General features: G+C 40.3%; 1 protein-coding gene across 17 annotated transcripts; it reads right to left on the bottom strand.

Moving 5' to 3' along the window:
• Window positions 1-1,687: 1,687 nt before the first annotated feature.
• Window positions 1,688-78,297, bottom strand: PAX2 (paired box 2). 17 transcript variants are annotated; one of them, XM_040435895.1, is made up of 12 exons: window positions 77,823-78,297; window positions 64,485-64,650; window positions 63,602-63,799; window positions 46,808-46,893; window positions 44,723-44,842; window positions 25,673-25,848; window positions 22,967-23,093; window positions 13,803-14,012; window positions 11,202-11,303; window positions 10,165-10,263; window positions 7,429-7,515; window positions 1,688-6,555 (listed from the first exon to the last, which is right to left on the bottom strand). In XM_040435895.1, exons 3-12 carry the CDS (start codon window positions 63,685-63,687, stop codon window positions 6,434-6,436), a joined length of 1,215 nt encoding a protein of 404 aa, XP_040291829.1. In that variant the 5' UTR covers window positions 63,688-63,799; window positions 64,485-64,650; window positions 77,823-78,297; the 3' UTR covers window positions 1,688-6,433. The 17 variants fall into 17 exon arrangements, with proteins under 17 accessions (XP_040291829.1, XP_040291828.1, XP_040291825.1 ...); XM_040435894.1 differs by having other exon boundaries at window positions 64,485-64,653; XM_040435891.1 differs by lacking the exon at window positions 77,823-78,297 and adding an exon at window positions 67,071-67,429 and having other exon boundaries at window positions 64,485-64,653.
• Between the last annotated feature and the right edge of the window lie 65,882 nt (window positions 78,298-144,179).

The raw sequence follows: 144,179 nt of genomic DNA on the forward strand, positions 1-144,179 counted from the left end.
TATAATGGCAATTTGTATCCCCAGTCAGTGCAGCAAGGTGTAATAGGATTGTTCCTATTACTCAGGCTGTAAACTCCCCTACTGAGCCCTGTTCTGCTTCAATACTGTGGAACGATTCCTCCCTATCCTTTCCCTGAACTTCTATACAGCAAAATAAAAGTTTTAAAGTATTTTCTACCACTGTCCCTAGCGCCTGCTGACCTCTCTCCCTGCACTAAGTACACTGAAAAATGACTGAATCCAAGATGGCTGAGGCTATTTATGGGGCTGTGACATCACAGGGCTGGCTGGCTGCTGATTGGCTGCATGCATGGCATTGTGGGTGATCCCTCGTTCCCAGAGTTCCTTGCTCCATGTTCTAACAAGTGCAGCAACCATTTTAGGAAAAAATGTGATTCGTTACCACGAAGCGTGAGGAAATTTGGATTCGGTGCAAATAGAATTTTTCATGAAATTCGGATCGAATTCCACTTTGTCAACTTCGATTCGCTCATCTCTAATCATGACATAATGTAACAGGTAAACCGTTTCCAAATGAAATCTTTGGAAAACATTATACTGCTTGTTCTGACAAGATACAAACATGCTCTTGGCACACAGTTCACAGACAGAGCTGTAATTTTTTAAGCTATCAGAGAATCATGACACTCTAAATGTGACCTTCAAAGGGGTAATCTGGCCTCTGAAATTTTTTAAAAAAATCAGCAAAAAATGCCAAAAAGGAAACCCAATAATCACCTTTCCAGTCCCCTGCCAATTAAGTGCAGATGCAGATGGCTTGGCATTCATATGGTCTCTGGCAACATGGCTCCCTTCATTGAGCTGTGATGCCAGTAGTGTGACACATGACCACTGATTGGCTGCAGTGATCACATGCTGGCCACTACTAGACAAAAACCAGGCAGATGGTATGTCTTTTTCTCAGCATAGAGATTTTATTTTATTTTAAAGGGGTTGTCCCATGAAAAATATTCAGCATTTTTTTAAACCGGCACCTGGATCTGAATACTTTTGTAATTCTGTGTAATTTAAAATTAGTATAGACACTTGGTTATTTACTGAAATCTGTCTGTATAGCACCACCTGCCATTTGCTATATTTCAAATTTTTTGTCCTGTTCACTGAGATAACAGCACATGCTCAGTTTCGTCCTTCAACTGCAGCAGAAATAGCATGCCCTGTGAGAAAGGACAGGGCTCCTAAGCTGCCAGCTTGTAATAAATCTAGCAGATCAATTGGAGAAATGATTGGGAAGATCTCTGTTCCATGTGAGGTACAAGGCTGGTTCTAAGTTTGTTAGAAAGAGATTGTCATGTACTATATAATATCTGATTTTCATTGTTTTACATTAATCACAGGATAACCCCTGCAAATACATTTAATGTTGGGGTTTTTTTGTTTGTTTTTTTATGTTGGATAAACCCTTTAATATGATTTTTATGCCACTGTTTTAGAAAAACATCTGTGTCAATTTGGTCTTATACTGCCAAACCCTGCTTCTGGGTGTATTACACTTGGCCTTGTAGTATATACATTAATACGGCACAATCACATACACTTTGGGTGGATTTAAGTTAGATAACGTAGTACAATAATAGTACAATTGATTGATCTGTTTAAATTCACCAAAAGAATAGGCCCACAAGACGACATAGAAAAGAATTTATTTATCATGTGCATGAAAAAAGTTAAACAACCGAAGCGATGATCAAAGCCAATTGGCTTTAGTCAAACACGTCCAATCAAATGTTGTAGCAGAGACGTATCTCGTGTACCCGAGTCAAAGAAGGCACACTGTCGTGCATGCTGCTTGCTGCAGTTGCATCATTGCATTAGTTCCATTTCAAAGTGTCTACAGATTTGCCAACTGACTTTACAACCAATAGCACTTGTGTTCTTTTATCAGTAAACTTTGCTCCCTACTAGATGCTCCCTTGCTGTCAGTCCATAATGCTACTATATGGGAAAAATTATCCTACCTGTCAAGAAGCAGGAACAGATAGTTTCTGCTAAATATCCATGCATCTCAATGTCATTCAGAAGACTTTTATGTAGAATTTGAACTTTTCTTTTACCATTAGAAAGGCTTGAGCAATAAAGAATGCCCACTTTGTGTTTTTACTGCCTTAGGAGAAGTCATAAAGTATCAAGTTAAAATGCACATGTCATTCTTGGCCTTGTTCCCTGTATCACCAATAGTGAATCAAGCTTCGGGTCATAGATCCAATGTCGATTTGTTCCAACATTTTGTTTTATTGCTGTATGGAGACCTGCCTCCTTACTGCATTAAAATGTATTGCCTCAGTTGAGGCAAAATTTGTTTCACCAGCAGTTGCGCGACACTTCGTTAAATGAATTTGGTAATCATTTCTACATCTTTAAAAACATTTCAAATTAGCAATCCGTAGTCGGGTTTGGTACCGAGGTATCAGCCACTACCAAACCCGACATTGGATTCTGAATTTGAAATATTTTTAAAGATTTTTAAACAAAGTGTCAGAACGAATCGACTTGCTCAACACATAACCAACATCAAAAGAGACCTTGCTGGGTGCCTTCTGGAGAAGGTTAGGTGAGTTTACTGCTGACATTGTGGACCACTCATGACTGGCAGACACAATATATCACATTTTGTTTTAGATATAGGCAAATTTATGGATGTGCGATACTTGAAACCAGGATTTAAAGTAAGCGATGGAAGGGAGCAAGCAATGACAAGCACTGGCCAGGGCAACATGCAGAACAGTGTGTTTGCATAGTATTCTTTCAGAAGCTTCTGTTGTGTAAAAATGAGGCAAAAATGAAGTCTTAGGCTGTTTGCAAAACCCGCAGACTTTAGCGAGTCACTAATGTTCATGCTGTGCTTTATTTGAAACATAATTTTCCTTTTTTTCCAATGAGCACAAGAAGACTTGCAACATACAGACATTTTGTTGTTATCTACATGATGAAAGCTTCACTTTATAGCATGTGTAATGAAATGCGGATGAACTTATATACAAAGACAAAATATCCTTCACTTTACACACATCATCTTTCTACAAAGCAGCAACTGTTTTGATGTAAAATAAATTTAAATAATTGCCATGTTTTCCTTGTTTTCATAGAGTCCGCTTGGTTTAAACTGGATTCTACCATACAATAGTACCACATAGATCTAGTGTCAGCAACACAATCCATACATAATACTGTATATGCTTAATATAAATAAACACAGGCAGGGATACAGGAATGTTCTAAACATTTCAGTGTAAAAATAATAATTATTAGGTTTTTAATGCAGACAAGCAAACAAATGAGAATTTGGAGCCAATACAATCCAATTAAATTTTGCGATATCTCAAGATTTGTTTTGCATACATCAGAAATGTGTTTTCTTTTTGTTTCTACTTTCTGATTTCTTCTTTGTAATTAATACTGATGATCAAATTAATGTTAACATGTCTTCCATCCTTCTTCAGCTTTGTGATTCCTATAGAAATTACCAATGAAGAATGTGCATTTAACTAACATTGCTATCTAGAGATAGATAGACCACCTCAAATGGACCTTCGATGAAAGATAATTGGCCAAGTAAAACCTTTTTGTCAAATAAACTAAAGGGCAGTTCTCGAAAATGTTCTCATTTCTATTACCCTCCTCAATTTTACTTATCCTTAAATCAATGAATGTCATGTTCTATCTGAAATATAAACCTGTTTTCTCTTGTGTCCTGTTCTTCTTAGATTTCTTTTCAGAAGACAGATTTCTTCAAAAATCTTGGTTCTCTGAGGAAGTAAGCATACCTCTATGCTAGACTAATATGTACAGATACGCCTATATCCAATGATCAACTAACCAAGGGAAAGGGATTTGAAAGGTTGAAAGATTCTTCCCTCTTCAAATGTTTAATTGTCCAATTGACATAAGGCTCAACTTTTGTCTTAGTCTTATAGAGGAAAGCTTTGTAATGTAGGAAAGTAGGAGGGAAATTGTTTTTTAATTATTTTTTGGTGCCTTGCAGGACATTGATAGTATCAACTAGCTCTTAATTGTTAATAGCTTCCAAGAAAATAAGTTTGCCAAATGTTGGGGTCTGGGTTATTCTTGAATGGCCATCAACTAGGACTACTGATCAGTAGAAGTCTGGGTACTGAGATGTCAACTGTTTTCTAGAACTACAGTAAGTTGCAGAATCACTGAGCACTACACCCCCTTTAACTCCTACTAGTCCCCGTCGTCTCTGAGAACTGGGGATTAGTTTGGCTTGGGCTGTATGCTTTCTGCAATGTTAAACACTACAGACAGGAGCCAAAGCAACAAAGTGCTCACCTAATTTCAGCGCCTTTGTTCTTGGGATCAGTTAGGGATCCAAGCACCCAAACCTCTCCATTTTTTATTTTAAGTTACTTTTTTAATATATTTGTAATATTTATAATAACATTCACTGTGATTAAATATGCCCGTGTACCTTATATTATTATTGAACTGCCCTTTATTGTCTTTGATCAAGAAGAAAACAGCAATCCCTCTGTTGAAGGCCAGCTAAGCTTTAATATGGTCCATGCATTACCGATAGCAATATTATCACCAAAGCTAAAACTTATCAGTTGTTTTGACTTTTTTTTGGATCTTAAGGCTAGGGCTACATGGTGACTTTGCTTACGACACATAGCACAGCCAAAAATCTTAGTCTAGAACTGCCTGCATCGCAGTTTCTGAAAGTGAATGGGGATGTTGCAGCCTACAAATAGCTACACCTATGATACTTTAATCACAAGAAATCTATGAGGTTTGGATTTCTTGCGACTGTTGTGTCCCAGTAACTTGTGAGTCACAACGCCATGTAGCCCTAGCCTAAGTGTGGTGATAATACCACTTGCAAAGTGTCACTCTGTATTTCATTACAGGCACCTTTAAGTATTAGTTTCCATAAATTATGAGATAATCACTATTATAAATGCACCTTTCTTAATTTCAAACATTAATTTGACCATGCTTTCACTTCTCAAAGAGGACTATGACAACACTAATCATAATGGTATTTTGCATGTAAGCGGAAGAGCCTAACAAATCTAGATTCATGATGAAACCACATGGGGCCACATTTGACTGGCTGAGTTACAGGCGTATCAGGCTTTCTTTCTTGGTTTGATCATGTTTTTCTGTTGATTAAAATATTATTGTTCATTTAAATACTAGTATAATATATCTTTTTATACACATGGAATATGGGACATGGTGGAGGCCAAGGCCAGTTGTTCAGACACATTGGGTAATGGGTATAGGCAGCAAAACAAAAGGTGCCTATAACATCACATTTTTAAACTTTATCTTTTTATGATTAAAATCAATGGCAATGCAAACTGTTATGTAAACCTGGAATTTGGGTTGTAAGTGCCATTTTATTCTAAATAAAAAAATGTCGAATTTACAAAGCCATATCCTGTATTTTTTTCCTGTTATATTTCTCCACAATGATTTTATGCTAAAGGGACATGACAGGGTCCCTTAACATCGTACCCCAACACACTAGTGCAAAAAAACAAAAAAGAGGAAATTATATTTCAAGAACTGCCTTCTTTACATACTCCAATATGACATTCTCTTCCATTTTCAGCATTTTTTGTTTTTGTGTTTTTTTTATAGAAAATTGTCTATTGTAATTTGTACAGACCTTCATGATAAAGCATAAAAACAGTGTTTTTATATATATATTTATATATTCATATATTTTTTCTCTAAGTCATTAGACTTTAAAATGTCCTCCAGTCTTCTTCTCTGAGATGATTGTTTTTTTGTTTGTTTTTTACTTTTTTCATTCTTTTTTTGTTCACTGGTATGATGTCCATGTGGAGTTTTATGACATGCCACACACAATGAATGGAGTGTGAGAGATAGGCATCCAATCCAAGGCAGAAAGATAAAGAGAGGGTTAGTTCTGAAACTCCCAAGAGAAATCACTAATGAAACATTTTTTTTTATTCCTATAGTCCTCCAGTTGCTATAAGCTTCATAATGATTCTGTCAGAACTCTTCTGTCCTCAGTAGATCTTTCCAGTGGAGCACATTTAGATGGGAAATTTTTGACTCTTGTTTTATTTTGATTATTTTGATTTGTTTCCATCTATTTTTTATTTTTTTTACCAATAACATTTGTTTTTGGAATTCTACAAAAATGTCTTGATGCTTTGCATTGCTGATGTGAGCATAGTAACACTGGCTAGTAGGTTAAAATGTTGCTGCCTTAAGGACCCAAAGTCCATTGTATAAATTAATTTGTGGGCCTTTCACTTGCAACAAAAGAGTTCCAGTGTCAGGTATGTGGATAAATTAACAACATGGAGGAAGGTAGTAGACAGAAGATCAGCCCCTTGCAAATGAATAGTCAGTACTTGTAGGAAAGTGATTGTAGGAGGCATGGCATGAGACAGTCTTCTTCCCAAGATGATGTTCACACAGGTACAATATGGAGGCCTAAGTTCTCGCCATGTAGTTTCATGTGGTTTCCATGGTAACTAGTGGCGGTCATAGGCAGTGGCAGCAGTGGGAGGTGCGGAGCCCCTGGATGTGGCACTATAATAATAAGGGGAACCTGAAAGTTAACACAGGAGAAGAATGGACTGGTTGAAAGGACAACAAACAAAACAAAGACAAACACAACAAGAATACACATCTATGTTCTCCAAATATGCCCCATTCTATGTAGGAATATGTACTTTACTACAAGATGCATTTTAATTGGTAGCCATGTAGCTGGCAGCATGCAGAAGACTATGAAGTACACAGGATTGGCACTTTCACTGTACGAACAAATAGCCTATGGGAAGATATATCCAGGCATTTCCAGGTATATATCTAGGCATTTCAAAGAATTGTGTTGATTGCAGTACTGGTATGGAAGGGCAATTTTATCAGAATCAATGTTAATGGGGGAAACTTGTTTAAAGGGTTTAGCTTGAATAAAAAAAGAAGTAGTCTAATAGCAGTCAATGTGATAAAATATTAAAAAAATAACCCTTTTTCACCTGCTAAATTCTCCAGCTGCACATATCTGGTGGTCCCTGTGGGTCTTTGCTCCTGCAATGACTGCTAAAACCAGTGATTGGATGCAGGAAAAATAAACAAAGCCTGCTGGGGACCGTAGTGTCGAAGGATTTAACAGGGGAGTGATGGTTCTTTTTGTTTTTCTTTACTAAATTGACTGCTGTTAGGCTTATTTTTGTAACATCCAGGACAACCCCTTTAAATGTAACATCACAGGGGTTGGGGTTGGTATAAGCATGCAATACTTTGAATCCCATTCCATACTCTGTTGACTAGAAAGCAATGCCTGTTATGTCCACAATGAAGTTAAAATACAAAGGATTAAGCACCACTACTTATTCTAGCCCTTTAAAAACTATTAATATTAAAATTCTTTAGCCCAGGATTTAAGTCATTACTCACTTAGTAAAGCTGGATTGCTAAACCTCCATGCTTCATTGTATGTCGTGTACTGAGGATGACTGTAGGGATTTCCTGAAAATTCACTTCCTAGAAAGTCAATAAATTAACGGTAAGTACTGCATATATCCATCATATGTAGATACAATATAGACATTTGTTTGACTTGATCAATATTCATAAACTTTTAGCCATTATCTGCTTTACTGATATCTGTAACTGCTGGTGGTTTCATTGGCTAAATGTTAAAAAATATTGGTTTATCCCAATGAATTATTTTATCTAGTGCATTTTCAACAAACAGTCTATAACCAAATTTATGGTGAAAGGTACCAAGTTTAGGACCAAAAGAAAGACAGTCATCTATATATGTAAGGTGAAAATGACTTTTGAATCTCCAAAGTAAACCTATCACTTAGGGTACTTTCACACTAGCGTTATTCTTTTCCGGTATTGAAATCCGGTGAAGGGTCTCAATACCGGAAAAAAATGCATCAGTTTTGTCCTAATGCATTCTGAATGGAAAGCAATCCGTTCAGTATGCATCAGGAAGTCTTCCGTTCCGTTCCTTATACGGTGTTTGACCAGACAATATACCGCAGCCAAAATCCCGGAACAATACCGCACTTGCCGGATCCGGCATTAATTTCTATAGAGCTGTATTAATGCCAGATCCAGTTCTGGAAATTGCCGCATCGCCTGATCCGGCTTTCTCTTTTGATCTTTGAAAATATTTAAATACCGGATCCGTTATTGCCGATATACAAAGCTATCCGTTATTGCCGATATACAAAGTACCCTTACATTACTAAGCAAAATCAAATAAATATTATTTTTTTCTAATCTGTTTATATGTATTTTTATTACATTTTCTGCACATGATTATGGGAGCAGTCACATTGCTGGTGTTCACAGCATTTACAGATATGATTTACAGCACCCACATGAACCATAGCAACCTGTAAACCAGAGATGACTCAATTGGACTAAAGACTGGTGATAGTAAAAATTCTGGGCCTTAATAAATTTGTTTGTGCACCAGAGACTGAAATCTTCTATAGCTAGGAGCTGCTGCAGATTTTAGTTATAATTTACACCATTTTCTAGCATGAATTATCCTTCAGCTAAACACCACCTACTTTAAAAAAAGAAGTGAGAGCATCTAGAAATGTAAAAAGTTGCAACAGTTTTGCACAAAATGCCAAAGGCACAAACATTTGGAGGATATGAACGATATTACCTACTATATAGGTGTTACCTGGCATGGTTATCTTGTCTGTGATAATGAGATAAGTACAGAGCAGGAATTGAAAGCCTATTATTAGGCTCACTGGGCCAAATTGCAAACTGCAAGATTTCAGGATTTTTTTGACTATAGAATTGAAATTATTATATAAAATATGTCTATAAAAAGCTGATTCAAACATTAGGCCGATTTCTAATGACACATTCCATTTTAAGCATGTAATATGCATTAGTAAACCAAATGTTCCTGGGCTCAGGTTAGTGATTATACCTATTTGAAATGGCTGTATGAATAAATTGAGACTTTAACAAGTTGTAGAAATGGCACCAAAGATAACAGAAAAAAATAATGATACTGTCTGATATGGTTCCAATTGTCTTTGAGATACTGTTAGAATGCTACAAAGGTGTGCATAATTTACTGTGACTCCTAATATTAACTATAGATAGCAGATCGCATTAGTCTGCTGGCATGCAATCACTTTATTTCAGTACTACTGTATATTAGACATGTGCACAGAACAGCGCAGTTACATGCGTTTATGGGTGTGCACAGAGGGGTGGGAGCAAAACGGCAGAGAGTGGGAAGTTTTTATTGACGAGAAGTGAAAGCATGCATACAGGAGGATAATGAGTTTTTGAGCTCAACTGTGACCAAAAGGAACTGAGCTATCTCTTTCCTTGATCACTAATGAAACAAGTGTAATTTCCTCATCAGCATTGAATTTTATTTCCATACTCCCCTCTCTGCTCACCCGGCCGCTAGCCCTTTCCAGCAGTTCAACGCATCAACCTGGACTCCTTTTTTCTTTAAGTTGCACAATAATGTCTCAAACAAATACTCTTGTATATTAGGGAGTGGAGCGTTAGGGGTGAAATATATGTGTCTGTTCTACAGCTTTATGCAGTGTCATTTAATGGAGCATTCACTCTCACTTGTGTTCTGTATTGCAGAATAAATAAATATGGGCATTAATGCATTGTCAAAGCCGCACCTAGGAGAAATAGGCTTTGTCCATTAGATCAATACACTGTATCTATAAATATGTTCCATGAGAAATTACAGAAGCATTAGTTGTTGTTAAACCCATGTCTATTAATGGGAATAAAGATGCCCATGATGGAAGGTGACTATTTTGGTAACACTTTGACATGTGGCATCAAACAATTCCAGCAAGGACATACAGTAAGCGTCAAATATGGCACCATATCAGCCTATTGGATTATTAGATGCACAGCCTTTAAATGGACTTAATCAAAAATTTTCTGCAAAAGTGTGATGTGACAGTCAAACTTGGTTCATCCAAGTGCAAGCATGCTATGCTCAAGACTAGAAATTAAAACTCAACAACAATTGAAGAATTATAAGATTGTATTACATCGATTCGCTGTCACATTTAGCTTTGATTACATGGGTTGTAGAATCATGACTAGACAATGAAGAACATAAGGAGACAACATGACATATAGATATGCACAATGTGCTAGACTCACCACTCCCAGTCCTGCAGTGAAACAGACAAGGTTTAGAGCTGGATAGACATGAGCAGCACTCCACAGGTTGGACCGAATGGTGGACCGAAACGTTGGTGCCTGTCAATGGAGTGATAATGAGATGCTTCTTCCCTGTCAATGACCTGTGGAGTGCTGCTTACTATGTGTGTCAAGCTCTAAGCTTAGGTAGCTAGTGATGTACTGTGAGCGGGGATTTAACCCCCTATTAATTGTAAAATACTGTTCCTGCCAGGTGAAAGCATTTCATTTACAGTACTATATGGCCCATTGACTTCTCTGCTCAGTGGTTCCTCTGGTTGAGTGACTTAACAGCAACCAGAAATATTGGCTCATAGAGACCTTTTAGAGCATTCACTGAGCAAGGAACATATAATTGTCCCCTTACAAAGTATGTTTTTGTGCACTTAAGTGTCAGTATTTTATTTCTGCAAGGTGTCTTCAGCACCACTAAGGTAATATATCTATATAATTCTGAAAGTATTGCTAACTAATCAATGTGGAGTTAAACATGCTGCATATATAACTTAATATTGGTTTTTAAAGGAGTTATCCATATTTTTTTTATTTTATATTCTCTTCTGATCACAGTAACAACTTTTTATTCGTACTTATTAAAAGATGCTTACTGGGCCGCAGCTACACTCCCTGTTCAGTTATGTGCTCTGGCACTTCTGGGTTCAAGTGCTGCACATTGTGCACATGCTCCAGGCCTGGTTACAACCACAACATATTTGTGAGAATGAATCTCTAGCTAGCTCTGTGGCAAGAGATTCATTCTCATGCATGCATGGTAGTAACAGGCTAAAATCACATGCATGATGTACAGCATGTGATCCCGGAAGTGGCAGGGCATATATTTGGACCGGGACAGCAGCTGCGGCCCGGTAAGCATTTTTTTAAAGTACAAATTGAAAAGTTATTACTTTAATGGGGGGTGGGGGTGGGGGCAATATAAAATAAAAAATATATATTGGATAACCACTTTAAGAATAAATTGCAATAGAATATTGACTTACCAGGTACCATTCCAGCCAGTGTTGAGGTTGGGTAGCTCCCTTGTCCCGTTGGGGGAACATGAGGAGGATAGCCAGGCAAGGTTGTACTTGTCATGTCTCGACCTATGAACACATAAACATTCTCTGCTCAATTGTTGAAAAAATCTTATTTTTAAGTAATAATAAAGAAACAGTCACTATTGACAGTGAATAGACATAATGCTAGGTTGAAAAATGGTAGCACATAGCTCTTAGGCTCATAGTAAATTTTTTATTGTACAGCATAGATGTCCAATGGATGTAGAAAATATAAACATTACATATTAAGAAACAGCTAAGAAATCATATGCTGCAGATTTATATTGGAAATGATAACTGCCCTTTACTATATATTTGGAGAATTTAGATTTGGTAAGATTTGATACTATTGAATCGAAACCTAATCCGGTCTTTGCTGTCTGCTAAGTAAACATTTCATGAATGATATAGGATTTTCTAGCATATTCTTTGGTGTAAGTTGGAAATCAGTGATGAGAAAGGAGCACATATTCCACAACCAGCATCAGTCATCTGTAAATATCCTCAACCTATTCAGGCATAACGACTTGGAAGTGATGTCAATGTTGCTGAGTTTCTCTAATCCCAGATAAGGCTGCTCTATTGCCAGCAATCTCTATTAAATACTAGCAGGAGTAATTAGCCTACAAACAGAAGTTAGCAAGGCTGAATCTATATTACTCTTCTTATAGAACTTTATGGTTGACTTATACTTGGTTGTCATTGCCATGCAAATCCTGCAGCAAAGCTCAGCTCAGGAAGTCAGGAGTGTTTTAATGTTCTTGATCACTACACTGGAACCCAAATAACCTAACATTCCTATAGGCTGCTCAGTTGGATTACTGGTTTACAAGTTTACAAATTATCTCTTTAACCTGTATGTTATATTTAAATTATTAGAAAGCACAGACTATACCCAATACTATCTAAATCCCATGTTATATGCTGTAAGGTTAGACACAGACCTAAAGATTTGCAGCATTTCCGAGTCAATTTTCTTATAGGCTACTTTCACACTAGTGTTTTTGCGGATCCGTCATGGATACAATAATACAACCGCCTGCATCCGTCATTAACAGATCCGGTTGTATTATGTCTTCTATAGCCATGATGGATCCGTCTTGAACACCATTGAAAGTTAATGGGGGACGGATCTGTTTTCTATTGTGCCAGATTGTGTCAGAGAAAACGGATCCGTCCCCATTGACTTACATTGTGTGCCAGGACGGATCCGTTTGGCTCCGCTTCGTCAGGAGGACAGCAAAACGCTGCAGGCAGGCAGCGTTTTGGTGTCCGCCTCCAGAGCGGAATGGTGACTGAACTGAGGCGAACTGATGCATTCTGAGCGGATGCTTTTCCATTCAGAATGCATTAGGGCAAAACTGATCCATTTTGGACCGCTTGTGAGAGCCCTGAACAGATCTCACAAATGGAAAGCCAATAAGCTAGTGTGAAAATAGACTTAGAATTGTATATAAAACATTTTTAAACCAACACCTTTGGTAAAGTTTCCAGTGATTTCTCAACAAAAAAAAATGGATTTCTAAATTTATTGTCAACTCATGGTATACACAATTTTAGATATAATATAGTGCAAAATACAACTCTATCCCATAATGTACTTCCAATGAGTTCACTTTTTTAAATTGTTCATAGTTATCTTTGTTTCCAACCCCATTATGAATTAAAAGAGGACAGGAGCTCATGGGATTGCTGAGGTCCAACTTCAGAAACTTCTAATGATCGACTATTAGTGAGTGCTTCTCTTTGTTAGAGCTCCTCAGTCTATGACATACACATGCATATGGAAAGATGTTGTCTTCATAGTAGAAACCCTTTAATTTTGATGATACATTGGTAACTATTGCTTTTAAGTTTCACCAGTTTACAGTTGTGCTTTACTGCTTATAGTTAAAGGGGTTTGTCAGGCATTCAGGTAGCATCCGGCAATGTCAGATCCGGCAGGCTGTTTTCAGCCGGAACAGCCTGCCAGATCTCTGAACGTTAGTATGAAACTAGCCTAGTTAAACAACCCTATCCAGGTCTCCATCATTGTGCTATACGTTCATAAGATACGGCGTAGTATTAAAGGAGTAGTCTGAGATTGAGCTCGACATGGCGCAAAAGCTGAAAAAAGTTTATACTCTCGGACTATCCCTTTAAGCATATGGATTATTCAAAATAAATGAGTCTGAAGAATACATTGATAGTAAAAATTACTTAGCTACAAAGTTTTATTAAAGCAAGTTAGAAGCTTCCACTTCTCATGAACCTTTGGCTTTAAAGATATTTTAGTAATTTTTCTTTCAGTTGTATAGGGTCTGGTGAGCATCAGCCTGGGGGATGATAGTCCCCTGCCACTCAGGAGAACTACTCTTTATTAGCAAATAAAATATGTAAATTCTAAAACAAAACATCTTTTTATAAGAAGACAGAATCTCTTGTAATTAGAATACTAACTTTTGTCTCCAATTTATGTAGGGTTGATCTGACAAAATATTTCCAGTCAGATAACCACCCAACTTAACTTGGTAGATGACTTATGCATGAGGGTAAGTTTGGTACCTGCTATAAGTGGCTGGCTGCCGAACTGCCCGTAGGGAGGGCCATGATGGGAGAAGGAGCTGTACGTAGGTGTGGACGCATCAACGGTGAGGGCCATCTGAAAAGGCTGAAGATCAGCCAGCCCCGTGCTGGCCAGTGTAGAGGGAGTGAAAGGAGTAAGGGAAGCTTCATGAGGCTCTTGCTTTACATAGAGGTGAGAGGAGAAACTCTCTGTGAGGAAGAAGGAAATGGATGGACAGAAAACAGACAGACACAGGTTGGGTGGAACACAGAAAGAGAAAAAAAAATATGTATAAATGTAAATGGAATGATAAAAACAACAAAATAAAATAAAGAGGGATTAAAATAAGTAAAAAAAATGATTCTCTAGTTGGTCTGGCACCTTGATAACTGTTCTACTTGTCATTTATTAGCTTAATTATATTCTGATGTCCTGTAAAACTTAACATAATATACAATAAGTCCATTAAGTCAATAGTCATTTTGAAGCCATAACCCTGATGTATTCTGTACAATATAATGTGAAAGAGATACCTAGTCACCTTTTGCTGTATCAGTTGAAACTACCTGAAAGTATATCTACAGAGCTGTGAATTTTCAGCCAGATCTATATAAACTCGACTCGTGATGTTTTTGGAGGTGTCAATGAATTAGCTCTTCTCTTGTCAAGAGTCATATAGTTCACCCTTTTCTGTCTCTGCAGATAACCTGGTTTCTCTTCAAATATTCTACATTTCTCAACCTTTTTTGAGGCCTAAGTTGAATTGGCAATCTTTTGTAATGCAGTCTGCCTAAATCACTGCAGCATTAGAGCAAATGCTGATCGGCATGTGGATTTGCACTTAGCCAGAACCCAGAGGATACAATTTCAGAGTAAAGGCAGAAATCTTCTGCAACAACAACAGGGATTACACTGCAGTTAATTCCTTACATTGTTTATTGTGTGTTTAGCATTGTTAGCAGCCTGAGGCCTACTGCTTAAGGTATTGGAATACAGTCCCTATAGATTTCTAGATCAGTACTAAGGTAATATGAGACATTTTATTAGGATGGCTTTAAAGTGACCAAATTGAAAAGCTTAAACCCATAGCATTGTAAATTGTCCTTTACGTTGTACGCTTGAAAGGCCAGAGATACTTCTTATTGTATCCTTCATATTTTTAAAGGGGTTGCTTTGTGAAGACCCCCTTTTAAAAAATGCCAGACCTGTGATCAGCTTATCACCATACATTTGCCTTCTCCCAGCCATCAAGATGCATATGGCTTGATAGTTCCTCTTCAGTTCTGGTGCACACAGATGCTCTATTGCATATGGACAGGAATTGTCTTCATGAGACAACCCATGTAAGTTTGACAATGTAAATTTAAATATCAAGGATAACTTTCTATCGTATATGCTGGATAGCTTTAATGAGAGTTTATACTTATCGCCGCCATATGCATTCACTTTGCCTGTGCATAGGCAAGAAATACTATCAGACCAAACTTGCCTCATACTCTGTAGGCATCCTCCTTAATCAGCTGAGACCAATGACATTAATGAAACACCAGTGACATCACTAGTGTCTTGTGAAATCATAGGTTGTATTCTCATGAATATTTGAATAATGGTTCAGGCGCTTATTTAATCCATGGTAATGTTCTCTATGTATAAACCACAATGAAAGGAATGACATAATAAAATCATGAGATTGACCAAAGTAATATCAATGATCCCAGTTCCTTGTTCATCTATAGAGATTTAGTTGTTGCCACCTGTGATAAATGTCTGGCTCTAGAATGCTGAAGTAGTCATTCTTTAGGTTCCATCACTAGAATTGATTTGCCCATGAAATATAACAAATGGATTTTGCAGGACAGAGAAGACACCCAGAGCTTTTTAACAAGGCAGTTTAATCCACCAAATTATATTATTATGTTATTTCCTGCTGGCAGCCCTTATTGAATCTGCACATTTTAAATTATTTTGTCAAATAAAACGATTGAACTTGGAAAAATGATGCAGCAGGAGGAAGGAATCTCAGCAACCACGAGAAATAGCTCCAATGGTGTCTGCTTCAAAGTGAGACTCTGATCCAAATATCTTCTGAGTCTAGGTGGAGGATACTTAATGAGATTATTTTCTAATGGCGTAAAAAAAAACTGTAGCATCTCTCACCTTGACAAAACTACAAAGAATGCATCTACTTCCCTTTCCCATAATAATCACTCCATGAATCATTCATCTTTAATAGATTATGCAAATAGAAGGACATAAAATCAACAATGATCAATAACGCCAGGCGTTTAATTGCTCGTAAAAAAAAAAAAGTGGAAAACATTTTAAGATTAAGCATGATCTGCAACCTTTTTTGGCTAATGATACCATTATTCCAAAAACTGGAGCATGGCCTAAGTGCAAGAAAATCAGCCCCCACCCTCGCTCCGCTCTCTTCTAAAGCTTTTTCCTTAATCTGTCCTTTAAAATGTTTACCTTCATTACTGTTGGTAAACAGCACTGAGTCTTAATGAGAGTTTCTGCGCTTCTCTACCGTCTGATTGAAATCCTGCATACAGATTAACATGTTAGTACTAAGGTGCCACCTGGGAGTGTCATGCTGAGCCTGCAATGAACTTTCCTCGCACTTGGACCGAGATGGATCAGGCGGAGGCATCTCAATGACATTGAAAAGATGTAACAGAGAGGCTTGACATGTGTAGTCTACTGAATTTGCAATCAGAGATGATAAACCACCCCGCATCCTCTTTTGCCACCCTGTATGCTAACCATATCTGCATTGAAGGAAAGGATAGCCATTACTATTTCACATCTGCCCTTCGAAGGGAAGCAGCCCAGCCTACATAAATATACAGTGAATTGTGACCTTGGGTAATTCACCTTACCCTCAGCAGCAGTGGCTCATGACCTATTCCTGAACTGTTACTGATAATAACTGCTGAGTGATCATTACTCATTTATTGCACTGTTCCACTACATAAAAGCCCACCAGTACTTTTGTCCCCATCTAGCTGTATAAACATGCCCTCAGCAGCTGCTCCAATACACATAAAACCTGAATTCCATTTATGATATGTTAACCTAGGAATGATACTATGTCCCCAGATCGGTCTGAGCAGTACATGGGTTTAAGAAGCATGGATTATTTCATGAGTTTATTAAATATAACTTTGGTTGTTCTTGATCACAATACTCAGTTTTGTCAGACTTATTTACTCCTCATCTCTTGCCCTTCAGTCTTGCCTACAGTCCAGTGGGCTGGGACAGAACAACATTTTGGTCTTTGAAGTGGGCTGAGACAGAACAACATTTTGGTCTTTGAAGTGGGCTGGGACAGAACAACATTTTGGTCTTTGAAGTGGGCTGGGACAGAACAACATTTTTCAGACCCCCGCTGATCATCTGTTTGAGAAGGAACCAGCTCTCGCAGTAGCGCTGTGGCCTTCTCTCAGCTTAGTCTAGGCCATGTGACTTCACATTTATCGATCACATGGACTAGGCATGGCTCAGCCCCATTGAATTGAATGGGACTGAGCTATGATACCAAGCACAGGCATTATAAAATGGTGAGCAGAAAAAAGGCCACAGCGTTACTGCAAGCAATGGGGGCCTTCTAAAACAGCTGATCAGCAGGGGTCCCAGTCATCAGTAGTAAAGTCTCAGAAAACCCATTTATATTTTAAGCTGTGATGGGGAGCCACTTTCAAGACATAGTAAACATGAAAAAATTAGAAACATTTGCAGATAGTTGCCAAATTTGAAACACTAGTATATTACCATCCAAATTAGCACTGGTTAATATTGTTATTGTGAATGTCTCATTGCAACCAGTGGATATGACTATAACTGTGTCAATCTGCAAAGCTAAGGGTCACGAGTCACATGTGGCTTCTAAACCCCTAAAAGGGACCACTGCTGTATGAGAACCAGTAAAAGATGTTCAATTCTCCTACAATGACAGCACAGGGAAAATAAAGCATTGCACAGTTCCTGTTGAAATCAATGGGCAACATGTATGGTGCACAAACGTGCTAGCTCTTCCAAATTGAGAGATGATGTGTGTTATTATTCACTTTGGGTAACAGATGATGATCTTGAACTCCCCTCTATTAACTCAGAATACAATAATAATAATTATTAGCTATAGGAAGTACCACATTAACTTTAAAGGGCTATTTCTATCTGGGACATTGGTGTCATATTGCCAATCACAGATGGATGCCGGTGCCAGTCTCACTTCTGGGATCCACTCCTTTCTCCATAATAAGAACCCACTGCGCAAGCAAGGCCACTATCTGTTCGTTGTTATCGGTGTTCTGAAAATAGCTGAGTGCTCTCAGCTATTTCTGGCAGTCCCATAGCAATGGAAAGGCAGCCATGCTTGTGCGGTGATCTTTCTATTCACTGCTATGGGACTACCGAAAATAGCGTGCTTGCTCAGCTATTTTTGGAGCTCCCATAGTGATGAATGAAGAGCACAATGGGCATTTGCGGTGTGCTTTCCTTCACTTTGGGGTCCCTATTCTCTACATAGAAGCAGGTCCTAGAGGTGGGAGCCACACCTATCTGACATTGATTTCATATCCCAGCAATATGTCATCAATCTTCCTGATGGGCCAATCCCTTTAATGTCCTTAGAACAATTGGATGAATTGTGAATTGTGGGAAACATTCAGTTCCCGAACTCTAATATGAAGCATAGCATGCAGTATAACATTTCAGCATGTCCCATGCACTCTAGTATTCACGACCAGTGTGGATATTATACATAGACCACCATCATTTCTACACCACTCATATACTACATATACTAGTAAGATTAAGAAGATTTGTAGACCCCATAGATAAAGAAAGTCCAGTTGTGGCTGCAAACCCTGAAACGTCTAGTGCTATGCCATTGCCGGGAAGTTTGTTGTGACATGGTAAGTAAATTTGTAACCAAAGCTGATTTTTTTTTTATATAACTACAAAGGTGTTTTTAATAATGTACATTTAAATAAATTATATTAAATACACATATTAGTACTTAAGACAAATGAGCAATATATAGGATGTTACTGACAGACCATAAGTTTACACAATGCTGACATATACACTCACCTAAAGAATTATTAGGAACACCTGTTCTATTTCTCATTAATGCAATTATCTAGTCAACCAATCACATGGCAGTTGCTTCAATGCATTTAGGGGTGTGGTCCTGGTCAAGACAATCTCCTGAACTCCAAACTGAATGTCAGAATGGGAAAGAAAGGTGATTTAAGCAATTTTGAGCGTGGCATGGTTGTTGGTCCCAGACGGGCCGGTCTGAGTATTTCACAATCTGCTCAGTTACTGGGATTTTCACGCACAACCATTTCTAGGGTTTACAAAGAATGGTGTGAAAAGGGAAAAACATCCAGTATGCGGCAGTCCTGTGGGCAAAAATGCCTTGTGGATGCTAGAGGTCAGAGAAGAATGGGCCGACTGATTCAAGCTGATAGAAGAGCAACGTTGACTGAAATAACCACTCGTTACAACCGAGGTATGCAGCAAAGCATTTGTGAAGCCACAACACACACAACCTTGAGGCGGATGGGCTACAACAGCAGAAGACCCCACCGGGTACCACTCATCTCCACTACAAATAGGAAAAAGAGGCTACAATTTGCACAAGCTCACCAAAATTGGACTGTTGAAGACTGGAAAAATGTTGCCTGGTCTGATGAGTCTCGATTTCTGTTGAGACATTCAAATAGTAGAGTCCGAATTTGGCGTAAACAGAATGAGAACATGTATCCATCCTCTGATGGCTACTTCCAGCAGGATAATGCACCATGTCACAAAGCTCAAATCATTTCAAATTGGTTTCTTGAACATGACAATGAGTTCACTGTACTAAAATGGCCCCCACAGTCACCAGATCTCAACCCAATAGAGCATCTTTGGGATGTGGTGGAACGGGAGCTTCGTGCCCTGGATGTGCATCCCTCAAATCTCCATCAACTGCAAGATGCTATCCTATCAATATGGGCCAACATTTCTAAAGAATGCTATTAGCACCTTGTTGAATTAATGCCACGTAGAATTAAGGCAGTTCTGAAGGCAAAAGGGGGTCCAACACCGTATTAGTATGGTGTTCCTAATAATTCTTTAGGTTAGTGTATATATATACCAAGGTATGCTTAATTTGGTATATACTTTAAGCGCTCTGCCACAAATTAGAACATATATACAAATTAGAACAGTAGGAGTCATTTGTATACATAGCTAGGTGGCTGAATTATATCACCAAGTGCACATAATATGAACCTAGTAGTGTATAAAAGAAAGGCTGGGTAAGGTAAGTTGACTTAAAGGGGTTCTCCAGGAATTAAGAAAATGAAAATACTTAAATATTACTTAATTATAAATATATTCTCAAATACCTTTTATTATTTATAATGGCTCATTTTGTCTGGGGAGCAATCATCAGGGGAAACAAAATGGCCGCTGTCCCATTAGTTCACACAAAACCTGTCCTGGTCACACATAAGGACAAGTCACTTTACAACACTGAGGTAAAGAGCTGCCTACTCCTCCTCCTCTCCTACTTGTCAAGGATTATGATCATGAATACAGATGATAAGAACTTTAGCTCAATGTCTGGGGAATTTAGTTCATGAGGAGCCATGACGTACAGAGAGGACGGGCAGGACAGACTGTGGTAATGTGTTGCTGTGGTAATGGAGACTGCATACAACTGCTGCTGCTCATTAGCCACACCTCACCCTCCTCATGTCTCCTCATCTTTTCCATTCCCACAGAGATTCACCTGTATTCAGGATCATGATCCCTGACAAGCAGAGCAGAGAGGAGGTTGAGGCAGCACTTTGTCTCATTGTGGTGAAATACCTTGTCCTCCTGTGTGATTAGAGCAGGTTTTGTGTGTACTTATTAGTGATGAGCAGCAGGGGCTATATTCGAATTTGCAATATTTCACGAATATTTGGTTAAATATTTGTCATATAATCCCAAATTCACAAATTTGAGATAATTTTCTTGATTGCGAAAAATCAGCAATGTAATATCCGTGTAATGCGTGCGAAATACAGAGGTGGGTCACTTTTGCTATATTTTCCAAGCTGCTAGAAGTTTCCTGGGACTGGAGAAAATGGTTGGCACGGCAGAACATTAAAAATGGCTTTATATGCAGTTAGAGTGCTCCAATATATTCGCAATTGCGCTAATCGGCACAAATGATGTGAATATTTTGGAGCGCATTGCTTCACATTTTAGCAGGTCTGCATGTATGTATGGACAGCAGAACCTATCACACTACCTAACACACTGCACTGCAACAGCTACACTATATCAGGATATAACCTACACTGACTACCTCCCACTACCTATCTGTATTAGGGTACTTTCACGCTGGCGTTATTCTTTTCCGGCACTGAATTCCGTTATAGGGGCTCAATACCGGAAAATAAATGATCAGTTTTATCCTAATGCATTCTGAATGGTGAGCAATCCGTTGAGGATGCATCAGGATGTCTTCAGTTCAGTCTTTTTGCCTTTTCAGGACGGAGATAATACCGCAGCATGCTGCGGTTTTATCTCCGTCCAAAATTCCGGAACACTTGCCGGAATGCCGAATCCCATTGACATGCATTAATGCCGGATCCTTTTTTGCGGTCTGCGCATGCTCAGACTGCAAAAAATTAGAATTTTTTTTTATGCCGGATCCATTTTTCCGGATGACACCAGAGGGATGGATCCTGCATTTCAATGCATTTGTCAGACGGATCAGGATTCTGATCCGTTTGACAAATGCCATCAGTTTGCATACGTTTTGACTGCCTGCCGGAATCCTCTGCCGCAAGTGTGAAAGTACCCTCATATATATAAGCTATCTAACTATCTATCTAATGTAGTGTGGAAAGAACAGAGCACAGCAATGACACTGCAGAACTTTAAAAAACTGTAGAAAATGGCTGCTGGGGAGGGTTATTATATAGTAAGGGGTAGGCAACTTTCCTATTGGTTGCTAGGGATGTTGCTAAGCTCAGACAAAGACATTGCAACCTTCTCATTGGCCCACAAGGAAGAGGAAAGGTTACTGATGAAAAAAAATCTCCACTATTCGAAATTACAAATATACAGTATATCCCTATATTCTAAATGTTCGCGAATTCTCGAAGTGCCGATATTCGCGATTAATATTTGCAATTCAAATATTTGCACCCAACAATAGTACTGATAGGACGGCGGCCATCTTATTTCTCCTAATGATTGCTCCGTATACAAAACAAGCCATTTTAAGTAATAAAAGGTATTTGTGAATATATTTTTTATAAAATAATATTTAAGTATTTAAAAAATTTTAATTCCTCGAGAACCCCTTTAAGGCCTCTTTCACATGACAGTATCCGTATTGAAGTCCACAAACCACGGATCTGCAAAATACTGATTCTAACCATGTGCTGCCTTCATTTCACACCCATCAGTAGAAAAGGCTATTATTGTCTGCAAAACAGACAACAATAGAACATGTTCTATAAATTATGGAAAGGCCACATAAATGAAGATGGCCATGTGCTGTGGAATGTGGATGCCAAATGTGGTCATGGGCATGAGGCCTAAACGAGTTACAATCCTTGTTTCTTACAGGGGTGCTTCATCTATAAACTGATCGCAGAATTACCTAGTACCCCCGGAAATGAGCTGTAAGCTGCCGAGGAACATGGCATAGTGTCTTACATTTCCCTAGTATACCATTACAGAGGAGGTTAAAGGGTTTTCAAGGACAAGAACTGCTGATCAGTCGCTTGCGTGAGTGTTGAAGCCTCTTCATTATTTATATTGCTCTGTACATCTGCCTGCCATACACTTAGCAGTGGTTGTGCTTGGTATTGCAGTTTTCTTTTTCAAAACAACTGATCTGCAGTGATGCGGGGAGATTTGGGACCCTCTGATCTGTTATTGATGACCCTAGACTAAGGATAGCCCATCAATATTGTAATCCCAGAAAACCATTAAGAGGATCATATATGTGGAGATACTGAGTGAACTTCATGATATTCTTATAATCAGATCATACCTTGAAGGTGTTCCATTTTAACTCTTACTGTACTGGTAGGGACATGTAATCATGTGTACCAATCAAAACCAAACAAGTAAAATTCTAGGGAAGAGTTTTACCTACCAGTTACTACTGGATACGACTGAGGTCCTGACACATTGTTTCCTAGGTCTGCATTGCCAGAGACTGTTAAACTAGATTTGACTTCATCCAGACCAGGGGTCAGTGCTGGAAGGGAGTATTCATTTGCCTGATGGTCAATAAAAAATAAAATAACAATTACTGTAGGCAATAAGTGTAAAGAAAACTCATGAACCTGGTTGCACTTTGCTGTATTAGGCCCAATGTGGCTTGACTTCCAATGTCTATTTTAGAAATTAGTTCGATTAGAGAAGTTTTATCAATTGCCCAAACCATGAAAAAATAGCAAATCACAGAAATCATCATGTCTATTCATTTTAAGAGTAGTAGAGTGAAGTAAGAGAAATATAGGAAGTGAGTAATAATTTCTTTGTAATTCTGCCAGTATTTAAGTCACTTTTTTAGCTGATAGAGTTGTTACAGAAGTATATAATGCTTGTTTATGTGTGTATTATGTGTATTTCATGAAGTATGCTGTCCTACACTGTGTATTGGAAATGAAAATGCGTATGGTAAAACCTGTGCTATCAGGTAATGTGCTGTTTGCTTAAAATGTGGACAGCATTTATGATATAGGTAACCCCGTATTGCATTACAGTGTTAAAAGAGGGGGACTAGGAGATGGGATAGTTGTGAGTTGGCCATAAATAAACTGAAACAAATGTACAAAGCTGAATGTGAAAACAGGGTCATTTTCTTTAAAGAACGTAAAGCCCCAAGTGATATCCAAGAAGCAGATGGGCTTTAGTTTCCCATCTCCTACACTTTACATTGCTATCTCATAGATTTTGCCGGTGGTATATTAAAAATAAAAACAAAACCAAAAATCACCTGTCTTCCTAAATCATCAGCATTTGATTTTGTGAATGATGTGCTTCATTAAATACAATGGAAGGATACTCCCCCATCACCCTGTTCGTATTTTCCCTCTTCCTGTTCACTGGGGTATGAAATTGGGGAGTGGGCCAGAGCACATGGCCAACAGAAGGGTGGGAGGGGGAGTCATTGAATTTGAAAGGGTGTCCTGTCCAAAACAATCTAGTAATTGCCTTCTTATTATGGTTTTCTCGGGAGCAGACCTTGCTCTCTACAGCTGCCTTTTCAAAGGGATAATAAAAAGAGGGAACCAAAAAGAGAGAGAAAACTCTTTCTGATTAATATTACATTAAATTAAAACTGATTTTCTGCTCTTTCTTGCCCCTTTTTTTTTTCCATCCACGCCCCCACCTCTATGCCTGGACGCCACAGCCTAGTCATTTCCAATTCCTTTTCGTATTGATCTTCCTGTTGAAATCAGTTTCGTAATTAGCTGCAAATTAGGCCTTCTACTGGGGGTGAAGCTGCCCCCTGATTTATCACCGGAGTAATTCGCTGTGATCGGAGAGAAATTAAAATGAACTCAATTAGGCTTTAGATTTGCTTTATGGGCCCTGCTTTAAGTTTCAGGGTGAAAAAAATGACTGTGCTGGCGTTTAATAGTCTAATGAAAGTAAATAAAGGTTATCCATTGTAATAAACTCTGGGACTCTGGGAAAAGAAAAAAAAACTGATTCAAATATGCCTTTTCTTCATTTCATGTTTTATAGTTTGGGGCATTTCGGAAGATTTTTTATTAATCATGTTCCATTAAGACAAACAACTTCTATGATAAAAATAGAAAGACTAGTTACTGTGCAAGGATATCAGCCGAGGTCTACAATTCCTGTTTTTTATGCGGCCTTAAAGCACAGAAAAGTGGTTTAAAGAGCTAGGTTGCTCAACTAGCTTTATTTTTGAACTGGCTCATGGTACTCCATAATCTGTTTTATAAAATGATATTTGATTTTGATATAAGTAGAAAGCTTGAACTTAAAAAAGTAAAAAAAGAGTGGCTTTGAGTAAACAGCAGCTCAGTAATGGTAGTTTTAAACTCATTGCTGAAGGTATTTTTAAGTTCTCTTTATCTGGGTGGCCTTCATCGGCAATAGTATCCACAAAGATTATTTTGAAAAATGGCTACCTAGTGGGTCAACAAGGGACTTTACATATATAAATTAATTTGTTTCTGTTATTTAGTATTTTGATTCAGTATGATGTATACTGTACTCTGGTGAACAAGATCTCTTCAAAAAATATCCTACCGGTGATTCCAAAACCGCTTAAAACTTTAAAGTTTAGAACCAAAGGAATTTGCACTCGGGCTCTAGTGTCAATGTAAGGCAGTGTGTTTAATGTATGCTCTCCCAGCAAATAAGTTATAATAATCCATTTGCGCACATACGCCCAACAGAGGCCAAACGAGTGTTTGTTGTGCCTCCATCTGGCCGGTATGCCTTGGCATTTTTTCTTTTTTTCTTGAACTGCATAAGAAAGTGCACCAAACAGTGCTTTTCAACACTAAGGGCCATCACAAAAAAAGTATTTGTTTTGTCATGATGGGACCTATCCATAGGTGATGGATCCAACTGTGTGGCATCTATCAATGATTTCTGTTGGATGTATATATCATGAGCATATACCTCCAATGGAAGCTACAATGCAGTGTGTACAAAGCTTAATTGCAAAATATATGTCTGTAATACTCATATAGTACAGTCATGACATTTTTTCTGTACATCTTTCATTTTCTGGGGAAATTACCTTATAGGGAAAGTTTTTACTTATTCTACTTATATTAACAAGATAGAATATTTCTCTCACCCACTTTACCTGCTCTGATTTAATGTGTTCTGAAGCTTGAAAGACATCAGAATATGATGGGCGTTCAAATACCCGATCTAAGGCTTCCAACTGTTGCTGGGTGAAGTTGTCTGCACGTAGATGTTTCCGTAAGCTCTCCACGCTGCTCTGAGAATCTCCATTTGGACCAGAACCATCAGACCCATCTATATAACAAAAGAGGACACAGCAATGATAGCAGCTTGTAGCTTTGCCAGAAGAGCTACTAATTCCATAGATTCATAAGGCAAATTAAGTGTTTACAGGAAGCTAATTTTTGGTGTTATCTGACTTGGAACAATACATTCTACACTGTACTGAATTATATAATTAGATTATTAATAGTGTGTTAATAATGGGTAGATATTAATGCTTCAGTTATTGTGTACTGACTTTTACGTCTGGTGAGCATAGGTAGTCGTATTTCAGCACTGTGTATTAGATTTCATAGTATGAATTCTATCTAAAGCAAAAATATTTGCCCATTCTGTTCCAGTGGGAATGAAGCCGGGAGATTACATTAAGGCTGATAAATCTTATTCTTTGCAGGTGAATGTTGGATATGATATAATCAATATTACATTATATAGCATGGAGCAGTATCCTTCATAAGCTAATGTAAAATATCAGATATTGATTAGAGGAAGTACAAAGCCTTTTGTCTTATCCTTTAGCAAAGCATCATTTCGTTCACCCTAGAGGAAATGGCCCATGTTGATTTCTCTTTATGTTAATTTTAAAAATGATTATGGATGACTTTTCATGTTATAATTAAAAAGGATATATCTATACTATATATTTTTTATATATTTGTAGTTAGTTTTAGTATGATTGGATTAATTATTAAGCATGTTATACATCAAAGGGGTACATAGGGGTTGTCCCAGAATGTCAGCTTATCACCTATCCATAGGATGTAATAAATGTCTAATCCATGGGGGTCTGACCTCTGGGACTCTCACCGAAAACAGGGGTTCTGTGCCCCCCATTTAATGGAGCTGCAGTCAAGTATGCACACTAACATTCCATTAAAGCTCTGAGGGGCTACTGGAGATATTAGAGAGCTATACTCATCTATTTTCAGCAGTTTCATAAGCTTTGAATAGAGCAGCTGTCTGCATGCCAACCACCACAGGTAAGAAGGTACTACCACTCTCATGATCCTTAGGGGTCCCAAAGGTCAGACTTCCATAAATAAGACACCAATCACCTACCTTATGGATAGGTGATATCTTTAGGATTGCTTTAATTGATGGTTTGAGCTGAAGCCCCTCAAGGGTTTGGCCACTTACTAGCTACAGTTGACCAATGTGTATGTAAGATGACAATATGGCACTTACTAATATAACCTTTGTTGATATTCTGTCGTTTGCTATAGTTCATAAGCCATGTCCCCTTGTTGGGTAAATCTCCAGTTCTTTCCACATATTGGTCCTGTCCATAATGGAGGATATGATTTATGAACTATAGCAAATGGCACAGAATATCAACAAAGGCTATATTACTAAGTGCTATATGAAAAACAAGTTACAGTGGAAGAAGCCCAAAAGCATCCCAACCTTCTACAAGGAATGGAACTGTTTGTAGGAAGGCCATCCTCTAGGATAGGTAGTCTAGAGATTTTAATTAGCATCAATAGTGGTAGCCATTTGGATTGTCCCCCTCTATTTACAAGCTTTATATAGCTTAAAAAGATCGATACTAACATTGAGATGCAAGTGTATCATAGCATGTATTCATACTTTCAATGTCTGATAGCAGATTGTCTGATAGCCTCTTCAGACTAAATCTTTCTATTAGGTAAGGATAATCATTAATGCCAGTTATTAAACTGACAACGTGATGAACATATAGTAGAAGCATTGAATATTCTGCCACTGGTTCTACCTCCCTCTCCTACTCTATGCTACACCCTTCGATTTCAAGATATGTGTCATTGAGATCTTGATAAATAATATCCAAGTTTGAGGATTAGCCTTTACACTCATGTGGAGGGTTATATATGATGCTAAAATAGTCACCAACTGAGACATGCCCCTGTATCCCTCTTCATTGTAGCATTGTTAAAACAGTATTGAAGTAATAGACTTCGCTAGACTGATATGGACACTACTTAAGTTATGATGAGTTGTAATTAAGGAAGAAAGAACACATAATCGCATATTATAGAGGATTATGATTTTGCCATTTTTCCATACTCGATAATTAAATGGTCGGCCAAACAGCTATACCCCATCTCCCTATACTCAACTGAGCTTGCTTGTGTTACCAATGGGGAAATCCATCAAATTCACTAGTTCTATTCCTTACATGGACTCTAATAGACAGTAGGAACCTTCTTTTGAGATGTCAGTGGTCCCTCTTAACTACTGGGGATCTGTATCTGCCCTTGTGAGAGAAGGACATAAACCACTGCCAGACTCCTCATGAAAACAAAAGGATTGGGCATTAAAATGTAACATGCTCGACCCGACATACAAAGTCAGGAGAGAGTTGGCACACCCCCATACACATAACTAGTTAGATGGCCCTACCGATTTCATGTCCCGCTTTACTGTTACATGTATGGGTACCCTTATGGCCAACTAGTGGTCCACTAGTAATTTTAATAACCAGTATGGCAGTGATCATCAGATAAGGTGAACATATAACATAAAGCAATGCTATGTATTTCAAATGAGGAGAAATGCGATCAAAATAAGTCCTATGTAGGTACTTAAAGTGCTCCTTGTATCTAAAGATGTTGTAAATCCAGGGTTAAATACTACTGCCCTGTGAAAATTCGGAATCATCTGCTAACACACATCGGTTTTAACACATTTAAAATCAAAAGATCAGCGTTTAAAAAAAAGCCATGACCCAATAGATAGACGTCTGATCTTGTATATGTGTGTGTGAGCCTGGATTGCTCTCACAGTGCTGTCCTCCCTCCTCTGCTTTATTTATGCAGGGGGCCTTTTCAGATCTCGACAAATCTGTCAGTCTAAATTTGCGAGAGATTATGGCGCTCCTTCTCTTGCACAGGGAGCGATGATATATGATATGTGCTAGCCCTATTGATTGCCTGATCTGGTGGCAGAGGGCCGGCGAAATGAACTTGAAATGAACATCATGCCTCAACTCATTGTGCGTATAATACACTACTTAATCCCGCATTTTTCAGCCGCTATGGAATTCAATTGATCAATCATGTTCCACTGATAGTGCTCTTTTAGGGGTTATTGCTGCGCGGCATGCCAACCAGTTATTTATTTATTTTACCCACTGTGGGCTTGGTGAGTGGAAGCCGGGTTACAGAGAACATGAGAGGCAATGCCAGGCTGGGAAAAGGAAGAGAGAAACAAGGTAATTAACCTTGTGAAGCCAGGACATTTACAGCGCATGCAATTTTCCATAGACGCGCAGAGAGGATCTATGTTGTCTACACACATTTTCCACACAAATTACATATGCTATGTTAAGTTTTACATATCAGAAATTACATTTTCAAAATTTCAGCCTCTCAGTATGATTTCTAAAAATGTATGTAATAGACAATGCAGTCATTGTGGTTATTTTAATTTTACTTTTCATTTACAGGATGTTACAGTGAAAAATAAAATGAATGACTGTTTTCAAGTATTACTTGCAAAGTGATGAGTTACAACCAATTGCTCTTTCACTAATACGTAGTGTAACCTTCTCAGTTTGGAACTGCATCAGCAGCGCAATGACAGGGTTAAACTCTCGGACTTCCCCGGTTGAATATCTTACTTTTAATTAATAATCTAATTGCAACATTGTGTCTTGTTCTATTACGGCATGTAGTTGCTGGCACCTCCACCCCCACCACCGCCGCACACTTCCTAATTCCCTCTGAAACCTGCCGGTGTCAGGCATCTTTCCTGGACACCCCCTTGGGGGCCTTTCATAGCGTTGGCAGTTGTTGCAGTTTCAAACTCAATTGTTCTCGTCGGTACTGAGGCAAATGGAGTCATTAATTACCTTCTATCAGCTGGGCTGAGTTCAGAAGGCGATCAATAACCCAGCGTTTGTCATTCACAGCAGCAAGCGAGCGAGCAGGAGAACAGCTAAACCAATACCCGCACACAGCACAACAACATCATATAATCATAATACTAGTCATCAATACTGTAGCAGTGTTTTTCTTCACAGAGATAATTCATTCCTTCAAAAACAGAAAATGACTTTCCGTTTCTCGGTCAGAGCGGAGGGAAAAGATGTAGGAAGCTTTGGTTGTGAAATCTGACATCAGTCATCAGTCTTCACCCTCTCATACCAGACATTGGCTGAGCATTATGCAGGGGGATGCTGCAAAGCAGTTACAGCTTTCATAAATGCTTTACCTTTATTAAGCTCATTAATCATAGATTTAAGGGCTTGGGTTGCAGGCTGCAGAGAAGATGTAGGCCAAGGGCATCCAACCTATAGCGCACCAGATGCCACTGAACTACAACAACTAGGAAGTTCAGACTGGTGTTGCTGATGATGGGAATTGTTGGCTAATGATACCTTTATCTACTGCCATGCTTCATCACATCATCCATTGTATTATCGGGCAACTGAGGTCATCCTTTTTGAAAGAAGTGGGTGAATTCAATTGTTTGCTATCAATCTAGCTAACCTGCATGACAATGTATGGACTCACAGATAACAAAATCAGCTTGTCATGTCTTTTCAAACTGGCAGTTATGAGTTGTCTTCACATCAATGGGAATTTTTACCTAAGGGTTGTATAATATTAGCTTTCCTACTGCAGCAGCAGCCCTACTCCTGTCTGTTGGCAGTTAGACTAGTTTAACACCTCCCCACCGGATCCCATTATAGTCAGTGGGCTCCAGCAGTGCATGGCCCTATCCAGCTAGGCCAGATACGGTGAACTCCAGCAGGCTGTCGGATATCTTTAACGCATAGCCTAAGCTCCATTTACTGGACTAGGGATGAACTGCAGTACCCAACAAAACCTGTGGATAGGAGTGGCACTGTTTCTGTAAAAAGCATCTATGTTTCTCTAATCACTTACAAATACATTCAATGAATTCTTGTTTATTTAATAAAATGTATTCCATATAAATAAGGCCTATTAATCTACATCATGCCCCAAAGAGATCTCAGGAATAGTAGCTGTATGGAGCTACTGGGTTTATTTATAGTTCTATATAGCACAGTCTATAGACCTACTGTATTCATCAAAGTCTATGACTTCCATGTAGTGTGCTGTTCATGTCTAAGTACAGCATATCTATACAACGTCCTCCGCTAAAATATTAATTTGGGGCATATTGGTACATAATGTGAATAATGGACACTCATAACTTCATGTTCTCTCATTTCTATGATAAAAAACTGCAGAAGGGAACTCATCACCATAAAAATGCAGTACAATCTGCAGGCAGCATGTTACAGAGCAGGAGGAGCTGAGCAGATTGATATCGTTTTGTGGGAAAAGATTCAGCATGAAGTCCCATGCACATGACTGTATTTTTGGTTCACATCCAGTCCGCATTTTTTCTCATTTCAGTGGGATCACAAAAATGCAGACAGCACACCATGTATTGTCTACATCTGTATTTCTGTTCTGCTTCCCTACAAAAAAGATAAAAAATGTCCTATTCCTGTCCATTTTGTGGACAATAATAGGCATTTTTAACATAGGGTGGGACATGCAGAATGGGAAAATGCGTAACGTGTTTTGCGGATCGCAAAATGGATATGGCCGTGTGCATGGAGCTTAAATTGTAAATTTTGTTTAGTTTCTCTTTATTAAATTTTATAAAAAGTGTACACCATGTGAAAAAAAAATTGAAAAAAATTATAATAAGAGAAAAATTATACCAAGTAAATCGTCTCCTTAATAAACTTGCAATTTATTGCTCTAAATATCTGCTCATTCTAGTGGGTAGTCCATAGTAACAGTTGTCTAGGTAAGTGCACACATATAGGTAAGGTTGTCAATCACAAAATGGATCCTCCCACTGGACTCCTAAGCCTAGAATGTGCACATATTTAGAGCAAAAAATTACAAGTTCTTCTGAATCTTTTCCCACAAAACTACATAGCAATCTGCTCAGCTCCCCTTGCTCTAGAACATACTTCCCACAGAACAAACCACATGTCCAACTTGACAAGCTACCTTAGTACTTGGAGGTGATTCTAGATTACCTTGTTTACTAGCAAAGATCTGGATCATGGTTGCTCTTTCAATCTTCTATGCAATTTACTCCAATCTACTCCATCTGTACACATCTTGCTCACAGTAATTTCTACACTGTATTCTTGCATGTGTCTAATTATCACATAAAGTATAACTCTAATACTGCCCGCCTCACTGAATCAGCCTAATACATGATGAGGAAAGAGCCCTGAATAAAAGACACCGGGTTCTACAGTCAGTGAGCAGAGAAACCTAATAAGTTATGCATGAAGACAAATTGTATGCTATCACCTAGGTAGCTCGGCAAACAAGGTAAAGATTCACCAACCACACATAGCAGAAATTCAGGCACAAACATCCTGGCAAGATATCATTTATTACAAAAAACAATAAAAAAACAATATTAGAACATTCAGTGTAAACTGATATAAGAGATGACAGGCCATAAATAAATGTGTTTTCCAGGTTGGTGCTTGCCATCTTCACAAACAAGGTTCAGATCCACTGATCCAGAACATCACTGTAGCCTTAGAGCTTTACTACTTGAACTTTTCCTTTCTTCTTTATCAATGTGGTTAGTTATAAACTCATTCCATGAGAGTCAACAACTGGATCTAGACTTTGCCACCATGCATTTACCATTGACATGAGTGAATCCTCTAAAATTCTTAATATGATTTGCTGCAATTTTCATACCCAATCAGTTAATTCTGCTATCTCTATGGCCTATTAGGTAGTCCACCACTTATTCAGCCCCATAGAGTCATCAGAGGAGACCACCTAGTTATTCTGTATCCAATCTAAATCCTTGTTTTCTCCCATCAGAAAAAATGTATTGCTTTCTAATTCACATGCTAGATAAAGCGAATAAACAGGCTCCAGTAGTACAATTATAATATTATTTGAATGGGTAGATGAGTTAAGAAATTAATATGAAATGTTGTGGCTAGATATATTATGGCAGAAGTATCAATGCATTATTTTGGTATATTTACATCGAAAATATGGCATTCAGCATGAACCCCAAAATGTGGTCATTTTCATTAGTTTTTAGAAAAGGACTATCGTGTACAAGGTACATAGGGGGAGAAGTAATAAGCTAAATACACCAGAATTTTGGCTTCATTTGCGCCAAAAAACATAAGGGAAAATTTATGAAACTGATAGAAAAACTTTCTTTGTTGCTCATAAAAACCAATCACAGCACAGCTTTCATTTTAGAAAATAAAAGCTGCAATGGTATTGGCCACTATGGGTAAAAACAATACTTTTTCTTTAAGACAGTTTCGCAAATTACCCCATACAGCCTTATTTATCAAAACTGTCTAAGAGGAAAACTGGCTTTGTTGCCAATTACAACCAGTCAGAACTTATCTTTTTCTGAAACTGGTCTAGTATAGTGAAAGCTGTTCTGTGATGGGTCGCTTTGGACATTGTCCTCCATGGTGTACAATCTTTGCACCACATTTATTTAGTGTTTTGGACAATTATTGCTCCGCGTTTAACAAGGAGGTGTGGCTATTCAGAAAGGGGCATGGCTTAGCGAGAAATGGCTTTGGCTTAAGATGTGTTAATGTTTGCCAAAATTGTGGAGCAAAGTAAGCCAGATAATAGGCAGCGTAAAGTTAGGCAAAACTGTCTAAGGACACAACACAGTTATCAACCAGCAGGAGTCACTTAAAAAATTTGGGTTAAACTGGCTAGTCTTAAGGCCCACATACACATTAGTGTATTGTTGGCCGAACCCACCAAGAACGGCAGGTTGAGCTTACAGTCTAATGTGTACGGGGAGCTCCAGACTCTCCCCCAACAGATGAGAGAGTAGAGAAGGATCAGGCAAAGTGAATATTTTTACCCGATCCTTTTGTTCTCCAAGGATATAAGCTGTAAGTATCTGGCAGGAGTTGGGAGAGATAACTGTCGGCTGAATGATCGTTTAGCCGACTGCTATTATATGTGTATGGACACCTTAAAGTGTAACTCTTTCAGTTTGTTTTTTAATATAGTGTAGGGACAGTGGTGTTAAATGTCTTTGTAATATACTTTATTAGGGAAAGATGTTTCTTGGTAGTGAAAAACTGGGTGTAAAATTTTCTTAGCAAAGCTCTAACAGCATTACTAAGGAAAGTCTGTCTTCAGTCTACAGAAGACGGCTGTGTGTAACATACTGAGGCTTCCAGCCAACTCTAGTCACTACCCCAGTTCCTTATTATGTATATGTGCCCTAACTATGACTGCCCATCGCCCCGCCTATCTAATTTGTTACACACAGGCATTTTCAGTGTTCAGTAGAACTGAAGACTGAAGACAGACTCTCCTTAGCAATGCTCAGTTAGAGCTTTGCTAAGAAGACTTTAAACCAAAGTGACAGTTACACGTTATGATTAATAAAGGCTGGGTAAATCTGCATCATAATATTCCTAAAGCCCTATGTCTAGAAGTTGTGCATATTCCGCTAGCATATAAGTGATAAAAAATCTTCCCCTTTTAGTCTATAATGTTTTAGGTTGCAAACTTGAGTAGGTATGAAGGCCTTTTATACATTACAGGGATGGGTTTACTAGATTTTCCATCATAAATAGAAAAGAAAAGCAGCCATTGGTTATCTAATTTTTACTAAAATTTCTTAATAATCTGTCTGGCTATAGCCAAGTAACATGAAGTACGTAGCCATTGCCGTAGCAGGGAATTCTGGGATCTGCCACAGTCTGGTAAATATCCATGCTGAATTCTGTCACTTAATAAACTGCTTGTAGAAGCACAAACAAAAAGCTAACACAGAGGTTTGTGACCCATGAGGTTGAATGACTATGCACCTTTAGGCCGGTACAGCGTGGAACATGAGTAAGCCTGAGAGAACCTTACAAGCCAATCTCAAATGCCAGCTTTGTTAGCTGGAAGGACAGAAGGAAGGCGAAAAATTACATAGCATGCAGCTCTAACTATGCTTGTTTAGAGAAACTGCTTGCATTTATGAAGTCTTTGGTGCGGAAAGCAGGGTTGCAAATGACTGCATCAGGAGCGACAGTAGGGGCCATTAATTTCCTGTTATGTTTTCCTGTGTTGGGGGCTTTATTAATTTAATTTTACACTGTCGAACAACGGCGAGAGCTGACACTGCCACACTTTCATTTTTTTTTCATCACTTCATTCTGCTTGTCTGACATACAGCAGCAAATTGTGAGGCCCAGCGAACACAACAGGACTTCACTCTGTGATATCCATCTAATTCAAGACCACTTCTCCATTTAACCCCTTCCTACCGGCTCACTGCCAGGATCTGCAATCTGCTAAAACTTTGAATTGCGCATGGTTTGAGGCAGTAATAATATACTGCAAGGTGAAAATTGTTATTATGCATTTTTATATTTATGACACTGATATGTAATATAGAAATTGAGATGTTTCACTTATACAATTTAGGTTATCAGATTTATTTTATATGAAAAGCCTTCTGCAAACCATTATTAATAGCATTTGTTAAAAAAATATATATAATATGATGGCAGAAGGAAGATGTTTTTATCCAACATTATTGGGTCTAATAGGTGGCAGATTATCAAAGTTCCAGATTATTGAATTGTTATAGAGAATTATGTAAAATGTAAAAATAAAATACCATACTATCTCTTTTCTTTGTAATCAGAGGATTATTTTCTGGGACGTAAATACTGATGACCTATCTATAGGATGGCTCATCACTATTTAACTGGCGGGGTTCTGACATCCACCACCACAACAGATCAGGTGTTTGAAGAGGTTACACCACTGTGGTGAGCATAGCAGCCTCTTAACATCATACCAAGCACGGGGATGGTCACTGTATAGTGGCTGTCTTACAATTGCAGCCCAGGTCCATTCACTTGAATAGGACTGAGCAGCTCCTAGGCCATGTGACCAATAAATGAGATGACATTGGCCTAGGAAGAGGCCACAGTGCTCATCGGAGAACTGTGGTCTCTTCAAACAGCTTATCAGCAGGTGCGCCGGGGGTCGGACCTCCACAATCATAGATTGATGACTTATCCTCAGGATAGGCCATCAATACTAAACTCCCGGTCAGGGTCAACAACTTATTTTTCTGGACAATTAACCAAAAAATTATGGACAACCAACATTTTTATGGACAAATTGGAAAAATATCAAAAATATCAAAAATTATAAGCAATACAGGTCTGTAGGTCAGATACTAATAGTGAACACCAGCATTTACTGTGAGTTCTAAAATGCTGAGAATTACAATCAAATGGACTTGCTAAATTACCACCAGACACTTGAAAAAAGTCCTCGATTTTTAAGCACTGTCCAGGAATTTCAGGCAACCCTGTTCCTGGAAAACCCCTCAATCATGATCAATTGTCAAAAAAGTTATAGAAATAATTTGTGGATGGGCAAATTAACCTCTTTGCATTCATTGACTGACAAGTAACACCCTTCAGCTATCTGTTGGTCAGTAAAGTGTGTGGGTAGTATTACTGTAGGTAGTAAAATGTGTGTAAGTCCAGATATGATCACAATTGGACCACAGCCTGACATACAATGCCTGTTGTAGATGCAATACATTAGAGATTAAATGAACATATTATTAGCATTAGTAATACTAAAGCCAAAAACATAACTTATGTAACATACAAAGCCTACAAACTATGCCCACAATTGCAAACTCCACCTGTGTTTATCTTACAGGATAGCTTCAATAAAAGTATAGATTATTGATTCATAAAGGAACTACTGGTATTTTAAACCTAACCCAGTCCTCATGCATGTAGGACAGCTAGGGCTGCGGGTATAATAAGCGTGTAAAATGTGATATGATTAATATAGAAGTAATTTAGATACATATATAAATATATCTCATTTTAATAAGGAGCTTTATTCATTCCCATAAGGTCATCCCAACTGACCTCAATTTTAGTAGGAAAGTTCTTCAATGACTACACTCTTCCTTGAGTCGGCCTTTTCGTTGCTGAACACACACAGAGATGAAACCCTTATCTTGAAAACTCAAACTTCATAATCAGTGAACAGTAAATCTTTTCCCTGTACTGAATGTCAGAATGGAATGTGTGTAGCATGCAGGGCTCTACCACACAAATTTCTATTCACACTGTACAGCTAATCTGACTGCTCATCTCCCATCATTCTGCAGATGCCACCAAAAGTTGCAATTGGATTTCTGTACTTATGTTAGAACAGTTTGCCGTAATATACTTAATTCATTATTTCTGGATAAGCATGGTCACTATTACAACAACCCAAGTTTCCTAGGGTCCTGAAGGGCATATCTGCCGTGATACATCCTGCATTTTTAGATATTTTGCGTAATGACTAGGAATGAGGAAGGGAATATTCTTTAAAGGGGTAGTATGTGGCTGACAGCCCATGGACAAGAGTACCGTTGTTGCAATCCTATTAAAATCCAATGCTAATCTTTTTAGCTTTTGTAGTAACATACTGTATAGTTAACCCTAAAAGAAATGCAACAGGTCTACTTCCTTGTTACTATTTAGCATGAAATGATCATGAAAATTGGCAATTTGTACACAATGGCCTTGAAAATATTAGCATGACCATCGTTATAGGTGCCATTGCAACATAGTGCCATAATTATACTACATGTATATGAGTTATTCTCCCTTTCCATTTGCTTATTTCACCTGCATTGTTCCACTACTGCAGTTTCTTTTTTTTGTTGTTGGTTCTCCATCTGATTATCTATGAGGAAATAAATCCAAAAGCTTTGACAGTGGTGCAGTTTGTATACAAGAATGGAAAACTACAGACAGGTTCTGTGTCTCGTGTGGAGCACTCTTGAAGAGGGAACACGAGCCACAGCCAGTCTACATCTCTGAAAAGGTTGGGATTTCTGAGGCCGCCTTCCAGTGCTGTCAAGGTCACCAGGATTAGGTTCACCGAACGGTCAGAGCGGTTTGAGTTACTGGCACCGCCTGCTGATTCCTTTGGTGATTTTTATCCATCTCTTACAGTGTGTGGGATGGGAAGATAACTCACCTAAGTCAGGGGATCTCTAAACTTCTACAGCATATTTAGGAATGTGGGAGGGTCTCATTGCCCCCTTCTGCCTTCATCTAAATAGCAGGTGAGTTTTTATTACCAGTTGTAATAAGACAATACCTTTTTGACACAAAGTGTCCCTTCCTGTGAGCAACAGCAAGCATCACAGGCTTCATAAACAGCATTTATCTGCAGTATCTCCTTAATGTTATAGTCCAAGATATACTTTCTATCCTGTTAACTTGAACTATAAAAGTTCTTAGATGCACAATGAGCCCAAATAGTAAGACTTGCAGGGTAGGGCTAATAATTTTAGGCTTTGATGAGTGATACGTCTGTGATGCCGGTGATCCTGGGAACGGGAGAGATTTCCTTTTGGTAAGTGAGACTCCTGTCTAATGACTAGGCCTTGACAAGGCCAAAGAAAACTCTCTGATCCCATGGGTTCTGTTTACAAAGCTTCTGAAAAGTTGCATCTAGACCATTAGCATTTTATCAAATGTTAATCAAGTATCTAATACACATCTTTTGGGCAGGTATAATAACGTAATTTTGATCCAGAAACTAAGAAGGTCTCAAGGGGGACAATCTGGTATCTACTGCATTATTTGCATGTCCCCAGCTACTGCAAAAACCTGGGTTAACTGACTCTAAACTTATCACTTTTGGTCTTGAATTGATCATTATAAGAAAAAAAAAATCAGTTGGGGTATGATCACATCCATATTCTATGGAGTTTCTGTAGAAATAAATACTCATGAATGGAAGAGCAATGTTATTGCAGGAGTAGATGCAGGAGATAGTGCTGTCTATTCTTAGCATAATGAAAAACCATAAAAGCTGTTTTTCATTCTTAGTTTCTTTTTTAGATATAGTGTAGACTATTTTCAATGAAGAATCATTAAGTATACAAGCAGTAGGAGTATTTGTTTTACTGTCCCTTTCTATGATACTTGGGCCATTTCAACACCCCATACCTTCTAACAATCCAAAGTGGAGTCCTACACAGGTTCTCACTACCCAGTACCAAGGAAATAAGATCAATCAGGAACCCATAGCAACCCCATGGTGTGCCTCTATAGTATGCATCCCTTTGTATACCAGACTTTTACTATATATATAAGTAAAGATATTAGATGGACCTTCCATATGTTGGTCTTACATAGGTGAGACATCTTTATGGATACCCAACTATTTCTTGATTATTCAATGTCAAAAGGAAATCTATAATAATATAATTAAATGTTCCACATGTTGGAAACATTGGCCCACAATTACTTGTTGTTGTGTGGCTTAGTGAAAAAAGGCATGTGATTTAGAAGGAAAGGGCATGACTTACAACATGACAACTTTGCTAAAAAAATTGTGGCCCAAAGTAAGTCAACCAACAGCGGGAGTCGCTGTAATAAATTTGGCACATCTTTAGGCTACCTGTGTCAGTCTACACTGTCTAAGTTTTAGACTGGATTAGTAAATCTGCCTCACTGAATTCACTGGTCGTTGGTTAAGAAAACAGTATGCATGTTACATACAATATATACTGAAGTGATCAGTCCATGTAAAGAAAGTCGCACCGTACCAATCATCATATTGGTATTATAGGTAGATCTCAGGATACAGAGCCAACAGGTTAATTGTGCATAGCCATAAGAATATATGATAATGAACTGTGATTGTAGACAGGGAGATAAGGTGATGTTGGTTCATATTAACTAGATACAGGGTATTATTATCTGCCAGTGGTTCCTCAGCCTACACAGGGAGGTAATAGCAGACTGCCATGCACAGAGCTGTTCAGGTAATTGGTTTATATATCTAGAAGCAGTGGTAGCAATCTCTGCACAGACAGACTAGCAGTAAAGCCAGTTCCTTAAGGCGATTTCCTTTGTCTTTTCAATTGCTTGCACATCCATGAGAGATACAGGGGGAGAATGAGTGAGTGAGAGAGGGTGAGACAGAGAGAGAGGAAAAATGTTAATTTGTGAATTAATAGCTTTTCTCAGCGGAATTGTAAATTCAAATGTCACCTAACACAACGACTCTGTGGCTAGCCTGCTGAAGAAGCAGTGACAAGATACCACGCTTACGCTGACTCCCCCTTCCCTAGTCTCCAAGATGCTCAATTTGACTCCTTGCTACTCACACTTGCATTAAAATATAAATGCTGACTTTTTTAACTTTTGCTTTCTTGGAAAATAGTTGCCAATCGGTTTACCGATCAATCCTCCATTTTGTATTTTAAAATTTTTGTATTTATTATATATAACGGCTATCATTCATTCATTAATTTGGGTAATACTGCACCAGCTTCAAGTTTACAGGACTTTACTGAGGATTACCATGGAGAATTCTAAACTGCCATCTTGTGTTCCTCAGATGGTGAACCTTAGATGAGGAGACACAGTTCAAAAGGGTGGCATTGGGAGTAAAGGATTGTGCCAGTGCCAGGGAGACAGACGGACAGTGAGAATGCCAGAGGGACAGACAGCTGCTGCCAGTGTCACAGACATAAATAGTGAGGAATAAACATTTAGACGTATGAGAGTAAATGTGCTAAATTATCTGTAAATAATTGTTCTTTTTGGAGCGCTGGGGATTTACCACTTGTATTTATGATGCCACCTTCCACAGGTTTTCCCTCTCTGTAAGTTTGGCTTTCACTGGAATAAAAATATATCATCCATCTAAGCACAGGCCATCATTGTAGTCAGCAAAATGGCCGACAGCGCATATTTGCCTTTAAAATATGTTTAATGAATCAACCAGCCTGTTATAATTAACCAGATACGTGCTGTAATGAGGGGGGAGCAAAATGTATGCCTGAGTGTAGAGGCTTATATTTTTTTGATTTTAATCTTTTTAAAAAAATTGTTTCTTACAAGGTCATCCTGGCCTGCATAGGCCCATTCATCAAGTCTATGAATGAGAATACTTCAACATTATGGCTGCGTGCCTGTGATTACATATATTAATTGAATTTGCAGCCTTACTGGCTCTCGTTAACTACAGATATAAAGTTATGAGATATCACTATACCGAGAACAAGCCTCTTGTTCAGTATAAATCGAACATATATGCCATTGAGTTACAGTTTGGGCCTAGTTTTTTCCAGCTAGTTCAGAAAAGTTGAGGAGTTGCCCGTGGCAACCAGACAGGCCACTGTTTACATTTCTACCAGTGCTAGAAAAGTGGAAGCTGTAATCTGATTGGTTTGTACAGATGACCATTTTTATCTGCCTAATTTGAATACATGAAGCCATTTTGTTCTCTTTGCCCTCAAATCATATGTATATTCAGTGATATGTAAGTAAATATATGAATGCATGGGTTGCATAAAGCTATATTGAGCATGGAGGTATGTACTAATGATTTTTTTTTTACTTTTATACCTTTTTCCAAGTCAACATTAGTGAAATAATGTTCCCAAGTACAGAACACATCCCTGGTGAAGCTGATCTTGAAAACATATCCAAGTTTCTAAGTTTCCAAAGGTATAATGAGGGAAAATGAAACAGACAGACGAAAGAGGTGCCAGAAGTGAAAAGCGATGATGCCAGAACCACAAATACTTTGGAGGACCAGAAGTGACAAAAGTGCAGACTTTTAAGCTTCAGTGGTAAAAAGAATGTTTATGCCAGATAACTAGAGGACTTGCCAAAGAGACATACAACGACACTGCCAGAAGAAGAGGCTGACAGAGCCAGACACTTTCAAGTGCAGCCATATTTTTGAAGTGCAGTGCCAATGACAAAATGTTGTGATGCTGTATTTCACTCATCAGAAAATGTGCTAACATAAAGATGTACTGGTGTTGAGATGCCTAGATATAGCAAAGCGGTATTTGTCATATGGAAATCAGTATCTTATATGTCATTTTTCATAAGTCAGGAGGTAAACCTGCTGCATTTGCTATTTACTATTCAATGGAAGTCCAGATGCGTCCAAGTTCAGTTTAATTGCATCCTTCTTGTGCATTTATTGGTACATTTATATATGGTTTTCATAACTTTGTATGTTTGCACACATATTTGCACTAGTAAATAAACCTACATACACAGCGAAACTTATGGTCAGTGTATAAACTACAGTTTTAGCCCTAAAAATCACCTTCCCAAGTTATGTTTTATAATCTGTTGGGCCGTTTTGCTAGCTGAAAAACTATTTTATGCAACAGAAGTTGTCACCTTTCTTAGAGTTTTGAACACATCTACAGATGTAGCCAGTGTTATATTGACTGACGTAATGTGTTAACACAGCAAAGAATAAAGAACAACAAAAAAAACTAAAGATTGCATTCAATTGACCGTTCTGGCATGCCTAGAGTCAAGATAATGCTGGCTACATCTGTAGCTAGGCTCCGATACGGATACAACTGGGAAAGCTTGGTAGAAACACTATTGGTCGTCATCCTGCTTCCCAGCAAGCAGATTTGACCAAGAAACAGCAGAACAGAATATAATAAGAGCTCATACAACAGGACAACTCAAGGACTTACATGAACAGGTGATTTTTTTTAGGGGATGTGCTCTTCAGTTAAACCTGCTGCAAGGCCTATTGCATCAGTCTCAGTTACTTTTGACACAAGCAGTTCCACCATTAGGCTGTTTAAAGAGCATGCCGTGCAATTTCAGGTAATTTGGGATTACAAAGCACTGATTATGTCTCTCATGCTCAGCTTATAATATAAGGGATACGATAAAAACTGAAAGTCGCAATGTAAAAATAAAAGCAAAACCTCTTAGCCCAGCAATGTCTAACCTGTCAACACAGCAAAAATCTAACAAATCTATAAAGAGGAGAAAAATAGCCTGAAAATGATGCTGCTTCAGTCAGTTCTAATACTCACAACAATATACCAAGCAGGTTATAAATCCTAGAATAAGGCATAAAACCTGAAACATCATGAAAATAATAATAAATTTGTTACACGACCTAGCCAGAGTATGCCACCAAATATTCATTTTAACCCGGTCGCTGTCGAATAATCATTTGCTGCTAGGATGTGATTAAATGCCGTTTGTTTAAGATATCTTCTCCTGCTTGTTTCTGTTTAACGGTGGAATCCGGGAAAATGTACAAAGGAGAATTACTTGGCTGATTTCCCTTAACTCTTTCAATAAACAAGGGAGAATAGAAGTGTTCAGCTTTCCTTCTCTCTCTCTCTCTAACACAGAACTGGTGCTGTGAATCACTCTGCTGCCTTCACCCAACCAGAGAGTTTGGCTACATCATCCTGACACATAATTATCTCTACTCTTCTTAATCATCCGTGCCGCTGTTACTGTGTAATGAAAGCAGCAACAAAGATGACAGAGTAGAGGAGGACTTTTCACCTTATATATAGGATGGCCAAGCAGCAAGTGTATCTGCAATGTATCTATATTCCCGTAGATTTATACTTTCTTATATGTAGTCCTGTTGCAAAGTAAGAATGAAGTAATTGTGCCAAATCTGTTACATTCTAGATGAAATCGTATCACCAGGCCAAATCAGGTAAGACCTGGCCAATGGGACAGCTATGTGGCATATTGCTGCCTGTAGAAGAGAATGTCTGGATTGAATTAGTGTAGTAAAAGTTTTCTCAACCTCCTAGGCAAGGATATAGATATCAAAGAGGTAGTATCTATGGGGTCTATGAAGAATGGAGGTCAACCCCATTCCGCAAGGCTAGTGTGGGCCTACATAAGAGTCCTCCTGTGCACAAGCCATGTCATTTAGGAATAAAAGGTCAGTGACTGGCCAAAGAGATTGGAAATACTGGGTCTTCCAATCCATATATTAAGGCACCATAAAGCTGGACCAGAAATGGTTGCTTTCTCTCATGCATCTAAGAACTGCCAGTCCTGTGCACTATTGTTAGGGCTACTTGGCTACTCTGGCTATGTGACATTAAAGTTACAATGTTGCACTGCTAAAAATCACAACTAATATGAGTGAAAGTGGTTGTTCTGAAATCCAGCCGGTTGGGACTTCTCCTAAACATTGTTGACTTTCAGCTTTCAACGTAACCACATTCACTCACATCAGTTGTGATGTAGCAGTGCGACATTGCGATTTTATGTCACATTGCCCTATGCCACCCTGTGGCCCTAATCTGACTCTTCAAGTCCAGAAAAAACTGGCAGTTATATTTTAGCACAGTCCACATAAAAACTCAGTTATTTACAGATCTAGTACCTAATGTCAAGTCATTAGAACTACATGTCTGAGAATATAATTAATTCTGGATTTAATAGTCCCATGATTATGTCAATCTCAAGTATACAAGATGGCAGGGATAATCATAACTAAATCCAAAGTGGCAACATGCATTTTATTGGTCCGCACTACATCCTCCAAGGTTCTCCCTACCTCAGGTAGCAAACCATTATCTGTCATCTTATAACATATAATAGATTAAAGTATACCAGACGAGGTCTAATGTAAGAATATCTCACAAACTAAAAACATATACAGAGGTCCAAGTGCATACCTCTAAATGATGGAATAGGTATAAAAGTGCTATGAAAGAAAATGCCCAAAACAGCACATAATGTGAATCAAAAGGGGAAATATAAACCTCGCACTAGCAAAACATTTTTTCTTCTCTAAGGCAAAAAAAATCCATATTGTCCTACAACTATGTGTTAATGTGTTACTGGATAATAAACTGTTATTTGTAAAGAATACTAAGTTAGATTTATAATGCTGGTAGGTTAACTATATGGTGGACATGTCACCAGTCTACTTCCATGACATAAGAGACCTTAAGAGCAGAAGGGCGGTGCATGGAGGCTACAACTGATCTGGTATAGGAGCAGCTGGTACGCATGGCTTTGAAATTAGACCCTATTTACAAGAGATACAGAATAAAGCTCTCTCTTTTTCCCTACCTTCATCGCGTTTCCTTTTTTCGCCATTTGAACGAGGTATACCCAGGATCCCATTTATGGAATAAGAGCCTACGGGATCATTGGAGGCGCTGGAGACAGGAGGAGATGCTGTACTGGGAACTAAACAAAATGAGAAAGGACATATAAGCCTGTGAGGAGACAGCTACTGTGGATCCTTTAATAGGTCACTAAATTTAAGGAAGCTTGCCTAACAAGAGAACACACATAAGGGAATCTCTATAGGAAAGTAATGGTCACCCACTTCCAAACAACGGAAGCAGCCATTTTGTGGGTAGGCCTAATATTATGAAAATGCTACTTTATATCCAGGGACCAGTAAACATTGCATTTACTGGTTCATAGAGCAGTCATTAGCTGTTTTCCCATATTTGTATTTTCCGCTACTCTCCATTACTTGCCCCAACCATTACTGTCACCTATTTTTTACTACACTGAGTGTTGTATATGAGAATGATGGAAGTGATGTATGCTAACCTAATATGTCAGCTTTTTAACAGACTGCACTACATTTATTTTGATAAAAAGGGCAAGGCAATTAAAAAAAAAAAACATTTTAGTAAAATTCATAAATGGCACTAGCTACTTATAAGTTGCTAGTTTAAGGAACATTTCTACCCATAATGTATATGAAGTACTTGAATCAGTCTCTATCTATAAATGCATGAATATGGGAGATAAATAGCCCCAGATTCTGAAGGATAATGCCATCTAACATGGGCAGGTTTCCACCTAGACTAGGTAAATCCCTCTATCCTAACTACTGCGTGGGGAAAAGGAAGAAACAACAGGAAGATGTAATGGCCGCCACTTGTTTAGTCCTGCAGGAGGAGGGGGTCAACAAAGCATTTTATTAACTGGTTACTGTATGTTCTGAAGTTTCTGAACCATATCATGGAGCAGTGGAGAAATATCTTAATGATTTAGCTACACTTTACAAGAATCTTTCTATGGAATACAATCAATCTACAAGGACGCCAGGAATTTATAACCCATATGTTTCTTCGGTTTCTGAATCACCAAAAAGTTTTGACACAACTTTCAAAAACTACAATAGTGTTTTCATGTCCAGTTCATAACATTTTGTTCCCTTGACTTTCCAACATGATGACACATTCTTCCATTCTGAAACATAGTGGTTAAAAGCTGAAACCAGTGGTTACTTATTGTTACTTTAACCATAACCCCTTGCCCTTTCTAAATCATGAGTCAGTAATCACATGAGTCACAAGGGCGGATTTCATTGGACTACTCACTAATTTAGGCCTGATGACCTCATCATGTCTTTCTATAGGAAGTGAATACAAATTACTACCTAGGTGCAAACGCAAAACACGCTAGCTATGTCAAAAATGTAATCACAAGTAGTAGCCCAAGAGAAGTGCTATAGTGACCTTGTTCCAAGTGATGTAGCTGGCATTAAAGGGGATATCCCATGATTAATGTAAAAAATGAAAATCATAATAATCTAGTACATGACAACCTCTTTCTAACAAAGCTAGAACCAGCCCTGTACATTACATAGATCCAGAGATCCACCCATTCATTGCTCCAATTATTCTGATAGATTTATTTCAAGCTGGCAGCTTAGGGGCTATGTCCTTTCTCAGAGGGCCTGTCCTGTCTGCTGCGGCTAGGGGTAGTTGAAGGATGGAACTGAGCTTCCGTATCAGTGAGCAGGACAGAGAAATTAGAGAAAGAGCAGACAGCAGGTGGCGCTATACAGATGGATTTCATTGAATAACTCAGTAGCTATAATACATTTTTAGTTACATGCAATTACAAAAATATTCAGATCGAGGTGCTGATTTGAAAACTGTAGTGTATTTTTCATGGGACAACCCCTTTACAGTAAGTTTTGGCATTTTGCTATATCTGTATTAACACAAATCTTCTTCCAGTACAGGGTATAAACCATCGATTTCCATGTATTCTCTAAAACATTACCAAGTGACCCTAATTTTATAAGATTTTTGTCAACTCTCCTACATTTAATGTCCTTACAATGGCTGATTCAACATTATAGTACATATGCTTAAAGTACATCGCATAATGTGAATGAATTACCGATAGTATGCCCTGGTGCGCTTACTGGCGTTCCAGATCCATCTGGTGTTGGGTGAAATGGTTGTTGTACTTTTGTCCTGATAATTCTGAGGAGAAGAAACAAATAAGATTTTATTACCTGGTTATTTTTGTCTCTTTATGTAAGAAAAAAACAACATAGATGACCGAGAGCTCCAAACAATATTCAAATCCCACCAAATGATTTAGAGTAGATTACAGATTTTTTTTTTAATGAACACAATTTTTCCTTTTAAGTATAAATACTAAAGAAAAGAGTTGCTCTTTAAAACATTACTAATGACTTGGGACATGATTACAGCGCAGGCAGATTAATGCTGGCAATTCTTTTTAAGCCATAACAAGCTTTCATAGACAATGAAGCTGTAAGACAGGCTGCGAGAAAGAAGCCAAGTTGTGTGTATGCTAACAGTATATATAGTATAAAGGTTTAAAGGTATAAAAAGGAGATGTGGTTAATGGTTATGCATCATGGGAGTTTCATATGCATGGTTGTCTCCTATCTTAGACAGTATAATGCGTTCTGCTTTCCAAACAAAGACAAAGCTGGTGATGTCTTCTTATCCATTTACAATGCATGTTTTTACAAGTTATATCAAAGATATCAAACTGACAAATCTCCCAAGCTGAGTGAATAAAATACAGGAACTGCTGCTGCCGCCAGGTGTGTGCTCACTGAGCCAAGCCAGGGAAGATTTAGGAATATGAGGTTATATCACTAAAACACATATAGGCTTAGCTGTATTTAATATTTGTGTGTATCGGTAAAATCGCCTTCTAGTCCTGTGTGCACCGTCATATACATAGAACTGATTTTATTCTCTTCCCTGTGAATATTGCTTGTTGTAACACTATTGTTTAGTTAACAATCTGCATACAATGCACACGTCTTAAGTGTCACAATAAATAAGATAATAAAATTAATAAAATATATGTAATATAGAAAGATAGTATATATATATATATATATATATATATATATATATAGTTAATATAAAAATATTGTCTATATGGATTTGCAATCCATAACGACCACAAATATCATTTTTCCTGGGAATTTTGTTAAGGGTTACAATGTATATTATCTAAAAATAATAGTTTATGGCCCAGCTCCCATACCAACTACAATGAAGGCAATGCAACCTAGAGTTTCCAGTGATAGTTTTTACCTTTTGCTTTAGACTTGGGCTTAGTTTTATATCTTTCAAACTTTCTCCATGCACTAGGGCTTCCATGATGAAATAATGGTATCATTTTATTAATATAAAAAGGTCATTTTTGTTATCGGGACACACTATATTGATTTACCTATTTGGCAAAAATTGCCAAAGAAAAATGTAAGGACATTGCATTCTGTGTTATTTTAATACTGGTATATAGCAACTTTATGCTGGCATTGTGCGTGAAAACATTAGCCCTAAGCAGTTGCCAGACAATATACTCCTTATCAGTGAGGTTAGGCTGCACTTTACTTAGCCAGTGATTAATTCAGAAAGTTTAATAAGTGATTTTGGGAGGGAGCCTGCAGGTGTACTCACTGTCCTTTCGATGGTATCTTCATGTATTTGGCTTTGCACTTTCAATTGGGCTATTATAAGCAGAAAATGACTTATTATGTATCATTATTATATATTGTACAGGCTGAGATGGACACATTCCTCAAGTTTTGATGCCGTATAGCGTCTTTATCCTAGGTTTATTCATAAGTCTGTTCAGTCATTGCTCCTTGGCTTTGGTCTTTAACACTTAAAACTCCCAAATGCCATAGTCTGACTTCATTGATTTTACCAGAGCTGTGAGGCCAGAGGATGGGAATGGGGTGCAGGCAAAGAGATTTAAATAGAAAACTATAAATTATTTCTGACAGTAAAGCAATAGTGTCAGTGTGCTGAGCAGAAGTCCTGTGTCACTATTAGATGCTTCTTAACCTGGTAACGCTATAGAAAAGGTTAAATGTCTGATGAAACCAAATACCTATGGGGCTAAATGGATCCCAGCAGCAACATAAGTGATACTGGCCAAATATATCAAAGCTTTAGGCTGCTAATATTTATCTTGTTATTGACTAGGGTGTTCAGGCCATACATCTGAAACCACCTTGGTTGACATGTGGCTTTGAAGAAGATAAAGAAGCCTACAAATGCAAAATCATTAAAAATTTCAAATTAGAAATGCCTAACTTTTATGTGTATATATATATTATCACTAGAAGAAAATAAATAATAATATATTGTAAATAATTATAGTAAAAAATAAAAAATTGTATAAAGTATAGGTTGACATCTTTAAAGTACTGAAAGTTTTTTTCCTGTTTATTTAATTTCTCTGTTGACACTTTTTGGTTTATTCATTTGTCAGTGGAAATACCCTATTATACATTCCATGTAAACAAGAAATTCACTGAGTCAAGCACCTGAACTAATGAAGTCTGTTTTCTTATGGATTTGTGTGCTATGGTTGATTGACCAGTAAACTAAAATATACAAAGATTTCCTCATACCTCATCGTGCATTCTTAGTAAGTGATTAGGAATGGGTAATAACTGGCAGGTTTTTCCATGTGATGTCATCAAAAACAATGTCAGTTTAATATAACACCTGTTTAGGGTAAACATCCTTTGATATTGGAGTTGTTCATACTCCTTGAAAGGTCAGTAAGCTACTGGATAAGCATTGTTAAATTTGTAGTTGCTCTTCTTGACTGCAACACAACACTCTATTATTACTATTTTACTATAAACACATACTAATATACTATATGTTCCGCCTTCTGTGTGCATCAGTAGGATAGTGTTACAAATATTTAGCTTTAGAATACCTCAATGCACACAATGCAATGCAATATGCACTCAAATAACCATTTGCATTAGCAAACCAAAAGAAATATGTAAGGGCCCCTTTAGACCTCATGAATTCCAGACCAATTATCGGAAAAAAGAGTTCATAGGAACGCTCGATCACAATAATTGGCCAATATAATTGAGCAGCCGATCAGCTGATGAACGAGCAAATGCTTGTTGACTCATGGTCTTCTTTCATCAGGTTGAAAGTTGTCCGATTATCGGCAGCACATCTCCCTGTGTAATCAGTGATGTGCTGCCGATAATCAATGGAAAACAATGAGGGAGGAACGACTGCAGTAGCGCTCTTTCTCCCACATTCAGTTTGTATCGCCTTATGTAATCGGACTGGTACAAACCAGCGCCGATGGTAGTGTTATGATCTATCGGTGCTCGCACTACCTGAGAATCATGCAGTCTAATAGGCCATATGACTTTTGAAAAAGGCCTATAGGATTTTCCTGCTTTATATATTATGCCACCCCACATTGTGTTGTCTAGATCCGTAGAGTCAAAGAGATCTTATCAATGGAATCTAACAATGCCTTCAGTATACCTACACTGTTTATATGACTCACTTATGACTCACTTACTCAGATGGATTCTGGTTTAGTTCTGGAGAACCAGTATAACATACATCAATAGGGACGGAAACTATTATATACTCATTTGGAAGCAGAAACAACTATCTTTATAGTGCAAAGGACAATGTGAAAGCTGATAGATAGTTAGATAGATAGATATATAGATAGATAGATAGATACTGTAGATAGATAGATAGATAGATAGATAGATAGATAGATAGATAGATAATAGATAGATACCTGCAGATAGATAGATAATAGATAGATAGATAGATAGTTAATAGGTAGATAGATAGATATATAGATAGATAGATAGTTAATAGATAGATAGTTAATAGATAGATACCTGTAGATAGATAGATAGATAGATAGATAGATAGATAGATAGATAGATAGATAGATATTGCTATCACCCCCTATAAGCATAGATAAGAAAACAAGATTCAATACTTTATTTATATTTTTAACTTAGCTCCATAGGAATTGATTGACCGCCTGCCTTGTGCCATTCACATAAATTCAGAGACTTTATTCAGGAGTCATGTTCATTCTATTGAATAAGCAATTTGGGAGGGTGAATTAACTGCCGTTGCTAGAAAGTCCCTGAAGAAATATTAAAATTGCTGGCAGACCAAATCAATACTCACTGAACACCCAGTGTGAGTGGCCTTGGATTGTGTCTATAATGGATATGCGCAGAATCCTATGCCAAAGAATGGGGGATTCCTTCGCACTCACATAGCTGTGCTTCGCTGCCCGTCAATTTTAATAGCAAGTGATCTTCTATGAAAAAAGTGATTGTATTTCTTTTTCTACAAGTCTCCCCCTCTTTTCCTTGATTATTCTGAAACCAAGCGTATAGAACTGTTTAGATCAAACACATCAACAGATGTTTATAGAGTCCCTGCCCTATTACTAGCAGTTCAATGTCTGTCACATAATGACTACCTCTAAATAATAATGGAAAGTGAAGGCAGAGCTTACTAAAATCACTAGTTTTGTCAATATGAATTGTTCAGTGAGAATCACTAAGTGCTGATGTCAGTTGTCACAAAATAAGGTAATGGCATGCTGAAGTCAATAGCTTGTATGGTCCAGGTCAGGCTATGTTGCTCAGTCAATCATAATCCAGTTGAACCGTACATCAGGAGACGTCAGCACTTTATAAATGATAACGACTGGTAATAATACCGTTTATTCAACAAATGCAATCAGAGAAGCGATACTAGGTGCCTCATGATCAAATTTGGCCGCCTTGTGTAGACCTGAGCCTAAGCTGAATGGGGGTAAGACTCAAATGCATAACAGAGCTATCACCATACTTCTATATGTTTCAAAAACTTGGGTAAGAGATAATTGCTCTCATATAAAATGCATCTACAATTATCGCAGACAGTTCTGGATCTACAGTTACTGACATAGAACGCCATTTTAATCTTTTTGTCAACAGATAATGGAAGAAGAATAAGTTATGCCCAAAGTTATGAAGTGTCCTAGACATGTTAATAAATACGGGGGCATTACAATGATAATGTACTAACAGTGTGTAGGATTTGTCCAGATCATTCAGGTAACAGAGGACATAGGTTCTACAAACATGGCATGTCCAGTACTGTTGTCAACATTAGATGTGCTGGCTATTGAGCCTTGATAAGAAAAGGCACCCTTAATATTTGGTGTATTAGTGTTCACTGTGGAAACAAACATCTGCCCCTCCAAAATGAGCTTCTTAACACCCCAGGATTGTACAACCCAGGAAAAAGGAAAGAGCAAAGAGTATTGGCAAACCTCATTGGCACCTTATATGGAAATTACATAGAAACCGAGAAGATTGACAGCAGAAAAAGACCACATGGTCCACCTAGTCTGCCCTTATATTATTACTTAGGGTAGACATGTACATACTAGTCATGTTTAAATTCACTCACTGTTGATTTCCCAACCACAACACATGGGAGTTGGTTCCAAGCCGGAACTATTCTTTCAACGTAAAAATATTTCCTGTCATTGGTTCTGTTCTTCCCCCAACTAATTTTAGATTGTGTCCCCTTGTTCTTGGGTTGAGTTTTTTTTTCAAATTAAAAACACTTCCCTCCTTAGCCTTATTTATCATTATTTATGCCCTTTTTTTCAATCATATCCCTCCTTTTCCTTCTGTCCTCAAGGCTATACAGATTAAGTTCTTTAAAGTGGTTCTCCGGGCTTTTACTATTGATGACCTATCCTCAGGATAGGTCATCAATATCAGATTGGCGGGGTTCCGACACCTGGTACCCCCACCGAACAGCTGTATGAGGAGGCCGCCCGTGCAGTGTGCGCGTGCCGTCTACTGTCTCTCTTCCTGCTCTATATGCCAAAGCAGCTGTGAGCATGAAGAGAGAGGGCGCGCTGTCTCCTCATACAGCTGATCGGCGGGGTACTGGGTGTCTGACCCCTGACGATCTGATATTGATGACCTATGCTGAGGATAAGTCATCAATAGTATATACCTGGACAACCCCTTTAAGTTTCTCATATGTTTTATGCTTTCATCATTTTTGTAGCCTACTTTTGCACCCGTTCCTATTTACCTTGCAGATAATATCATTAGACATGAATATATTACTGTATATCACGTTGTATAAGCTTCTACATGTATAAAATGTAACTACTAAATTGGGTTTGATAATAATCTCCAGTAAGTAAATTCTTTTATTTGGAAATGAAGTTGAATAATATGCAGAGTATCTAAAAGTTGTAATACACATTAGATAGATGTAAGTGTAGGTTTTAGGTTTGAAAAACTGGTGACCGATTGTTACACCGGTGCTGCCACCACACATATTCTACTCTAGATTATGCATTACAGGCATTCATACTGGCCATGTTCAATGACACCAGGCGCTGCAGGAATGACCTTTCACTTTCGTTCAAGTTACAGCCGGCTGCACCGAATACAGTGAAGTGCTATTGACTTCCTTCCAGACGATGATGTTCTGCCATTGGCTAAAACGATTGTTCATTATTAAATTTTACCTGATGAACAAACATTTTAGACTTGTGTATATGGGCACCTAAAAGGGCCATTGAACCTTCCAAAAACTTTTGATATGCCATAGTGACATAGCAAAGGTTTTGATCGTTGGAGACTGAGTGCTGAGACCCTCATGAGGTAGCAGCCAATTAACCTCATTTTAGGGGGAAAATTCCTTTCTGACACCAAACAGGCAATCAGAATAACTCCTTAAATCAACGACCCCTCTCCAGAATTTCTGAAGAAGGGTCGTAGATCCAGGGAGTTATTCTGATTAGGAAGGAATTTTTCCCCTAAAATTAGGACAATTGGCTTCTACCTCATGAGGGTTTTTTTTTTTTGCCTTCCTCTGGGTCAACTTTGCAGGAAAAGTGGGTGAACTGGATGGATGGATGTCTTTTTCTAACCTTGTAAAGTATGTTACTATGATCACTAGAACAAGGAGAGAGAGAAGTTGACAGATAGCGCTCTCTTTCCTCACTGCAGTAGACTGAGTGGAGACAAGCCCATAGACATCTATTAAGCCTGTCTCCTGCAGCGAGGAGCGAGCACATGCTATGCAAGCGCTTTCCTCTCCTCATTCTAGCGATCAGTGAGACCCCCAGCACTGAGACCCCACCGATCACTATGATATATCAAGTTTTTGGAAAGCTCAGTAATAACACTTTAAGACCTATTGTATAAATCACGTTTTTTCATCTATGACTAAGGCAGAAAAAGGACTAATTTAGACTTTTATAGCAAAACATTGTAAATTTAAGTTAACACTGATTTAGCTGTTTACTATGCTGCATACACACCATGTTTATCTCAGTAGCTTTGGACTGTTTGCTGCTGTGTTCTTGATCATTACTGTTAACATTTCATAGGCTAGGTTACTATTTAATTAATTTGTGCAATGAATGTTCCATTTTTCATTATGCCTCTGTGACATTCAAAAAATTTTATGTCTTTGACATAAATAATGACACAGGTGTGGCAATGCAGCTTGTGTGCTCAAATAAAGTAAGCCAAGTCTCCATTCTCAGAAGGTCTGCTTCACGTATGCCTCATTCACACAGTCAGTGTTCGGTCAGTGATTGCCATCAGTGATTGTGAGCCAAAACCAGGATTGGAGCCTCCACAGACATAAGGTATATGGGAAAGATCTGCTCCTGTTCTGTGTTTAGAGCCGCACCTGGTTTTGGCTCAAAATCACTGATGGAAATCACTGACCGAACACTGACGTGTGAATGAGGCATCATGTATAAGAATAATGTCCATATGACGTATCAGTACCAACAATCCTGTACAGATTGAACTTCTCTATATTAGTATGGAGTATTGCACTTGCACAGTTTGCTTTTAGATCATAGGTGGATGTAATGTTTATTAGACTAGATGGTTATTGACATGTGTTTAGGTTTTGTAGGATACACCCAATAATAACTAGCTGTGTTTGATTTAACCAAACAGATTAGGTTTGATGAATATTATTCCTTGGTTTGTAATGAAAAATGTTTCTGTTGTGTTTTTAATAAAAAATTTTTTTTTTTTGCTTTTTTTCATGATTGTGTAATTATAAAAAAAAAGGTTTAGCAAATACAAAATTTTGTCAAAAGGCTCTGAATGTCTACTTGACCTGACAACCACCTAATGCCGGGATCATCAGCCTCCGGCACTCCAGCTGTTCTGAAACTACAACCCCCAGAATCCTCCTTTCGCTTCTATGGGATTTACAAGAACAGCAGAGTAAGGGCTCATGCACACGACTGAATGTATTTTGTGGTCCGCAAAAAATGGATCCGCAAAAAATACGGATGACGTCCGTGTGCATTCTGTATTTTGCGGAACGGAACAGCTGGCCCTTCATAGAACAGTACTATCCTTGTCCGTAATGTGGACAATAATAGGACATGTTCTATTTTTTGGAGGAACGGAAATAAGGACATACGGAAACGGAATGCACACAGAGTAACTTCCGTTTTTTTGGCAGACCCATTGAAGTGAATGGTTCCGCATATGGTTTGCAAAAAAAACGGAACGGACACGGAAAGGAAATACGTTCGTGTGCATGAGCCCTAGGTCTGCATGCCAGGAGTTTAAGTTTTACAGCAGCTGGAGTGCCAAAGGTTGCTGATCCCTGACCTAATGTGTATGGGAGCCTTCTAACTCTTACCCGACTGTAGTTGTCGATAAGTATCGGGCATATTGGATGACAACATGCCCCATCATTTTGTACTAAAAAAAAAGGCACTGTCTTTCGTGTCTGGCAGCCGTTTTCTCTCCTCTCCCAGTTCAGGACACATGCAGCCTCTGCTGAGCTGGGCAAGTATGGATATGGTGAGGTCAGCAGATAGCTAAATGCTATGGCCATCCATAGGCTATGTTCCCAACTCATGGAAGTGTTCAAATTCTCCACACTGACATGCCAAAAGGTAAAATGGTCTCACTTTGTGCCAAAAAAGCTTTAGCAGATGTCTGTTGGTGTACCAGTTTGTTAACTGCATTGCTAAGTGTAGTCGGCCACGCTTTTTAATATTAAGGCATCGCCACAATACAAGTAAGTGAGTCACGTATGTAACTGTACGGCATATATATAAGTATCGGTATACCTAACATAAGAGGCTAATATAGCCTAAATCTTGTGAGTTCAGGGTTGTCTGACAAAGAGTAAAAATAGTTAACTATATTTATTAATCTGTAGGGATTAATAGAGATATTGGGATAGTTGCTTAAAGTTATTGCTAGTTAGACATTATCAGTCTTTCACTTAGTAATACTATAAGTTGGTAAAGACGGTTATGGGCGTTTTCTACAGATAACACACTGCCCGTGGGTTAAGAGCGCCCGTTCTAAATACTGAAGTTCTTTAGTTCCAGAAAGAAGCCTTTCATTGTTAATTATGTCGTCTACCTAAAACAGTTTGTCCTTTGTAACAATAGACTTAAAAATGGCCGGTCATGGCATTAGCACCATGGCGAGACACTCGGGTCTTTATTTTTGCTGCCAGGCTTGATCTACGCTTGCCATGTATTTAAGCAAATCTTAAATTATAAAGCAATAGTAAAAACAATGTGTTATATGAACAAGTGCTTTCATTTTATAGCAGCCATAACATTCACCGTGCAGTGGGACTGCGCACATAAAATAAAGACCGCCACACTGCCCGTTACATCCTGCTTTTTTTTCTTTTTTTTTTACCTAACACATTTGCTTCTGTAATGGCCTTTATCAATACTCCTGGGAGAGCGCTGAATGTTCAAATGCATAAAAAAAAGAAGGTTTTGGAGAATGGATTTGTTTTGACTAATTTGCCACTGTGGCCAGATCGACGGGCGCTGCCAATGCTGTATTATTATTATTACCGGCATTATTATATTCATTTGTTTATTCATAATCTAGTGGCATGGGTGTATCTGGATGGGTTTGCAGTCATTTAGCCCATTCTCTTCATAATTGAAGCTGGTACCTTTTTTTTTTAGCCGCATAGACAGACGGTATTATTGGTCAGAAATCCATAAACACATTGCTGACCCTATGTTTCCTTACTGTGCAAGCGCTTTCTGCTGAAAAGGCACTACCCAGTTGTATTATATGCAAACAGCATTTTGCCACAGTGAAATTAACCTGGCACCTATTTCCATATTTTAGTAGCGTAACGCATGGGTGGGTGCTTTAGAAAGATAAAAAGCTGAGAGTCTGCCTGAATCTCTCTCTCTCTCTCTGCTCTGCATATAGGTTCAAAGTCTATTTTATAATATACATACACCTCTGTGCCTTTTTATGGTTCATTGCACTATGTCAATTTAATATCATATTGGCAAGAAAATCCTTTTTGAGGTCATTATGCGGACAGCGGCAGCCTCTCGAATCTGTTTAAGACAAATAGAGGATATGTTCATTCAGCAGTGCTAGTTTTCAGTTTAAGCCTAGCCCCATAAAAAATGTAAGTGTCGTCATTATTATAATTATCCAATTTCATATTGTTATTATTATTACTGATACACAGTGTTAGCAGGAAAATAAGGTTTGTAATTTGCCGTAATGTCTGTTTCATCGAGGTTTTGTTCTATGGTCTGTGGAAACCTAACCTTATTCACTTAACAACAATCAGCATGGCCATACTTGGAGGATATTGCTTTGTAATGCAGCCGCACAATTTGGATGCTTTATTTATATATATTTTTTGCAAGGATTTGGACATGCAATGGGGATATGACCTTGTAGGAAAGAACAATGCCCTAGGAAAGCCAGGAGAAGAAAAAAAAAAAAATCACCCTGGTTTTAAATAATTGCAGGCTGTTAAACGGAGAATCCTAGCATATCATACCAGTAATGGGAATAAATCCCATTGTATTTGCATTTTAATTTTCCACATAAACAATGGGCCTATAGTGTGCTGAGTTTCTAGAAGCAAAAAATAAATAAATAAAAAATCGCCAGGCTGAATTTAATTAGAAATGAAAAGTTTATAGGTCCCTCTTTAATACGATTAATGCACAGTTAACATTTATCACATACATATGCTGGATCCAGCTCAAATTGCCATTTCTTAAGCAGCCACAGTGCATGAAATGAATTTTTCTTCACTTTTTTGTGTGTGTGTGTGTGAGTGTGCGTGCGTGTGTGCTTGTCTCTTGTGAGGCAGCCCGCTCTCTAAACATCTCATTAAAATGTTATGCTGATGCCAGTGTAACGGAAGAATGACCCCTAGTTACAGTGCAAAGTTCATTAATGCTCTGCACAGATGGGTGGGATTTGCACCTGACTCCTTACTCTCCACCTTCTATGCCACACAGTGCTAGTAGAAAGAAGAAAATAGTCATGATTGTACATAGATGTATCGTTTAGGACTTTTGTGTGTCCTCTAGAACCCATTGACAATTTATATGTACGGAAATCTGCATTAGGCTCCATTCACGCGTCCGTAATAATGGGTCCGCATCAGTTCTGCAAATTGCGGAACGGGTACGGACCCATTCATTCTCTATGGGGAAGGAATGGATGTGGAGAGCACACTATGTGCTCTCCGTATCCGCATTTCCAGAGCGGCTCCGGAAAAAAATAGAACATGTCTAATTCATATGCATTTCTATAGGGGTGCCGGCCGGGTATTTTGCGGACGTGTGAATGGACCCGTAGACGCAAGAAGGCTTTCAAACATTCAGTATCCCCTTTTTATTGCGTCAACATGCAACTTTGAGAGGACCACCTAAATTGCCCTGAATAGTGGCCTTTTAGAGGAGTTGTCCTCTCAAAGAAAATGGTCAGTATGTATATAATGTACAGTGGAGCTGAAAGTCCAGACAGAGTTTTGACTATGCTATCATTATATCACTATTTTCAGTACAGCATTTACTACCTATCCACTAGAAATCATTGAACAACCACTCCAGGGCCTACCTTCTATAAGTCAGGATAGACCTAGGGATATTCGTCATTAGTGAACATTTCTGTTTTCAGGTGGATCAATGTTGGTTAGATAGGTTGGTCTGATATTCAATGTTAAGGATTCAGGAATGGTCTATGCTAATGATATTAGAGAGGCAACTAAATGGCTATCCCCAGACAGGCAGAACATGGCTAATAGCAAACAAATGTCTTAAAATGTCAATGACATTATTTAATTTCACATCAACATTGCATATTTTGGATAGATTTGAGGCACTGACTAGATTAAGTGGTGAATGAGTTATTGATGGAGAATCGTTCTCTTGGGAATCGTTCTATTAATATTTCTATTAAGTGATATTTGTACTTTTAGCTACAGTCTATTAAAATTGACCTGATGATAAAGAGAACTCCTTTTTGTATTATAGTGTTATAAAGCTTTCTATTATATTTCACATTTAGCCAAAATGTCATACCCTATGCATGCTGGGTATGCATCCATTGGAATTTCTACTTCCCATTGAAGTATTTTTGTATTGAACTATTTTGCTGTGTGTTTCCCAGTGACAGTGGATCTGGTTACTGTGTTATTGATTGGTTTTTACACAGACAGAAGGTTTTGTGCTGGTCTCTGATCTAAATCTACCTCTCTATGGGCCAATTGTTGCAAATATGGGATAGAGTTGCATTCTAGACCACCCTTGATGAACTGTGCTGCATTGAATGGACATTAATAAATGGACTTTGGTTGTGTGGTGGGAAGGGAATTGAGAGGTTATCTGGTACATTTATGGATTTATAGACCTTCATATCCGAAGTGATTATCCTGTTAAGTTTTTAGTCTATAGCCTTTTGTGATATCCAAGTACTGCTAATCTGAATGTCTGGGTGCATCCTTAATATCACATGTAGATTTGTAGTTCTTTGACCTATACATGCATCTTTGGGTACATAACAAGAGACTGTATAGCCAAAAAAGACCAAAATAAGGCCTACGTTTTTACATTTTAACACACGCATTTACAGCTAATCTAAGCTATGGAACTGGAGTGGCATTATACATGATATTAAACTCACTGCAGGACTAGATGATTAGAGTAGGAAGATACCACATTGGTGGGAAAGAGCATATTTACTCAATTATTTACAACTGAAGTAACCCCACATCAATTAATGAAAATGTTGATATTTTATGTATTGTGATACTTTCTATTATGAACAAAAAAATGAAAAGTATAAAAAAAAGTTAAAAAAAAAAAAGTTAATTCACATCAGTCTCTTTCCTAAAATGCAGGCATCCCAGACACTTATTTGGCCAACATGCACGGATGGATTATCTACTTGGTGTTCTTGCTACTACACACAGCACATGTAAGGATAGATCACTGCAGATGGCTTTATGAGGAAAACCGCAATTACCTCTAGAGGATGCAGCCCGCATCTAATTACATAAAAAACATCCTTATATGATGTAAAAATAACATAATAACCAAAAAACATGTAATTGGGACTGGCTCTATGAAGTTGTTCACTTGCAATAGTATTGAGCTAACAAGTCGAAGAGAGGCATATGCAAAATTGAAGGCAAATAAGCGGTGTAGACAAAGAATAAAAATCAAATATGATTTATATCAACTAAGTTCTGAATAGTGTCACTTTCTGTCCACACTAAACTGAACATTTGCTCTTTGTCTTTTATATTGGCTTTCGATCAGCCGTACTTGATGGCCAAATAAGGAATGACCTGGACATTGATTCATTTTTTTAAAAACCTATCCTAAAATCATGGCTAAAATTTCCCAAAATTGTCTATCATTAAATGTGACTGGCAGAATATAACATTCTATAAAATTGCTTTGATAACCCAGATATTATTTTCAATATTCCGCTAATAAATGATCTTATGTAACATGGCATAGTGGCTTAAAGGAAAACAGAGGCCAAATTTGAACTATTAACTAAACTGCCCCAGCGCTTTTTATTTCAGCCACTTCAAATAACTTAAAAACTTGAATTTAGGTATATTCGAAGTGTAACGTAATACAAATTATCAATTAAATGTCAAAAAAACTCAATTTACCACTGAATTACATCGACCAGATTTACTGTTAGACGTAATAAAGAGAAACTGAGAAAATAGAGAAAATAAATTACTGGTATATATAATAAATTTAAAAAAGAAAGTATAAAGTAGAATGTGTTCAACTGAAAACTTAGAAGGCTTATAACACCCCGGATTGTACAACTATCATGCTATCAAATATTACAAATGCAAATGCACTGACAATTTGAAGAAATCAATTTTTTTCCAACAAACAGAACACGGTAATTAATCTTTGTGACTGCAATACGTCTACAATTAAATACTTTTCTCAGCCACAGCTGACTAATGTATATTCTATAAGAACTCCTTTTTTAAAATCATCAAATGAATACATAAAAACAACCGCCAAAACACTTGTACATGCCGTAAAGTTTTAGCATTTCAAACATTTTAACCAATACTTGCACTTTATGAATTAGTCATCCTAGTGCACAAAGTCAGAGCATCAAAATTCAAAATTAAATTATTTCAAAGTTAAAATTTCATGAAAGATTCAAGATTTTATCATAGGGTAATGGGATGTAATAATCCGCATTATCACAACATAGTTATATACATCCAGACATATATATCACAGTACCCTCAGGCAGCTATAGCACTGCCATTCTTTATTCCTCTATGCTTAAATTAATCTAATTTGCTTTGCATCCACTAGGACACACTTTCTACCAATAAAAACTCATCAAATCTGGATCAAAGTGTATCTTATGATGGCACGTAATTCCGATCCAACCTGTTCTTTAATTCCTGGAAATACAGATGTAACAGAACTGAATAAGTCATTCTGTACATATCCCAAAGTGTAGTCTTTGGTTTTACATAATACCGCATGTGCTTCATCATATCAACTCACAGAGTTATGAGTGCGTTAGTGATGCATTACCTAGGAGTCAAATGACAATTTCAGCTCTGCTACATCTGGAAAGAGGCATTTTGTAAAGGGTTTGGGGAAAAACTTTATGATCCTGTATGAAAACTTGCAACTTTTCAATCATTGCAGGCCGCATTGATTGAAGAAAATATTAGCATGTATTCTCCTAAACTAATCATCAAGTTTCCCAACTACATGTTTAATGGTTGGAAAGGAAAAGGCGGCCATTCCAATCCATACCATAGACAACCTGTTCAGGGGCAATGTGCATTCTATAAAAGACATAAAACACAATCTGCTAATGCCAAGAAATAGGCTTGCATCCCACATTCATTGTGCTGTCTTGTAATGCTATATATTAAGGAGACTCTATAATGAGACCTTGTTTAAATGGAGTAGGCCTAAACCAAAGGTGGATCAACAAAAGATTAAAACGCTTCATTGGATGATGACTGAAACTACAGAAAGTTGTATGTTAATCATTACACCCATATCTACAATACTAAAATATTACACCAGTTTAACATTGCCTGACTGGATGTTTAACGCAAATATGTGAAAACGTCTTCAGTATGGCTGTTTAACCAAGCAATGACAATATACTGTGCTTTAAAACCATCTGATATCTACTGTCTCTCCATCACAATCATGGGCATCGCCCTTTTCCTATCATACCAACAAACTCTATTACTTTTTTTTTTTACCAAACCAAACTGGAATAAGCTAGAAAAAAAATGAATGGGGGAAGTTTATAGTAAGGAGTATAATTAGTCTATCAGTATTATGTTACCCTCTTCATATCTTAATAACCATTTTAATACAGATGGCACACACAGGAATAATTTCGTCAAGTAGCCCAGCAGTATATTACAGCGCATGTATGTCTCAGGGATTCTTTTTGAGCCAAGGTACATTCCAGCAGTTAATTTTACCTGCTGCTTGCGAGATGACTTGGGATAATTCCATGTCATTTGTGAAATATTAAAAACATTTACGCAGGTTGCCAGAGCAATTGGAACAGATAATATCTAAATTGTATTTGCTGCTGTGTTTCTGCATGGCATTTGCAATTATAGCTGTACCTTTTGCTTAGTTATGCTTTTGAATATATAATAGGAATGCCATAGATCTTATGAAAGGATAGCTTATATATAGAGAGAGAGAGAGAGAGAGAGAGAGAGAGAGACAGGTATGAGTTACTGCACAGCTGCAGTTGCCATATATATAAAGAGAGAGGGGGGAGTGGGATGTGTTATTGGAGTATATATATATATATATATATATATATATATGTATGTATATATATATATATATATATATATATATATAGTCTTTCCAAGCAGCAGGTATTATGTCTAGGATTAGAGCCACATGTTTATAAACAAATAAAGCTGTATTTAGATACAATGTATCATTTCCAGCCATTGTAAACAGTAGATGATATAGTGATGCTGACAACATTGGGCTATGGGCAGGTATAATCCTATAATAGCAGTCATTATGGCCAGCACTCAGTTTTAGGAGAAGTTCTGTGTACAAGCAGAATCCCCTGTAATCCTGGTCCCATTTTACATGTTTGCATTTGCTACTCTTAAAGTCTGCTTGGTTAAGATAAATAAACTATTGGTATTTTAATGGTTCAGTAGCTGAGACTCTGGTGATTGTCTGTAAATTTGGGAGCTGTTAAATTCTTAATTACTGAGAACACTAAACATTAGATGGAGTATACTAGTCATAAACAAAAAAGGAAGGCAGCAAAAGTGACATTTTACACCAGATGCAAGGGAAACAATTCAATCATGGACCCAACAGAAGAGAGCTATTTCTTTATAGATACCTCCAGTGCACAAATCTATATCAAGCATTCCAGCTCATATAAAGCTCTGGCATGGGGGAGGCAGGAGGAGCTGAGCTCTAGAAGGCTGCACAAGGTCAGGCGAGGGCTCATGGAATAATGGACAGCATGGCAGGGTGATGATGGTCATGTAGTACCTGTTAATGGAGGAGACGCTGGGCACAGTGTCATTGTCACAGATGCCTTCTGCTAGCAGCCTGTCCCGGATCTCCCAGGCAAACATGGTTGGGTTCTGCCTCTTGTATTCTGCGATTTTATCGACTACTTTCGGCGTTGCTACTTTAGGCTTTGATCCACCAATTACTCCTGGTTTGATGCTGCCGGTCTCGTAGTATCTGCACAGAGCACACAGGTCTAGTAAGATCCGCACAAATATACACAAAAATAAATAAACAAATTATATGTAAATAAATATATCTACATATAAATAAATAAATATATATATATATATATATATATATATATATATATATATATAGCTTGACGACTTTTATGCAAAATCTGATCGTTTTGATATCAATACAGCAGTGATGATGATTCTAGGATACTAATGGGAAAAAGCGTTTGTCTTTAGAGGATCTGAGCTCATTAAAAAATCAATGCATGCCTGCTATTAAAGCCTTGTAATGTCATTGAAATAAGCAGTGTAGCAAATAAACGAACAATGATGGAAAATTATATAAAATCAGCAATGGCTGGGGCATCAGACTGTTAATGAACACTGCATATATTAGACTCTGGCCGCATCCACCCGACCTCTACATATTACTATTATTGTATTATTATGTGCAATATGTCTGCATATTAGAAAGCGTATTAGTCTGCAGGGCAGTACTATATATATATATATATATATATATATATATATATATATATATATATATATATATATATATATATATATATATATATTCGGTTTAGGTGATATTGACTAGCTATAACGATAGTTAGCAATCATGTAGAAGTAATCATTTGAATCCATTTTTTCCTGCCATTAGAGGAATCTAGAAGTAGTCTTACCTGCCCAGGATCTTGCTGACACAGCCATGGCTGACCCTCAGCTGCCTAGAGATGTCACAGGGTCTCACCCCTTGGTGGGCCAGCTCCACTATCCTCTGCCTCACCACATCAGGTAATGGTCTGCCATTTACAAATACCCCCCCGAGCTGGTTGACACCCCCATGCCCTGCTGGGGAAGATGGAAGACAAAAAAAAAAAAAAAGAGGAGACACAAAGAGAGAAGAAATGGGAAAACCATTAGATAGACACTAATATTGAGACGCTCTCTATGCACCTGATCGATTTGTATTTCTCTTTATTTGAATATGTTACATTGACATTAGTATGGCAGTAAGGGTTGTACAGCATGTACAAAGCAGGGCATGCACATGACATTATGCTACATTTCACACATGAGCTGCATGACTACAGTGTAACCAGATTCAGAGCAAACACGTGCTGCCAGGGACCAGGGTAACCCATCCCAGGCCACTCACACAGGGTGCACCCTACACTGTGCCCACCACCAGTGTCACCCACATATATAGGGAGAGCTGCAGCACGTGACCCATCACTATCTCTAGCGCCAGGCATGCGCCCTGCTCTTTACATTTAATCACAGCATTGCCTTATATCCACATTGTGCTATACAATATATTATATCTATCCATATACTGGGTTAGTAGCATATTATAACAAGACTATATATATATATATATATATATATATATATATATATATATATATATATATATAACATACACACATACAGACATATTTAATATATGTGCATGATAAGTAATAAGTTAGTATCTATCTATCCAATCTATATCTATCTATATCTGTCTCATATCTATTTATTTATTTATCTATCTATGCATTATCTATCTATCTATCTATATCTATCTATACATTTGCTATCTATCTATCTATCTATCTATCTATCTATTATCTACCCCTCACATAGTTTCTCTCCTGAGCAGCTGACAGTGACTTATTGACTGTGAACTTGAGGAAACTCTCATTGCCCTTCCATCGATCCAATGCACAAATCCAGTTCTCCCCAAAGATGTTCCCCTCCTGCCATTCCAGTGTATGTGTGAGATTGTCCTGTGCTCCTCACATCCTCCTCATCATCTCCATGTATCCTCCTATCCTTATGAGCTATACGGTTACCAGCAGTCATTTTCTCAGCACCTCTGTGATAAATAATTCACCGCACCTCTGATAACTCCTATTACATATTATTAAAAGGCAACAGATGCAAAAAGATTACACATGAATTATTTAATTATTGGGTACAATACCTGCTTGTATTGTGCATGGGGGATGTCGGGAAATCTAAAATATGTGTGTGTGTGTGTGTGTATATATATATATATATATATATATATATATATATATATATATATATATATATACATTTATTCCTTTTTATTTAGAGATTTAGATTATATTTCTATTTAGCGTTTTTGCCTTTAGCTTTCCAGAGACATGTGTCCAGCAGCAGGAACCGCACAGGTGAATTGTTTTTACTTTCTGAAATGATACTTTTATTACAATTCATTTTAAAGCTTGAGATCATTTTGCAATAATGTTAAATAAAATATTCCTATAGGTTTACTTTACAGTCTATACAATAGAATGATGAAATGCAGATGCAGATATATATCTTTAGACATATATTTAGCAAATAATATCCTTAGTCTGTTTCTTTAGTTATCGCCATTTATCAGCTTTCCATAAATAATAACCGTGGAATATCTCTTTAGTCCTCATTGTTGCCATTTATCCGCTTTTAAAATATTTATTCTGCATTAATTCAATTTTATATATACTTGATATTTCATTTCATTTAATGGACAGAAATAATAATATTATTAACAGTTACTACTACTACTACTAATAATAATAATAATAATAATAATAATACAGCAGGACATCCAATATTTATGTATTATTATTTCTCTTTTATCAAATACTATGTGGCAGTGTAACCTTCTTTTTACCCGACTGCTTATTTCTGACAGGCAACCAAATAATCCTATTGCTGACATTAATTAATTTAATAAAATAAATTATGTAACGTTTTTAATATGAATTCAGCATATTAAAAATATTATAATATTATATATTACAGACTATTTTATTGAGCTGCAAAATTGTACTATTGGTGGCAGTTTAAAGTGTTTTTATGCAGATAAAAGCATTATGTGTGGCTTTAGACGAATGTTGGTGGAACAGTTGGCATAGGTGGTCACAAGTTAATGGTCACTGGCTTGCAGTGTGCACAGATGGAGCTGTGGGCATGAGTGGTCCCTAATTTGCAGTGCATGTAGATGAAGCTTTGGGCATGAGTGGTCCCCAGTTTGCAGTGCATGTAGATGGAGCTTTGGGCATGAGTGGTCACCAGTTGGCAGTGCATGTAGATGGAGCTTTGGGCATGAGTGGTCACCAGTTGGCAGTGCATGTAAATGGAACTTGCAGTGTCTATACATGGAAGAGTGGGCATAGCTGGTCATGGTCACCAACCTGCCGGGTATGTAATGACTGGTCAGTGTATGCAGGATGCAATGACATTAATAGGAGCCGGGCTCCAGTACTCACGGTGCATGGCCGAGAAGGGGTCTGCCTTGCAATGCATATCCATGGGGAAGCAAATGAAAGGCAGGTATTCGGCTGTAGTCGCCGTTTCGCCTCTGGACGGAACTTCAAGACTTGAAAAAAATAATCTGCACTTCTTTAAAAAGCTCAGACTGCCTCCCCTCTCCCCCCTGTGTTGAGAGATGGGAGCAGTAACCAGGACCGAGTGCAAGCTCTTGGGACAAGCCGGGCTGCAGGTTCTCTGGAGATGGATTAAGTCCTTCAGATTTCCTGGGAAGAAGAACCAATCTGTGGCCAGAAAAGGCTTCTTGTCATGGCTGCTGCTGAAGCCCGTGTGAGCTTTGGACCAGTGTTGCAGAGGATCTCAGGATACTTGTGAGCAGTGGATGATGGAAGGTGGCCTCGGGAAGACTTCTGCTGTCCTCTAGGTCTTTGGTTGAAAGTGTCTGACTTCAAAGCAAAGTTACAGAGGAGAAAACAATCCAGGGGTGTGCAGAATATCAGGGGGGGCAGAGCAGGCTCTTTACTAGGATGAAGCTGAAGTTGTCACTTTAAGGTGGGATGTGTGTGCTAGGAGGTTTGGCTGGAGAATGGAGCCTCCTCTCCCTGTGTGTGTCTCTCTAAAAGCTGCCCCCCTCCCTACACATCCACTCACACACTCACTGCCCTCCCCCTGGAGCTGGGAGATGGATGACTTGTCAGACAAAGGGAATAGATTCCACCACTCGGTGATTCGCCAATGCAAAAAGCTGGAGCCCTAGTAAGGAGGTCCCTGGCATTACCCTGCCACTTCAAGCAGAGCAGAGAGGAACCAGGGAGGGAGGGGGGCAGCGGGCACAGGAGGATGGCACTGGAAGTACACAGGCAGATGAGATAAGCCAACAGTCACCACCACAGTTTCTATTGCTTATTAACACTTTCAGTTACATTACCATGACAATGACTCTGTACATGAGCTCATGGAGGATGATGAAGATGATATAAGGAGTAACTAAAAAAAAAGTTCATATTTTTCTCAGCTCATTAAAAACGCAGATTATTTATTCCCTGTGGTGGAAAGTCCATGGATTTATCATTAGTGAGAAGGGAGCCATAAGAAGTGTATCAAGAACAAGTGAAAAGTGCAAGTGAATACACAGAGGAGCTATCTAAAGTATATCTACATACAGGCTGATATACAAGAAAAGGGGTGCAAGATTATATAGCAATCTATGTATCTCATATCTATTTATCTATCTATTATCTAACTCTAATATATATATATATAATCTTTCTATCTATCTATCTATCTATCTATCTATCTATCTATCATCTATCTACCTATTATCTATCTATCTTCCTGCCTATTATCTACCTTCCTATTTATCTATCTATCTATCTATCTATCTATCTATCTCTCTACCTATTATCTATCTATCTATCTATCTATCTTCCTGCCTATTATCTACCTTCCTATTTATCTATCTATCTATCTATCTATCTATCTATCTATCTATCTCTCTACCTATTATCTATCTATCTATCTATCTATCTATCTATCTATCTCTCTACCTATTATCTATCTATCTATCTATCTATCTATCTATCTTCCTGCCTATTATCTACCTTCCTATTTAACTATCTATCTATCTATATATCTATCTATATTCTTTATAGTTTGTATGACATATATTACAATAATATAATAATATACTTTGTGTCACACAAACAGACACACAGACTGTGCACATACATATAAAGTGCACACAGACTATGCACATACATGCATTCATACACAAGCATACACAAAGCCTCCCAGGCCACATATACACTTTCCCATATATCCATAGACACACACAGAAATATATTCCCTACCAGACATATATACTCATGCAGAATTATATTCAATTCTCTTTACATGAGTTTGGTAATGGTACAGTCATTTAAAATGTAAAGGTTCTCATTCACCTTATGTATTCTGCTATTTGTATCTATACAGTAATATACCACTTATTCACAATGTAACAGTTTCATAATGGTAGTGATACCAGGTGTGATGCTATATACCCCTACATGCAGGCACACAAAACAAGTATACAACCCTGCATAATATATTGTCCATGTTTTCCCCGAATAGCCAGTCACCTGAAGGAGAAGTCTCTATTTTTCACCCCCATAGTGGTTTTCTAATGAAACATTATTACATGTCCAGTCCCTTTAGACACAGCACTTATTAGTCATTTAAAGGCTCATACAGAGCCACTGGTGCATGCTGCTTGTCCACACTACGCTCTCCTATGAGCAGTCACCCTGAACCTGCAGGCAGAGCCCACACTGCTGATACAACCCCCATCTGATATGCTTCTCATGTTTTCCTCCTCCTGATATAAACTGGATATCATTATTGTTCATTCTGCAGTAAATAGATGGAAGTGGTCGGCAAGTGCTGTAAATGCCAGCTTGAGTTAAAAAGACTGTGACCAAGCTCTGTTTTATCTGGTGTATTATTCTTGTCACCTGTAGATGGCGCTCTCTGGTCTGGTTTTAAATCTTCATGCTATTTCTATAAGGAATGGAAAAAGTTTTCGGTACACTTTTTAACCCAGTCTACACTTCACTTGGAATGAGCTAGGAATTGACATCAATTCATTACATATCACACCTTGGCATCCAACTCTGGTTTCTTGCTTTATTTTATGGCTAATAGCTCATTTTCTTCTGTGCTATGTTAAAGCCCCTTATGAATCAATAAAGTAGATGTCCTGAAGAATTTTCCTTTGAGTACTGGTATTTTAGTGGCCCTTTCACCTGTTTCATTGTAATGATATTATTAAGATTTTAATAAAAACCATCATCATCATACACAGCATTGTTTTCAGTTCTGTGTGGCTTGTCACTTCTATCACAAATTACACACACACACACACACACACACACACACACATACACACACATACACACACACACTATAACCAACCTATTGGAGTTATACAATAGCCCACACTGTCTGGTGAATGTGTCCATATGTGTAATGTAGGAGAACCTGCCATGTGTACAATGGTATAACCACTGAAGAGATGAGAAAAGAAAACACATTACACATACACAAGGTCTTGTGGGGTTTAAATGTGACATTTTTCACACTTCCAAACAATGAAGTGAAAGATCATTAAAAGCCCTTAGAACTCCCTGGGATCTCCACCATTTTACTGCAGATAACAAAGTGCAAGCAAATTAACCCAATGGTTATTTGCTAGGTTTATAGTAAGTTTATACCTAGACAGAAAACTGAATATGATCTATCTATCTATCTATCTATCTATCTATCTATCTATCTATCTATCATATATATATATATATATATATATATATATATATATATCTCCTACACAAGACAGTCTAACTAGTATCTATATATCTACCTATCTATTATCTATCTATTTACCTACCTATCTATCTATCTATCATTTATCTATTATCTATCTATATATCTATCTATATGTCTATAAATCTTATATCTATCTATCTAAAAATCATCTATCTATAATCTATATATCCATTATATATATATATATATATATATATATATATATATATATATACATATATATCCTGCACAAGACAGTCTAACTAAAATCTATCTATCTATCTATCTATCTATCTATCTATCATCTATCTGTCTATCTATCTTATCAATCTATCTCTATATGTCTATCTATATCTCCTACACAAGACAGTCTAACTAGTATCTATTATCTATCTATTCTATCTATTATCTGTCTATCTATCTATATATCTATCTATCTATCATTTATCTATTATCTATCTATCTATATATCTATCTATATGTCTATAAATCTTATATCTATCTATCTAAAAATCATCTATCTATAATCTATATATCCATTATATATATATATATATATATATATATATATATATATATATATACATATATATCCTGCACAAGACAGTCTAACTAAAATCTATCTATCTATCTATCTATCTATCTATCTATCATCTATCTGTCTATCTATCTTATCAATCTATCTCTATATGTCTATCTATATCTCTTACACAAGACAGTCTAACTAGTATCTATTATCTATCTATCTATCTATCTATCTATCTATCTATCAATCATTTATCTATCTTTCTATATGTATATGGTACAATCTTATATCTATCTATCTATCTATCATTTATCTATTATTTATCTATCTATCTTTCTATATGTATATGGTACAATCTTATATCTATCTTTCTATCATCTATCTATCTATATATCTATTATATATATATCTGTGTGTGTGTATATATATATATATATATATATATATATATATATATATATATATCCTGCACAAGACAGTCTAACTATATGTCTATCTATATATCCTACACAGTCCAACTATAATCTATCTATCTATCTATTTTTCCTACACAAGACAGTCGATATCGGTGACTATTAGGCCTAAAAGTAGTCCTATAAATGATTTGTGCTGGAACTTTTTTCTGGTTAGGGTTGATTGGTTTGCTCAGCTCCTAGCACCAGACTTTAAATTAACCTTTTTCCCTCTCTCTTTACAGAGAACTTTTCAAACCCCACATTTACACTTCAAAAAGGTCCCCGCCTCAGTGCGGAAATTTAGAGGAAAAATAAACTTTTCTCTTTCCCAGAGAGAAACTAGAGATAGTGATCTGAGGACTTGCTTCAATAGCTTTACCCTTCCAGCATCACTACCACCAATGCACATTATGCCGAAGGATCTCAATTTTAATACCAATCATCATCATCATCATCATCACTGTGTCCTGGAGATTGTTTCCTTTGGCTCCATTCTTTTAAGTTTAATCAAATTCTCAGTGTCTGGTTGGGAAGTTACTATTTCATGTGAACGCTATACATACATTCACGATCTTATCTGTCAAATCAGAGGGCGACTTTTCCTATTTCCTACTGTCAACCATCCAGATTTCCATCAGACACTTATTATCATGATAACCCTCCTATATTCTGTGTTTCATTCATCTTTAATATATTATCATCCAGGGCAATATTACTAAACAAAGCTCACTTCTCATTTAAATAAACAAGCTTCAGGGGGATTTTACATGAAGATCCATATGGAGGTTTCCACCTGCCTGTCTTCTGTATTACTGTGGACTGATACACAGATAGTCATCCCAAGCTGCAGGAGCTGAGGAGGCCGCTTTCTGATCTTCAATTTTGTATCACATCATATCACATGCTTATTCTAGAAGGGGTGTAAGGTGCTTCAGTTAGACTATCTATTTTTCTTTCTTTCTTTCTTTCTTTCTTTCTTTCTTTCTTTCTTTCTTTCTTTCTTTCTTTCTTTCTTTCTTTCTTTCTTTTTCTTTCTCTATCAATATATCTATTATCTATCAATCTATCTATCTATCTATCTATCTATCTATCTATCTATCTATCTATCTACACTTTATATTTAATACTTTATATTTTTAGATTACATTTTAATTTCTTCAGAATAATTGAAAGATTGCGTTCAACTATATATTGCAAATCAAGAAAAGTAACGAAAAATTAAAGAATATGATATAATTTATATTTATTTGTATTTTTTTCTTTTTACCCCATTAAATTATTTCCTGCAACAAAAATGCAAGAGGCTGGTGTAAGACCCTGTGGAAGGCTGTTTTTTTGTTGTTGAGCTTCTGGTACAATACGGAACACCACAGGCTGCAATTTCACACTCCACAGCACAATTACCCTAAAGCTATCCCTTCCTTCTCTCATCCAAGACCCCCTATTTCCTTTGCTCTTAATACCACTGCATATGTGATCCCAGTGTATCCAGCACTGGGGACTTAGGCACAGGTATCGCCGGAAAATAATCATAGGGAGGGAAGTGGGGCCAGGTAGACATAGAGAGAGCCTGGCATTCTTGTGGTGCCCTTCTGTGCCCTCCCTGAATAGGCCACTCGTGTTCTCCTTATGTACAGCACGACACTTTAACCTCTTCTCTATACAAATACACAATACAAGGGGAGACCTTTTATACTACCCCGATCCTCACTGCTGGCAAATCATTGTACAAACATAACTTCACTGAGTAGTGGAGGAAAAGGGACATTGACCCATGGAGAAGAGATGAGATATGGCACATAGCAGTGTAGGAATGAGGAGATATACTGTACAAGGGCAATTTGTGCTCTCTGACTTTGGAGAGCTGGAAGGAACCAGTGTGGTTAGATGTGCTTTCCCCATAAAAGTGCAAATGAGTGAATTATCCGCCTTATTAAAAGCCCCTTTTAATCAGCAGTAATGAAGGATCCTCCTCCTGTCTCCCATTCTGCCCTTGCAAGGTTACATCGCCCCGGGCCCTGCCACAACTGTTCACACACACTCACCAAAAATAACATTTATATAACCTCCCAGGGAAATGTGGGAAAAAGTGAAGGAAACCACAAAATACATCTATATATCTATCTCTCTAGCAACACATAGAAATATATAAAATACAATGTACATTAGATCAATATTTATGACACATTACAAATTATAAATCATGTTTTTTTTTAGAACATCTTTCTCTTTAGAATGTATAATATATATATATAAATAAATAAATTATATATATATATATATATATATATATATATATATATATATATATATATATATGCATAGGACCAATTAAAACTTTTAAGTATATTTTACACATTTACTTTTATTTTGTTCGAAAAAGTTACTTTTCCAAGCTTTTATACTTTCCTCTCCTGGCGGCAAAGGCTCTTTTAGAGTTTTTTTTTTTTTTTAATAATGATTAACCCCCTTTGAAAGTAAAAAAGACTAAGTTTGACGTGTAATTAAAAGGGGTTTGTTAGAATGGCAGGGAGTCATTCATCTCCAGCATGAGCTGTTAATGGCCTCTGGGTTTAGTGAAAGAGAAAAGAGAGGGATGGAGGGAGAGAGAGAGAGAGGGATGATGATGAGGAGGAGAAGGGTGATGAGGAGCACTGGGGCAGAAGATCTGGAGTGAGTGCAGGTAGATAGGAGGAAAGCCATATTCTTTATCAGGCAGAGAGGCATGGAGGTGCCAGGATGTGAGTGAGAGGAGGGGAGGGAGTGTGTGTACAGTGATCAGCCATCATATCCTCCCAGCAAGCTGAGCCTAGGGAAGGATGATCAGGAGGTCTCTGGAAGAGGAGGCAGAACAAGCAGGTGGACACAACCTCCACACTCACTCCAGGACAGGGGCACACACATCTGGACATTGCTCTGCTAAGGTTTGCCTGAACTGTTTATTTCCTCTATGCTGTCCCTTTCATATCACCATTGATGGTCACTCCATGCTGCTTTATGTCCCTAACAGGTCTGTCCATGTCACCACAACTCAATAAAAGCCTCTCCTGCTGCTGCTGGTGACCACTGTCTTGTATCTGCTCCTCTACTTCTGTAAGTTCTTCCTCTCTACTACTTAAAGAAATAATACCTATACCATGCTATCTTCTCTCTAAAATGAACAATCACATGGCTTGTAGCTTGCTTAATTCAATTAAATGTATATCTATAGATCTATCTATCTATCTATCTATCGCTCTATCTATCTATCTATCTATCTATCTATCTATCTATCTATCTATCTGTCTATCTAGAATCTATCTATCTATCTATCTATCTATCTATCTATCTATCTATCTATCTATCTATCATCTCCTGAATGCGTTGATGCTGCTTCACATTTTACAAACAGAAATTGTTCTAAACGAATTAACCAATAACATTCCAAAAGTAACCAAATTATACTCTAGTAATTCATATTAATGAACAACAGCAATAATAATAATACTACAGTTAAATATGTATTCTAAATGCTTAATAAATATGACGATTCTCCCTAATTTCTATGGATTTTCGTTTTAATTTGTAATAAATATTGCATCTGTTTTAATTTTCGTTTTCATGGCCATTTGATGTCATTGTATTTGGTCTTGGCGTGTGGTGTAGAAGAATAGGCCCCTATCGGGCTCCTGTAGCTCCATCTATTATAATAGTCCGAGGGGAGACAGTAGGAACTTCTATTCTAATCCATCGCTTAATATAGGCAATTGGTGTTGAGGTTTGTGCCCCCAGGCTCCCTGTCTGTGGGTGGGAGGAGAAGGGTCAGTCAGATCATTTGCTAATTCTTTATCCTTAAAATCCTGACAACAAGGCACTTAAAGAATAAAAGGCAGATTGAATGTCGGATTTCAACGGGAATCATATTAGATGGTGTTAAGAAAGGGTTACATTACTAATCAGATAAAAGGACATACACATAGACTGCAGGTCAGATAATCTGTACAAAAGGAAATCAGAACAAATCAATGAAGGAATTGGTTGCAGTTAAAAGCATAAAAAAAATAAAATAAAGATCATCCCTTTGGATATAAGGAATATTCTGCTGTATATCATACAGCATAATCAGAAAATGAGACAAATCACACAACATCGCGTAGGTGACACTGCAAGAAAACTCAGGTCAGCGTGGCCAGCACTGAACGGGTTAATCTTGTCTTGTAAGTTGCAGAGTGACGGTGAAAAGTTTTGCTTGACTGTATCTTTAAGTCTCTTCCACTGCATGTCACTAGAGCCAAGAGAAAGAGAAGGCTGCTCACCCAGCTCCCAGGCAAGGATGGCTATGCACAGCCATATTAACCCCCCAGAGTTCAGTGCTGGGAGCAAAGGGGTTAATCGAAGATGGATATGAAGCACCAGAGAAAGTGTACCAAAGTCCTGAAGAAAATATAAATGGTATCTGTGTATTATGGTAATAGAATACAAAACAATATACTATGCTATATCAGTGTAGTATAGTTCATAAGAACTATATATTGTATAGCATTGTGTAGTAGAATTACAATATAATGTCAGTATGTAGAATAATATATTGGTGTTGAATATATCAGCATAGTAAAATATATCAATGTAGAATAATATATAACATTATTAAAATGTAACAGTGTGTGTGTGTGTGTGTGTGGGGGGGGGGGGGGGGTGTAATAATCATGGTGGAGATTGATGAATTTTTTTTACAATTTTGTATTTGTAAACTTTATCATGAGAAATAAAAAAAAAGTTTAACAGTGTAATATAAACTATCAGTGTAAGATAATATAATATAAGGATGTATAATAAATCAGCATAGTGTAGTATTATACACTATATCAGTCTAGCATAATATAATGTAACGTTGTATGATATATCAGTATAGGAAAGTGTAACATAGTATAGTATAAACTATCAGTGTAGCATAATATAATATAAGGATGTATCACACATCAGCAGAGTGTATTATACACTGTGCTATAAAATATCTAGATGTGGCTAAATATCGCTAGTGTAATATAATGTAATATGATATCACTATTGCATGGTGTAGAGTAATGTGATATATTACTGAAGGATAATATAGCATAGTATGGAATAATTATAGTGTAAGACAATATAGTGTAATATCAGTGTATCATATGTTTTCATAATATAGTGTAGGGTAATAATAGCAATAAAGCATAGCAGTGTAGAATAATCTGAGTGTAGCACAGCATGGAATAATATAATACCAGTGTATTAGAGTATTATATCAGTGTATATAATAGTGCAGCATAATATAAGTGTATTGTAGTAGCATAGTGTAGTATGATTAATGTAACATAGTATCTCATGATTTAATATCAGTATTTCATGTAAAATAGCAGTATATTAATATGATATAATATATTGAAACAGTGTGATTGAAGCATAAAGAAATACCACGTCAGAATATGCTACAGAATATAAGAAAAGAATGAAATATTGTCGGTAAGGTTAAAATTCAGCCAGTCTTCTTGCAAAGGGTTAAATTGGGTGTAAAACAGAATTTTAGGTAGTGTTGCAGATGCTACCCATAGAGGGGAGAAACAGAGAAGAGGGGGAGCACTGAGGAGTCCCAGCCAGTCTGATCCCATTAACTCTGTCCTTGGGTTGAATATTTATACGGTCTGCGGGGTGAACAGATGGACTATCAATTTAATTTCATCTTCAACACCATCAGAGATTGATTTTCTACTCGCTTTTAATTTTGCCATAATTAATTGTATCATTACAACTGTTTTCTATTGATCTCCCTATTTAAAGCTGAAATGCAAAGAGGGATTCACCAGATCCTAACAACACAGTGAAAAGAAGGAAGAAGAAGGGGAGGGAGAGAGGCTCAGAAACTTTACCCGGACACAACAATTAGGATTTCTCCCAGTGTTTTCTTTGCGCCCTTTGGGAGCCTTAGCTGTTATACAGAGAATATTTACTATAATTTATTCTGTATTATAAAGGTACAATGATTCCTCCAGTGACATTGTCCTGCCATGTCATTACAGCGATGTACTAATGAACCTGCAAGCATGTGTCAATATTTATTTTGGCGAATTTTCGTTTTATTAATATAATTTATTATATTAATATAATTTAAATATACAATAAAAGGTAGGTGATTAAAATTCCACAATTATCTTTAAAACAAACTTCTTAGAATGTATTAAAAACGAAAGTCATATTTTAGCAACTTATGAATTATTGTAGTAACTATGAAATGTATTACATTTTTGTTACATCAAATCATTTTATTGTAGTTCATTTTTATTAGATTTTTTTTCTAGAAGGAATACTAGATACCTATTAAGCTTTTATATAAAACCTATTATTGCCATCCCTCATTTCTCTGAAAGTTCTGCATCTTACAACCTTAAGAAAAAGTTTGTAAATGTCGCATCCACCTTTTCATCCTCCTTGTCACAGTTGCAGGTTCCTGAAGCTGCCCTTGGACATGGTCCTCCTTTCAAGATTTCATGGAGTAGGAGCTTTGTCAGGTATCCCATGTGCTCCTTACCTGGTTCTTCTGTGCTGTGAGCCATACACCTCCTGGTTAATGGCCCGTCTCTCACACAGCACCACTAGGTATGTCCAGCCTTCTGCACTCTCCCCTCAGCTGGGTGCCCTGGTCTCCCTGCTGGATGGAGCAGTCATCCACAACTAAACGGTTTAGATAACTCCAAAAGTCAAAGAAAAATACTGCCCGTTGCTGGTGTGAGATCCGATCAAAGAAGAAAGCGTTTAAGAAGATATAAAACCTCTGCTACTATCTAAAGTCCTCCCAGGTCCAGTTCAACAGAACATTAGGAGCCTTCAAAAACACCAAATAAAATGATTATGGTTGTATTAATATTATTTCTTTCTTTTTCCAAGTTTATTCCAGAATTATGGAAGTTTCATAATTATTGAAGAAGTTTCACAGGGAAGAGATATAAGAAGTTTGCTGAATTTCAGTGGAAACGTCCATGAGATCTTCTACCGCAAAACTACCACAACCTCACAGTCTCCTGTTGAAACCTCATTATTCAATTAAGACATAGATTTTCATAATGCCACCAAACAACTATCCCAAAGCTTAAAGCAACCCAAGACAAATCTCCAGCCCTAAATCCCAGTCTGCTCCACCGCTGCAACCTAAAGATTTGCTATTGATTTAAGGATGAGAGAGTCTCTGTCAGGTTCACAGATGGATTCGAAAGAAAAATGAACTATTTGCACATTGATTCTTCATTAAAGTTGCATTTATGCGTTTGCTAAATTGGTTTAGAAAAGTCTATATTTTTTTTTTTTGCTGTAACGTTATTGTCAGCCCTGAAGCTTCTAGGCAAACTTTCCAGCTGAAGATCCTATTAGGCAAACTATGCAGATGAAGCGCACAATTACACAATTTTATTATTTATAAATAATGCATTCCTTCATTTATTAACGTATTATTTATACAAACATAATTTAACACTGAATTATTCACAAGACTTATTTTTTTATCCATCTTGTACAGTGTTGTAACTGCTTTTTGTGAGCCTTTAGTAATATCACATTCTAATCACCCATCAATGACAATTGTCACATTACTGAATGCTCACATTTTACTGAAACCACATGTAACAGTGAATATAGCTCTTTTTTATGGTATTGAATGGGTGCACATCTCCTTGGGAGTAAATGGAACTTGACATTTATGGGTTAAAAGGGACATTGAGAAACAAACGCTAATCCAATTTAACCATCTTCCTGGGAGAGGCAGAGAGCAAAAAAAAAATGTCTTGCTGATGTGTTTATCCCCTAATCAGTTCATTAGCTATAAACAACATGACATTAGAAGTTGATATTCATTTTTATTCAGCCAGTTGATGTTTAATCGGTCATGGGAGAATGGATAACAGGGAGGAAGATCCTCCTGGTGCAGACCAGTTAGAACTTCATAAAGTGTCATCTCTGACCTGGAGACAGGTCAAACAAAACCAGGGGAGGGTGGTTAATGACCACAAGACACAGGAAAGGGTGAGGGACTTAAATATAGGATCTGAACTTGCAGGAGATACTATTGTTCACCTGGGAAAGGCAATCCCTCTTGTTATTATGAAGGTGAATTGGTAAGGAAATGTCCTAATTAGCAGACAGAGGTGTGGTGGGGGTTTATGACAGTGACAACACACATTAATTGCTCTTAGTCTACCTGTCATACATTACAGGAAAAGACAATTCAGGCTGCAGACTACCATAAACCAAATATATGACTGCTCTCCTTTTCATGGAGCACAATAGTCAGGTTTGTGAAAATCTTTTAACACTTGTAATATCCAGTACTTTGCTAAATGATGTTTGCTTTTGTGACTTTGTACTTTAATGACTTTATACAATTAAAAACAAGCACACAATATGGAGGGCTCACATTACAAGGATACTATAGAGAAACATGGGGGGGGGGGGGGGGGGGGGTGATAATAGTTATGGAAATGCCACATGATTAATATTTTCTCTGTGTATAGGATTTGTGGTAGAAAGAGTTGATGTTCTGATGGGAGGAATATTAATAATAATACTATGTCATATAGTAAATAGAAAAATAAATAAATCAGCATTGACAATATGAGTCACACCATTTTGAAGCATTTTCACAGCATTTGTAACCACATTTTTGCTCCAAAACACTTTAGCCAGATATTACCAGAAAGTCTGTATCGGATTATTGAAAAGTCTATATACACTGCATATTTTATTATGTAGCCCCCCAAAGCTTAGCATATTCTGGGTATGCGATTTGTTTTTGCCATTTTCCATAAGCTTCTCTTTAGGACTTCAAAATCTCTAGAAAAATACATGTTTTAAACATTACAAACTACTCCCCCTGAGGAAACTGACACGAAACACGTGTCGGGGTCTCTTGTTGGTGCCACCAGCCGGGTCTGTATTGTGTATATGTTGTGAATCATGTTTTTTTTTTATCTAGTTGGAGAAGCCACATGGTTTGATTTTGTATTTATTTATACTTGTTTTTCCATCCCACCTTTTCCATTACTTGCAATAATATAACTTGATGTCCCGACGTATTATGTGCACTCGCCGTATGGTTGTGTCTGTCTTTGCCAATTTATGCATGTATTTATTTGTTTTAGCGATTTCAATAAAGATACATTTTTGGATATACATTTTTGTATTATATTTGTGTATATGCTGAGTGTCTAGGTTTGTCCCATCTAGGAGCTATTCATTTTAGACACTTGCGTTCTATTTGTGTTGTACAGCCGCATTCCGATTTTGTGTTTTATTGCTCATTGGTATCCTAAACAAAAAAACCCACTAAAAACTCTATGAAAAATGCTTGAAATTGATGGTGCTTTCTTTTTTGACTGATATTGATGCATAAAGGATGAAAAAAAACATCTGACTCTGAAGACCAGTAATTAGGGGCTGAAAGTGGGGACAGAGCTATGTGCACAGATCCTATATAAAGGCACATTATTATACTACAGAACTGTAGGCACAGTATGTGTTGCTGTATGGTGCCTCTGTATGGCATTGTATTGCAGATATATTTCCTCCTAGAATAAATATTTAAAGAACTATTTAATGCCATAATACAGTAGTGTGCACCATCCTTCATGAGAAGGTAAACATTGTAGAAAGCATATAATTGATTAATTCAGTTACACTACTTGACTGTCGTAATTGGTGAGAAATTTATCAAGCCTGGCATTTCAAACACCAGTCTTTATCAAGAGTTCTGTGGCAAAATACAGCAAAATTCTCAGGAGATGCATGCCTCAATAATTTTGGTACATCTGGGTAGGTCTATGCACCAGAACTTGAAATCTATGTCAGCTAGGAGCTGTGGTAGATCTTAGGTATTACTTGTGGCACAAAACTGGCATAAGTGATGATAAATGTGTTGGGCCATGTAGGCCTTGCCCCACTCCTGCCTTCACTTTTTAGAACAGTGGTGGAAAAGGGCAAAATGTGTAAAATTTTTACTCAAAATGGGTTGCACAAGACTTTTTGACGGCACAATTCTAGCTTAGGGGCATGATAAATCTACCTCAATATGTATGAAGGGCCCCATTTCTGTTAGTGTACGAGGATGTGGCTTTTTTACAATTATGGCTGATTTAGTAAATATTATCAACCACTTTTCTTTGTGATGGAAGTGAGAACTGGCATTGTTTTACCTTAACATGTGTATGCAAGGTTAAAGAATACAGTCTATACTACCTTGGTTCCTGGGGCTCTATGTGGTGGGTAGGTTGCAGGGGAATGGAAAGCAGCTGGTGTCACTGGAGGGAATTGAAATTACTTGGAAGGAGTCATTTCGGTAAGGAAGGCATGATGGGCTAGGGCTCATGGGAGGTGGGTGGTAGGTCAAGGGGGCACAAAGGATCAATGTTCAGGAGGAAAGGGGCAGAAAGAACAGAAAGGTACAGGGAAGACTAGGGACTCGGTAGATTAGGAGGGTAGGGGGGTGGCACTACTTGGCAATGAAGTAGACATTAGGTTGGTTGGGGTTCTGGAGGAGGTAGAGGGGAGACAACATTTATTAGGGATTTTTTATTGTGCCATTCTGTTGAAAGGTTTAAAAGTCCTTAAAGGGGTTCTCAAGGAATTAAAAAATAAAATTACTGAAAATACTTACATTATTATTATTATATAGCTCTAATATATTCCGCAGCGCTTTACAGACATTAGCATCCAACTGTCCTCAATGGGGCTCACAATCTTAGTTCCCTATCAGTATGTCTTTGGAGTGTGGGAGGAAACTGGAGTACCCGGAGGAAACCCACGCAAACACGGGGAGAACATACATACTCCATGCAGATGTTGTCCTTGGTTGTATTTGAACCTAGGACCGCAGCGCTGCAGGGCACCAGTGCTAACCACTGAGCCACCTATATTACTTTATTATAAATATATTCCCAAATATCTTTCATTAGGTATAGTGGCTAATTTTGTCTAGGGAGCAAACATCAGGAGAAATAAAATGGCTGCCATCCTATTAGTATACACAAAACCTGTCCTAATCACACAGCAGGACAAGGTACTGCAAAACACTTAGCTAAAGAGCTGCCTCATCCTCCTTTCTGCTCTACTTGTCATGATCCTGAATACAGCTAATAAGATCTTCAGCTGAATCTCTGTTGGAATTAAGTTCATGAGGAGAAATGAAGTACAGAGAGGACAGACAGGATAGACCGTGGTGATGTGGGGTTGTGGTAATGCAGACTTCATATCTCTTGTAATACTTTATATCTCCTCATAAACTTAATTCCTACAGAGATTCAGCTGAAGATTTTATAAGCTGTATTCAGGATTATAATCCCAGATAAGTAGAAAAGAGAGGAGGCTGAAGCAGCTCTTTGGCTCAGTATTCTGAAGTAACTTGTCCTGCTGTGTCATTAGGACAGGTTTTGTGTGTACTTATAGGGCAGTAGCCATTTTATTTCCCCTCATAATTGCCCCATAGTCAACGACCCATTATAACTAATGAAAGGTATTTGGGAATGTATTTATAATAAAGTTATATTTAACTATTTTCAGTAATTGTATTATTTCCTTGAAAACTCCTTTAAGAAAACACTCATCCTTTTCCTATACCTCCTCACTCAGCACATTGTCTCATATGAGATGTAGGAGAAAATTCTGGACAGGGTAAGGAGATATAGTGCAAAATTTTTGCCTCTTTCATGAATTGTTAAAACTGGCCATTAAGAATATTTTCTGATATATCAATTATTCAGGCCATATTGATGGTGGGTCAAGAGCAAGGACCTCCCCATCCATGTCTAAAATGAGCCATCCTTCACCATACACTACTTCATTAAAAAAATTGCTGTGCAAATATAGCCAGGATTAAACTGACCCAGTAATGGAACACTAATATAATAAGACCCTAAAGGTCTAGCTACAATAGCTACAATTACCAAATATCTTATAAAATCCTTTCATCATGACTTGTGTATGCAATGATAGCAACAACAATTGCTTAAAGGTGGGCGTTCAAATGTTCTTCATAGATAAAGTTAAGGTGTTTCATCTATCTACATCTAAAATGTAAAAGTACACAAGTAGTTAAAGAGGTTTTCCAACACTTTTTAAGTATCCTAATGGTGGGGGGTCTGACACCCAGGACCCCTGCCAATCAGCTGTTTGAGAAAACAGGATGCCCTGGCCTTCTAGCAGCTTTTTCATCATTCACCTGGCTTAATCCCAGCTCAGCCTCATTCAAGTGAATGGGGCTTAGCTACGATACCAAGCACAGTTACTATACAATATACAGTGTTGTGCTGTTTGGTTCTGGGTGTTGGACCCCCCCAGATCATATACCAGAGGATAGGTAACCAGTTAAAAAGTATTGGAAAACCCCTTTAAAAAGTTATCTCTAGTTAAAGGGAGTTTGCCACTTTTTTGTTACTGTTGACCTATGTGTTTGTAAGGTATCTATATGGCACCTATTAATATAGCCTTCTTTTGAAATGCTGTATTACATAAGATATGCCCCTTTGTTTGTCAAGTCTTTTGTGCTGTCCACACAAAGATCCTGTCCATAAAATTGCTGCTGACGGAGGGTCATGTGACTAGGCAAAACACCTCCATGTGATGCTTCCTTCAGCCAAATACCTGCCATTTGCACTTGCACAGTTGGGAGTTTGGTGGAGGTGCAGTGTGTTTGAATAGAGGAGGCTGAATGATGTACCTGGTCACATGACCCTCCATCAGCAGCAATTTTCAGGACCTTTATTTGGACAGCACATAAAATTTGCCTAACAAGGGGACATGGCTTATGATACATAGCAAAGAGGCAGAGTACTGAATATTAACAACGGCTATATTAGTAAGTGCTATACAGTCATATAACCTACACATTGGTCACAAGTAGACAGAAAGTGGCCAATCCCTTTAAGTATAGCAAGGACAAATCTGGTATGAGATCACATAATAAAATATCATCCTGTGTCATAAGGTATGCTGGCTTTTTGGGATTTCTTGTTATTGGATTAGCACCTTACACCCATTTCTTAACAGTTTGGCAAGTTGTAAATCCAGTTTTGGACCTAGGACACTTTAGTAAGTAAGAATGATAGTGTCTGAAATTTTCAGCATGTTTCAATTTTATTTAAATATGTCTTGGCCTGCGCTCGTCTACTTAATGTGACCGATCAATCTATCTCCAGTTATAAGGCCATCCATCTATCAGTCTCTCCTCTTCTTGTGGGCCTCCACATTCACTCACAGTACACAGGGAAATTGCCTATATGCCCAAGAAAATTGACTGCCTGCCTCAAGTTAATGGTTAACTTTACAGAGCAAACTTCCCTAGAGAATACAAGGAGAAGAAGAAAACACTAGCATTTATTTGTCCTGCCATTTATTCCTGTTTTTTATGCTTTGATTCAGGCTGTCTTAATACTCAGTTAAATTATATGGTATGATGTGGATAATTTGCAAGCGTCATAAAAATGCTACCGAATTAAAATACTACTTTACTCTCCAACACAGATCATTTGTCAGTATATTCATGACATTAATTAGGAATACATAAAAAGAAGCGATGGAAGCAACACTTTCTTAAAGTTACATTTAAAGTGGCAATTCCCTTTAGTTAAACCTTTGCTAATGGTATATTTTCCTACTAAATTAATATTATAGAGGTGGGGGACTCCATATTCTGTAGCGTTGTCCTGCACACGCCTACGACAGGCGTTTCAAAAAAAAAAACAAACAAACAAACAAACAACAACAAGCAGTGCCACTTGACAGTTACAGGCAGTATTGGGCAAGCATTGGAAAACAGCTTGACAGTTGCAGAATCTATTGGGCACACATGTTTGTTGTACATTCTCTAATGGGCACACAATATGGTAGTACATTCTCTATTAAACTCACAGAGAAAAAGTATATGCTCATACAGGGCTTCTGTGGGGTTAGCACAATCTTGGTCTCGAGTCACACCTTCAGGCTGGGTGACATGACTACCATCTGCCACAGTATTGGCAGACTCAGGATACAGATGATACACAGGTCCTTCATCTCAATGGTCATTGAGGGCTCTCCTCTGTAGACTGAAGCAACAGCAGCAGTCTCGTAGAGTCATGTTACCCTGAGTGGAATCTCTGCCTTCGCATCGTTGTTCACCAACAGGGCCTAACTTCTTTTCACAGATCTCCTCTGGTTGTCAGCTGCAGGGTTAGTCCCATGCGTACTTGTCTTGCATTTGACATACTCCCTGTACTTCACTATACATGCTTGACTAGAAACAAAAGAGCATGCATGAGTGGCGCCAAGTGCCTCATTATATAGTCTGGCACTATCTAATCAGACGGCAATGCTTCTGTGTCCACGGACATGACCAGAGACCACTAAATCCACCATGTCCACTGTATACAGTGCAAAACATAACATTAACATGGGCACAGCACCTGCTAAAATAATTGCATACTAAATAGGTTGTGCAATGTCTTGGTATTGATGACCTACCCACAGAACAGGTCATCAATATCATATCAGCCAGGATCTGACTCCAGGCACCCCTGGTGATTAGCTGTTTGAAAAGGCCACAGCACTTGTGTGAGAACTGTGTCCTCTTCAATGTTTACCTCCGAACCTATAGTAGAAGTGCGGTATAATTACAGCTGTTCATCCCATTCACTTGAATGGGAGATGAAGGTGGAATTACACTACTGCAACACTGCTACAATGTAGACGGCATGAAGAGGACGCAGCTCTCGCACAAGCACCGTGGCCTCTTCAAACAGCTGATCGCCAGGGGTGTCTGGAGTCAGATCCCCACGATCTGATTTTGGTGACCTATTCTGCAGATAGTTCATTAATATCACGACACTGAACAACCCCTTTAACAGCACATGACATAACATTGCAACACAGTAGAAATGTCCAGTTAGTTCCACTGGAACCTCACAGTTCAAGTGCACTACTTTATAAAGGGTGCGGGTCACCCCCTTACAGATCAGAGTAAAGATGCACTGGTTGAAAATGGTAGCCGATCAACTAGACAAAATTAAATGGTATTGTCCATAATCACAACACTCATGTGGAGTAACTGCCCTGATAACCATAACTCCACTGTGTAAAACTGTTGCTCTCCCTATTCCTGGTCTTACCTAAAAAAATATACAAACAACTACGAGAAGAAGTGAAAATAAATCTCAATACGTTTCTTCCACAAGGTCATGTGTTCCTCAGGGACAAGTGCTCATGTCCGAGGGAGTTCATTAAGATTCGGAGGCATACAAATTATGTACAAATTGATGAAATAGCAAATGATCTGGCACAGTTAGACACAAAAATGTTAGCAACAGCCTTAATATTAAATAATTGACATGAAGATAATACAAGATTACACAAACTATTCCTTCAAATAAAAGCAAAAAAAAAAAAAAAAAAAACACGGCTAGAGGAAAAGCTAGACCAAGGTTCCCACCAATGATTAACTAACGGCTTGAGTTAATTTGCAATTCAAAGATATGTGTGAAGAAGTGGAATTTTAATAAATCATGGACACAGACCTCAGAGCCTTGGCAACAGAAATTACGTACTTACATACAAAAACATCATGTCCATTCTATATATACATTGGAATCCGTCACCACTTTGATGGTGTTCTAACTAAGGACAGCAAAAACTAGTGACAGGTTTGCTTAGCAAAAACACGTCACTTTCTTCAACTCAACCAATTTTTTTGCAAAAATGCTGTATTGAACAGTTCCAGCGCATGCTGGTAAGTCCTGATATTCCTTAGGAACCTGCTTTCCCCACCCAGACTGCTGATTACTATAGGCAAGGGGAGAGCGAGGTTGTTATAAATATCAGGACTCATTGGCTCCTCCTGTGTATTTAACAGTTCCAGTACATGCTGAATTGTACTGATATTCATGAGCTCCCAGTTCTTCCAGCCTCCCTGACGCTGATTGCAGGAGGAATAATACAATCAGCGGCAGGTCGGCGGGGAGAGCTGGCAGCTCATGAATATCAGGACTCATAGGCATGCGCTGGACCTGTTAGGACTTAGGGCTGCATAAAACTGGTGACAGATTCCCCTTTAACACCTTAAGGACCCAGGATGAGAATGCTTGTCCTAAATGGCCGGTACTTTGCGCCACAGGACGAGCATTCTCTTCCTGCGGTCCCTCCTCCCCCCCATGTGCAGTCCGGCAATCAGCAGCATGGATCCGGCTGTTACTGACAGCCGGATCCCTGCTGCATCCCCCAGCATCGGTGATAACGCCAATGCAGGTGGATTAACCCCTCATATTCCATATATGGGAGGTTTGTGCTCCCTTTCCTTAGCCATTGGGTCCCCGCACTGTGCTGGCGGGGACCCAATGGTTGCCATGGCAGCCCCAAGCCATTCCAAAGCCTTGGGGCCCGGAATGTATAAAGGCCTATGAGGCCCAGCCCCAAGGCTGTGTCTCATAGGCAAACTATCAGCGTATTACACTGTGTAATACACTGTCAATGCAGTACAATCCAGATGTATTGTGCTGTATTGAAACAGGGATCAGACCCTGTAATGTTAAAGTCCCATAGTGTGACAAAAATAAAAAATAATAAAAGTGAAAAAAAGGGCTTTTAACAATAAAAAAAATTAAAGCTTCAATAAAAAAATAAGCCCCTTTCCCCTTAAAAAGAGACATATAAAATTGTAAAAAATAGAAAAAACTGACATATTAGGGATCACCGCATGCGTAACAACCTGCTCTATAGAAATATCACATGATCCACCTCGTCTGGTCAACACCATAAATAGTTTTTTATATAAAATGTGCTAAAAAAGCAATCTTTGTCATCTTGCGTCACAAAAAGTGTAATACCAAGCGATCAAAAAGTCATATGCACCCGAAAATTGTACCAATCAAACTGTCATTTCATCCCACAAAATATGAGACAATCTAAGACAATCACCCAAAAAATATAAAACTATGGCTCTCAGAATATGGAGACACTAAAACATGATTTTTTTTGTTTAAAAAATGCTTTTATTGTGTAAAACCTAAATAAACAAAAAAAGTAGACATATTAGGTATAGCCGCGTCCGTAACAACCTGCTCTATAAAAATACCACATTACCTAACCCCTCAGGTGAACATCGTAAAAAAATAAAATAAAAATGGAGTCAAAAAAGCAATTTTTTGTCACCTTACATCACAAAAAGTGTAATATCAAGTGATCAAAAAGTCATATGCACCATAAAATAGTACCAATCAAACCATTATCTCATACCGAAAAAATTAACCCCTACATAAGACCGTCGCCCACAAAATAAAATAAAAAAATATGGCTTTCAGAATATGGAGACACTAAAAAATGCTTTATTATGTAAAACTGAAACAAGCAACCAAAAAAGTAGTCATATTTGGTATTGTCGCATCCGTAACAACCTGCTCTATAAAAATACCACATGATCTAACCTGTCAGATGAACATTGTAAATAACAAAAAATAAAAACGGTGCCAAAACAGCTATTTTTTGTTACCTTGCCTCATAAAAAGTGTAATATAGAGCAATTAAAAATCATATGTACCCTAAAATGGTGCCAACAAAACTGCCACCTTATCCCATAGTTTCCAAAATGGGGTCTTTTTTGGAGTTTCTACTCTAGACGTGCATCAGGGGGTCTTCAAATGTGACATGGCAACCTAAAATTATCCCAGTGAAATCTGCCTTCCAAAAACCAAATGGCATTCCTTTTCTTCTGCGCCCTGCCGTGTGCCCGTACAGCAGTTTACGACCACATATGGGTTGTTTCTGTAAACTACAGAATCAGGGTGATAAGACTTTTTTTGGGCTGTTAACCCTTGCTTGGTTACTGGAAAAAATGTATTAAAATAAAAAATCTGCCAAAAAAGTGAAATTCTGAAATTTCATCTTCATTTTCTTTTAATTCTTGTGGGACACCTAAAGGGTTAACAAAGTTTTTAAAATCAGTTTTGAATACCTTGAGTTGTGTAGTTTCTAAAATGGGGCCATTTATGGGTGGTTTCTATTATGTAAGCCTCACAAAGTGACTTTAGACCTAAACTGGTCCTTAAAAAGTGGGTTTTGGAAATTTTCGGAAAAATTTCAAGATTTTCTTCTAAACTTCTAAGCCTCGTAACATCCCCAAAAAATAAAATGTAATTTGCAAAATGATCCAAACATGAAGTAGACATATGGGAAATGTAAATTAATAACTATTTTGGGAGGTATCACTATCTGTTTTAAAAGCAGAGAAATTGAAATTTCGAAAATTGGGAATTTTTCCAAATTTTTTGTAAATGTGGTATTTTTTTAATAAATAAAAATGAAATATTTTGACTCACATTTACCATGAAGTACAATATGTGACGAGAAAACAGTCTCAGAATGGCCTGGATAAGTAAAAAATTATCACTACATAAAGTGACACATGTCAGATTTTCAAAAAATGGCCTGGTCCTTAAGGTGAAAAATGGCAAGGTCCTTAAGGGGTTAAGTATAACTCCATGCATTCTCAGTAGAAAAAACATTTTTGCAGGGTGTTGTCCCACATAAGAGGTTATTTACAATACAAGTCTGCCACTTTTCTGGTGTACAAATGAAAATTTGTGCAAAACTTTAAGACTTTTAGGGTTTTTACGCAACTCTTGTCTGGCGTTTTTGTCTCATAGACATTCCTTGCATTTTTTGGGCTTCTTGTATCAATGCATGTAGCATTTTTTTAAGCATTTCAAATAGTATTTTTTTTAACAATGACTTTTTTCATATAAATTTTAAGAGTAGGTGATATAAGAGAAGGAGTACATACTTTCCTATAGAAAAATACATAGCTTGCAAAAAAAAACAAAAAAAAACGGCATAAGGCTTATGTCATACATACGTTTTTTTTGTAGCATTTGCTATTTTAAAAAAAAGTCAGCTCCAGCTGTTGCATGGAAGTCAATGGGAAATATTATATGCCGCATAAACAGATGCTTTTTTGTAGTGGTGTTTTTCATTCTTGAGATGTTTTTTTGGTCAGCGGTATTTTTTTGAAACAACTGCATACTCTATATTTGTCATTTTTTTCCCAGATTGCCTGACTTTTTTCTCCCATAGACCTCTACTGTGTTTTTTGGATGCCTAAAAAAAAACAACAAAAAAAGTGTAATGTGTGTTTACACGTTTAATGGTATTTTTGCATGGCTTTTTTTTTTCACCAATGACTTTTTCCTATACAGCTCTACATCACAGGAAGCCTCTAAGAAATGCAGGCAAAAATTTCATTAAGGCCTCATGCACACGGCCGTTGTGTGCATCCGTGGCCGTTGTGCCGTTTTCCGTTTTTTTTCGCGGACCCATTGACTTTCAATGGTTCCGTGGAAAAAACGGAAAATGCACCGTTTGGCAGCCGCATCCGTGAGCCGTGTTTCCTGGCCGTGAAAAAAATATGACCTGTCCTATTTTTTTCACGGCCAACGGTTCACGGACCCATTCAAGTCAATGGGTCCGTGAAAGAACACGGATGCACACAAGATTGGCATCCGTGTCCGTGATCCGTGGCCGTAGGTTAGTTTTTTTACAGACGGATCCGAAGATCCGTCTGCATAAAAGCTTTTTCAAAGCTGAGTTTTCACTTCGTGAAAACTCAGAACCGACAGTATATTCTAACACAGAAGCGTTCCCATGGTGATGGGGACGCTTCTAGTTAGAATACACTACAAACTGTGTACAAGACTGCCCCCTGCTGCCTGGCAGCACCCGATCTCTTACAGGGGGCCGTGATCAGCACAATTAACCCCTTCAGGTGCGGCACCTGAAGGGGTTAATTGTGCTGATCACGGCCCCCTGTAAGAGATCAGGGCTGCCAGGCAGCAGGGGGAAGACCCTCCCCCCCCCTCCCCAGTTTGAATATCATTGGTGGCCAGTGCGGCCCCCCCCCCCTCCCTCTATTGTAATAAATCGTTGGTGGCACAGTGTGCGCCCCCCCCTCCCTCCCGCTATTGTAATAATTCGTTGGTGGCACAGTGTGCGCCCCCCATCGGCCCCCCCTCCCTCTATAGCATTAACAACATTGGTGGCCAGTGTGCGGCCTCCCATCTCTCCCCCCCCCCCATCATTGGTGGCAGCGGAGTTCCGATCGGAGTCCCAGTTTAATCGCTGGGGCTCCGATCGGTAACCATGGCAACCGGGACGCTACTACAGTCCTGGTTGCCATGGTTACTTAGCAATAGTACAATAGTAGAAGATTCATACTTACCTGCTCCAGGCTGCTGCTGCGATGTTCGTGTCCGGCCGGGAGCTCCACCTACTGGTAAGTGACAGGTCTGTGCGGCGCATTGCTAAATGAACTGTCACTTACTAGTAGGAGGAGCTCCCGGCCGGACACGAACCTCGCAGCTCCCAAGCTCCCAGGTAAAGTATGAATCTTACTATTGTACTATTGCTAGTAACCCGCTGCCACCAATGATCGGGGGGGGGGGGGGGAAGATGGGAGGCCGCACACTAGCCACCAATGTTGTTAATGCTATAGAGGGGGGGGGGGCCAGTGGGGGGCGCACACTGTGCCACCAACGATTTATTACAATAGAGGGAGGAAGGGGGGGGGCACACTGTGCCACCAACGAATTATTACAATAGAGGGAGGAGGGGGGGGGGCCGCACTGGCCACCAATGATATTCAAACTGGGGAGGGGGGGGGGTCTGCCCCCTGCTGCCTGGCAGCCCTGATCTCTTACAGGGGGATATGATAGTACAATTAACCCCTTCAGGTGCGGCACCTAAGGGGTTAATTGTGCTGATCACGGCCCCCTGTAAGAGATCGGATGCTGCTAGGCAGCAGGGGGCAGTCATGTACACAGTTTGTAGTATATTCTAACTAGAAGCGTCCCCATCACCATGGGAACGCCTCTGTGTTAGAATATACTGTCGGAAATGAGGTTTCACGATCTCACTCATATCCGACAGTATATTCTAACATAGAGGCGTTCCCATGGTGATGGGGACGCTTCAAGTTAAAATATACCATCGGATTGGAGAAAACTCCGATCTGATGGTATAAAAGGGACTCCAGACTTTACAATGAAAGTCAATGGGGACGGATCCGTTTGAAATGGCACCATATTGTGTCAACGTCAAACGGATCCGTCCCCATTGACTTGCATTGTAATTCAGGACGGATCCGTTTGGCTCCGCACGGCCAGGCGGACACCAAAACGACTTTTTTTTTCATGTCGGTGGATCCTCCAAAAATCAAGGAAGACCCACGGACGAAAAAACGGTCACGGATCACGGGAAAACGGAACCCCGTTTTGCGGACCGCAAAAAAATACGGTCGTGTGCATGAGGCCTAAGGCCTCATGCACACGACCGTTGTGTGCATCCGTGGCCGTTGTGCCGTTTTCCGTTTTTTTTCGCGGACCCATTGACTTTCAATGGGTCCGTGGAAAAAACGGAAAATGCACCGTTTGGCAGCCGCATCCGTGAGCCGTGTTTCCTGGCCGTGAAAAAAATATGACCTGTCCTATTTTTTTCACGGCCAACGGTTCACGGACCCATTCAAGTCAATGGGTCCGTGAAAGAACACGGATGCACACAAGATTGGCATCCGTGTCCGTGATCCGTGGCCGTAGGTTAGTTTTTATACAGACGGATCCGAAGATCCGTCTGCATAAAACCTTTTTCAAAGCTGAGTTTTCACTTCGTGAAAACTCAGAACCGACAGTATATTCTAACACAGAAGCGTTCCCATGGTGATGGGGACGCTTCTAGTTAGAATACACTACAAACTGTGTACAAGACTGCCCCCTGCTGCCTGGCAGCACCCGATCTCTTACAGGGGGCCGTGATCAGCACAATTAACCCCTTCAGGTGCGGCACCTGAAGGGGTTAATTGTGCTGATCACGGCCCCCTGTAAGAGATCAGGGCTGCCAGGCAGCAGGGGGCAGACCCTCCCCCCCCCCCCCCCCAGTTTGAATATCATTGGTGGCCAGTGCGGCCCCCCCCCCCTCCCTCTATTGTAATACTTCGTTGGTGGCACAGTGTGCGCCCCCCCCCCCCTCCCTCCCGCTATTGTAATAATTCGTTGGTGGCACAGTGTGCGCCCCCCATCGGCCCCCCCTCCCTCTATAGCATTCACAACATTGGTGGCCAGTGTGCGGCCTCCCATCTCTCCCCCCCCCCCCATCATTGGTGGCAGCGGAGTTCCGATCGGAGTCCCAGTTTAATCGCTGGGGCTCCGATCGGTAACCATGGCAACCGGGACGCTACTACAGTCCTGGTTGCCATGGTTACTTAGCAATAGTACAATAGTAGAAGATTCATACTTACCTGCTCCAGGCTGCTGCTGCGATGTTCGTGTCCGGCCGGGAGCTCCACCTACTGGTAAGTGACAGGTCTGTGCGGCGCATTGCTAAATGAACTGTCACTTACTAGTAGGAGGAGCTCCCGGCCGGACACGAACCTCGCAGCTCCCAGGTAAAGTATGAATCTTTTACTATTGTACTATTGCTAGTAACCCTCTGCCACCAATGATCGGGGGGGGGGGGGGCGGGGGGGGAGATGGGAGGCCGCACACTGGCCACCAATGTTGTTAATGCTATAGAGGGAGGGGGGGCCAATGGGGGGCGCACACTGTGCCACCAACGATTTATTACAATAGAGGGAGGAAGGGGGGGGGGCACACTGTGCCACCAACGAATTATTACAATAGAGGGAGGAGGGGGGGGGGGCGCACTGGCCACCAATGATATTCAAACTGGGGAGGGGGGGGTCTGCCCCCTGCTGCCTGGCAGCCCTGATCTCTTACAGGGGGATATGATAGTACAATTAACCCCTTCAGGTGCGGCACCTAAGGGGTTAATTGTGCTGATCAAGGCCCCCTGTAAGAGATCGGATGCTGCTAGGCAGCAGGGGGCAGTCATGTACACAGTTTGTAGTATATTCTAACTAGAAGCGTCCCCATCACCATGGGAACGCCTCTGTGTTAGAATATACTGTCGGAAATGAGGTTTCACGATCTCACTCATATCCGACAGTATATTCTAACATAGAGGCGTTCCCATGGTGATGGGGACGCTTCAAGTTAAAATATACCATCGGATTGGAGAAAACTCCGATCTGATGGTATAAAAGGGACTCCAGACTTTACATTGAAAGTCAATGGGGACGGATCCGTTTGAAATGGCACCATATTGTGTCAACGTCAAACGGATCCGTCCCCATTGACTTGCATTGTAATTCAGGACGGATCCGTTTGGCTCCGCACAGCCAGGCGGACACCAAAACGACTTTTTTTTCATGTCCGTGGATCCTCCAAAAATCAAGGAAGACCCACGGACGAAAAAACGGTCACGGATCACGGGAAAACGGAACCCTGTTTTGCGGACCGCAAAAAAATACGGTCGTGTGCATGAGGCCTAAAAATGCCAGGTGCTAAAACACACTATATGGGCAAAACTGCTTTAAAAAAACTGATTAAGTCAAGGGTTTTTGAGGTGTTTCTGGCCAAAAAAAAACAGGTACCAAACTGTGTGAAAGAATCCTGACTTATGTCACACATAGTTCTTTTTTTAAGTTTTGCAGTTTTTTGGCTAGTTCTTTTGCAGCCTGTTTGGTCCGAAAGCGTCAGCTTTGAATGTTGCATGGAAGTGTATGGGAAATGTTTTGTAGAAGCACTTTTCAATCTGGATTTTATGTACCAGAATCCGCAGTTAAAATTTTTTAACAGAGCTATTCACATGGGCGTATAATTTCCGTCAGTATTTAAATTCCGCAGTGTCCGAGGAAAGTGCATCATAAATGCAAGGAGGAAGTAATATGCAAGTAAATCTGGATGAAATACTGATAACAGTATTGATGACAGTACTGATGACATGGTATATCATCAGAAATCCGTGCATAATCCAGAACCAGAATACTGACGGATTTCAATACACTTGTGTGAAAGAGGCCTTAAAGAGTAACTAAACGTTTATAATAATTTTTAATATGTTGTCCCTAATCCCCTAAATAAAATTTTTCTAATATACTTTATTTATTAATTTTGTATTTTTGCTGTACTTTTACATCCCTAAAGTGCACCATTCACTGTGCGCTTAAAACTTAGTTCTCCCTACACCGCTGAGCTGTCAGCGGTGTACGGAATACGGCGTACTCATTTTATGAATGGGGCAGCAGCAGCGCAGGGAGTACGGGCAGTAGTGCACATTGCTGCTCCTGCCAGTGCTCCCCGGACAATTACTAACTCTTGGCATAGTACATTGGTACCCTATGTCTTAAAAAAAAATCCATATATAGTTATTTCCAGCTCACCTCAGTTTGGTTCTCCGCGTGCACGGAACATAACAGGTAAGTCCTAGTAATTACAAGCCAAAGTAAGAAGTTCCAGCACTCCAAATAAAGTTGCGTTGTTTCTTTGTCTTTATTTAGGATAACAGCATAAACACAATAGGGCAAATCCAATCACCTCTTCACAGTTGATGCGTTTCAAACAAATAGTTCTTAATAGTAACCATGATGAGTGTCCAGACCGTGAATTTATATGTCTGCAATTTTGCCATTATTTATTTTATGATTGCACTTTTTAACAGATTCTGTTAATATATAAAAAATATATTTTTTCTGTGTACTGTTTACATTCAATCTTAAGACTCGATTCATACCGTGCGTTATTCTAAACTATCACGTTGCTATAATTATGGAGGTTTTTATTTTTTCCTCCGATGATATCATTGGATTTGAGGTATTTACAATTATCTGTTTTTTATTGGGTTTAGATTTATAATTCAAATGTGTATCATTTGACAGGCTGATGAGGTATCCGACTTTTTCCCACCCTCTTATTTACGGATGGAAGGGGGGGAGAGGCTCGGACATATAAATTCACAGTCTGGACACTCATCATGGTTATGATTAAGAACTATTTGTTCGAAACGCATCAACTGTCACGAGGTGATTGGATTTGCCCTATTGTGTTTATGCTGTTATCCTAAATAAAGACAAAGAAACAATACAACTTTTTTTGGAGTGCTGGATCTTCTTTCTTTTGCTTGCTATTACGAAAATATATATATATATTTGCCATTCAGCGGTGTAGTTATATGTTCTAAAGCCCTTTTTGGCATGTATTAGTGGCAAAAAAATATATAATTTGCCTTTCAGTGGAGCAGTTAAATGTTCTAAAGCCCTTTTTGGCGTGTATTAGTGGCAAAAAAACATATATTATTTTGCATTCAGCGGTGCAGGTATATGTTCTAAAGCCTTTTATGGAGTGTATAAGTGGAAAAAAGTAAGGGCCTATTTGCCGTTCAGCGGTGCAGTTATATGTTCTAAAGCCCTTTTTGGCGTGTATTAGTGGCAAAAAAATATACATTATTTGCCATTCAGCAGTGCAGTTATATGTTCTAAAGCCCTTTTTGGCGTGTATTAGTAGCACAAAAAAAAGTATTTGCCGTTTTGTGAAGTGAGAAAATTACAGCCCTTTTTGGCATATATTAGTGGCAAAAAAATATATACCGGTATTTGCCGTTCAGCGGTGCAGTTATATGTTCTAAAGCCCTTTTTGGAGTGTATTAGTGGCAAGAAATATATATATTTTCCCTTCAGCGGTGCAGTTATATGTTCTAAAGCCTTTTGTGGCGTGTATAAGTGGAAAATAATAAGGGCCTATTTGGCGTTCAGCAGTGCAGTTATATGTTCTATTAGCAGTTGTGTGGTGAAGTGAAAAAATCACAGACTTTTTTGGGGTGTTTTAATTTCCTTTTTATTTATTTATTTGATCTAACAGTATGTCTGAAAGAGAAGTGCCAGGCACTGCACAGTGGAGTGGCAGAGGTCTAAATGTTTCTGGCGCAGGCACAGGTCGCAGCAGAGTAAGGGGGTGTAGCAGCAGGAGTCACAGCAAAAGGTCTGAGCTCCCGGTGTCATCTAGTGGTCGTGTCTCGACCAGTAACCCAGCGGTTCTTGAATGGTTGACTCGGTCATCCACTTCATCACAGGTGACATCAGACACCCCCAGCCAAGAGTCGATGGGTTTGTCAGACACAGTGGGAGGTCGGGAGCCAAAAATGCCCGGGGTAAACCACCTGCTTGGCGGTGTGGCTGTTTTTTGTTAAGCCGCCATGGGAGGTGAACATGGCCATTTGTAGAATCTGTGAGCAGAAGGTGAAGCATGGCCAGAGTGCCAATGTTGGCACCACGGTCCTTCGTCAACATATGCAGCGTCACCATAAATTGGCCTGGGAGAACCGTGGCTCTGATGTGGTGGTCCAGCCTGCCGCAGACCCACTGCATCACCCAGGGGCATGCACCTGATTTCAGGCAGTCAAGGCTCCACCACCTCAGCCGAAGGGAGCTGTCTGTCCTTCCCATCATCTGCTGGTCCTGATGCTCCTGCTCCTCCTCCTACTCCTCGTCAGTCATTCCATCAACAATCGATCACCAAAGCAATTGCCAAGAGACAACAGTTTTCATGCACTCATCCAATGGTGCAGAAGCTGAATGTGCTCCTGGCCAAGTTGCTGGTGCTGCAGTCCCTCTCTTTCCAAGTGGTGGACTCTGCACCTTTCAGAAAACTGATGGCTTGTGCCAAGCTGAGGTGGAGAGTCCCAAGCCGTCATTTCATTTCCAAAAAGGCAGTACCAGCCCTGCACACATATGTAGAACAGAAGGTGGGCCAGTCCTTGAGCCTGTTGGTATCTGCCAAAGTGCACGGCAGCGCCTACACAGCCACACCAGCAACGTGGCCAGTTGACGCCGCTTCCGCCCTCCACGTTCTCACGCTGTTGATCCTGTGACAATGTCCGCCTCTGCCTCCTCATCCTCCACCGTGTCATCAGCCTCCACTGCAGGGACAATTCACAGTGCCACTCCAGCATACTACATGTGCAGGGCACGGCGGTGTCATGCTGTTCTGCACCTCGTTTGTCTTCATCAAGAAATCGAATCCTGGCTTTCGTCACAACAACTCAAAAACAGAACCATGGTGACTGGCAATGGGAAGAACATGGTGTTGGCGCTGCGTCAAGGAGGGCTGGGCCGGGGTGCGGAACTAGCCACGCACTATGATGGCAGCTTGATTTCAGAGCTCCTCACTGATGCTGCTGCTGCTTCCATCACACTGACAAGCTTATACAGCACAGAAAATGGGGATAACAACCCGGGACAGAACGGAGATACGCCAGAATACACCAAGAAGTGATAAGGGGCAATCGGACATGGATAAATACCTTAAGAAAAGGGATCCTCTCCGGCGAGCAAAGGCAAGATGGCGCTGAGTGCCATGAAAACATCAGTGGTGGGAGATGAATTGGATGGTGTGAGCTCCTGCACTATGTTGGAAGGGCAGGGTGAAGCAGAGGAATTGCCACACTCTCGTGCCTTTTTCAAAAAAGTCTTATATAAGGCCCTGTTGCCTCTACAAAGAGACATTGCAGACATTAAAACTGAAATAAAGCAAGTGGGGCAGAGCGTTGCAGCGCTAAAGGACACACAACATCAAGTTATCCACCACAGTGAGTACATGCAAGAGGCCCTGCTCTCACACCAAACACACTTAAATATGACCTTCTTACAATTAGAAGATCAAGAGAACAGGAGCAGGCGGACTGCAGCACCAGCTATGTTCTTCACACTAGTAGGCCCAGAAAGAGCAAGCTCCATTGTAGTAGAGAGGGCCTATATTGGTTTTCAGAAGTGTTCATAATTTTCCTACCTTTTGTGTTTTATAAAGTTTTATCAAAAATGCTCTGTGATCCGCAGTGGGACCTCACCTCTCAGGCACGACCTCTTCAAAAGACTCCCTATGGCTGAGCTTAAGGTCTTATCTCACAACGTCAATGGTCTCAATATTCCCCAAAAACGCAGGCAAGTGTTAGCCTACTTCACAAATCTCAAGCTGACATTGAGCTCTTACAAGAGATGCATTTTCGCCACAACCACATCCCACAACTCCCTAACTCCCCATTTTCACAGCAGTTTTACTCCACGCATTCATCAGCATCAAGGGGAGTTTCCATAGCAATCAGGAACTCTATACTATTTAAGTTGGTGAAGTCTTATGTGGACACGGAAGGCAGGTCTATAATAATACAAGGTCTACTATACGATACCAAAATAACCATAGCAAATCTTTACGCGCCTAATAAGAAACAAATCCTTTGGATTATCTCATCCTTGAGGGTACTGAAAGATTATACAGAAGGAGTGATACTCCTAGGGGTGACTTGAATATTGCTCTGGAGCCCTCGGTGGATATCTCCCCTTCCTCTTCTCAATTTTCCCCTAAACAATGGAGAAAGTTGAAAATAGCACTAGCGGAAGCCCATTTAGTAGATATGTGGAGGCTCACACATCCTACTGATAGAGATTTTACATACTTCTTTTCAGTTCACACCTCTTACCATCATATTGACTATCTATTCCTTTCAGACTCTCATGTACAAACGGTGCGGAATGTTGATATAGGAGCCATAGTGATATCAGATCATGCTCCCATTACAATGTCAATAGCCTTAAAATGTCTCCCACAACAAATATGGTCTTGGAGACTCAATAATACATTATTATAATCAGACACACATATAGAAAATCTGCGAAAGAAGTTGGAGGAATTATTTAGACTAAACAACTATCCACCTCTCTAGTATGGGAAGCCCATAAGGCTTTCATTAGGGGGGAACCAATAGCTCTGGGCACAAAAACAGAGAACAAAAACACTTAACTCTCTAATAGCGCAGATCCAGACTTTAGAAAAGGTGCACAAGCAAAACATGACTGACACACAGCTGAAAGATTTGACCACACTCACAACTTCTCAAACAAAGACGAGACATTTATCTCTGCGATCCGTACTACAGGGCCACATAGGGTAACCTCCACTCCTCTGATTGCCAAAGCCTTTTTAAGAGTATTATACTAAATTATACAACATTGCCAATAGCTCATCTACCTCAAATTACACGCCCGAGTCAAACTAATCATTAATTTCCTCCTTTTTGGAATCTATAAATGCCCCTAAGTTGTCTAGTGAAGAGAGAGATTCTCTCCTTCGCTCTCTCATGGCCACTGAAATTGAAATAGTACTAAACTCAATACCCTCTGGTAAGAGACCGGGACCCGATGGTGTGTCGATCATATATTACAAAAAGTTTATAGACCTGCTAATACCCTGTTTTCTCGAAGTGTGCAATTCCCTTCTTCTTGGTACACCTCTACCAACACAAACATTGAGAGCGCATATTACGATACTAAATAAACAGGGTAAGGACACAGAGGACTGTGGCAACTATAGGCCAAATTCTCTTTTAAATTGCGATGGTGATGGAGGCAGGAAGTCCCTTCAAGTCACTTGCACAAATGTTCCGATGCATGCTCACTTGCTTGCGTAGTGACAGCCGAATTGTCACCATTCAGCAGAGGGATGACTTCTGGCTCTCCACCTTGTTGGACCCTCGCTACCGGTCCAAAATGGGGCCTTTCTTACACCCACTGAGAGGGAGGACAAGCTGAACTACAATAGAAACATCCTAAGTAGTCAGTTGGCCACTGCCTATCTGCGCCATCGTCCATACTCTCGCAGGTCTGACTGGGGAGCCCTCTGCGCTCACATTCCTCTGCCATGGCTGCTGTGGCATGGTGGGGGGGGGGTAGGAGCAGTTACAGCTCCATCATAAGCAACTTGACTCTAGAGTCGCTGATGAGCAGCTTTCTTCACCCACCTAGTGAAGAAACTACTCACCAGCAGCCGCAGCTAGATGTGGAGCAAGACCTAAACCAGCAGGTGGTGGCATACTTGAACAGCACCCTGCCACCCCACATTGAAGATCCGCTGAACTACTGGGCAGCCAAACTGGACCTGTTGCCACAACTGGCAGAGTTTGCCCTGGAAAAGCTGTCCTGTCCGGCCAGTAGTGTGGCATCAGAGCGGGTGTTTAGTGCAGCGGAGGCCATAGTTAACCTAAGAATTACTCACCTGTCCACCCAAAATGTGGAGAGACTGACCTTTGTTAAGATGATTCAGGCGTGGATCAGCCAGGATTTCCAACCACCAATGCCTGATGCATCAGACTAGATCATCCATGGTGCCACACCAACACTTTGACAAAAGAGACTGGTTTCTTCTGGCTACCTGCCTCAGCTACTATTCTGATGCTGCCACCCGGCTGATGCCACACATCTGATGCCAAATGCTCCTTCTTTCACCAACCATCTTCACCTTCTTTCACCAACCATCTTCAGCTGGTACTGATATTGCCACCCACCTCCCCACTCTGTCACCGGGTCACTCTGTGGTCTCCTGATGCTGCTGCCACCTCCACACTATGTCACCTTGCCACTCTGTGGTCTCTTGATGCTGCTGCCACCTCCACACTATGTCACCTTGCCACTCTGTCGCCTTCTGATGCTGCTGCCACCTCCACACTGTCATTGTGCCACCCTGTGGGCTCCTCCTGATGCTGCTGCCGCCATCTCCACACTCTGTCATTGTGCCACTCTGTGGCCTCCTGATGCTGCTGCCACCTCCACACTGTCATTGTGCCACCCTCTGGCCTCCTCCTGATGCTTTTGCTGCCGCCATCTCCACACAGTCATTGTGCTGCTGCCACCTCCAAACTCTGTTTTTGTGCCACTCTGTGGTCTCCTTATGCTGCTTCCACCACTATGTCATAGGGCCACTCTGTGAACTTCTCTTGTTGTTCCCACCCTCCCCACCTCATGACTGGGCCACTATTTTGCATTTCGGCCTTGCTGACATCATGATTTATTTGACCCTTCTTCTGATGTATCAGAAGGAATGAAAAATAAGATGCACAACGGATCCTGTCTATGTAACAGCTGTAAGGCCTGCATGAAATGGTCCCTATTTTGCATCAGAATTGACTTATGATTTGGTAGCCAAAAGCAGAATTGGGTACAAAACACAGAATACATGCAAATATTCTATTCACGTGCCATCTGTTTTAGATCCACTCCTGTTTTTTTGGCTTTAGCAATACTGATGGATTACTGACCAAATGCCGACCGAGTGAAGGCGGATGCTCCACAGACAGGATGCACTTTTGGGGGGTTATTGTTCTGACGGATCAGAGGAAGGGCAAAATAATCAGTGACGTCAACACAAACTTACTGCTGACACCCTTTCCATTCTGTTGGGGCGGGCTCTACTTGTATAAGCATTTAATAGAACAGGTTCTGTAGGCATCTATGTGGAATCAGCTGCCGATGGTGTAAAAGGAGTGCGCTTCTTCTTGACTCTGACATTGACCTGTAAGGCTGAGTTCACACTTGAGTTATTTGGTCAGTTTTGGCCCTGTGACTGCCCAAATAAGTGAAGTGTGCAGTGATTCTAAGAGCGACGCCTGTCATCTGCATGTCATACTGACTCACAGTATTGTTTCACTACCACAACAAACTCCCTATGCGTGTTACTGCAAGGCACAGTGTTCTACACCACTATAAAGGCTCTCTGCAGCCAGGAAATAGCCGTTTTTTGACACGATTCGCAGCGAATAAATTTGGATCTAACAGATTTTTTTTTTAAACCGAGTTTATGAGAAATTCGCTCATTTCTAATTGTCATGTATTAAATGAGGTATGGACTTGCGGGAGAGGGATGTAATACTACAACTTTACAAAGCTTTGGTGCAGCCTCATCTGGAATATGCAATTCAGTTCTGGGCATCCGTCCATAGAAAGGATGCTCTGGAGCTGGAGAGAGTACAAAGGAGAGTGACTAAACTAATAAGGGGCATGAAGGGTCTTAGTTATGAAGAAAGATTAAAAGAATGACATTTTTTAAATGGCCGTACAGAAAATATAGTGAAAAGTCGTTCCATGTAAAATCCCCTCAAGGGGCAGTGCTTCTATTTGAAGAAGAAAAAGTTTAGTCTCTGGAGGCATCAAGGCTTCTTCACCATAATAACTGTAAATCTGTGGATTAGTCTACCTCAGGACGTGGTCACAACAGGAACAAGTTGACGGTTTTAAAAAAGGCTTAAGCCTAGGAAACACCTCAGTTATTTGGTCAGTTATTTTCATTAGTTATTTTGAGCCCAAACCAGGGGCAGGTCTAAAACACAAAACAGGAGGAAATTTTTCTATTATACCTTATCTCTGAGTAAGTGCCACTACTGGTTTGGGCTCACAAAACTGACCAAATAACTGAAGCGTGAACTAGGCCTTAAATAAATTCATACAAATAACATTATCACAACATTAATGTTTATGTAAATTAGTAGTCTGGTTCTTACTCCCCTTTCCCAAAATTCACATCCTCACCTATCTCTTGGTTGAACTTGATGGGCTTATGTAAGGCCCTGTTCACATATGCGCATCGGCAGTCTATTCCTTCAACAGATTACCGGAGTTCACAGTGCTTATGTGAACGCGGCCTAAGTATAGTAAGTGGCATCAAAGTTTCAGTGCATTCACAGGGACATTTTTTTCAGTAGGCACCCTCTTTTCTGGATGCTATTTACAGGCACATGCCTATTTTGCCTATAGGTAAATCTGGCCCTGAAAAGAAGTTGAGGGCAGATAAATTGTACTCAATTTTAAAACAGTTAAACCATCTGGTAAGAGTGAGTAAATAATCTCATCAATAAAGTGAGAAAACTTGTAATTCACTTTGTACACATCAGCTTACATTAGCATCTTTATAGAAAGGCTTCAATATTTTTCTGAAATTTTCTGTGACACGAAGAGTTAAGTGCATATTTCATTACTCAGTTTAATGCTATAAGGAATAAAAATTAGCCACACAGCACACGTTTTGGCCAGTTCATAAAATATACAGATTTCAGAGATGTTCAATGTGCCCTGCAGTCAACGATTAAAGATAGCTGATTGTTTTTTCTACTGAATTGTAAAAGTTTTGGACACCAGTCTAGGCAGATTAAGACCAGTACGAACCTCTGTGTACAGTAGAGACCTATATGCTAGGCATGTTTATATTCTACAATGTTTCTTGTTTGTATGCTAGTCTTCAAATCTACTCAGATTTCTTTCTCTCATCCTATGCCAAATTTCTGTAGATTTCTTCCCCCAGCACACATTCATGCACCCCTATAATGTAACAAAATTTGTGGCCCCCATTAAATGTAGTGTAACATACCTTCGACTATGCCACACATATTTATACTAATGCTATACTGCACACAATCATATAGTGGCACTATACAGTGTAAATATAGTATATAGTATTGCTATATGATGCACACATACATACATGCATTGCTTGCACACACATTATACACATATATAAATGTTACAAATACTGTATACACAATACACACATACATACACATTACACACATAAAACCTACATACAGTCAGGTTCATAAATATTGAAATAAAACAAACAATATGTGCTTTAACTGCAGACTGTCAGCTTTAATTTGAGGGTATTTACATCCAAATCAGGTGAACGGTGTAGGAATTACAACAGTTTGCATATGTGCCTCCCACTTGTTAAGGGACCAAAAGTAATAGGACAGAATAATAGTCATAAATCAAACTTTCCCTTTTTAATACTTGGTTGCAAATCCTTTGCAGTCAATTACCACCTGAAGTCTGGAACGCATAGACATCACCAGAAGCTGGGTTTCATCCCTGGTGATGCTCTGACAGGCCTCTACTGCAACTGTCTTCAGTTCCTGCTTGTTCTTGGGGCATTTTCCCTTCAGTTTTGTCTTCAGCAAGTGAAATGCATGCTCAATCGGATTCAGGTCAGGTGATTGACTTGGCCATTGCATAACATTCCACTTCTTTCCCTTAAAAAACTCTTTGGTTGCTTTTGCAGTATGCTTTCGGTCATTGTCCATCTGCACTGTGAAGCGCCGTCCAATGAGTTCTGAAGCATTTGGCTGAATATGAGCAGATAATATTGTACTAAACACTTCAGAATTCATCCTGCTGCTTTTGTCAGCAGTCACATCATCAATAAATACAAGAGAACCAGTTCCATTGGCAGCCATACATGCCCACGCCAAGACACTACCACCACCGTGCTTCACTGATGAGGTGGTATGCTTAGGATCATGAACAGTTCCTTTCCTTCTCCATACTCTTCTCTTCCTATCACTCTGATACAAGTTGATCTTGGTCTCATCTGTCCATAGGATGTTGTTCCAGAACTGTGAAGGCTTTTTTAGATGTCGTTTGGCAAACACTAATCTGGCTGTCAGGGAACCAGGGGGGCCATTTCGCATCGGGTTCGCAGGCGCGGGCGGCGGGCGCAGATAGCTCCTCCTCTTCCTCCTGACAGGACACCTGACGTCAATGTGGCCAGTGCACCTGCGCGAGTCGGACGCCGGGTGCGCGTACGTGGTACACAAGCCGCGTGCGCAGGGATACAAGCGTAGTGCACATGCTCCACTCCAGACCACAGGTGCTACTCAGGCTGGGGGAGGGCTTCAGCCTCCGTCACCGCCCTCAGCCTTATGATTGGCTTCTGACTAAGGAAGCCTCCTGGTTGCCCGGCAACCAGGGGGGCGGTCCTGGGTTCACTGTGTACTTAAAGCCAGTCAGAGCCTTGACTCATTGCTGAGTTATTCAACCTTATGGTGAACACCCAGCTCCCTCCTGTGAACCTGTTGTTTAATCTGACTTCCCAGCTACCGACTCCTTGCCTGTTTCCTCGATTACGAATTCTGCTGCCCGCCACGACCTGGAACTGGAACCGACTACCCGATTGGATTGACCTTTTTTGTACTACGCTAATTTTTGGGATTATTTCGTCCCTGCCAAAGGATTCCATACCTGATCCACTATTCCAGTCCTGACATAATAACTCAGCCCAACCATGGAATCCGCGGGACCTGCAGACGGTGCCCCTTCTTTGTCCGAACAACTGACGATGATGGCGCAAGCCCTTCAGGACATGCAGGCCAGCCATGCACACCTATTAGGGAGAATGCGTGCCCAGGAGCTGCGCCAGGCCCAGTTCACTGCACTACCACCCTCACCTCCTCCCGCTCCACGCACCTCACTAGAAGTGGTGAACAGTGAACCAGCCGTAGCTCTACCAGAACGCTTTTCTGGAGACAGGAAGAAATGCTGTTCGTTTATTATTTCCTGCGAGCTACTGTTCTCCTTGAAACCCCGCACTTACTCCTCGGACTACGTCAAAGTACGGACAGCTATCTCCCTGCTCACGGGACCCCCACAGACCTGGGCCCATCAGCTCCTGCAAACTGATAGCCCAGTGCTGTCCTCTTGGGGCTCCTTTGTTTCCGCCATGCAGGCACTCTTTGACGACCCCCTGCGTGCTTCCACCTCTAGGGACACTCTCCGTTGCCTGCGACAAGGAAGGCGTCCAGTGGAGGACTACATTACGGAGTTCCGGGAGATCGCACCAGATACCGGACTCAATGAAGTGGCCCTTATCGACCAGTTCCGGATCGGACTGTCGGACCAATTAAAAGATGAACTCGCCTGTATCGGGGTCCCGGAGGTCCTGGAAGGGCTGATGAGCACGGTTACCCAACTGGACCGCCGTTTCCGGGAACGAAGGGCGGAGAGACAGCACACTTTGCCTCCTCCTGCACGGCGATCCAATCCTCTTCCCGTTTCAGTCCTTGGGCAATCCTCCACAGTGGGAGACCTCACCCCGGACGAACCAATGCAGGTCGGAGTAGTCAGGGGTCCACTCTCAGCAGTTGAGAGGTCCAGAAGGCGGACTCTCAATCTCTGCCTCTACTGTGCCAAATCCGGGCATATGTTGAGAGACTGTCCTGTCAAACCACCTACAGGTAGGACTGTCAGTTCCGCTGTGTTCTTGAACATACCTGTATACCATGGTTCTTCACATCTAACTCTATGTGTTTCTCTGCAGCTGAACGGAACTGGCCATGAACTCACGGCCTTAATCGATTCGGGCGCAAGCAGCTGTTTTTTTGATTCCAAACTTGCCACGCAGCTAGGAATACCCTTGCGCCCCAAGGAACACCCATCCCGACTCCACATGGTGGACGGCAGTACATTAAAAACCGGACCTGTCTCTTTGGAATCACACCCACTTACCCTTTCCATTGGTCACCACCACCGTGAAGAGATCGTGTGGGACATCGTACCCTCTCCTTTATTTCCTGTTATCTTGGGCATCCCATGGCTTAGAAAGCACAACCCCCAAATAGACTGGGCCCTGGGACGTGTCACATTTCAGTCCTCTTATTGCATCTCCCACTGCATCTCCTCCGCTCCTGGCTCTCTGCTGGTCCTGGCCTCATCTTCCCGGGTATTACCTGCTAAATACGAAGAATATGCGGATGTCTTTGAGAAAGCAGGGGCAGACCTCTCCTGGACCGAGTGAAGGATGCCAAAGTCTTCTCCAAGATCGACCTCCGGGGGGCCTATAATCTTGTGCGCATCCGTGAGGGCGATGAATGGAAGACGGCTTTTCGTTCTAGATTCGGCCATTATGAGTATCTGGTGATGCCCTTCGGGCTTTGCAACGCCCCAGCTACCTTCCAAAGCTTTATCAACGATGTCTTCCGTGACCTTCTGGACACATATGAGGGAGTGTATCTGGATGACATCCTTATTTTTTCCCACACACTCCAGCAGCATGAGAGACATGTGAAGGTAGTCCTCCAGCGCCTTCGGACACACCGACTCTATGGGAAGCTGGAGAAGAGCATTTTTGAGGTTCCTTCTATTGAATTCTTGGGATACATACTGTCCCCCGGAAAAGTGGAGATGGACCCCAAGAAGGTTCAGGCCGTCCTAGAATGGCCTATCCCACGAAACCGACGAATGGTCCAACAGTTCATCGGTTTCGCGAATTTTTACCGTCGCTTCATCCGGAATTTCTCGGCCATATGCGCTCCTATTACGGTCCTAACCGGGAACAACATTCCATTTGTATGGACCCCTGCCGCTCATAAGGCCTTCCAAACTCTCCAAAGGCTTTTCACACAAGCTCCGGTACTGGCGCAGCCTGACACTGCTCTCCCCTTCTACCTGGAGACAGATGCCTCAGAGAAAGCCGTCAGGGAAGTTCTCTCCCAAAGACAAGGGGAGAAACAACTCCTACACCCAGTGGCGTTCAACTCCCGCAAGTTAACCAAGGCGGAACAAAACTACGATGTGGGCGAGAGGGAACTACTGGCCATAAAAAAATGCACTGGAGGAGTGGCGGCATCTGCTGGAGGGAGCCAAGCACCCGGTAACTGTCTATACTGATCACCGTAACCTAGAATACCTTCGTACTGCTAAGAGGTTACGGCCCCGGCAAGCCAGGTGGGCCCTCTACTTTTCCCGCTTCACCCTCCAGATAACATATCGTCCTGGATCAAAGAATGGGAAGGCCGATACCCTGTCCCGTCTTCACGACACTGATGCCGTGTTTTCACCTCCAGAAACCATCCTTCCAAGCACCTACTTTTTGGCCACACAACATTCATTACTCAAAGAGATCCGACAAGCCAGCGTGACCGTACCGTCAGAAGCAGCACACCTGCCACAAAGGCAGGGTCTACGTTACCATCAGGGAAAGATCTACGTGCCTACTTCCCATCGGGTGCCGATCCTGCAACATAATCACGACCACCCAACCGCAGGTCACAGGGGAATACGCAATACCTTAGAGTACGTGCAAAGGCAGTTCTGGTGGCCTTCCCTAGCAGCGGATGTACGTTCCTTTGTGGGCTCATGCACCATCTGTGCCATGCACAAGAGACCGCACACCCGGCCAGTCGGCCCACTACAACCTCTACCCGTGGCAACAGTGCCCTGGAGGGACCTCGCCATGGATTTCGTGGTGGACTTACCTCCTTCACAAGGCCACACTACGATCTTGGTTGTAGTAGATAGATGCACCAAGATGGCCCACTTTATTCCAACGACCGGCCTTCCAACAGCCCAACATACCTCAAAATTGTTTTTACAGCACGTGTTCCGCCTACATGGACTCCCCTCCTCTATTGTATCTGATCGGGGTTCGCAGTTCACCTCCCGTTTCTGGAGCCAATTTTGCCGCTGCCTCCACATCACCCGCAACCTGTCCTCTGCTTATCATCCCCAGTCCAACGGCCAGACAGAGAGGACGAACCAAACCTTGGAGCAATATCTCCGCTGCTATTCGTCATACCTACAAGACGACTGGGTGGACCTTCTCCCTCTGGCAGAATATGCATACAATCAACAGCAGCATACCTCTACGGGACTCTCGCCCTTTTATGCGAATTATGGGTACCATCCCTTGACTCTTCCAGACCTTCCGGTGGACATTCCCGTACCTGAAGTGGCCCAGCGCCTCCGTCGTCTCCGGGGTTTGCTACGTACCCTAGTGCGGAAGCTCCGCATTACCCAGCAACAGCAAAAGACTCAGGCCGATCGGAGACGCACCGAGAGCCCCAAGTACAGAAGTGGGGATAGGGTATGGTTATCTTCTCAGCACCTTAAACTGACCTGCCTGTCCAAAAAATTGGGCCCTTGCTATTTGGGACCATTCACCATCGCCTCAATGGTCAACGACGTCGCGGCGAGACTAAACCTGCCTACTTCATTTACCATCCATCCGGTGTTTCATGTATCACTACTGAAACCCTACCGTGCCAACACCCTTGTGGGCAGAGTGCCAGTGCCACCCGCTCCCATTCAGGTGGATAACAATGATGAATATGAAGTCCAGGGGATCTTGGACTCCCGCAGACGCCGTGGAGTCTTGGAATACCTTGTCCACTGGAAGGGATATGGGCCAGAGGAGCGTTCCTGGGAACCAGCAGGTAACCTTCATGCAGACGCCAAGGTCTCACGCATTCCACAGGGCTCATCCTGATCGGCCATCCCAGGTTCGCGTCCGGCGGCCGCTCCTTGGTAGGGGGCTCTGTCAGGGAACCAGGGGGGCCATTTCGCATCGGGTTCGCAGGCGCGGGCGGCAGGCGCAGATAGCTCCTCCTCTTCCTCCTGACAGGACACCTGACGTCAATGTGGCCAGTGCACCTGCGCGAGTCGGACGCCGGGTGCGCGTACGCGGTACACAAGCCGCGTGCGCAGGGATACAAGCGTAGTGCACATGCTCCACTCCAGACCACAGGTGCTACTCAGGCTGGTGGAGGGCTTCAGCCTCCGTCACCGCCCTCAGCCTTATGATTGGCTTCTGACTAAGGAAGCCTCCTGGTTGCCCGGCAACCAGGGGGGCGGTCCTGGGTTCACTGTGTACTTAAAGCCAGTCAGAGCCTTGACTCATTGCTGAGTTATTCAACCTTATGGTGAACACCCAGCTCCCTCCTGTGAACCTGTTGTTTAATCTGACTTCCCAGCTACCGACTCCTTGCCTGTTTCCTCGATTACGAATTCTGCTGCCCGCCACGACCTGGAACTGGAACCGACTACCCGATTGGATTGACCTTTTTTGTACTACGCTAATTTTTGGGATTATTTCGTCCCTGCCAAAGGATTCCATACCTGATCCACTATTCCAGTCCTGACACTGGCCTTCCTGTTTTTGAGGCTCACCAATGGTTAACATGTTGTGGTGACCCCTCTGTATTCACTCTGGTAAAGTCTTCTTTTGATTGTTGACTTTGGCACACATACACCTACCTCCTGGAGAGTGTTATTGATCTGGCCAACTGTTGTGAAGGTCGTTTTCTTCACCATAGAAAGAATTCTTCGGTCATCCACCACAGTTGTTTTCCGTGGTCTTCCGGGTCTTTTGGTGTTGCTGAGCTCACCGTTTCGTTCCTTCTTTTTAAGAATGTTCCAAACAGTTGTTTTGGCAACTCCTAATTTTTTGCTATCTCTCTGATGGGTTTGTTTAGTTTTTTTCAGCCTAATGATGGCTTGCTTCACTGATAGTGACAGCTCTTTGGATCTCATCTTGAGAGTTGACAGCAACACATTCCAAATGCAAATAGCACATTTGAAATGAACTCTGGACCTTTTATCTGCTCATTGTAATTGGGATAATGAGGGAATAAAACACACCTGGGCATGAAACAGCTGAGAAGCCAATTGTCCCATTACTTTTGGTCCCTTAACAAGTGGGAGGCACATATGCAAACTGTTGTAATTCCTACACCGTTTGCCTGATTTGGATGTAAATACCCTCAAATTAAAGCTGATGGTCTGCAGTTAAAGCACATCTTGTTCGTTTAATTTCAAATCCATCGTGGTGGTATATAGAGCCAAAAATGTTAGAATTGTGTCGATGTCCCAATATTTATGGACCTGGCTGTACATTTAGTCAACTTACACATGCATACATACACACTGCATGCATATATAGTTACACCTATTAGGCACACTTACTTTGTCCTACAGATTGCTGATATATCTCAGCAGTGGAGATGAGCCATGGTGAACAGAGGACAGAGGCATTCTACACACTCCTTCCCCTCCATCTTTGGTCCATTTGACAGAGCTATCAAATTACAACAGTCAGTAAGAAGCTCTGGCTGCTGAAACTTAAGGATATGCAATAACATGACCACAAAGTGTCCCACTGCTGAGGCCTCCATGATGAGCTGTAATCTGTGTAAGAAGCCATCAGCTAGTATTTAATTCTTGCGCTTGCCACCACAAGTGAAATGAAGTATTACACAGTTTTCTTTAAAATTAGTGGGCTGTGACCCACAAATGTGCTGAATCCCCCAAAGTGAGAGATATCCTTTGTAGCTGCTTATTTCTCTGGTTTATTGATGATGGTTATGAATGGGGGCCTCCTTCTTTATCACCTCTAAATCCCAACCAGGGGTATAGCTATAGGGGGTGCAGAGGTAGCAGTCGCTACCAGGCCCAGGAGCCTGAGGGGACCCAAAGACTCTTGCACCGCATAAGAAGACACGGGTATTAAAGAAAATGCATGCGGGTCAAGTTACACCTCTGGCTGGAGGGAATGGGTTAGGTCAAGAATTTGGCATGAGGGGGTTACCGTTTCAATTTTTGCCTCAGGCAGCACGAAGGCAATGTGCTTCCTTGCCAAGGGCCACAAAGCACTGCGGAAATGGGGGCCCAAGCTGAACCATTGCACCAGGGCCCATGAGCCTTTAGCTACACCCCTGACCACAACCCTTTCAGTACTAGCTGTATTTTGGGTCTCAAAGAGGTTCTGCTGCTAAGCACCGCTTTACAAACCAGAATGGAGAGCTGCTAAAGCAGTATCTCTCATTAGGCACCATAATATATTATACTGTCAGTGGGTCCCATGTAATAATACATTTTCCCTGCAGCAATGTCTGCTTTACTAATTAGCATAGCATAGTTCTTTCTGCATCTTTTTCTTATAACCTATATAGTTTTATGTTCATGAAGCTGAAGCAGACAATATAGTAATAAAATAGTATTTGTTCTCACTAATAAAACTATGTATAGCATCCCTCATGCACATGAACGTATTTTCTTTCCTTTCCGCGTTTTTTCCTTTTTTTTTTTTGCTGCCCATATGTGGAACCATTCACTTAATTGAGTCCACAAAAAATTTAAATGTCCGCATGGCCGGTCTGCAAGATATAACATGTCCTATTCTTCTCCGTTTTGCAGACAAGGATAGGCATGGTTACAATGGATCCACACACAAAGAATGGATGCAATACGGGTGTCACATGGATGTTATCCATATTTTTTGCGGATCTGTGTTTTGCGGATTGCAAAATACATACGGTCGTGTCCTAAGACAGGGGTTTTGAAGTAGGGAGAGGCAGGAAGGGGGGCAATCTTAGGCCAGACTGGGACTAAAAAGCAGCCCTGGCACACAAACTTCACCAGCCAACATACAATATTGTCCCCCCCAAATCCTTCGGTGTATCACAGAAAACTAGTGTCACGCAATGCACACTGCATCAAAATTTGCTTTATATGGTCACACAATTTACTATTCCCTTACATGCATAAGCCTTAACCATCAACACAAGAAGCAAAATAAAAGTGGAACATAGAAACACCTAATCACATGGTCCGAGACAGACCAACACCTTTGGATAGGGGCAAGTATATGCTACCAATACATCAAGGGGAGAAACAAAACTGGATCGCACATCCACAATGCTATGCTTAGATCTAATTAAACTCGCTTCTCAGCACAATATTAAAGTGTACAGCCCCCTATACTGCATGCTGTACAAGAGGCATTAGTGTACATTTTGATTAAAAGGCGTAAGTCCACTCATCACGTCAAGGTCGCCTCTTAGAGTGGGATCTACTCTGACAAAAAGGCGCAGCACAGTGAGGTGACAAAGTGGCCCTGCCCTAGTGGGCGTCAGGACCCAGGAGTCAAATGGCAGCCCTGCTATCTGACAATGCCACCCATGGCACTGGGTCCCACCGACCCATCAGCACAGCGCTACAAAAACAAAATTGACCAAAATGTACACCAATGACTCTTGTACAGCATGCAGAATAGGGGGTTGTACACTTAATATTGAGAAGCAAGTTAATTTCGATCTAGCATAGCATTGTGGATGTGCGATCCAGTTCTGTTTTTCTCCCCTTGATATATGCTACCAATATACAAACACCAATATAACCAATTATACAGCAATATGGTGATCATTTTATTGGTTAGCTATCAGGCTGCCTGCAGAGTATCATTACTAGTGTTGATCAAGCATGCTCGGCCGAACACCAGTTCGGCTCGAGCATCTCGATGCTCTGCACATGGTGGTACTCAGCCGAACACCGCATGTGCTCGAGCGCAATGCTCGAATCTCCTTCCCGCACGTTTGTTGGCTGCTACACAGCCAATAAACGTGCAGGTAAGTACTGCCCTTCACTGTAATGCCATAGCCATGTTGGTTGCTGGCATTACAGTGATTGGCTGGCCGGAATGCATCATTGGGTGCTATATAGCACCCGATGAAACGTGTTCGGCTCAGTGTTAGTCAGGGAGAGCTGTGCTGAAGAAGACAAAGATAGTGTAGGGAGTGAATTTTTTTTTTTAAGTTGAAAAACTTGTCAGAGACCCAAAAGTCCTTTTAAGGACTATTGTTGTGTGTGGCAGCAGCAATATATATTTTTAGCGCAACCTGCGCTAAATTGCTAAAACTTTACAGACCCAAAAGTCCTTTTAAGGACTATTGTGTGTGGCAGCAATACCTATTTTTAGCAATAGCGTGCAATAGTTAGGCCGCTGTAGACAGCGACATACTGCTCGCCTTCTTCATAATAAATGTTATATATGCTTGAAAGTATGTCACACGTACAGTAGCGTAGGATTTGTAAGTGTATGCGCAAATTTTTTTATATGAAGAAGGGGAGCAGTAAGGGACAGGGAAGTGGCCATGATACTGATGGTGCATGCAGAGGCTGTGGCCCTGGGAGTGTTTAAACTATGCCTGCTGCCAGAGCACAAGAAAAACAATCATCCACGATACCTAGCTTCATGTCCCTGTTTACAGGGTGGCGCAGGACAACGCTCCTGAAATCAGACCAGTGCAACCAGGTGGTCAGTTTGATTGCAGCAGATAATGCTTCCAGTCGGTTAAGCACCACCCTGTCTATCACCAAGTCCAGTCTCAGTAGCCAAGAGTAGAGATGGCCTTGCGGTTCGCCCGGCAGTCGTTTCGCTGCAAACTTTGCTCGTTCGCGATTCGCCGAACATGCGAACATATGGCGATGTTCACATGCGCCATATTCTTTTGCATTGGGCCGAACTTTGACCCATCACACATCCATCAGGTTGGACAGGGCAGCCAATTGAGACTTTTCAGCACATGGACACCCCTCACCCAATAACAGAACCCGATCTAGCAGCCATTTTTAATTCTGTGTTTTGCCAGTGTAGGGAAAGGTTGCTTTGTGGAGCAGGGACAGACTGTTAGGGATACCAAACGCTGGCTAATAGGGCCACAAAAGTCCTTTTAAGGACTGTTATAGGTGTGCTATCGATAGGGGCGATATACTGAGGGGTGTGATATACTTATAATATACTTTCTAACATAGAAAGTATATTATAGTGCATTTGTATTGTGTGCGGTTCTGCTGCGATTGTGTGCGGTTCTGCTGCAATACCGCAGCTATATAGAGGGACAAACGCTATTGGAATAACTAATTGCAACTGGTGTGACATTGTGAGATTGTGGAAAAGCTCTGCCTGCATAATGTTTATGCCTAGATTGTATTGGAGCTGTCATTTGGCATTCCGGACACTAGAGGCCACTGTTTTGCAGCCACTGTTTTGCAGCTCAGAGTGTGCTGACATACCAGTCTACACACTCTGGGATCTGTATATGCAAAGCAGATGATGACTCATGCAAGCTGCTTTTGAAAACCAGGAAATCTTAGCTAATCTGACATGGTGGAAGGATTGTGCTGGAGGGACTGAATCCGATTCCATCCTGGCTTGCGGATGTCCGGTAGTGAATGGACACTCCAAGGAAGGAGAGTAGCTGTTGTCCCCTTACTGGATCCAGCCCTTTGAAAGAGAGGTTGTCCCAGGAAGACCAGTTCCAGTGTGTGGACAGAAAGCCTTATCATAAAGCAAGGCCGCACGGTTGCTGAGAGCTTGGTGGCCATCCCGGGTACGCGGCATCCTAGGGCCTAGAACGGATGAAGGTCAGTACACTCTTTTACTCCTTGCTCTATATTAGTGGCGCCTGAAGCAACAGAGACTAAGCCTAGGCCTGAAACTAGATAGATAGTCAGGGTTGTGTGATTGCCAGGTTGTACAGAACTGTTCTGCGGCGCAGTATTGACTTTGCAGGCTCTACTGTGTCCACCATCGGCTAGGCCTGTCCAGTGGGCAGGGACAGTGACTGTGGGTCCGGGGTATAGCATTTTCTGTGCATGTTTGTATTGTTGCGATTATACGATTATACTTGTGTTATTAATTTTGCCAAAGTAAAGTTTCTGTTCTTGCATATTAAGCTGGTGTCAGTCTCGCTTTCCTTGACTGTGACTTCGCTGTATCCTGGGGGAGCCCACCCCGGTACACGGCTTACAACTTGGCGTAGTTGGCAGGATACAGCGACCGTTATGGACGGGAACTCGGCGGGAGATCGTCCTCCGGCGCCAGTGGTGCCGGATCAGGACCCAGCCCAGGGTGCACAGGCGCAAGTCCAGCTTGCCCCCAACAATATGGCTACCCCAGTAGGATACATCCCTGTAGGGGCACTGCTGCGTCATCTGCCAAAGTATGACGGTAGAAACATGACATTGCAGGACTGGACTGAAAGGGTGCGAAGTGCGGTTAAAATGTGTAACCTGACCCCCGAACTGCGGGCCAAGGTTGCGTTGGGAGCTCTAGAGGGTGACGTCAGGCGGACAGTGATGGTAAGGCCTGACTCCAAGAGAGATACCCGAGAGAAGATATTCTCCCTGCTAGAGAGAGCCCAAGGGGGCGAGCCAAAGTGGTACAGTTACTGAGTCACTTCTTTAACCGACCCCAGCGAGAGGGCGAGACCCTGATGCAATATTCCAATGCGCTACAGGAGACGCTGAATGAGATACAACAACGAGACCCTGAGGCCATGGGCGCCTTCTGGGAGGTGGACCGGCTTCTACGAGATCAGTTCATAGTGGGGCTCTCCAATAAATTCTTACAAGATAAATTTCAAGAGATGACCCGAACAATGGCCAATATAACATTCTACAGCGTCTACTTAGCCGCCGTAGAGAGAGAGAAAGAGCCCATACCTGCGGCAGAGAGAGTGGTGAATAGCACGCATGTTACATGTGTTTGATATATCTGTTTCCACAAAATACTGATTCATGGGTGTGATATACCTGCTTCCCCCAAATATTGATTCAGGTGTTCTACATACCTGTTTCCACAAAATACTGATTGATGGGTGCGATATACCTGCTTCCACAAAATACTGATTGAGGGGTGCGATATATCTGCTCCCACTAAATATTGATTTAAGTGTTCTATATACCTGTTACCACAAAATACTGGTTGAGGTGTCTGGCGCTTTTTTTTAGGAAAGTGCAGACTAGTGTTGATTGAGCACCAAAGTGCTTATGTGCTCGGTTGCTCTGGCTGAACACATCAGTATGCTTGGGTGTTCTACCGAACACCCAAGCACAATGGAAGTCAATGGAAGAACCCTAGGCACCCCCTGTTCGGAAGAGACGAGGGTGTCTGGTTCACAAAAAAAAAGTCAGAATGGTTTTGAAACAGCATTAAGAGGATGGCTGGATGCGTCTTGGACTCCTATTATCTATGACATACAATAAACAACCACACAAAGACTATATGCCAAAAGCCAGGTATATGCAAGCCATCAATCTATCCATGAGACAGCTGACAGGCTTAGTCAGCATACCTTACAATGGCAGCCTTGTGCACTATGAGACATTCCAAACCAGCTCTCAGCTGACTGAGAGCCAGTGAGCCTCAAAGTTACTTCAGATCTGTTGGATGGCTTGGGTGGACCTGCGCACCTAGATCAATATCATTAGGGAGACAAAAAGTTTTCAAATTGTCCTAACATAATATTCTATAACTTTTCTATACAGTTTTGTCATGTAAAAACTAATTTGCATAAACTTTGGCATATGGGAAAGACATGCAAATGAGCAGAATCTGCCTTGTTTTTCAGCTGAAAAACCATTTGTATGGAAAATTCGCAATATACACTACTCATGAACAGCACCATCTATTGGTTTCATAGTCTTATGACAAGAGTAATAGTATTGTCATAAGACTATGAAACCAATAGAAGGCGCTGTTCATGAGTCATGAACAGCGCCATCTATTGGTTTCATAGTCTTATGACAAGAGTAATAGTATTGTCAAAAGGCTATGAAACCAATAGATGGCGCTGTTCATGAGTCATGAACAGCGCCATCTATTGGTTTCATAGGCTTATGACAAGAGTAATAGTATTGTCATCTTACACCAGCATTTTTACCTTAACATTACCCGTGCCCTGACCTACGCAGTTACTGGGAAGGTCCACTTAACCACTGACACATGGACAAGTGCTTTCGGCCAGGGACGCCACATTTCCCTGACGGAACACTGGGTGAATGTTGTGGAGTCTGGCAGTGAGTCGTACCCTGGGATGGCACAGGTGCTACTGACGCCAAGGATTGCGGGCCCTAATTCCATCAGGGTTTCCGCCACCACCTATGTTAGTGGCTGCAACCCCCACTTCTCCGCCTCCTCCTCCACTTCTACCTTAGAATTATCCTCTTGCAGCACCAGTCAGCCATCAGTCGGTAACTGGAAGCAGTATTGCACTGCAGTGGGGAAGCATCAACAGGCCATGCTTAAGCTGATCTGCTTAGGTGACAAACAGCACACCACCGCAGAGCTGTGGCAGGGGATAAGAGACCAGACTGAGCTATGGCTCTCGCCACTCAACCTAGGACCAGGCATGGTTGTGTCTGATAATGGTCATAACTTGGTGGGGTCTTTGGAGCTCAGGAAGCTCACACACATCCCATGCCTAGCCCATGTGTTCAACTTAGTGGCTCAGCGGTTTCTCAAAACCTACCCCAATTTGCCTGAGTTACTGGTGAAGGTGCGCAGCATGTGTGCCCATTTCTGCAAGTCATCGACAGCTTCCGCTGTCTGTCAACGCTGCAGCAGCGTTTACAATTGCCAGCTCACCGATGGTTGTGCGATATGAGCACGCGCTGGAACTCAACGTTCCACATGTTGGCCAGGCTTTGTGAGCAGCAGGGAAATAGTGGAATACTAGCTGCAACATGGTCGTCGCCTTTCCAGTCAACTTCCCTTTTTCACAAGCGAGGAGTGGGCATGGATGACCTCTGTAAGGTTTTAAAAAACTTTGAGGAATCAATACAGATGGTGAGCGGCGATAACGCTATTATCAGCGTCACCATCCCACTTCTGTGTCTACTCAAACGCTCGCTGCTCACAATTAAGGTCGACGCTTTGCATGTGGAAGAGGTGGAAATGGGGGAAGACATTACACAGGGTGATAGCCAGACCACCCTCAGTTTGTCTTCTCAGCGCATAATTGAATGATGATGAGGAGGAGCAGGAGATGGTTGACTCTGCTACAGAGGGTAGTACCCATGGAAATTTAATTCCATCTATTTAGCATGGATGGGTAGAAGAGGAGGAAGAGGATGAGGAAATTGAGAGTCATCCTCCTGACACACATGGCTGACTTTATGTTTGGCTGCCTTTCCCGTGACCCACGCGTTTTACGCATTTTGGACAACATCGATTACTGGTTATTCATCCTTCTCGACCCCTGCTGCAAAGACAACTTCTCATCTCTCATTCCTTTGGTGGAGAGGATGAGCAAAATGGTGCAATACCAGAAGGTCCTTGTGAAAAAATTGCTCCAAAAATTTCCAACTAACAACGCTGGCGACAGAGTACGTAGTTCCTTGGGCAACCAAGGAGGGGAAACGAGGGGAACATACAGCAGTTCCAACAGAGGCAGGGCAACACTCGTCAAAGCCTGGGACAATTTCATGACACCCCGCCAGCACCCTCATGTGCGGCCTAGTGTCACAAAGAGGGAAACATTTTGGAAGATGGTGAAGGAGTACATAGCAGACCGTGTCAGGGTCCTCAATGATCCCTCTGTGTCTTACAACTACTGGGTGTTCAAGCTGGACACGTGGCACGAACTGGCGCTCTATGCCTTGGAGGTGCTGGCCTGCCCTGCCGCCAGCGTTTTGTCAGAGCGGGTATTTAGTGCTGCTGGGTGCATAATAACTTATAAGCGCATCCGCCTGTAGACTGATAATGCTGACAGGTTGACACTTATAAAAATGAACAAGGCCAGGATTTCCCCTGAATTACTGACTACTCCACCAAAGGAAAGCGACTGAACATAAAGGCACTTTAAATGTGTTTTTTTATAATGTACTGAATACACTATATTCCCATGCACCCTTTCAACCACAAAAAAGGGTATATGGTTAAATCTTCCTTTTCTCGCCGTCCTCCTCCTCCTCTTCTATCATATCAACATGCTTATTAGTCTGCCCTCGTAAGTAAGTTCACCTGCAGGCCCTCGCATATAATGTTTTAGAGGGTCAGTTCACCAGCAGGCCCTCACCTACAATCTTTTAGAGCGTCAACTCACCTGCAGGCCCTCGCATATAATGTTTTTGAGGGTCAGCTCACCAGCAGGCCCTCAACCATAATGTTTTACAGGATCATCTCACCAGCAGGCGATACACCTACAATCATTTAGAGGGTCATATCACCAGCAGGCCCTCGCATATAATGTTTTTGAGGGTCAGCTCACCAGCAGGCCCTAAACCATAATGTTTTACAGGGTCAGCTCACCAGCAGGCCCTCGCCCATAATTTTTTCAATAGTTATGTAAGCAGCAGGCACTCGCCCATACGTTTTTCAAGGCACTCGGTCATAATTTTTTTGATGCTCAGATCAGCAGCAGGCACTCGCCCCTAATGTTTTAGAGAGTCAGCTCTGCAGTAGACCCTCACCTCTAATGTTTTAGATGGTCAGCTCAGCAGCAGGCCCTCGCCCGTAATGTTTTTGGGGGTCACTAGCAGGCCCTTGCTCCTAATGTTTTTGAGGGTCACCAGCAGGCCAACCATCATAATTTTTCAAGGGTGTATGATGCCCTCCTTTATGTGTAATAAGGGGTGTATTGTAGTGCCGGTTCCTTGTGGCAGCCCTTTCACTTAGTGCATAGGCTTTATGAGTGTAGAAGTCTCACTACCTGAACAATTGTACCACAATGTGAATGAGGCCCTCCTTTATGTGATATACAGGTTGTATCGGAGTGCCTCCTCCTTGTAATTTTTGGTGGCACTTGCACTTTATGTACAAGTAAATATACAGGAAAGAATGTTTCTTCTAAAATCGACATTATCTTCGATTTTGTGCGTATTATTGTCAGTCTGTAAAGGGTCCTGGGAATCCATTTAGAGGAATTTATTTGAAAAGTGCAGCCCTTCTGTAGGGGGTGTTATGAATTCTGAACGGGGGTTAATAATCAGTCCCTACTAAAGTCATGTCAGCCATAGTCATACATAAGCTGTGGGGTCATCAGCATATATACAGTAAAGCAGTACAGCAGTAATTTTGACCCCCAACCTACCATAAATTGTACAGTGGCTGTGCTTAGTATTGCAGCCCAGGCCCTTGCAAAAACCACATGACTGATGAATGTGATGTCACTGATCTAGAAGGAGACAGCAGCATTTACTGGAGTAACACTTGGCCTCTGCAAACAGCTGATCAAAAAAGGTGATAGCAGCCAGACCCCTAAAGTCAGATACTGATTGTGATGGACTGAACCGTCACTGGGGCTCCTGGAGAAGTCTGAGGGCCAGCCTCCTTCCTACGGACTATGGACCCAGAACTATGGAGACCCCCCTCAGACCTTTTGGGGTTACAAGGAATTATGAACACTGATTTATGTGTGGAGTTTATATGCCACATATTTCCTATTGACCACTAAAGCTGCAGGGTGTGAATCCGGAAGCACAAAAAGGGTTAACTCTGCACTGAGACTCTCACTGATTGTGTTAGTGATGCGATTAGGATAGCTGACTCTAGGAGTAGCCGACTCCAGTGAAGATGAGTAGATCACCCTATGATACACTCAGGAGATAATCCCATCCCATGTGTCTCCTCTCTCCCTATTCATTCATTAGAGAGAGAGGGGGGGAGGGGAATGTCTGTTTGCATGTTGTTCATGGTTGATTGATTTATGTTGTTAGACTTCTTGAACTACATATATACTGAGTTGGTCTTCAATAAAGGGAGTTCCTGTTTTACCTTCAACATAGAGCCTCGTCTCATGTGTGGGGTGAACAGCTATACTTACTCTGGGGATTGCTATCAGTATTATACTCCCCTGGGATTACAACACGGTTCTACCCACTGGAAGCTGGATCCTGGTCTTGGGCCCAGGGTGGGTGGAAGACGGGGAGATCCCGCCCAAGCTGCAGCGGTTCGTGGGGTCGGCAGTGCTTACGGTGTCAAGTGGAGTGCTTTGAGTCCTGGGAAGTACTAGGAGCATCCATTAACGGAGGTACCCAGTCGGGGTGCCAGGAGATCTGTTACACTGATGACCAGTCCTGAAGCTAGGTCATCAATATTTAACTCCTGGAAAAATTCTTTAATTTGCTGGTAGTTGATTATATTTTTTTGATCTTAAAGGGAGTGGCCCATCTCAGACATTGGTAGCATATTGCTAGGATATGCTACTAATGTCATATGTTTATAGTAGGTGTCTATAGAATAGACCCACTATAAAGTGTTCTCAGTGGTCTCAAATAAATATTGTTAATTGACTGAGTATGCCTTGTTTTATTTTTATTAAGAATAATCTTTTATTTTTATCATTTTAAAATAATGATGAGACGGCTGAGTTTAATGAAACTACTGCGCTATTTGTATTAGAGAGAGGGAGCAGAGGGACCAGTTACACAGTAGTGGTTTAAGCTTATCTGTCTAGAAGGCTAATTAGAATATAGGGGGAGAACCTAGTTAGTTTCACTAGAAGTCCCTATGCCCTTACCCTACTTGACCTAGTCTAGTCGGGGTGATAGCCTTAATGGCTGTAGTCGGAGCACTCGTCTTGAAAAAGACGACCCCCAGCCTCAGGAACCTCGGGCCTGTACTGAGAGTCCCTATGCTCTTACCTCTCTATCGGTTGTTGTCCTTTTTCATCCGACGCGTTTCGCCAGGTGTGGCTCTTCAGGGAATGACGAGGATGTTCAGGTGATGAAGGCAGTAGCTCTCACCTGTATCGATCATGCGGCAGTGGCGGCGTTGTGGAGCTGTGCGTCTCTTTTTGTGCGTCTCGCTCCTCCCCTGCATGGAATTGACCAGTAGGCTGGTGAGGGCCAGGCGCATTCTTGACACTCCCCCCTTGTCTATCACCTGTCTACCTCGCAGCGGGGACATGCGCAGACAGATCCTGCTTATTGCGTCGGACGGTCTGGCTATGCTCCGCTCTGATGCGGAAGTGACGTGGTGTTTGGGAGTGGTTAGTTGTCATGGGGATCTCATACCGCGTCCCCGGCCGGCTTTTTGTTTAGCAAGATTACTTTTGCCTGAAAGGTATTGATAGTTAGGGTAAATTTGTTCAAAATTAGAAAAATACACTCTAAATGGGCATTGCTTATAGAGTACTATCATATCTTTAACCTTATATTATATTTTGTGAATTGTTTGATAGCTGTCATATTGATATTTTTATCGCAGACATATTTACATTTTTGGTTATAGTTTAATGCATAAATACATGGACACATTCTTGCTTGTCATTTTAATACCTATATATACCATAGAGGGCCAATTGGGATTCTCCTCCATACGTATAATGTATATTTATAGGAAGGGTTTATAGGAGAGGTATTCATTGAGGCCATTAGGTGTAACTGACTTCAGTCTATAAATCCACCTGGCTTCTGCCTTCAGGATTAGTTTGTCCCAGTCCCCCCCCCTCCTGGGTTTAGGGACATGTTGGATACCTATAAACTGAAGGCATGCCGTATTACCATCGTGGCATTGGTTGATATGCCGTGCCACTGATGTATCTTTTTTGTTTTGAACATCATTGTAGTGGTCTCTGATGCGTCTCCTAAATTCTCTCTTTGTCTTCCCTACATAGTCTAGGGGACAGGAGCACTGTGCCAGATATACCACCCCCATGGTTAAACAATTCACGTAGTCACGGATGGTATATTCTCTCTCCGTTTGTGAGCACGTGAATGTTTTGGTTTTCTTTATCTGGCTACAAGCCAGACACCTACCACATTTAAAAGTGCCTGTAGGTTTCCTGGATAGCCAGTTCTCAGGGTTAGTAGGGGGTAGGTAGTGGCTATTAACCAATCTGTCTTTCAGGCTTCTCCCCTTCCTATAAGTTATTTGTGGATATGGTCCTACTATATCCTCCAAATCAGGATCAGTTTTTAGTATGTCCCAGTGTTTAGTTAAAATCTGCCTAACTTGTTGGTGGGCATTATCAAAGGTCCCTATAATGCGGGTATTCCTGGCGGGGGCAGTGTAGTCTGTCCTTTTATTCTTTGGAATAAGCAGCCCATCCCTCTTCTCTGAGGCAGCTGCCTCGTAGGCCACTCTGAGTACACCATCCGGGTATCCTCTGTCTCTGAATCTGTACCTTAGCTCCTTTGCCTCACTCTTGAATTTTTTAAAAGTGGAGCAGTTACGCCGGAGTCTAAGGTACTGACCCTTTGGTATGCCTTTCCTCAGAGCATAGGGATGGGCACTTTCCCAACGGAGTAGACTGTTTGTTGCTGTCTTTTTACGGTATACCGAAGTGATAATGTTGTTATTAGGGCCTCTTTCAATGAGCACATCCAGAAAAGCTAGAGTATCACGGCTATATTCAGATGTGAATCTCAGGCCCATAGTATTGTCATTGATTATCTCCATGAATTCCCCAAACTCCCCTGCCGTTCCTCGCCACATTACAAAGACATCGTCGATGAACCTCAGCCATAGTACTATCCTGTCTTGCCATCTTTCCATCTCTTCTGAGCCAATGATATTGGCTTCCCACCAGCCCAGGAGCAGATTAGCATACGATGGCGCACAAGAACTGCCCATCGCGGTGCCCCTGAGCTGGTGGTAGAAGTGGCCATTGAAGACAAAATAGTTCCTAGTGAGGCTGAAGTTCAATAAATCAAGTAAGAACTGATTGTGTCGAGATTGTCTGATGTCTCTCATACTCAGGTAGCTTTCTACTGCCTTTATTCCTAGATCATGTTTGATCGAGCTATATAAGGCCTCGACGTCTATTGACACCAGCATGGTTTGATCGTCCATACTTACACCACTGAGTCTCAGTAGGAGATCAGAGGTGTCACGTATGTACGACGGTAGTGTTTCTACAAAGGGTTTGATGATTTTATCTATGTAGATACCTACATTCTGTCCTAGACTGCCCACACCTGACACTATTGGGCGTCCCTTAAGTGGTGTTGTCCCTTTGTGGATCTTGGGTGTGGAATAGAAAGTGGCTAGGACCGGGTATTTTGGCAGAAGGAAGTCTATTTCTGACTGGTCAATTAGTTTGTCATTTAGTGCCTTGAGTAGTATTTGCCGAAGTTCCAGAGTAAATGTGGGGCCGGGGTCTTTTAGTAAGATTTCATAGGTATCCCTGTCTTTCAGGATGTCTAGACACATCGATTTGTATGCATCTTGGTCCATTATGACCAAGTTTCCTCCCTTGTCTGACGGTTTAATTGTTAAGTTCCGGTCTTTTTCCAGCGTTATTAATGCTTGGTGTTCTTCCTTACTCAAGTTTGAGAGTCCCTTAGTTGTTTTGATTAGTTCCAGGTCCCTGGATACTAGTTTGTGGAATATTGATATGCTGGAGTCTGGTAGGGGTGGTGGCATTTGGGTGCTTTTCAGTTTGAGTTCTGTAAAGGGACCCTCTGCTCTATCTCTCTCCCCCTCCTCCAATAGCCCAACTAGGGTCAGTGTGGCCTCTAGTTCCCTGGGATTCATATTCAGTTGTTCATATTTTTTACGATCCTGCAGGCGGAAGTGTTTGTGCCAAAGCAGTTTACGTGTAAATAACGCTAGATCCTTACTCCACTCAAAAGTGTCATATTGGACTGTGGGGACAAATGACAAGCCTTTACTCAACAGAGATGTATCATTACGGGATAGGTTGTATGAAGACAGATTTATGATTTGCATTTTACTGCATGAATTAGTATATTCTGTGTGCCCCCCTACACTTTGTTCCTTAGATGATAAGGCATTTGTGTGGGGGCCTGGGCCAAAAAAGTTGATGAACCAGCTGATGATGAGGAGGTGGGTATAGGTCCCTGAATATTGCATGTTGAGTATCCCTCGTTATAGGTATTCCTATATGCTGTTCTTGGTCTCCCCCTGCCTCCTTTTCCTTTATATTTCTGTCCCCTGCCTCCTTTTGTTCTAACCTGTTCAATTTCAGATCCCTCTGCTTCTGAGGAGGAGATTTCACTAGCTGATTCTTTTTGTTGTATTTTATTTACAAAAAGATAGGCTCTATTCTCTTTAAATTCTGTGGAGTCTCGTACGTACTGTGGAGTCTCGTACGTACTGTTGATGTTTGCGTTCTCTGAACGTATAGTGAAACCTCTCAATGGTGTTTTGTAGTTGTTCCTCCTTTAAAGAAAATTGAGCCTCGTCTTTAAATCTAAGTGCCTGCTCCCTGAGGTTATCCACTTTTTTCTGTTTGCACTCAAGATTCAGTCTTTCTTCTTCTAGTAATAAGCGCATGAATCTGTGAGAGCTGGCTGTAGCTTCTTCTTCCCACTTTTTAATCAGGTTTGTGCTTCTCAGTCTGTCTGCCGGGGTTAGATTAATTCTGAGGCCTTTTGGGACAATTTTTTCCTTAAGATAGTGGTCCAGGGATTGTATTTCCCACCAGGATACAATCAAATCTTTATATGCCCCTGTGAGGTCTTTGAATACGTTTTTTATACTAGTGATTGAGTTGGTTTGAATGTAATCAGTGTCAGAAAAAACACTTCTAGCCTCTGTAGCCCAGGCTTCCAGGTTAGGGCTTGCGGACAAAAAGCCTGCCATTTGCGTTTACCATAAATTAGAGCTATGTCATATGTTTATAGTAGGTGTCTATAGAATAGACCCACTATAAAGTGTTCTCAGTGGTCTCAAATAAATATTGTTAATTGACTGAGTATGCCTTGTTTTATTTTTATTAAGAATAATCTTTTATTTTTATCATTTTAAAATAATGATGAGACGGCTGAGTTTAATGAAACTACTGCGCTATTTGTATTAGAGAGAGGGAGCAGAGGGACCAGTTACACAGTAGTGGTTTAAGCTTATCTGTCTAGAAGGCTAATTAGAATATAGGGGGAGAACCTAGTTAGTTTCACTAGAAGTCCCTATGCCCTTACCCTACTTGACCTAGTCTAGTCGGGGTGATAGCCTTAATGGCTGTAGTCGGAGCACTCGTCTTGAAAAAGACGACCCCCAGCCTCAGGAACCTCGGGCCTGTACTGAGAGTCCCTATGCTCTTACCTCTCTATCGGTTGTTGTCCTTTTTCATCCGACGCGTTTCGCCAGGTGTGGCTCTTCAGGGAATGACGAGGATGTTCAGGTGATGAAGGCAGTAGCTCTCACCTGTATCGATCATGCGGCAGTGGCGGCGTTGTGGAGCTGTGCGTCTCTTTTTGTGCGTCTCGCTCCTCCCCTGCATGGAATTGACCAGTAGGCTGGTGAGGGCCAGGCGCATTCTTGACACTCCCCCCTTGTCTATCACCTGTCTACCTCGCAGCGGGGACATGCGCAGACAGATCCTGCTTATTGCGTCGGACGGTCTGGCTATGCTCCGCTCTGATGCGGAAGTGACGTGGTGTTTGGGAGTGGTTAGTTGTCATGGGGATCTCATACCGCGTCCCCGGCCGGCTTTTTGTTTAGCAAGATTACTTTTGCCTGAAAGGTATTGATAGTTAGGGTAAATTTGTTCAAAATTAGAAAAATACACTCTAAATGGGCATTGATTATAGAGTACTATCATATCTTTAACCTTATATTATATTTTGTGAATTGTTTGATAGCTGTCATATTGATATTTTTATCGCAGACATATTTACATTTTTGGTTATAGTTTAATGCATAAATACATGGACACATTCTTGCTTGTCATTTTAATACCTATATATACCATAGAGGGCCAATTGGGATTCTCCTCCATACGTATAATGTATATTTATAGGAAGGGTTTATAGGAGAGGTATTCATTGAGGCCATTAGGTGTAACTGACTTCAGTCTATAAATCCACCTGGCTTCTGCCTTCAGGATTAGTTTGTCCCAGTCCCCCCCCCTCCTGGGTTTAGGGACATGTTGGATACCTATAAACTGAAGGCATGCCGTATTACCATCGTGGCATTGGTTGATATGCCGTGCCGAGGTAGACAGGTGATAGACAAGGGGGGAGTGTCAAGAATGCGCCTGGCCCTCACCAGCCTACTGGTCAATTCCATGCAGGGGAGGAGCGAGACGCACAAAAAGAGACGCACAGCTCCACAACGCCGCCACTGCCGCATGATCGATACAGGTGAGAGCTACTGCCTTCATCACCTGAACATCCTCGTCATTCCCTGAAGAGCCACACCTGGCGAAACGCGTCGGATGAAAAAGGACAACAACCGATAGAGAGGTAAGAGCATAGGGACTCTCAGTACAGGCCCGAGGTTCCTGAGGCTGGGGGTCGTCTTTTTCAAGACGAGTGCTCCGACTACAGCCATTAAGGCTATCACCCCGACTAGACTAGGTCAAGTAGGGTAAGGGCATAGGGACTTCTAGTGAAACTAACTAGGTTCTCCCCCTATATTCTAATTAGCCTTCTAGACAGATAAGCTTAAACCACTACTGTGTAACTGGTCCCTCTGCTCCCTCTCTCTAATACAAATAGCGCAGTAGTTTCATTAAACTCAGCCGTCTCATCATTATTTTAAAATGATAAAAATAAAAGATTATTCTTAATAAAAATAAAACAAGGCATACTCAGTCAATTAACAATATTTATTTGAGACCACTGAGAACACTTTATAGTGGGTCTATTCTATAGACACCTACTATAAACATATGACATAGCTCTAATTTATGGTAAACGCAAATGGCAGGCTTTTTGTCCGCAAGCCCTAACCTGGAAGCCTGGGCTACAGAGGCTAGAAGTGTTTTTTCTGACACTGATTACATTCAAACCAACTCAATCACTAGTATAAAAAACGTATTCAAAGACCTCACAGGGGCATATAAAGATTTGATTGTATCCTGGTGGGAAATACAATCCCTGGACCACTATCTTAAGGAAAAAATTGTCCCAAAAGGCCTCAGAATTAATCTAACCCCGGCAGACAGACTGAGAAGCACAAACCTGATTAAAAAGTGGGAAGAAGAAGCTACAGCCAGCTCTCACAGATTCATGCGCTTATTACTAGAAGAAGAAAGACTGAATCTTGAGTGCAAACAGAAAAAAGTGGATAACCTCAGGGAGCAGGCACTTAGATTTAAAGACGAGGCTCAATTTTCTTTAAAGGAGGAACAACTACAAAACACCATTGAGAGGTTTCACTATACGTTCAGAGAACGCAAACATCAACAGTACGTACGAGACTCCACAGAATTTAAAGAGAATAGAGCCTATCTTTTTGTAAATAAAATACAACAAAAAGAATCAGCTAGTGAAATCTCCTCCTCAGAAGCAGAGGGATCTGAAATTGAACAGGTTAGAACAAAAGGAGGCAGGGGACAGAAATATAAAGGAAAAGGAGGCAGGGGGAGACCAAGAACAGCATATAGGAATACCTATAACGAGGGATACTCAACATGCAATATTCAGGGACCTATACCCACCTCCTCATCATCAGCTGGTTCATCAACTTTTTTGGCCCAGGCCCCCACACAAATGCCTTATCATCTAAGGAACAAAGTGTAGGGGGGCACACAGAATATACTAATTCATGCAGTAAAATGCAAATCATAAATCTGTCTTCATACAACCTATCCCGTAATGATACATCTCTGTTGAGTAAAGGCTTGTCATTTGTCCCCACAGTCCAATATGACACTTTTGAGTGGAGTAAGGATCTAGCGTTATTTACACGTAAACTGCTTTGGCACAAACACTTCCGCCTGCAGGATCGTAAAAAATATGAACAACTGAATATGAATCCCAGGGAACTAGAGGCCACACTGACCCTAGTTGGGCTATTGGAGGAGGGGGAGAGAGATAGAGCAGAGGGTCCCTTTACAGAACTCAAACTGAAAAGCACCCAAATGCCACCACCCCTACCAGACTCCAGCATATCAATATTCCACAAACTAGTATCCAGGGACCTGGAACTAATCAAAACAACTAAGGGACTCTCAAACTTGAGTAAGGAAGAACACCAAGCATTAATAACGCTGGAAAAAGACCGGAACTTAACAATTAAACCGTCAGACAAGGGAGGAAACTTGGTCATAATGGACCAAGATGCATACAAATCGATGTGTCTAGACATCCTGAAAGACAGGGATACCTATGAAATCTTACTAAAAGACCCCGGCCCCACATTTACTCTGGAACTTCGGCAAATACTACTCAAGGCACTAAATGACAAACTAATTGACCAGTCAGAAATAGACTTCCTTCTGCCAAAATACCCGGTCCTAGCCACTTTCTATTCCACACCCAAGATCCACAAAGGGACAACACCACTTAAGGGACGCCCAATAGTGTCAGGTGTGGGCAGTCTAGGACAGAATGTAGGTATCTACATAGATAAAATCATCAAACCCTTTGTAGAAACACTACCGTCGTACATACGTGACACCTCTGATCTCCTACTGAGACTCAGTGGTGTAAGTATGGACGATCAAACCATGCTGGTGTCAATAGACGTCGAGGCCTTATATAGCTCGATCAAACATGATCTAGGAATAAAGGCAGTAGAAAGCTACCTGAGTATGAGAGACATCAGACAATCTCGACACAATCAGTTCTTACTTGATTTATTGAACTTCAGCCTCACTAGGAACTATTTTGTCTTCAATGGCCACTTCTACCACCAGCTCAGGGGCACCGCGATGGGCAGTTCTTGTGCGCCATCGTATGCTAATCTGCTCCTGGGCTGGTGGGAAGCCAATATCATTGGCTCAGAAGAGATGGAAAGATGGCAAGACAGGATAGTACTATGGCTGAGGTTCATCGACGATGTCTTTGTAATGTGGCGAGGAACGGCAGGGGAGTTTGGGGAATTCATGGAGATAATCAATGACAATACTATGGGCCTGAGATTCACATCTGAATATAGCCGTGATACTCTAGCTTTTCTGGATGTGCTCATTGAAAGAGGCCCTAATAACAACATTATCACTTCGGTATACCGTAAAAAGACAGCAACAAACAGTCTACTCCGTTGGGAAAGTGCCCATCCCTATGCTCTGAGGAAAGGCATACCAAAGGGTCAGTACCTTAGACTCCGGCGTAACTGCTCCACTTTTAAAAAATTCAAGAGTGAGGCAAAGGAGCTAAGGTACAGATTCAGAGACAGAGGATACCCGGATGGTGTACTCAGAGTGGCCTACGAGGCAGCTGCCTCAGAGAAGAGGGATGGGCTGCTTATTCCAAAGAATAAAAGGACAGACTACACTGCCCCCGCCAGGAATACCCGCATTATAGGGACCTTTGATAATGCCCACCAACAAGTTAGGCAGATTTTAACTAAACACTGGGACATACTAAAAACTGATCCTGATTTGGAGGATATAGTAGGACCATATCCACAAATAACTTATAGGAAGGGGAGAAGCCTGAAAGACAGATTGGTTAATAGCCACTACCTACCCCCTACTAACCCTGAGAACTGGCTATCCAGGAAACCTACAGGCACTTTTAAATGTGGTAGGTGTCTGGCTTGTAGCCAGATAAAGAAAACCAAAACATTCACGTGCTCACAAACGGAGAGAGAATATACCATCCGTGACTACGTGAATTGTTTAACCATGGGGGTGGTATATCTGGCACAGTGCTCCTGTCCCCTAGACTATGTAGGGAAGACAAAGAGAGAATTTAGGAGACGCATCAGAGACCACTACAATGATGTTCAAAACAAAAAAGATACATCAGTGGCACGGCATATCAACCAATGCCACGATGGTAATACGGCATGCCTTCAGTTTATAGGTATCCAACATGTCCCTAAACCCAGGAGGGGGGGGGACTGGGACAAACTAATCCTGAAGGCAGAAGCCAGGTGGATTTATAGACTGAAGTCAGTTACACCTAATGGCCTCAATGAATACCTCTCCTATAAACCCTTCCTATAAATATACATTATACGTATGGAGGAGAATCCCAATTGGCCCTCTATGGTATATATAGGTATTAAAATGACAAGCAAGAATGTGTCCATGTATTTATGCATTAAACTATAACCAAAAATGTAAATATGTCTGCGATAAAAATATCAATATGACAGCTATCAAACAATTCACAAAATATAATATAAGGTTAAAGATATGATAGTACTCTATAAGCAATGCCCATTTAGAGTGTATTTTTCTAATTTTGAACAAATTTACCCTAACTATCAATACCTTTCAGGCAAAAGTAATCTTGCTAAACAAAAAGCCGGCCGGGGACGCGGTATGAGATCCCCATGACAACTAACCACTCCCAAACACCACGTCACTTCCGCATCAGAGCGGAGCATAGCCAGACCGTCCGACGCAATAAGCAGGATCTGTCTGCGCATGTCCCCGCTGCGAGGTAGACAGGTGATAGACAAGGGGGGAGTGTCAAGAATGCGCCTGGCCCTCACCAGCCTACTGGTCAATTCCATGCAGGGGAGGAGCGAGACGCACAAAAAGAGACGCACAGCTCCACAACGCCGCCACTGCCGCATGATCGATACAGGTGAGAGCTACTGCCTTCATCACCTGAACATCCTCGTCATTCCCTGAAGAGCCACACCTGGCGAAACGCGTCGGATGAAAAAGGACAACAACCGATAGAGAGGTAAGAGCATAGGGACTCTCAGTACAGGCCCGAGGTTCCTGAGGCTGGGGGTCGTCTTTTTCAAGACGAGTGCTCCGACTACAGCCATTAAGGCTATCACCCCGACTAGACTAGGTCAAGTAGGGTAAGGGCATAGGGACTTCTAGTGAAACTAACTAGGTTCTCCCCCTATATTCTAATTAGCCTTCTAGACAGATAAGCTTAAACCACTACTGTGTAACTGGTCCCTCTGCTCCCTCTCTCTAATACAAATAGCGCAGTAGTTTCATTAAACTCAGCCGTCTCATCATTATTTTAAAATGATAAAAATAAAAGATTATTCTTAATAAAAATAAAACAAGGCATACTCAGTCAATTAACAATATTGATATGCTACTAATGTCTGATAGGTGCTAGTTCCACCTCTGGGACCTGCACCTATTTCTAGAACAGAGCTCACAAAATAAAGAAAGAAGCACACAATGTGCCGCCACCCTCCATTCATTTCTATGGGACTGCCTAACCTAACTGATCGCTGGCCCGGCTACTTGTGTCAATCCCATAGAAGTAAATGGAGCGGCTGCCATGCTTGTGCAGTGCGCTTCCCATTCATTTCTATAGGACTGGCTGCTGACTGGCTGCTCAGCTATTTTCGGTAATCCCATAGAAATGAATGACGCATGGTCTGCTCTCCTTCAATTTGTGGGCTCTAGAGATAGACATGGGTCCCAGAGGTGGGACATGCACCAATCAGAAATTGGTGGCATATTCTAGGGATATGCCACCAATGTCTGAGATGGGCCATCCCCTTTAACATAATACTTTGGTCACATAACTGTAAATGTGAGCTTCTAATTAAAGGGGTTGTCTGAGTTCAGAGCTGAAACCAGACATATCCCCATTTTCACCTAGGCAGCCCCCTGATATGAGAAATGTCCTGATGCTCTCAATTCAGTGCAGGGCAAAGGCTTTTTAGGAGATCTGGTGACGTATCGGGCTCTCTATAGGGAAAGCTAGTTGGAGGCTTACGCCTAGCAGTAAGCCCAGTGTCATCACCGACACTAATGGGTGGGCTTCAGCGCTGCCTTTGCCCGTAAAACAGCTAGGACAGTGCTAAAGCCCACCCATCACAGCCAGTGATGTCACCAGCAACACTGCTAGGTGGAAGCCTCTGCCTAGCAGTGTGAAAATATAAATAATCAGCCCTTGCCCTGCACGGTCCAGTGCAGGGCAAAGGAGAGCATGGGAGCATGAAATGCTCTGATGCTCATATCAAGGGGCCTGAGGGGTGAAAATGGGGGTATGTCCGAGTTCAGCTCTGAACCCAGACAACCTCTTCAAAATACAGAAAGGCACATAGACAAAGGTTTATTTTTAATACATTTTATTTTCAGGATAAAACATAGAATTATAAGACCTCTTTTAAAACCCTGTACTTACAAACATATGGATAAAATATGAAGAACATTAGTAGAAAGGTTAAAAATTAGATGATATTTTTTGATTATTCAGCTATTGATTGGAAGATATTTTGTGTTAAATGAATAAGTCTGTAATAATGTAGTTTGATTTTTTATCAGAAGAGGTTAATGTTGCCACACTTTAGGGACGAGAGGAGTGAAGTGAAGCGAGATACTGCTTTTTAAACTGACACCTTCTTGTTTTATTAGAAGACATTATTATTATCAGACATCTGCAGGTAGAGAATTAAAATTAAAATCGCTTTCAACAATTCAATACACTTTTTTATCAGCCATCTATCTGAAAATCATGAACATTCATCATCTGAGCCATTCTCCCTGAAAACAAGAACCCATTCAAATTTTATACAAATTATCATATTTATCATAGTCTGGAACTCCTCTGTAACATCTCTGCAAAGTGTCTACAGAGTCCCCGGGGAGTGGAGGAATTCACTCATATCTGTTACTGCCTGAAAATCATTCTTCCTTTCCTCGCTGTCCCTTCCACATTCATTACTTCCCACTGCCCCAGCCTGCAAGAATAGAGTAAAATGATGAGGGGAAAAAAAGAGAAAATAGCTTCTGGCTATAATGGCCAGTTATATAAAAGTATATATTTTCACTGGCTTATATGTAATAACATTGCTACTGATGGTACTCAGTGCATGTATGTATCGGATATGAGATACACAGATTAATTTTTGTCCAAATATGATGTTTCTACTTCCATATGCAGCCATTGCCTTGCATAACATAATATACCTTTATAGACTGCCATTGGCTTACTCATAATTATGGCCAGTAGGAAGATCATATTGGTTAGGTATCCTGCACACAATTTGCTCAGGAAAGGATAAAAGGTAATGACCACAGAATGGTACTGTCCTTTTCAACAAGCGTGCATAGAGCAAGAGCAAAATGGGACCCCTGTTGGTGCAGGTTCATGTCATCATGCCATCCTCACAGTTGGACAGTCAGAGTCAGAGGCTTCTGTTGCTCTCTAGCTCTTCCAGATAAAGAAGGACTAGATGAAGGTTTCTATGTAAACGAAGCATTGTGTAGATATAAACTACTCATAGAGTAGACGTATTAGGGAAACTTGACTAGTTCTCCTTTCTTGATGGACCCTATAAAGTGGACCTAGTTTATTTTTCTTTATGATATGCATGCCTTAGTTTTCCAAAAATGTCAAAAGAATCAAGATCATAATTTTGTAGAAGATGGATAGGGTACTCAGCTTACAGAAGATAGTGGTACTTCTTGCAGAGATCCAGGTGGTATAGGGTATCTTACAGGCAATGCTCCCAAATGCAAATAAGCTGTCTTCCACAAGTAAGAAATCCGTACAAGGGATATCAATGAAAGCAGAGATGCCGTTTGTAAACAGCACTGTTTCTGAAAATGTATTCCTCATTGGTACAATATAAGGTTCTGGTTGGCTGGGTGAGATACCTTTGAAGCAGCTTTCTTTTATTTATTTTTTTATTTAATTTTTTTACAACTCTTAATATTTTGTATATCTATGGTGAGTAAGTATCTTCTAAAAGGCTAAATTGTGGCTGGTCAAAAACTTTTCCCCTAAGGAGTCAACTTTTCAGTAAAAATTAAATGTATGCACGAATTGTACTCATGACTGCATATACCCAAAATATTGAAAAGGTATACATGACACTAATCCTGGAATCTAGTCTAATCCTTGATATTAGACTATTTGAGTACATGTTAAAGTCTACTGGTCGCCCAAGTTCAAGCAAAAGCCTCAGTTAGTTTATACCGCTTTAAAATCTGCGATCTAAGAGTACAACCTCCAGACTGTGAAACCATGCTTCCAGTTTAGGGAAAATACAGATGTTGTCTGTTACCTTTTTAAAGCCTTCATTGTCTTTTGTGTGATTTATTTTGGTCAGAAATTATGATTCATGTGACACATACATTGGCCCGTCGGGACCCAAAATAGAGCTACACTGTTTACTATATATTAACAAATTGCTTTCATGAGTTTCTACTATGAATGCACAGGAGGAGGAACATTTCCCAATTTTATTTGGGAAAAATGGGACCTTGCAATTTGGAGAACAAAATAAATAAGGTGAAGCTATGGAAACCTCTGAAGCAGAAGACTCTACAGACTAACATAGTGGTATGACTTGAAGCTGCTTCAATGCAGAAACTAAGGTTTTTTCTGACTCTTAAAAGTTATGTGCAAATAGTTTGCATGCTATAATACTAGTCACTTACAAATGTACTGCCTGTAGCTGAGAAGTCTCACATGACGTGAGATGACCATGCTTCTGTTGTTATTTCCTGGTTGTACTCTTATCATATTATCTCCATTCTCCCCTCCTCCTTCCTTCTCTTCTGCATGGGACATCAGCCAGAGAGCATTCTCTTATCTCGAATGCTCTCTGGCTCTTACCATCCCTCCTTGTCTCTAGGATGGTGTTTCACATGCTGGGCAGCTAATGTGAAATGAGCAATAGAATAGTATATGAACAGCTATGTTCTGCATGTGAAGAAAGTGAGTAATTAAACACCCTGTAATAGAGGTGCATCCATGTATCTGTAGAGGCAATATTTGTAAGAGGGTAGTATAATTTTGGGAAATGTAGTTCTTTACATGGTAATCCCACTCACTTCAATCCCTGGCAGCATCACAGCAAATGTGCAGCAAAGAGCTGGAAAATATAGTGAAAATAATGAAAAATCACTACTTCTGATTTATGATACCATCGCCTGGTGAGCATTCAGCACACATATAGGTATTTTGCTATATTTTAAGAAACTCACCTATTATGTGATATTTATAATATTGGTTACTTCTGCCCCTTTAGGCAATGAAGCCTGAGTAAGATTGCTACTTCTGCGGCACCTTATAGCTCCACTATCCTATAGCTCCACCCCTTGGCTAACCTGTTATTGTACTGTAAGACAGCTTTAAGTTAGCAGGTGCGAGGTTTGTGCATGCTTCATTTTTATGCAAGGGGAAAATGAAAAAAAATAATACATAATTCAATTATCCAGAACAGCTGGAAAACACCCTCAAAGCTAAAGCTTTTTATTATAAGAATGCATAAGAGCACATGGTATCCTGAAGTTAGAGAACTACTTCCAGTATTGCTCCCCCAGCAAGGAAGAAAAGTAGTCCCCCCACACAATATTTGTTAACTAGGTTATCCAGGCAGCAGAAGATTTTAATGTTGAATTTTATAGCTCCACCACGCTCTACAGTCCTTGTGAATATTGTAATATTGCATTTTTTACAAGTTACTCTTCTGTTAATGTTCCAGCTAGTAAGTTTTATAATCCTCCTCAATGAAATTTTTTTGTATTCTTCCGCACCGTTAACCTCAATGGCGGCACCTCAGCCCCTGGCAGGAGGCAGAGATGAAATGAATTCCTCTTTAATCAGAAATAATAATAATAAAAACACACACAAGGATCTCTGTGCGTTTTATTTCATCTTCTTTTATCTGTACGGATTGCTTGGAAACCTCAATTACTCTAAACACAAGTTTTGTAGTCATGGAGGACACTCTTGCCTGTGGTTAGAGGTTAAGTACCTATCATCAGAACTTCAGTCAATGCTTTACTTCTTTGTGAATACTTAACCTGAATGGCAGATCGTGTTTTGTTTCAAAATTTATATTTAAATTTACAGTCAGTGAGGATGTAAGCAATTCAGAAGTATAACTTATTTTACTGTAATTTCACTGAATGAAGTCACAATATTTAATAAGAGTTGCCGGGAAAGTATATTTGGGAAGGTGGAACAAAGAGGTAGATTTTCACAGACTGTTTTCTATAAATTTTTCCCTGGACATTTTTGGTAAAGTTCACACTTTGAAGATTGGTTACAGATTTGTGGTGAGGATTCCTCAGTACATGTCTAGTATTTCCAATCCCCCTCTAATTGCTGCATATTTTTAGCATGTAGATTTGCCCATGTCGATCAGAACCTTCAAACCTGCAGTATGCCTATTATCTTTTGACTTGTTTCCGGATTATTCATGCATTTCTTCCACTAACCTTACTGTATTTTAAATCTGCAATTAAATCCACAGTTGGCAAATGTGTTTCTGCTTTAGGGCTTGTTCACACGACCGTGCCGTGTTTTGCGGTCCGCAAATTGCGGATCCGCAAAACACGGATGCCGCCCGTGTGCCTTCCACAATTTGCGTTACGGACGGTCCTTTATAGAAATGCCTATTCTTGTCCGTAAAATGGACAAGAATAGGACATGATTTATAATTTTTGCGGGGCCACGGAATGGAGCAACAGATGTGGACAGCACATGGAGTGCTGTCCGCATCTTTTGCAGCCCCATTGAAGTGAATGGGTCCGCACCCAAGCCGCAAAAAATGTGGCTCGGATGCGGAACCAAACCACAGTCGTGTGAATGAGCCCTTACTTGTACATTTATTGCAACTTACCATTACTGAAATGTAAATGGTTTACATGTTTTTGTCAATTGAATCAAACTATGATTTGAAGTTTTCAGGAAGACACCAGAAAAGAAAGCTTTTCATAGTTTTCAAAAAATGAAAATAAATTATGTGATGTGTCACTGCATCTGAAACCGTTAATTGATAAAATCTATAGTCTAAGGCTGTGTTCACATCCACAGAACAGTGGAAATAACAGAAGCACTGGATCCATCACAACATGGACATACGTGATACCTGATGGACTCCTTTAACTGCAATGCAGTCTGTCCAGTTTATGGGTCATAAAACCTTGCATTTTACTGGACAAAATAGAGCTATTTTGTTTTGTACATTTGAAGGAATCTGAAGCCACTAATGGAGCCTGTGACGTAGATGTGAATCCTGCCTAACTATGTTGTTAAGCACTAAACCCAAAATATTATTTTAGTGTTAAAATTTTCTTTGTGAAATATGGATATAATATAAATAATAAAAACATAACTGAAAACTTTCTTTGCAGAGTAACGGTTGGACAATAACATCCTTTATTTCTATGTAATTAAGTGTTTAAGGAATATATTGTTACTAGAGATGAGTGAATCAAAGTTGACGAAGTGGAGTTCGATCCGAATTTCAGGAAAAATGTGATTCGTCCCGAAATAAAATATCCCTGCGCTTCGTGGTAACAAATCTTATTTTTTCTAAAATGGCTGCTGCACATATTAGAAAGAGAAAGTAAGAAGCCCGGGAATGAGGGAGCACCCATAATGTCATGCAGACAGCCAATAAGCAGATAGCCAGCCCCTGTGATGTCAAAGCCCTATAAAAAATCTCAGCCTGACCTGTCTCCGCAGGGAGAGACGTTACAGGCACTAGGGACAGTGTTCTTCAAATATTACTATTTGTTGTTCAGGGACAGTTTATTCATAGTGTAGGGATATAATAGGGAGGCTTTGTCCACACTATAAGGAGAGAGCAGGGACAATAGAAGAGTGTAAAGCCTAGCTAATAGGAGCTATTCTATTACACCTTGATGCACTAATTGAGGATACAAAGTGATCTAATAATACTAATTTTAGGTTGTTTGCATTCTTTGATTCATCAGTAATCCAGCAATCCTTGATTTTGTTATTGGGGTGAAACTGCGGTTTGATACTAAATAATTTAGGGTGCTCAAGTTCTATTACACATAAATATATCCGTTAATCCCTAATTGTGGAATTGGTGTGAAAGTTTTGCGGTGTTTATTATTTTATATATCTAAGTACATCGATTCTTTATTGATTCTGGGGTGAAATTGTGGCTTGACACTACAGATTTTAGGGTGCTCAAGTTCTATTATAGTCTTTATAGTACAATCTTGGGCTACTGCACAGTTCTTTATACCTGATGCTAACATTGACCTATGAGGATAAGTTCAAACTTGAGATATTTGGTCAGTTTTGTCCCCATAACTGACCAAATAAGTCAAGTGTGAAGTTATTCTAAGAGTGACGCCTGTCAACTGCCTGTCATACAGATACAAAGTAACTGTTTCACTGCCACAGCGGACTACCTATGCATGCTTCTGCAATGTCCTGTCATGCTTCTGCAATGCATAGTGTTCTACACCAATATACAGGCTCTCTGCAGCTGAGGAATAGCTGTTTTTTAGCGCAATTTGTCACAAAGAAATTCGGATCGAATCAAATCTTTTTGGGACATCCGGTGAACCATCTGAATATAAATTTTTAAACATTCGCTCATCTCTAATTGTTACCACCATTCAAGTGTAGGTTGATATTATTACTTTTTAACTTTTTTACATCTACCAATTTTGAACAGAATAGATGAACATACAAATTATGCTCAAGTTTAAGAACATCCCTTTTTTTCTGGACAATTGGACTCACATATATTATTTGTGTCCTGACAGATGTTTTATGTCAGGAGCTGGACACAACTGATATATGTTTTGTGCACTTTATGCACCATTCCGGCATTCATAGATGGAAAGTGGTGGACAGAAAAATGTTTTTCTATCTAGCACTATTTTACATGCAGCATTAAAACTAATATGCCAGATGATTTAAACAATCCCACAGAAAACTATAGGATCAGTTCTGGCATCAGTATCCCTGTGGCATTTCTTACCAATTTGTAGGAAAACTGAAACAGATATATGTGAGGCCGGCCTTAGCCAAAGATGAATTTAAAAGATCTATAATAATCTATAGTAATATATCTATTAGCAGTTTATACTGTGAATGCTAACCACATGGGCAGTGGCATTGTTAGGATGTGCCAGTACTTTTAATCCGTGGAGTTACAATCTCTGAGATCCTCAGTCCTTCTAATTTTCCCTTTATTGCTGTGCTCCTGATCACCTGAGTGTGCAGCAAACTGCAACTGGCCCCACTCACTAAAATCAGCTGCATGCTGCACTTCACTGCACAGAGGACAGTCAGATTGCTGCTCGGGGTAAAACAGTGAAGGGTATGTACTGCTAGAAAAAACCCTCCCTAGTTCCATAAGGAAGGAACAGAATGACAGCACACATGCATGACCATGACTCATTTCAAACAGAGGCATGTGACCCACATTCTTGTGAATGGTAACCCAAGAGGTGGGACCCCAGCAATCAATTATTAGTTATTATTGGAGATGCACAAGTAAATCCTATAGAATCAAAAGATCATACCACTAAAGGGCCCCACTTCACTGACCTCATCTATGGAACCTCAGGGTACTTTAAGCTCCCAACAACCCCAGCTTTAACTCCCAGTAAAACACAACATATTTAAAGTGACACAACATGCAGCGTAAGAATTTCACCTTAGTATGGTGACAATGCTTTCCACCCAACCTAACTTAAATATCACTGCATTTGGCATGAGAAATAAGATGACCATGAGAGTTATTGTACAGTGCCAGGTGATCTTCATGGTTACCAAATGCAATTTAGGCTGTGTTCACATGATATTTGCTCTATAGCCATAGAGTTGCATAAATCAGTCATTGGCCACATTGTAAAAAAATATATATACTGTGAGGTATACTTGCTTTGTGGTGGTCCTAAGCATAGTCAAGCAAAGTCTTATGCACTTTCCTGTACTGTAAAAAGAAGTTGTGCTAATGCATAATGTAGTGCCCTGGGGCAGGGGTACTTTGAAGTCTTGACATTTGTGGACGTTTGCCTGTTTCCCCTATGCAAAGTTATAAACTTCTTACTTCATTTCACTTGATAGGCTTAACTTGCACTGTTTAATGCTGTGTAACTGCATTTTATATGTTGTGATATATATCCTGTTCATTTGCACTGTATTTGCGAGGCTCTGTGGAAAGGGTTAATGAATACTGAGAGACTTTTGGGACTTTGAATGAGAAGCTGGTAGTTTTCCACAGCTGTCATAGGGTTTAAAGAAGCCAGATGTTGTTTACCACCAAAACCAGACAGTTTGACCTTTTGAATGTCTAGTTTTAGCTATGTGGTTATGTCTGGAAAATTGTTTTTGTCTGGAAAAACTGTTCTGTCATTGCCATTAAGTATCATTATAGCTCTAATGTAAGTCTATGACAGACGGGAGTGGTAACCTTGTAACTGTGCCGAGATTCTCCACTCTACCCCTCCCACTAGAAGGCGCCAGTCTTGCTAGAAATGGTATATAAGGAGAGTAGTCAAAGCCCCTAGTGTTCTGCAGTTAAGGATCATTGCTTGGAGGCTGACACTCATGCCAGTCTGCATGAGTTACCAGAAGAAGATGCTGAGATGGGGAAGTTGAGCCACAGACCATGGGTCACCAGCCCTGTGACCAAGGAGCCACCTGGACTACTGAGCTACAGATCGTGGGCCTCCCACCTTTGGCCAGGGTGCCAGCCTTCTGAAGTGAGAGGGACAGCTAGCTCAGGCCTTTCCTCAGCATCAAACCCTTCTTCTGCCAGGAAGGAGACTGGAGAACCCAGCCCTATGCCTCATCTGTATTGTTTTGCACCTGAATTCCTCCAGTAAAGAAGCACACAGGTTAACTGCAGGCCCTGACTCTATGGACTTATTTCCCATTGGGGTACACAATGACTTACCATCCCTTCCTAAAGGCAGCAACATGGGGCGACACCTTGACGATGTCCAGGGGACCCAGTGTAGCGTTGGGGCTACCTCAAACCAGGCCACTGCAATAGCTTCTAAATGGAGCCCCAAAAAAACACTCTTGGTCACTGTTGGGTGAAAGGGAGACTTAGGGATATGTGGCAAAAGCTTTCTAAACTTGTTCACCTGAACTTGGTGGGATCATACACAGTACAGACCAAAAGTTTGGACACACCTTCTCATTCAAAGAGTTTTCTTTATTTTTATCACTATGAAGGCATCAAACTATGAATTAACACATGTGGAATTATATACATAACAAACAAGTGTGAAACAACTAAAAATATGTCATATTCTAGGTTCTTCAAAATAGCCACCTTTTGCTTTGATTACTGCTTTGCACACTCTTGGCATTCTCTTGATGAGCTTCAAGAGGTAGTCCCCTGAAATGATCTTCCAACAGTCTTGAAGGAGTTCCCAGAGATGCTTAGCACTTGTTGGCCCTTTTGCCTTCACTCTGCGGTCCAGCTCACCCCAAACCATCTCGATTGGGTTCAGGTCTGGTGACTGTGGAGGCCAGGTCATCTGGCGCAGCACCCCATCACTCTCCTTCATGGTCAAATAGCCCCTACTTTCAAAGTTGTCCCAATTTTTTGGCTGACTGACTGACCTTCATTTCTTAAAGTAATGATGGCCACTCGTTTTTCTTTACTTAGCTGCTTTTTTCTTGCCATAATACAAATTCTAACAGTCTATTCAGTAGGACTATCAGCTGTGTATCCACCTGACTTCTCCTCAACGCAACTGATGGTCCGAACCCCATTTATAAGGCAAGAAATCCCACTTATTAAACCTGACAGGGCACACCTGTGAAGTGAAAACCATTTCAGGGGACTACCTCTTGAAGCTCATCAAGAGAATGCCAAGAGTGTGCAAAGCAGTAATCAAAGCAAAAGGTGGCTACTTTGAAGAACCTAGAATATGACATATTTTCAGTTGTTCACACTTGTTTGTTATGTATATAATCCCACATGTGTTAATTCATAGTTTTGATGCCTTCAGTGTGAATCTACAATTTTCATAGTCATGAAAATAAAGAAAACTCTTTGAATGAGAAGGTGTGTCCAAACTTTTGGTCTGTACTGTACTTAGTGACACTAACCTTTAAAGGTTATCCAACAGAATTTTGAATGAAGCTCTGGAGCATAACACATTGTATCTGATTGGTGAATGACAAGTAATGCAATGTATTTACAACGTTGTTCATTTTTTTTTAATATAGATCAAATCTCTATAGAAACTGGTTGGTGTTTAAATGTGATTGTCGCATATGATTTTCATAAAGTAAGTTAAAATAAAAACAAGAAGAAAAAAATTTGAAAATTGAAATATGAATTGAACCCTGTACATGACAGTAAAGAAACAATAAATACGGAAACATTGAGGCTTTTAGTGCGCTGTGAAAAAGAGAGTTCAATAGGGGCATGTTTATGATCCATAGACATATAAGTGAAGTATACAGGGAAACAAATTAG

This window comes from Bufo bufo, chromosome 6, assembly GCF_905171765.1.
Source record: "Bufo bufo chromosome 6, aBufBuf1.1, whole genome shotgun sequence".
Lineage (NCBI taxonomy): Eukaryota > Metazoa > Chordata > Amphibia > Anura > Bufonidae > Bufo > Bufo bufo.

Excerpts from the sequence above, each read along its gene's own strand:
- PAX2 (XM_040435891.1), bottom strand. The coding sequence starts at position 67,113 with ATGGATATGCATTGCAAGGCAGACCCCTTCTCGGCCATGCACC. Across the intron at positions 63,800-64,484 it reads GTCAGCAAGATCCTGGGCAG|ATACTACGAGACCGGCAGCA; the intron begins GTAAGACTACTT and ends TGCTCTGTGCAG. Across the intron at positions 14,013-22,966 it reads GTCGTATCCAGTAGTAACTG|AGAGTTTCTCCTCTCACCTC; the intron begins GTAGGTAAAACT and ends TCTTCCTCACAG.